This window comes from Anser brachyrhynchus (genome assembly GCF_964034855.1).
Source record: "Anser brachyrhynchus genome assembly, chromosome: 19".
NCBI classification, from domain to species: Eukaryota; Metazoa; Chordata; class Aves; order Anseriformes; family Anatidae; genus Anser; species Anser brachyrhynchus.
In genome coordinates, this window is record NC_137712.1 from 345,936 (window position 1) to 463,799 (window position 117,864).

Sequence of the window (117,864 nt, forward strand, 5' to 3'; positions counted from 1 at the left end):
AAAAAAAAATGCAACCAGTTTAAAGTCCTGCTACAAACCACAAAATATACAAGACATGGCGAAGTAACCCTAACCTATAGTGTGTCAGGCCACAGCGTAGAAATATGTAAATAAATAACAGCATAATATATGCATATTGGAATTGTAATCTGTGCAGTATAAGCTTGCAACAGACCACATTCTTGTTTCTCAGTGTCGATAATTTCCTCATACTTTAAAATATGAATGGCTATATGTTTGCTAAAAAGAAAAGCAAAGAAACCTGACCAGAAAATATGCACATACCCACAAATACTTTGCTTATATAGTACATTCTTGTCTCTTTTCTGGCCTTGCCTTCCTCTTTCTGGTTTAGTTTTGCCCAATAGCTTTTTGATACAACATCTGAACCACCTTGGAACACTGCTATACATTATCTACAATTCCTGAGGCCATTACAAAATCTTACAGAACTCTTGACCACAAAACACCTTTGAGATTAAGAATTAGACTTTCATTAATAATTTATGTAACAAGGACAAACAACAAAAAAAACCTCTTCAATTTACTGCAACACTTCAGTCGGGTACGTACCAGATAACAAGACAGGAAAGAATTATCTTACAATCTGAATAACCCCTAATGGCAGGTACGGGATTTCTTGGTGCTTCTTAGAAGGCGACTGAGACCAGTCACTAATGAAGACAGGCTATCAGACTACACTAAGCTTGCTTTTCACTCAGACACTGCTATGTCCATATTCAAACAACATCTGCAGGATTTTATTTTATTTTTCTCCTTCGAATAAAGAAAAGAACCAGAACAGGATTTCAGTGATATTCCATATATAGTTATCACCAACTGAAAACATACCAGGTTCCGTAGACTTAGTAAGTGAAGAATTGCACTACCACTTTGCCTTACTTTGGCACCAGAATCTTGGGTAAAAAAAATCCTCATTCAATTATAAAGCTAAATCTATGCAGCATCTCACTCACTGAATGGTATGGTGAAAGAAATAGAGACAAACAAATGATTTTTTATGACTATCAGATCTATAAGGAAACAAAATGAGTTTAAAAAGAAAAAAAAGTACAAATGCCAGCCTCTATATGTTGTAAAGACAAAACAGAAACAAAACTATCTAAGGAACCAGCCACCATTAGAAAATTAAGTAACAGCAGTAGTAACATGAATAAAACCCACAAGCATTTAATAGAATAAAATCACAGAAGCCCAGACCCAATCTTTAACTACTGAAGCAAAATTTCACACACAGAATTAACAAAGAAGAAAAAAACAACAACAAAAAAACCCACAGTTAGCAAACAACTTAATCTAGACTGCCTGTATGTCATAGTGCTAAGGGGTTACAGTGAAGACATTTATCCTAAACCAATTCACCGAGACAGAATCTTAGCAAGCTTACAAAGCTGTGAGAAAACTGCAAGATATAAGCATGCTGGTTTCAATCACCATCAGAATGCTTCCAGTTTTATAGAATGATCTTAAGGCTTAACTGAGAGTCTTAATCAGCCATCACCTGAGTTTCCCCTGCATCATATACACTCCACCTTAGCATCTAGCCTTTTTTTGCTTCCTACCTTTTACAATGTCACAGCATCCTGTTGTCCTTCTCCAAAGTGAGATATTCGATCGAAACCAATGTGCCCTTGCCATGGAATAGCAACAAGTTAAGGGCTGGTTCAGAAGTTGGCTAGCTATGATGTTAAGTGATCTTCCCTCTTTCTTTGCCTCCTCAAAGCACAGAGTAGGCAGCAAGACAAAAGGCAGCTTGAACTCTAAGATGTCTAACGAACTGCATAGCCACAGATGCTTCCCCTAACGGTAAATCAGCACATTCACTGCTCGGGAATTGCTAGGTCTTATCTTCACATGGTATATGAAATAAAACTGTATTCCCTGCCATTCTCCAAATGATACATATTTGTTGAAATAAAGTAATTGCACAATTGCACTACTAAACAATGCAGTCAGGAGTGGTTAGGCTTAAATTTATTGCAGTACTTGAAAGCAGCAAAGGACACTTTGATATCTAAAAGGAAGAAAAAAAATCTTTTTTAATCTTCAGCTATTCATGTCTATATAGCATGTTGCTCCTTCCCTTGCTTTCTACTTTCAGTCTTCTGTGCCCTGTGAAAGACTATGACACCACCCTCTAACAGGCAAGGCATACATTCATTCTATGCATTTATGTCAAACAAGTTCACATCAATACTTTGTATTACTTCGGGAAATGTTAACCATTTGGCTACAAATAATTGCCAGCGTTTCCAGAGGTCAAAGGTGTTCTCATATATTCAAAAATTATATTTACTTTATTAAGGTAGTGGTATCAATTAAAAAATCATGTAAAATCAATGATCTGTTTGTCTACTTTTTTATTCTGCAAAATTGCATAGACTTTTCTCTGTACAGATGCCAGAATGAATGCATTTGTTTTCTGATTTTCCAGCTACTGCACACTTTCAAATCCAAACCATGGATCACATAAACCAAATAATCACTTGGAATTAGACCTGCTCTTCCTTAAAGCTGAAAAGCTTATTTCTGGCAGTAAGAGCAAGTCTACAGAGTCCAGAAGTATAAAGGCTACTTCCTCCAATTCATTACTATCTGCACTTTCCTCATGAACAACTGTGCTGAGTTGACATAAAATGGGAGTTTTCATCCTTTCCAATATGCTTATCTGACTTGCTTTCACATCTGAGGTCTACAGAGACACACAAACTTCGACTTTCTTTTCTCTTTGCACCCCAAGGAAAGGTCTGGCATATTTTCAGGATGTGATAAATAAATGTTGCTATTAATAGATCACAACTATAGAAGTATCACAACAATCTTTACGAGTTCAGAAAAAAAATGAACATAATTTACCAGTGACCTCATTACCTCACTTACATACCACCCTTTGATGCCTGACATCTGAAGTAGGAACAAACTTCTTTTTTTTTTTTTCCTCTCAGACTACAAAACAAGAAGCTTGGACATAACAAACATTTAATGAGCTCTTCACTACTCATCCTTAGGTGTTCTATGACAGAAACGTTGCATTACAGTGAAATACTGCAATGCAGAAAGTAGTTCTCTCTCTCCATGAAATTTGCCTTTGTATAATACAATGACATTATGGAGTATAATGAATATAATTGCTCTTCCTTCCTAATGTGTTCTTTTAGTGTATTTTCTATCCTGTTCCCCACTGGGAGAAGAATTCCAATTTCCTTCTTTCATTTCTATTAATGCTATCAGTGAAATGAACCATTTGGTAGATTTAAGAGATTCACTGATGCTTAATTTATAAAATATTTATAATCAAACATTGGATATAGCCCTGGAGGAAAACTGTACAGATCCAAGTGATTTCCAAGACTACAAAGTACTAAAGTCTTGAACAAGTCTTCCTGTTTCTGGGGGAAAACAGGAAAATGAGTCAATGTCAGGAAAGGGATATGTGCTTTCATTTTCAACTCTGAAAGCAGCTTTTTTTTTTTTTTTGCTATCTTGTTTTGCTCTCACATTCACATTAGGTAATGTCTCATCTCTCAGGCAATTTCTTATAAAGTTACTATACTACAGCTAAAACACCCTACTTACCAGTCATAATATGGAGCCTGCTTCCCTCAAATGGGGAAAAAATGGTGCTTGTAACACGAGAAATTATCAAAAAAGGACAGACAATGGCCAACACTTCCATGTTGGTCTTCTCCAAGAGAATTTTCTACTGAATACTTGATTATTATGATTTCCCTATCAGTGCTCAGTGTTTCAAGGTTCTGAGTGAACCCTGATTTCATCACTGAAATAAGAAAGAATATTTCAGATCTCAAACCAGAAGGTATTATTACAGATGTCAAAACTGATATACGTATTGTGTAATGTAGGGCAGACAGCTTTATTAGTGGATGAAATATAACATCCTATTGATTTCAGCAGACAGGAAATGAGAACCCAGGTGTCTCAATAATGTTTAGTGATAAGTGCAAATAAATCTACTTTGCTGTCCAAGTCAATATGCATGTTTGGCTGTGATTAAATACTTTCATTTGGAAAACAGTAAGATAAATGTCTCTACTTTGGACTTTCCAAACCCAGAACTGAAAATCTGGAGGGATTTTCAATTTTCTGTTAGAAATTATGAATCTGTTGTATTTATGCTATCGAATGGCTGCACGGTATACACTATTAAATCTGCTTGATTGTATTACCATTCATTCACAAATAAAATGGCTGCCTTTGAGCTGAAAAATTCGTTCTGTACCTCTACTATTCCTTTTTAAAATATTTTATTGTTAACAGCATACATATTTCACACGTTTTTAAATCTACAACCAAATGTAATTGCTGTCAAAGTAAACAAACTTTTTTTTTTTACCTTAAAGTATTTAATTAGTGAAACAATCATTATCAATGTAACAAGCTGAAAAGTACAGCAAATTGATACAAGACTGAGGTAACAAAATACTTTGCCAAAAACCTAGATTCCAATGCTAGGGTTTAGTGGTTATTACAGGTGAAAACAGTTCACAAGAATTATAGAAAGAATCCTTACACAAATGGCATGCAGTGGACTGCTGAAAAATACGGCCAAAAATAGTGCAACAGTCTTCACACAAAACAAACCAAAGTGTTGAAATTGGTTTAGATTATAATGTGACAAGTAAATTGCAATTTGAAAAGGACTATCATTGCCTCATTGTACTGCTATTTGGAAAAACATGCATTTTGGCACCGAGTAACATTAAAATCGCAGATTAAGTAGTTAATATTGCCTGAATACATTGTATACCTTCACAATCCTGGAGTCATTCTGAGATAATGTTTGCTTCTACACAACTATTGCAGTTACTCTCTTTGATAGATGAAACTTGCATGGTTTGTGACATTTTTTTGTGAAAATGGTGTATTAACCAGTACCTATTTGCAATGTGTTGTATGTCAATAGCAGCTTTCAGTTCACATTAAAAGTACCTGATGACATCAAATGCTGTCAAATGACAGCAAAAAATCCCAAACCAGTAGCCACAAACTGTTTAATATTTATAAATTCATTTAAAATTGGATCAAGCTATTTTTAATAATATTCTTAAACCGTTCCATCATTCTGAATCTTTTTTTATATTGTACAGTAATTTCACAATTTTGCTATACTGAAAAGACTTTACCTGACTACTGTGTAAGTCTATTATCTACTACATTCATCTATCTTATATATATATAAACATTAAAATTATAATAATGTGAATGATTTCAAGTTCTTCTGACACATTCCCAAATTCCAAGGTTCTCAGTAGGATTATTTGAAAGGTTTTATTTCTCCTCAAATACACATCTCAGTGACAAATGACTAGATGTAAGAATCATTCATAAATGTTTTAATTCATTCATGCCACACTATTTTGGATCTTTTCTGGTAAAGATGTTTCCTTTTTAGTTGGAAATTTTTTTTAAAAGAAGTGAAAATGGACCCTTTTGTAACTACTCCAACAAGCTCTATGGCTCATAATTTCGTAATTTTGAGTAAAAGTATATCTTTGAAGAACAGAAAAATCTGCCTCTTGTAAATATAGTAACATACACACTTTAAAGACCCTTAAATTCTAAAAGCTATTAAGTTCTGAGTGTGTACAGGCACATCATTCTTCTTTCCAAGGGAAGCTTGTTAGACATAACTGAAATTTGTCATGACATCCATTAGTTTATCTCAATTACAATATGCTGGAAAATATGTCATTGGTGTTCTAATATATATGCACATTATGCCAATGAGCATTTTAAATTTAGCTTACATTTAAGACAGATCAGTTTATTCCCTTTTAAGGGGAAAGGGCTACTAATAAAGTAAAAAACAACAAAACAAAACAAAACAAAACCACACACACAGAAACAAAACCACCCACAACCATCCACCCCAAAATCACTTCTTTACATGCACAGTTGTTCTTTGGTTAGTGTGTCATCATTGATCACCATTCTTGATGCTGGCAGTTAAGATTTAATTCCTGTATATAACACCTTGTCTTCCTAGGTATTTATTTGTTGGCCCACCTAAAACGTAGCTACTCTATAACAGATAGTATTTTGACAATACATGTATCTGCACATAATATGTACTGAGAAATAAGACTCCATCTTTAGCTTTAAGGGTGTAAGTGTAATCTAAAATACTGAAGAAACTGGACATCATTCAAACCCTATGAATGCTAATAATACACGATACATGTGGCTATAGGTAGCATACTCATTAAGATGGCAGTCCACGTAACACCTGTATTTTCATGAATAATCTCACTGATAACTAATCACACAAGTCCACAGGTGCAGAATAATTCAGATGATACATCCTAACAGTCTGAATTAATTTACTGATGACAGGTTTTTAGCATTCAAAAGCTTTTACACTGTCTCTAATAGCACTGGATGCTCTGACTTCGCTTGTGTTTTTCTTGGTTCATTCTTGTCTTAATTTAACATACAAAGTGAAAAAAAGTATAAATATATTTTGCAATACTACTCTTTTCACACAACTCTTGATCTATTGAAGAGTCTCTGTCAACTTTACATAAATTTTCATGTCCCAGGACCTAAATGCAGGAGTTGTCAGGAAATGGTTTTCTTGAAAAGCTGGTATGAATTAGGCTTAATTCTCAGGACTGTAATATGGACGATTAAAATAACACAAAAATTACAGTCAACCTACCTTTAACAGTACAGATTGTTGTTGCTGCTGTTAGAGAAGTTTCAAAATCAAAATTCAGAAAATCATGCAAGGCCACAGGAATAAATACCACTAGTTCCAGGGAGCTTGTTCTAATATAGGCTCTGTTCATTTTAATTGTCTTTCATTTTTTCATGGTCTGCAAAGCTGGATGTATTGAAAATATCTCCTCCATGCAATCTTAGGAAATTCAAAAGAGATTTTCCTCTTTCTGTCATTAAGGAGGTATGAACAGTGATGCCGTATAGCAAGAGAGTTTCACATTGAAAAAGGACTGAACTTATCATGGGAATAAAATTCTAAAAACTCTGACCACAGGTGTGCTAGGGCACAGCAGGGATATAGCTATGGAAGTAGGAAGAGTCGGAAGAGTTCCTTTACAGGAAAAGACCAGTTAATAATAAGGCTCTCTGTATTTTTATTTATTTTTTTTATTTGTGTGGACACTGACATGGAGGTTTCTTTGTACCTGTTCCATTATCAGAAAGCGTTGCCTAGCTTTCATTGACGTCATGATTTAGCAGTACCATGACTATATGCCATTAAGGCGCATCATGTACTGGAATTGAATGGGGCTGGGTCATCAACAGAAAGACAGAACAGAAAATAATGACATGGAATCATTCTGAAGAGCCAGCGTCATATGAATCATAGGACCTGATCACCTCCTTCCATGTGTCAAGGAATTTATGATGAACAGCATCCAGATTCAAAAAAAAATAAAAATGTAAGCAGCTATACCACTAGTAAGAGAATGAAACACTACCTTTAACACAACATAAATTTAAAAACATACACCTTAAATACATTGTCATGGCATTTCTGAGTAACGTAACTGAATGAAAAGAAAATGCCCTGTGCCAAAATACATTTTTCCCAAATAGCTCAAATGTGAACAGCAGAATTGTCCAGAGATTTGATACAAAATCTGAGGCAGCCACATTGCCAAGCAACTCAGTGCACTTAGGTTATAAAAATGTTGTTCCACAATTTTCTATTCTAATTGACACTCTGCAGCAAGTTAACACTGTCAATCATTCTGTGCATTAGAAAGAATTGAAACCCAACATGGGCCAAATGTTCTTCAGTCACACAAAGCAGCTTAACAATAAAAATAACAGTTTAAAAAAGGATAGGCAGAAGATATGATGCTCAGTTTGTGGTCAAACATCAGTTCAGGAACAGTCTGTGACCACAAAAAGTTGAGTGCTCTAGAATCCTGCAGGAGTCAGGATTGATTTTCTGTCCATCTAACTTGTTTTCTTTCACTCAGTGCATGAGACTATGTCTGGTCCTAAGGACAACATTCATTTTCTGCTTTTAAAAGATGTTTCAGAATCACTTTCAAGTTACATAGGAAAGTGCTGAACCAGCTGTGGCTGGCTCACATCAGGAAAACCACTCTTTTCTCCTCTTCCTCCTTAGAGAACAATAACCTGTTTCTTCAGTTTGGCACTTGAAGTCACAGCAGGTAAGAGAGCAAATTATTCAAATGACATAAGATTAGCAGGTACCTGGAAGAAAACGTAAACTATTCAACAGTGTATTGCTCCTGAGCATATTACAGCATTGGGAAACTGCAAAATACAGTGTACTGATAATTTATTATCTAATGCAAAAGGCATCATCAGTCGTAAATGCCCCAAAGAGGGCTAACCCTGTAACTGGAAGATAAAGACTCAAATGATTTTTCTACTTGTGGACCAAATCCAGACAAAGTATCCTAAGAAGTCATTAGGGGAGAAAGTTGGGGGGCTGTGTGTGTAAAGAGGATTCTTAAGCTGCATCCTGTTATATATCCTATATGTGTGTACATATATATATATATATATATCCTATATGGATCATCATCCTATTAATATAACATTGGGAAATCCTTCTAAGAACGAATGTTTTTCCTGAAGAGAAGAATGATGCTGCTTTATAAAGGACAAACAACATTTTATAGGACACTCTCTCCAATAAGTAGTTATAAACCCAGCCATCAGTATAAATGCCAGTATGTTTGCTACTTTCTCTGTTCATGAGAAAGCCCCTTCTGAAGTAAAGATGGGGCTACCCTACTTGAAGCTGCAATTGTAGAGGTTGTATGCTGTTAGGGTCACCAAACCTATAGGTAGACCGTGACAAATCCTGATTTGGTGTGGGAATTCTATAGTTTAAAAAAAAAAATCATTCCTTCTATTGAAAATTTGGATCAATGTACAAAACAAGGATTTATGTCTGTCCCCACAGGACTGTGTGCACACATTTAAAAGAGGTATCTTTTCTAGTAAGGGTTTTCTGAAAAATAGGAAAAAGCGGGTAGAAAGAGTTTCACAGCCTTACCTGAGGCTTGTTGCTTTTGCATGCATCATCCAAATGCTTATGCCATAATATTGCATGAAACCTTGAACCAGTCTGGAATTTGTAAACATTGCCTATAAAAATAAGAGAATTGACGGCTCTAAACTTGCAGACATACTGCTTCAGTGAATTCTAAATCCTATGCAGAAGATGAAGTTGTTAAGTAAACTGTTAATGAGCATTTGAGGTACAAAATTAACACAGCATGGTGCTCATACAATAGAGCCCACGTGAGGCATGTTATCCAACAATCCTTGGGTGAAGGCAGCATGAGAACGTAAGTGCTCTGCGAAGCTAAGGAGAGTGTGTAGGGAGAGAGGCCAAATTACAGCTACAGAAAAGTCTGGATAGGACGGTGCGGTGATCTAATTTACTCCTGGCTTTCTTCTCACTAAGACTGTTGCAGTTACTGCCAAACTTATAAGAACGTTTCTGATATTTGGAAACTTAGTTTTCGTCAGTATCCTACTGCACATTTCCTCCATGATCAGTTTTTTGTAATTTTTATTTTTATTTTTTTTCGCTGTCAAACACATTATGCATTTTATTCAACAACCAAGAGATGCACTTATCACCAGAGATGTGAATCCATGTCCAGTACAGAAATTGACCACATGAGAAGTGAAGGAAGCCTCAGAAATCTTTATGCAACCACTCAAAGTACAAAATAATACCAGAGTCTTTCTGATCTTTCTTTAAAGTTGGATCAAAGTGGAAGAGTTACAGCCCTTCAAAATTAATTATTAAAAATTAATTAATTAAATTTTTTTTGGTAAATGGTTAGATGTTTGGAGAACTTTCATAATATTTTAGTTTTCCTTACTGTAAGTCAAGATTTGATATAGGTCAATTTAAAGAAAGCTATTCAGAACTCAGGGATTAGGGTATGCAGGTACATATACATGCAGAAATCTCACACTGGTCTGGCAATTTTTGCAAAACTTACAGTAACTGTCTATGCAGCAATACCTCTGTAGACACCACAGAAATACTACAGGGTATTATAGAAGTATGATCAACTTCATTTGTATCCTCCCCTGAAAATCTCTCTTCATTCTTTTAACTGAGTGTCACTGTAAGTATTGTCATCTACAAACTCAGCAATAGCTATTACTCCCCATCATAGAAATACAATGCAGAGAATGCCCACCCTGCAACATCTACCTTTATCAGGGTTATTTAGCTGGAAAATATCAGGATGTTCAGGGTCATCAGGCAGTGCCACCATCCAGCCCACAATGGAAACCTTTTTACCAGGTGTAGATTTATACTGGAAGAGACAGACAAGTAAGTCACAGCTGAGTCTGTACTAGGGATTAATTTCTCATTGCAAAAGTTGTGCAGACATATTGCTTACCCTAGAAAAGCAAATACTCTTCAAATACCCTCTCAGATCTGCTTATGAATATGCAATTTTTGCTTTTAGAACAAATTTAAAGCTTACATGTTTTCTTTCAGTGCCTCGTAAAGATTTTGCTCCAAAGTACAGAAGAGTTGATCCTGAAAGCATAACCCAGTATCTAGTCCACGAGGAGAGCTGAATCAGAAAGGAAAACAATAACAGAAACTTAGCATATCTCACACATTTAAAAAAATCTATTCAATAGCAAGTCCAAGTGCTACTGAAGGTAAGTTTAGAAGCCAGGAATGGAAAGTTAGATAAAGAGTGTCTTCTGGTGTAAATCAAACCAAATACCTAAATTTAGGTGTCTGGCTGTGAATGCAATCCATCTTCATAGAATCACAGAATGGTCTGGATTGGAAGGGACCTTAAAGATCATCTAATTCCAACCCCCCCCCTGCCTTATCTTACTTGGGTATCTCCTAAAAGTATCAGGACTGATTGCTTCACAGCAAAGTAGCATGCTGCCTTCTACTGGACAAAACTTAGACGTCTTCATTTGATCAGTAACATTTATTGAGATAACATTTCTGCAATTCTTCAAATCTTTCGGTATTGAACAGTAGGGTTCCACACAAAAACTTTCAATGAACTCTAAAGAAAACAAAAAATTATCAAGTGTGTAAGACCAGAACCATTGGAGACCTGTGAATTTAGGGTAAGTATGAATGACCATGACTTTGGTGCTAAGGGTAGATGCCCTGCAGCCTTCCCATTTCACCATGATACTAAATTTCTGCCCTCACAGAAATGCACACTGATTTAGAATGTTGTCTGGGACTTGCTTTGCTGCCACAAGAGACATTTTGTGCAAATGAAGGGAGAAGCAAAGCTGCTGTAAATCAAATGACACGCAAGAATTACAACCTCGTTATAACCTAGTTAAAACTTTCCACATGATTTTGCAGTTGGTAATAACAAGGAACATTATTTTGTGTACTATGTCTGCAAGTTGAATGTAATCCTGGAAATTAAAACAATCACTACTGAATAAGAATCAAAGGGAGAACGGGAATCACTTACAGTAGGTTTCTTGCCTTCTTTGAGCAGTGTTTTTCTCCTTAATGGCCCTTCCATGGAAATGACTCCTGTAGAACTACCTAACGTGTAGCTGCAGGCCCCTGTTGGGCTAGAGAGACATAACATTACCATACGTTTTGAGCTAAAGAAGGACAAGAAGTAAATAATATAATTCTAAATATTAACTCTAATACTTTTCCTGTATCGCCTTGAATATATTTTATCACTAGACATTTGACTCTATAAATATCTATTTTCCAGACCTAGACATCTAAAGGGAAGCAGAATCTTTAAAAAGAGCAGGTTAACAAAAGATTCTATTCTCAGGGCTTAGACATAAAAAATAAAACAAAAATAAAGCAAAATAAATACTAAGGCCTGAAGCCAAAGGGAAATAGAGCAAGTTTCAATTTTTATTCTGGTAAATTAAATAAATTATCTGGATTTCTGAAAATTAGTAGCTTAACATTTCAGCAATAAGAGCTCCCACAAATATAATTTTACCTTAAAAGAAGCTTTAGCTATCAAAAACAAATATATGAAGTTACCTTGGCTAATTGGAAAAAAAAGTTAACTAAATAACAGTAACAAATTGTTATTGTACAGTGATTAAAATATTGTTTTCATACCCAGTACAAATATAGAATCATGGAATGGTTTGGGTTGGAAGGAACCTTAAAGACCATCTAGTTCCAATCCCCCTGCCACAGGCAGGGACACCTACCACTATACTAGGTTGCTCAAAGCCCCATCCAACCTGGCCTTAAACACTTCCAAGGATGGGACATCCCTGAGTTTTCTAGGCAACCTGTTCCAGCGCCTCACCACCCTCATAGTAGAGAGTTTCTTCCTTATATCTAATCTAAATCCACCCTCTTTTAGTTTAAAGCTTGTCCTATCACTACACTCCCTAATAAAGAGTCAAATCCCTGGTAAAGAGTTCATACAGCCTTGACAGAGGCTTCCTGATAGAGTTTCCCACATACTACAGTAAAAAGTGCTGCAACTGAAAGAACCCAAGTACAGGCTAAGTTAGAAATATAAACAGTTACTAATAATATAACAACCAAAGATTGATTAGTGAGTGATGATCTGCTAGAATTATCTGCTGCTAACCTCTCTTCATTGTCATGTAATCCCAGTCCTGATATTTTGTAAATGTAAGGTCCAATGAAGTTTACCAGAGACAATTTAATCATGTCTGATAATGAATACAAGGAAAAGGACATGCACACAATCTCACAGTCAGTTGCAAAAGAAACATCATTCTGTATATGAACAAGCCAGATGGTATCATGAAAACACAGGCTAGTGAATGTGATATACACAGCAGCACCTACCTATACAAGACCTGCACTTCAAACTGGCAGGTGTGACTATTTTGATCAAATGAAACTGCCCTGTCTGTGCTAATGTGTATTCTTCCCAGTATTATTATATAGACGTGCACAAGGGAGTATTTTTCAGAAGCAGGTATAGCTGAAATATTGTTAAAATGTTACTCCTTTATTTATTTATAACATATATATTTACAATCCTATAGAACTTCTGACTTGCGCTGCTGTCAGATGTTACTAGCTCAGGTAAAATGGCTGCACTTACATTTATGCATTATATCAACATTTCTACAAAAGCCATAGTAAAGTAATTTAGACGAAATAAAAACTGACTCAATTTAAACTCAGACTAAATCTCAGTATTTGCAGAATACTGTATCTGGGCCTTATTTTCTTTACTACTTATATATACTTCTTCACTTCCAACTATCATAGAATTTATCAAGTTCCAACAGGTATGAATGCAACCAATTTTATTTTTTTAATTTATTTTATGACTAACTACACACAATTTTCCACATCACCTCTCTTTGGGCTGTAAATGGATTACCTGTTTCTGAAAAGTCCATGGTTTAATGACTAGTAGCATTGGGAGTACCTGCTACACACGCACTGCAGTTGTTCCCTCTCCTACTATGGGTCCAAGGTCACACCTCTATACTGTACAAAACCAACACATCCTACTAATGCTCTCTGACACAAATAGATGTTATGGGTAGCTGTCCTACAAATCAGGAAGGAAATTTTGAGAAAGGGTAGAGAAGGCATCCTTCTAACCTCATCATTCATCACAGATAATTTTATTAAAAACAAGTCAATCTAAATGCTAATGTAGCCTTCATGACAAACCTGCTTCTGTAATGTCATAAAACTCAAAAGTAAACAACAGCTTTCTGCAGTATGGAAGCCAGATGTAATTACCAGTTGAATCAGCACCTGAACTGAATTTCATCTGAACTGGCCCTGACACTGTTTTAGCATTAACAGGAATTTTTAGAAGTGGGACAGGAAGAGTCACATAAGCTGATATAGTCATACAAGAATACTTTAAGACACAAAACACCTTTTTGATCTAGGAAAGAGCAGAGGCCCAAATGAGAGTTTAGCACCATACACTGAGCAAAGTAGGCCTGAACTGTACCTGTAGACACAGCTTCGACTCCTGGGAGAATTCCGGATTGGTACCCTCCAGTTAGGCCCAAGTGTGGCATACAAACGACCCCTGTTTGTGAATGTAAATATCTGATAATTAAAGTCTAGTTTGAGACTTCAACAGTTAGGGTTTGGAAAACATAAAAGAGGTAGTTCCCATTTTTTTCAGGTCCGTTGGAAGAAAAACACAACAACTTGACAGTGCTTTACGTTAAAAATGTCTTCAATTTTTTAATAGCTGATCAATAATTTGATAAAAATAACTTGATTTATTGCTTATCTATGCTAGGGATCATTCAGGAATTTCTCAGCTAAATCTGTATAGTGCTCAGTGAGTGTAAACAAAAACTAACTCACCTTTCAAGCCCTGATGACAGCTCCTCACTAAATTCTGAGCTTTCACTGCTATCTAGAAAAAGAGGAGTACAGAGAAGGAGTAAGGAAACCACCCAGGGGAAAATAAAAAGCCATTGTATGTGGCTCACCAGAATAATTTTTATATACTATCATGGAAATTGCTCACTGAAACCATGTTTCCAAGTTGGTCTTTAGAGACCACAGTAACATCTAAAATTGGAAGGGGCTTACATCAGCCTATTTATAATTTCTCACTGACGAATGAAGTCATCATTGTTGCTGTGCTTAAATACCAGATATCTGCATGTTACTTTTCTTTTAATTATGTTGCCTTTCCTTTAAAAGCTGAATACTTCAGGAACACAAAATACAATCACTTTGTAAAGCAGTATTTCTACCTCAACATCTGTAATTCAGAATTATTAGACAAGATAGCATTATTTGTTTTCAACAAGCAAGCACACCTGTAACAGATGGTATGCCAGCTGCTGCTACGAGCCATAACAAATCAATGTGATGGAATTCACAATGATAATCCCTTTTTCTCTTTGAAGCCTATGACCAATTTGTCCCTCCTTCCCTTGCGTAGCTATTAACTCAGTTTTAATATGTCCAAGAGTGATGCTCTAATGCTCAGTATAACACTGAAGTGAACTGTGGCTGTATTTTCAGAAGTTCAAAGATCATCTTAGTGTCAAGCTCTCCTTGATTAAGTATTCTGCTAGCCTTTGCAGTCTATTTCCTATTCTAGAAATAACCTGAGTCACGTAAAAGGTTGCCTTCTCTTGCTTAGAATACAGATTCTTGATGTTTTCATTATTATAGTTAATTAATTATAATACCATAATGTTATTGTCATCAACATTTTTCACAAGTTTATTTTAAGCTTCTTTTATGTCTCAGCGAGCACAGCTAAATTATTCTCTCACCTTCTAAAATACATTGTTAAAACTAGTTTTCTTTGTGAAAGAAATATATTCTTTGTGAATATATACTGTCTTGGCAGTAGCACTTTTTTTTTTTTTTTTAACCTGTGAAGGCTAACAAACACTCCGTGTTATGTACAGAACATATAGGAAGAAAGTGCTCCTTCATGCCACTTTTACCAAAACCATCACTAGGTAATTCTGGAAAGTTGAGATAAAGTTGACTAAATATCTGAGCAGTAGCACTAATCTACTTTCTTCTATAAAAGGGATCAATTTTTGCCCAGGAGCTAATAACCTTCATAATTTCCTGCTTTTGGGGATCTCTCAGAGTTTCCAGAGAACCGGGACCGAAAAACAGGTATATCAATTCCCCCCCAGACCCTACCTATGGAAACGCCATTGGTGAAAATTGAGTTCAGTGCGTGGCTGCGGGCTGGGCTGTGCGACTCCAGGACACTGTCATCCAGAAGGTGGCGTGGCTTCTCCGTCGGGAAGGTGGCACTTTTGCTCTCCACTACACTGAACTGACACATCATGCTGGAAATATATAGAGAGGAAAATGCAAGAACCTTCTTAGGTCATCTGATAACACAAAAATGCAAGAACCTTTTTATGCCATCTGATAACAACCCTTTCTGTCTGATTTTTCTGCTTAGACCTTGCCTTATCATACAATGATCATAAATATCTACAGGTTATTAAGTAGCAAGCAGATAAATGGTACTGCTCATTTTCCCGCTGCTTGTATATATGCTCCTGGACTACCTAAACAAGTTTCAAATTTTAGCAGCCTTTTTAAGTAACAAGCATCACTTTTCTGCAAATGGGAAACTATGTAAGTTTTTTACTCCTCTCTGTCCAGTATGTGAACATCATGGGTAGATGCAAAGGTAGAAAAACAAGCAGGCTCCAGCTAAGGCACTTCTCAGCGATCCTGCACTAAGCTGAACTAACACATCAATTATGCGAACTACTTTTTTTTGTTAACCCATTAAATGTGAAATTTGGTATATGCTACCCTTAACTGGGGAGCAGGTGCTCTTGCTTAGCTGGTAAGTGGTACAGAGAAAAATGTTTCTAACCTGTAGAACAATCCAAAAGCTCACAACTTTCCTGAACGATAATGAGTGCCAAGAAGCTACCATGTTTCCTTAGATTTATTAGTCCAGATGTTAATTAAAAAAAAAAAAAAACACGTTCTGCACACCAGGCATCCACAGGCCAAAGTATCTACACAACTTTGGAGTACTGACAATTTCTGGCACTAGCAGAGAACAGTGTCAACAAAGTATAAAGAGAAAACCTACAGAATAGACATTAAAGCCTGAAACTCTCCTGCAATACAGGAAAGGGAAGAGGCAAATACCAAAGAGTGTTCTGCTTCCAGATTAAACCTTTGTGATGTGTGAAATTGCCTGATGGTGAGACAGCCTGGTGTACCCACTTGTTTCCCAGGCTGTGACTCTTCCTGTGCCTGGGTACAGGAGGTGTAGGTAGACTTGCTGCTACTGAGGCATCAGGACATGTTGGTCTCCTGCTGAATTTCATAATTGCTGACACTTCAGATGGACCTAAAAGACACACATAATTTAACATTGAACTGATGCAAAACCCAGAAATGTCATGGGCTTGTGTGCTTAGCTGCTGATTAAAATTAATACAGATATACTGAACACACCATTTCTGAGTAAGTATTTCTTCCACATCGGGGTTATAACATCCATTTCTACTATGAATTCATCTCTATATACTTGAACTGCCTGGAAGCAATTTTTAAAACAGCTTTGCACATACTTTCAACAATGAACTCCTACAAAAAATTCTTGGCACCCTTAAAAAAGCTGGATGTGCCAAAGTGTAACATGCAGAACCATACAGTCAGTTTGCACTTTGGGTGTGAGCAGGAGTGTCCACACACGTTTGTGTTTTACTCACAACTCCATGTTGTGAATACATGGTAAACGACCTGCTTATACTGACTCACTGTTTAAGCATGTAAGAGAAAGCAGGGGCTTTTCACGTATCTATGTCCAGACAGATGTATTACTTCTCACTCATCTATGAGCTTTAGCAATGTCTCACTGCAATTATTTTTCCTCTCATTTAACACATTTTATGAGGCCCCATGGAAAACGTGGACAAGATATTCTTGTTCCAGTTCCTTGATGCTGTTCGCAAAAGATCAGCAATGAACTTTGCAATACAGCAGTGAACAACAAAGCCTATCATCATACTCAGTGAACGCAAGGCTATTCTTGGCTTCACAATAAACAGTTAAGATTTCACTGATAAATATTTGGTTGTGATGTTGGTACTCATGACAGAAGTGGGAATGGTGGTCATGAAAGTGGCTGTCTGCCCCATACCTGCTTATTTCCAGACTTGGTACAGATTAAGTAGCAGCAAAACAGATCAAAAAAAAAAAAAAAAGGAGCCTCAAGACAAGAAGAAATAGGAAACTTTCTAACAGCTGAGAGAGAGGAAATCATTTAGTGGGAGGAGAAAAGAAGAAAAAGAGAAAACACACTGAATCCTGTTTTCTGCCTTCTTCCTGTACACCATCATATATAGGAGGGGATTTTTGCCTGCTTGGCTTTGCTACCATTTGTTTATCACAACTGAGAATTTGTGAAACATGACACTAGTAGCATGAGTCACTGGCATGTGGCTTCAGACAAGGTCTTATGTTTAAAGGTCACATGCAATTCTAAAAAAATGCACTTTTAATCATTTCTTGATCCAGACATTCAACCAGAACCATATGCCTGGGAGGTCAGAAGAAAAAGGCTGAGTACAATGTGCTGATACATTTTCAATTAAAATGTTGCATTTGTAAGAAAACGTTAGAAGCTTGTTCCCCAAGGTGAATAAGGTTCACTCTCCTCTTCTGCCATGGAGGCTGAGCACCAGTTAGAGCACAAAAGGAAAGTGTGATGCCCCTTAATGTGGCTATGGGATTGGTTCAGTTTTCTATGGCTACCCGTTGTGTTGTTCAGTTCTTTCTCTCTGGCGCTATTGCCAGTTCTAAATCATGATTTACATTAAATCCTTTTAAGTGGATGACAGTACAGTTCACTGAGAGCTACTGAAACAATGTTTAATAAATTGTTGAAACTACAGCCTGTTAAAGAATAGCAATCTCAAAGCACAGCCTTAAATGAGTACTAGTATATTGCAGTGCTTTTTCACACAGCCACTATGCCACAGAAAATTTAAGTTATTTATATGTAATACATAACAGTTTAAAGGATTAAGTTTCTCACCGTGGAAAGTCACTAAACTCAAAGCAATCAGACTGTTCAATTAGTTTGATTTTAAGACAATGTTCATTGACACAAAGCATGGAGACTACATCAAAACATCTATCTAGAGAAAAAACAGCAAAATAGCAAGCTTTATGCTGACACAATCAAGCCATAACATAATCGAAGTCAGTTGGCTTTATCTCCAGGTAGTTTACAGGTTCAAACATTATCCCTAACAAAAACCTGTAAATAAAAAATAGAGATGATGTCTATCAACAAAAATAGTTCTTTGAGAATCTACAGTTCACTTTAGTTTAGGAAATGAAATCCCCATTTAGCAAGCATGGGGTGAAATTTACACTATGAATATAACAGAAACAAAAATATTTGCAATCATTATAAATTAATTATAGCAAGAGCTTTTATTACCTGGACAGAGAGAAGAAAAGTTTGTTAAAAAAAAGTGAAACAAATTATGTAATATGACTAAGAGGACTGTGTATCTCAGACTGAAGACTGATATAAAACCTGTTGTATCAGACTTCAGTACAGGTTAAAATACTGCCCGAGTAAGGTGAGATGTCCCAGTGGTGACAGAATTTGTTGGAATAGGTGTAGGAGCCTTACAATTTAAGCCAACAGTTCCAGCCTGGCTTCCTTACCATTAGACATTACAATTGCTTTGATCAGTCCTGTGAAAGGAGATAATGGACTTATTTTAATTCCTAGTTAGGTGTCTTCAGGGAAGATCCCAATGAAAAAAGAATGCTTTGTGGGAGAAGGTGAAGACAAGTATCACCTATGCTGATGATGTTCTCTCTGGAGTGGCCATTTTCTACGTAGTTCCGTATCTTCCTCATCTCCAAGGCAATAGAAGGAAATATATACAGTTTGTCTCTGTTAACTCTGTGTTAAGACAAAAAGAATCTGAGCCTATAAACCTTTATAAAGTCTTTACATCTGCTCTGCTGTCAAATGTCTATGAAGAACTGAGAAGTTCAGAGCTCTCGTTAGACTGGAACTCTGCTGCAGGGTACCGTCAGTTCAGTAAGAAGACAGGGCGCAGAGAGTGTCAGCGTGACTTATGGGGCACAGGGGAGATGACCTCGTTTTTATAAAGGGGTAAAATACAAGAAAGCCTGTGCCAAGAAGTATGCCAAGGAGGGTAAGCGGTGAGATGCTGATGAAACCTGCACAGACCAAGGGATGTTTATGGACATACCAGACTGCTGAGCAATTAGCTGGGGGAACTATGCCTGAGACTGCTGATAACAAAATTCCAAAACTTAAATTCATTTGAGAATGAGTTATTTTGCGCCCCCCCCCCCCCCCCCTTTCTTCTTCTTTTTTTTTTTTTTCCCTCCAATAACTGAAGTCATCTGCTACTACTCTCTTCACTCTCCTGGCTCCACTCCTAGTGCATACTGTTACCATGATTGCTATTCTGTTTTTTTTTTTGCCTTTCATGGAGACAAAGCACTCTTAGTAGGATTTTCCAGTCAGCTGGCACGAACAAGGGTTGGTTTGGTTTTCATTATTTCTCAACATCATTTTCAAGTCTATGCTGACATGTACAAAAAATAACGTATAAAAATATTAAAACATTATTAAAAATTGTTTGCAGTAGGGAATGTAAGACAACTTCATCAGAATGAACTGAGTACTGTTTAGCGGTCTGTGGCAAGAACATTTGGAAAAGTTTACACATGTCCCAAAGGATCTCACTGTTTTTTTCCTTTGCATAATTTTTCCATGAATAATCCTTCGAATGTTATAAATGAATGTTACTTTTGCAATCCTTCAGTAGAACATGTGAACATTTACAGTCTCCAGAGCTTTTAAATAAAGCAACAGGGTGAAGAAGTAATGGTTCACAATTTTTATTTGCTAAAAGTCTATCAATAAACCAATACTAGGCATCCAAACAAAAAAATCTGCAAATGAGTTGCATATTATATGATGAAAAATTTGAGCGACAGGATTTTTTTGTAGAAGGTAAAAACAGCTTCAACTAGTTACTATTTTTTCATGAGTAGCTAAGAAGCAAAATTGATGTTTACCAGCTCTGTTTCTAAAACTAAATAAGGACATTCCAAGACACAGATTCTCTACTTAAATCTTTGCTGTGAATTTTTGCTTTTCTGTTGCCATTGTAACCAAAGTCAGTGGGTGACAATTAAAACTTTCAAACACAAAGACATACTTGCAAAACACACCATAAGGAAATGAAGAAGAACGTTGTGTATGCAATCAAGAAAGACATAAAAATTATTAAATCTAGATTGATGGCTGTTGTCAAAGCACAGATTTCATTTTCAAAGTATTGCAACTAGATCCTGTCAATGCATATGACATGCAATGTTGCACCAGCTTCTCAGACAAGAACATGGTAAGAACAGGACTCTGGCTGCACTTTTCTGCTTTCCCCCACAACAAGTCTCACTTGAAAACAAAAAAAATAACAAACAATTTCTAATACCATGCGCCCTGGGAATACAGGGAACATAAACATTTCTGCCACATGATCCCTGTTGCTGTAATTAGTGTTCTATTCTAAGGTAAATTTACAAAAAGTAGTTCGGCAACGTTACCCCGCAGTGCATTTTTTTTTTATCCTAAGGACAATAACTAGTATAGGATATTAGTCTGTCTACATTGGCAATCAAGATTTTCTAATTCTAGAAATTTCACACAAAGAAAAACTTTAATTCACTGTTTCATTACAGACTTTGTGTTTTTAAACATTCACATTTATTAAAAAGGACTATTTCCTTTTTTTCTCAAACTCAGTTGACTTGCTTTGGTCAACTAATGCCACCCCCCAAATTCGTAACAAACAAACAAAATGAGGTATTAAGAGAGAGGGACCTGTTGTTCTTTTGGTTCACTTCCCTTTGCTTCCAGGTTCTATTTTTTAGAACCTACTTTACGTTTACAGAGCTCCAGAATACATTTATTAGCCGATTTATTAGGTGTTTCTCCATAGCCCCCTCAAATCTGTAACAAAAATAGTTTGACCAATTTTTTAAAATTTTTATTTTTCCAAATGCTACCACCTACTGTTGCCAAGAATGCTTGGAATAAATATAGTGTGGCCCTCTTTTGATGTAGTCTTTGCTTTATTTTCAAATTTGCCTTTGAACACATCCACTAATTTAAAGGATAATTCCAAAAGCATTGCTTGCAACAAGTGAATAAACACCGACGGATGCATCAATCTTTTGTAATGTCTAAAAACAATTATAGAAAAATAGAACATACAATGAGCAAATTAAGCTATACTTTTCCTTCCCATAAATTTAAGCGTAACAGTGAATCATGCTGGACTGATATCTCAGGATAAAGATGTCCTTTAATGGCCACGTACAGTTTAAGCAGGCGTGGCTCCATTCACCTGTCTCCATTGGTATTGGGAAAAACCTGCGTGCATGTGTGATAGTTCAGTCTTCTTGGACTATTCAATTCTGGCCTATTTTCTTTACTACAAAAAAAGGAGACCAGCTGTTACAAATTAAGTGATGTGGACACTGAGGGGAGTTTGTTGATGCTAATATATGAAGTGTCAAATAAAATACAAAATGAACCGTAGAGGAGTCTGCCCAGTAATTCTCAATCCAGTGTCTCCAAGAGTAGGATCATGGAAATAGGTTAATAATGGTAAAAGATGAAGTTCAGTACAGGTAAGATCACTGTTCTAGTTTAATATAGTCAGCAAACTGGACAAGCCCATCAGAAACCTAGGATACTTTTGTCTGTGCCAGTCTATTAAGACCATGTACAACTAACCATATTTCTAATGCACTTCTGACTGCACTGTTAACACGCTTGAGTGTATTTCCTTCAGGTGCTCCCTGAATAGAGGTGACATTTTCAATTTCAGGTGTTACTTTTATAGATTCACTAATGTACAAAACCCTTACTTACACTTCAGTAAAAATGCTGAATTTCTTGCAGTTGGATCTGCAGAGTAATGTGTGAGTTTGGACAACATCTATACTGACAGTGAAGACATATCCACTATGAGAGCATAGCTGCAAGGAAACTGAAGTCTGAGCTCAAAAAGAACCACACAACATTAACCAACCCATCAACAAAATACTCCTTGCAAAAATAATTTCAGGTGGCTGTTCTGAAGAAATAGACAGAGTAGATAAAATCCCTTGTTTTCTGGCTGTTTTATGTGTTTTTAGCATTCCTAGGTAATAGCTTGGTAGTTAAAAGAACTATAAGTAAGTATAAGTATAACTAGGATAGTAAAGAGACTCGTTTGCTAAGGAAGTCATAGAAAGTACTAGAAAGTGATTTTAAAAAGTTAAAAACTCATCATGATCGTCTTCTCTGATGATTTTTACAGAATATTCTACAATTTTTAGGAAGCTTTGGTCTATTAAGAAAAATACCGAGCACACTAATTCAGGCTGGGTTTAGTGGTTGATAATAGCATGTGAATCCCACACATTTGTTTGGTATTAATTTCTTTTGAAAATACTCAAGTGAGTTTTAAAAATTTGTAGAGAAAGTATCACAAAGGAAGAGATTGGAAGTGAGCGTAAGTTTGAAACTAAAGAGCGATGTTTTCTGGATGGTCTGTAAACTTTTTGAAGAAAACAAAGTTCTGCCATTTCTAGTTTAAGTACAACATAAGAAAAGCAGACATTATGCACATGAAGCAATAATCAAGCACTTGCGAGAGGATTAGACAAATCACATTTCTGCAGAAAGACTGGCTGCTAAAGCACTTAACACAAACTATTTATTAGTTGCCAAAGCAACCAGTAAAACAAATGGCAAAATTAAATGTCAGACTTGGTGTTTACATGGAAATTTTTTTAAAAAATTCTAAAACTCAGAGTACTTTAGAGATGTCACTAGTGTAGTCTACCTACTTCCAGAAAGTTACAAAATGTGCTAACATTCCACTATCTCTTCCTTCTTCTTTGTACATTTTAAACTCCTGCATATCACATAGTTTACATCTGATGAATCTATCGCTTCTATTAATTAAAATACATATTAAAAGCTCTTCAGCAGCTCTCAAAGCTGAATGGATTCAACACGATGGGCTGAAATCCATCCCAGTAACAAAAAGGAAAATACACCGGTTTCAGATTAATTGCTCCATATTCCTTCTAGGGCAGTAACGTAAAGCTCTGGTCTACTCACTGTCCTGTAAAGAATTATACTGAGGCCCACTTAGAAGAAACAGAACAAAACAAAACGTAGAAAACAAAACAAAATGAAACTAAACTAAACTAAAATAAAGGAAGGTTGAGGAACTGTCCCTGAGTACTGCATAACAAAAATCCCAAAATAAAGGACCCATTGCTGAGGCCTAGATGTTGCTAGAAAGGCTTTCTAAATACTAGAAACCCCTCCTAATTTAATGAAAGGGTTAGTTAAAGCACACGAAAACTTGAAGGCTAGTCATTGAGTCACTCAGTATTACAGAGATGATTTCCTGGGCATCATTATTATTTTAATATTATTTTATCTTTTTATATTAGTTTTCCAGGACAGGATAGACATGTTTCAGGCAGCAAGTAACCATTTTCTACATTCTGATTAGTACATGAGCCCTGAACTTTTCAGCATTAAGATGATAAAGAACATGCATAAAGTTTTCTATACTGAGCTACACTCAGTGTGCAAATTCTAAGAAACTTAAGTTGCTTAGAAAGCTAACTTATTTGCTATATATTACATTAGATCTTTTCTTTTGTTCTGGAAAAATACATTAAGTTATACCTTCCAAAATAATCTGTCTAATAGCTGTACCATAAATGCTTGGCACCTTCTAGCCAACACTGCAGGAACACAGATGTCTTTTACAGCTAATTCAACTGGAAACTGTGAACAGTTAGCATACTATAAGCTCTCCAGTTACATATTCTCCCCAGCCCCCCTCACTCTCTCCCTTCCTCCCTCCTTCTCCCTCTCACCATAGCAAGGCAGAACGAACTGACTTAAGTTGCTGCCAAGGAAGTTGTGTGAATGACACAGTTCCTCGAACACATACAATTAAACTGTTTAAAGCTCCTTTTTAAATGCTACTTGCAAGCAACAAGAATCTCTGCAGTGTTTTGGAAAGCATGAAAACTTTCTGTGAAAGCACTATTCACAGTTATATATGAATTTGGTAATTAAATGAGACCATCATAGCCACTAATAATATACAAAACATGGCCTGTTGTAAGACATTCACTTTAATCAGATGTCTGCCTCCTGTTCAAAATTTACTGAAAAACCAGTTGGCAACCACAGTGGAAAATGGACACATGGTTTTCTCCAGTACTTTGCAAACAGGACTATTGGAGGATATAGCTGTTTTTATTGAGCTTCACACTCCTAAAGATACTTCAAGGGAAAAAAAAAAAAAACCCACAATGTCCCTGGCTAGCGTAAACCGTTAATCTTCTTTTGAAAGAGAGAATGCTGAAGTGGGGTAGAATATGAAGTCATGATGCTGAGGAGGAAAATCAGTTTCTATCATCAACACAAGTATATATACTTTAGGACATGAAGAAGATACCATTTCCTGCACTTACGTCCACCATAAACTTTGGAATCATTACCACCACACTGAATGTTTCTTCATACTTGGAAACATATGGCAGCCTATAAGAAGCAAATATGTCAAATGCAGAACTTAACCACAGAATCAACCAGAATTAGAGCTATTAATAACATTTTAACTTTCTGACTACCAGGAGAACTGAACTGATGACTGCCTTTTGGGGACAAGAGCCTTTATTTATAGTCCATTGAAATGGACTATATTCAGACTTCTATGCTTTTGACTGGAACATTGAACTACTGCCTAAACTATTTTCAGATCATCTCTTATGGTCACAGCTTGCTGACTACAAAGGGTTTACTCCTGATGCACAAAGGCTGAAGTGGAAATAATCTCAAAATATGATTTGAATGAATTTTCAATCAAAATAATGTTCATTTGAATACCTTAGAATGTGCTATTTTTAATTCTCCATGGTCAAATAAGTCATTACTAGTACTTGCATATCTTACATTGGAATTATTCAAGACTAATGGGGATGACTACACTTATTAATGTTGTGAAATAAATAATAAATTACTGCCTTCATGCTTAATTAAATTTTGATGTGAATTCATAATAACTTACTTAACTAACCTTCCTCGGGAACTAATTTGTTTTTTTTCAATAAAGTACATTGAAGCCTAAGTAGCCATTGAAGCCTAATAAATGCCTTTAGTAGCATTTTTGCAGTCACATAGGCGAAAAAATCCAACTGGATTTTACAAAATGCTGGTGGCATTCATTGTCTAACTGGCAGTAAATGAGAACTCTCCAGCTGAGCAAGAAACAGCAGTCTACAAGCATGTCAATCTGTTGAAGGAAATACTAACAGAAAAACTAAGCAACAGAAATGACTCAAGACTTGGTTTCTATTCACCATTCTGAATAAAGCAACCTTACAGAGCATGTAGGGGCACTGCAGATTCAGAGGTGAAAATTCATTCTCTCCTAATACTGCTAGATAACCTACAATTTCCTATTCACCTCAGCATTGACCCAGTCAGTATTTGTGGACTCCAGCTATGTGCGTTGCAGTATAAAGCCATATTACTTGCTTGGCTCAGGACAGTTCAAAGCTCTTGTTTCTGGCTTTAGAACTGTATTTTTATTTGCCTTCCATTACAGCTCTAATGAAGTCTAAGCCCTCAATTAACAATTATACAGTATTGGTGATGATATCATGCTGCTATGACTGAAGTTTGAACTTCCAAAATCATCCTAATGAAATGTTAACTTCATAACCCTGGTATAAAGCATCTGAAAGTGAGCAATACAAAGTAAAAGCCAACAAAACCAAAATCCCACTTGTATGTCTGCCTTTAATGCATAAAATACAACGAAGAGAACCAATTACTTAAAGTTTCAAGTATGAAAAAAATTATCTTCACAAAAACAGTATCAAGCTTGACATGTCTGTACGAAGTGTTAACCAAGAACACCTTATGAACTTAACAGAGTTACGAAAAATTCCTCATATGAACTAACTTTCTTATATTTTACCCAGCAATTAATAGAACTGAGCATTGAAGAGGAATGGAGAGAGCACCTTCCTGCAGAAATGTTTTCTTCCAAGTTATTTTTTCTGCAGATTGTATTTCGTTTTCCTTTAAACAGTGTAGACTGAAGATCAGATTAAACGTATCTGACTCCAGGAATGGAATTCACAACCTGAGACAAACCATACTTTTCCTATACTGCCCATTGGACACTTAGGAAGGGACGAAGGGACTCACAGCAGCCAATATAGACAGTCAGGAGGTGGAGGAAGAACACCCATATTTATTTTATTCCTTTCATTACGAACATCTTCCTTTTTTTTTTTTCTTTTCCCCTCCTTCTTTCTCATTTAAACTGTCTCTCTCATTTGGTATGAAAAAAAGACATTTTGAATGCAAAATTAAATTGCTTGCCAGATGAGAAATGTACTCTTTTGTTTTTAAAAACTTTTTTTTTAACATATGATTTAGCATGGTGAGACAGAAAACAGGCCGTTCAGCTTAACAGATTAAAATAGAAGAGATTTTGTGATAATGGCTCCTAAGTACATTTTATATATTCTGATGTTTGTTTAGTCTGTTCATAGAAATATTTACATTTCTCTTCATCTGTAAATTAAATAATCTAACTAAGAATGTTACACATGCTTAGCTCCTTTTCTCAGACGGTTTTTAGAAAACCAGTGCCAATATAACACTTCCTATGTTCAGTCCAATTGGAAATTCTAAGAAGCACTGCTCATTGATGCATGTTCATAGCAGTAATCAGTATGAAGAGGAGTCTTTGTGTAAGTGTTTAGGTGGAAGAAAAGTGAGATTATGAAAAATTTTATTTTATACCTCTACTTCAATATATTCTGACGACAGAGGATGTCCAAGGCCAAAACATTATCAACTACTATCTAGAAGATTTTAAAAAGACACAAGAGTTGTACGTGCATACCCTACAAGTTATCTTTGTAGGCATTTCTTAAAAAAATATTTCTCATCATGATCTATTTTCACAGTTAAGAGATAAAGTAACCTATTCAATGGATCAGATCATTCACATGAATCTTTCTATTGTGTGTCCTCCCCCTTTACACAATGAAATTGTCTCAAATTTGTGCCTCGGTTTACACAGAAACCTGAAAAGAGAATTTCCTGTATTACTCACTGCATTGATTTGTTTATACTGAAAGAATTCTTCCTGCCTCGCTTATTAAATGCTATTGAAAATGCAAACATTTGTAAAAACAAAACAAAATGAAAAACCCCCACAACCATACAACGAATCTATTTTCTGTTCCAGTGCTAACAAACATTCTGAGTTCTCCTCAAACCCCAGTTGTTTATACACAAATCAGGAATATCCTATTGATGACTCATGTTACTGAAATACATCTGAACTGCTAGTGGACTTAGAACTTCATAGCAATACTACTGGGAATGATGGTCCTGCAGTAGACTCTTATCCAATAATAAGGTTAGTGGGAAATCTACATGGGAATCTATTTATGCCACTTGGCGATTTGCACTGGTCAGTTCCAGGGATTAGTTCTAGATGCACTGAGCTGTAACTGGGCTTTTATCAAAGCAGAAAAAAAACCAACAGGTTTTCTTCTTTTTATTAAAGATACAATACTTACTAATAAATCATACCAAAAATGCTGCTTCTTTGCCACCCAGAAAGGCAAATTACTCAGTATACCCCTGATCTGCAATCTCCACAAATTAAGTCTTACTTCTGAAATCAAATTTATTTTTATTTATTCTTAAGAAAAAAAGAAAGAGCTATGACTATGGAGTAAACCATAATAAGCTGAGGTGGTAGTGTCTGATCAGAATGAAAACAAAAGAATTGCTTTCATTTACTCAAGATCAACGGATTTGTTTTGCCTAGCCAAATGAATGCTGATATGTGCAAAATCAGTCCTGTCATGTGGGATTCAATTTGTCACTGTAAGGCAATTATATAAGACAAAGGAAAATGCTAACCCAAGTACAAGTGGGCCCTGTAAAAATTTGTAGTAAAAATCAGATTTTTAACAAGTATCAGAAGAGTGGTGTTTTTGACCAATGGTGTTCTGAAAATGGCCATATGCACAGAAAGGGAACAATTTTCTAACAGTCTTTAAAAGATAATTTTGTAATTGCAACAAAAGCCCATATTTGAAAACGATTAATGGGCTCTCCTGTACACTTCAGTAGACTTCTGTAATTAACATTATTTTCTTACTCAAACTTTCAAATAAACTTTTATACCTGCAAGATCTTCTTTAGAGGAAACCAGTCGAGGAGAGCTGTTACCTGGCTCAATTCTTAATGATAATCTGGAAAAAAACAAATGTTTAGACAAATTAACAGTACAATTTCTCAATAAAAGTTGAAAGAATCTGATTAAAGTAATTATTTTGGCAGTGGTAAGCAGAAATTTTACTTTGCTGGAAATGTCATTTATTTCATTATGTAACAAAGCAATACATTTTAAAAGTAAATCACTACCTGTTAGATCCAAGAAAGAAACTGGGAGGAAAGCCTATGAAAGCAGAAATGGAAATTGATATTGTATACTCCCCATTAATGTAAAAATATAATTTCCTAGACTTTCACTTTAAAAAAAAAAAAAAAAGAAAAACCCTTACAAAAGTCAGTAAATTTAGAGAAACCTAATAGCAAACATTTTATTCTCCGCGCATGAAAAGGGAATTTATTCCGTTATCTTGTGGAAATGTGGAATCAGGAAAAGCGATTTAAAAATATTAGTTACTATAACCTATAGAAAAGAAGCATAAGAGGGGAGAGATGACCAAAGCTTAATAGCAAGCGCTTAATACTCAAAAAGATTATTTTAACGAAATTATAATGCTATACATCCCTCCTCATGTCTTGATCTTCTAGTGCATATGACTTCTGCCACCTCTAAAGTCAATGCACTCTTAACTTGACAGTTCTCTCTCTGTTCTGTACCAGTTTGACAGCAGAAGTACAGAAGACGACACTGTTAAGTAAAGTTTAATGGAATAGGAAGAGAACCAAAGGAAATAACTGATGTCACTGCACAGCATTAAACACCCACTTAACACGCTTAACTTTAAATAAAACCATAAAGAGGGGGGTGAGGGAAGGACCCTATGACAGCATTTCAAAATATCGTGTAGGGCCTAACTACCTTTTTCCTTCCTACCTTGTCCTTCACGTATACAGATTTTTATTGGAAATACCTCCCAGTTCATTTTTCACAGTGTTCAAATATCAACTATGTTTTACTGTGAAGTTATTTAAACAAACCCACAGTCCTTTTTCACATTTTAGAATTTATATTCTTCTGATATTGCTAGATTCTTTTAACTGTTCAAAGTTATGTTCAAAGTAGGTAACGAATTATTCTTCTCCAGACTTTCCTCTCCTCTAACATGATTTCAGTGACTAAGTGGCAACATGCGTCTCCAGGAAGCCAGTAATGAGGAAGTTATAAAACTCAGAACATGATAAAGATGTTAATCACATGGGAATCCACTTCATTATGGAAAAATAGAAAAAGAAGCTACTGAGGTCTCTTCTTGTAAGTAGGGTCCTATCATGTGATTTTTATTTTTTTTAGGGTCCTATCATGTGAATTTTGTGTTGTTAAGTACAAGTTAAGGAAAAGACTTATGCAGAAGGTCTTCATCTTAACTGGTAGGAAATAACTGTCTAAAAAAACTTATTAACATGATTTTTGGCAGCAATTTCTGATAGCTAATATGTTTAGAAGTTGTTCTGAGAAATTATTTTACAAAGCAAACAAACCCAGTTTCAAAGCAGCTGTTGGAGGCATTTTGTTGTCAAATGATTGAATACAAGCATTGTTACACTGATAAAAAATCAAAGGAGAATTAATTGGTTCCTTACTTCTCCAACTAATTTTATTTAAATACAATTTTAAGACATTTAGGCAAACTGGTATCAACCTTTTTAAAGAAAACCTCAGAAATATCTTGTCTTGGGTTTGCTGTACTCTGATGTTGCCTATTTTATAGAATTGCTTCTTTAAGCTTACAGGTTTAAAAACACCCTTTAAAACTTCTTAATTTGGATTCTCAGCCAAGACTTCTCTATGGCTGTCAGTAAGGCACAGCCTCCTTTCCCCAGACTGTCTTTCTTGATTACAGTAAAGTAACTCTGAAGGAAAGACAGAGGTGAAGGATTGAGTAAGAAGGTGAATGGAGAAAACATGCCTATTTATCCTAACAAGGACCAAGAATAAGGTGTGGAGAATACCGGGTCTGACATAATCATTCTGAGAGTTCAGCAAAAAGAATTGTTTTGGAACCACTGCAAGGCATGGCAGGTTACAAAATGACGTGGCATAACGCCACAGTGTTTGGATACTGTTGTCTAGCTCAGGGAAAAACTGCATACCTGGGGACAAGCACTCTCCTCAGATCACTTCTTACACTCCTGGGGGAGGAAGAAGATTCTGCAGTAGTTGCATCATGGTATCTCTGAAACCTGTTGGTTGTTGGTGATTCCCTGAGAAAATGATGATTAGCAATATATTTTGAATATAATTGGAAGGAATCCTGATGTTTTGGTTCCTATTTTTCCCCTTCAGTCTTGTAACCAGCATATTTAATTTCTCATCTTCTGCAGAGAACAGTATATGGGCTGAGCAAGAAAAATCTATTATTTATAGGAAATGACATCATTGTCAGGGGTTTTCTGGAGTATTCCTACTTGCTGACAAGCACAAACCAAAAGCAAGCAATTAGACTGGCACAAAAAATTGAAGAGAAAAGCTTTGTTTATACAAAGTGGCTGCCAAATTTTCCTTTTCAGTGTAACTGAAGTTCTCATTTGGTGCAATGTGTGTTGGGATCCTGCCAATACATTGTAGGGCAACTATCTAAGCTTCTCTCCGACATCCTGGTACTGAGATAGTTCTGTTCTTCCTCCCAGAAATCAAGCAGCCTCTTCAGAGTATACTAATACTGTCCCTGGCTCAAAAAGAGCAGTCACTGAAAAGAGAAAGAGGTAGAAGATTCCTTCCCACTATAAAATCTTAGCACACTTAGCTTTTTTAAAGCTTAAAGTTTCTTTTGGCAGGGGACCAGAAAATGCTGTGAAGGGAAAAATGCTATTAGGGACAACTGAGAGGAAAATGTGAAATCAAATACTCAAAACAAAATACACAAGCAGAAAAGGAATAGATTTCTTTAAGGGCAGATGTGTTAAGTTTTGACAAATACAGGCTTGTACCTAAAGCTTTATTCTGATGAAACAAACTTGGTAGAATAAGGTCAAGATTCTCCAAAAAAGACCAATGTATACAAACTGCAGTAACATTTCTTATGCTAAGAACCAAATCTTTCCCTCCTTTTAATGCCTCTTGTGAATTCAGTCCAGTTTTTCCCAGCCATAGTGAAGCCTAGAAAAAAAACTGTGAAATTTGACTGAGATATTCTTTCTCACAAACAACTGTACTTAAAAATGTACAAATAAAAGTACATAATGATCTGTAAGATGCATCAAATACCTTACAGCATTATCAGCAAGGTCGCTGCTAAGGTTAAAATGATTTTCAAATTTAAACTGGAGTTACTCATGACTTGTAGTTTCTCCAAATATTATGTCATGGTGTGATAAACTTATAGAAACCACTTGTTTAATCTATTTTTACTAAGATATTAGAGTTAATGAAAGCCATGAGGCAAGTCTCTCTAAAAATCAAATAAAGCAACACAAACACTTTTTTGCATCAGGCCCCGGAGCTGTAAAGCCTATAGAAACTAGAATTCTTCACTTTTATAAATTGTTACTCAGTTTAATTTTGCTCTGTATGTGACTTTAATGACAGTTGTCAGAAATTAGTAAATAATGGCCACTTATTAAATTTTAACATTGAGATTTAAATCACAGACAAAAATCTTAACACAAATCTTAGATCACCTGACCTTTTCACAAGGCTGTGCACAATGCAAACGTTCAATGTGCCTCTATTGCACAATGCATCTTTATTTGTGAAAAATATACAATATCACAAGACTAAAAAAAAGGTGGACATACGCATTCTATCATCAGTACTCTGGTAGGAATTCTAATTCCACAAAGCAAGTATAATTGGCAATGAAAACATCACACAGATAAATTATTTTGTTCCAAGTCATTTTCCTGCAGAAACATCACTATTCTTAGTATCTGTGATCAGCTGGACACAAAAGCACAAACCTGCCAAAACCACAGCCAAGTATATTTTGAAGTGATCTACCCAGTGCTAGTTCAGATTCTTTTGCTGAACTTCTGCTGGAGTTTACCCCAAACAAGGGGTCAAGTTTTGGAAGACTTTCTCTCCATTTGATATATGTCCTGATAATATTCAAAGCAGTTCTTGTACCAATTCAAAAAGAATGCTTTGTCTGTGTTATTCCACTTTTAGAATCATTCTCTCAGGAAAAGTGAAGTTCCACAAACACTTATCCCAAGAATTTACATCAACAGAATTGGCTGAGGAATAGCTCTGTATGTGCAATGGTTTGAAACAGAGTTAAGTAGAAGAATCTGGGGTTCTCTGAGGGACAGCATGTGATGATTAACAGGTCATTTAGTTTCTCATTTTCCCAGTCAAAATCTGTGAACGCTACCATTTTCCTGCCTTGTAGAATATCTATATTAATATGCACTGGGGGAGGGGGCGGGGGGGGCATTGGAGAAGAGAAGGCTCCGGGGAGACCTCATTGCGGCCTTCCAGTACTTGAAGGGAGGGTATAAACAGGAGGGGGAACGCCTGCTTATGTGTGTTGGTAGCGATAGGACAAGGGGGAATGGATTTAAACTAAGACGGGAGATTTAGGTTAGAAATTAGGAGGAAGTTTTTCACTCAGAGTGGTGAGGCACTGGAACAGGTTGCCCAGAGAGGCTGTGGATGCCCCATCCCTGGAGGCATTCAAGGCCAGGCTGGATGCGGCTCTGGGCAGCCTGCTCTAGCGGTTGGCAACCCTGCCCAGAGCAGGGGGGTTGAAACTAGCTGATCTTTAAGGTCCTTTTCAACCCAGGCCATTCTACGAACTTCGGCAACTGGAGTTAACAACTACAGTTATGTGCAAAAACAAAGAAAAAACACTTGTCTCAATATATGCTCAATAGCGGTTTTTTTTTTTTTGTTTGTTTGTTTAAGGGGGGGCGGTGGGGGTGTCTCTTATGGCAATGCATTTTATTTCCTTGAACAATCTAAGTATGATTTTGCATTTGTATGACAGCAATGTCAGCTATAATTGCAGAGAAATACAGAATGGTTAGAGTAGGTCATTCTTTATGCTGGTATGTGCATGACACTGAGAACCATATAAACTAAGCAGGTATTCCCACGTTGGGAATATACAATCTTCTGACTCACTGAAACTGTTCTTCTGCTTTCACAGATACCAGCCAACAGTCTTCATTTCATTAACTGATCACGTTTCAACCCAAACTTATCTAATTATTTGTGTCTCTACTCTGATTAAGAAACTATTCCAGAATTCCATTACTGATAGTTAAAAACCATATTTCAATGCTGAGCTCATAATTTTTTGTATTCATTTATTCTTGTGCTACCATTACAAAGCAGTTTAAATTGCTCTTTACCCTTCCTACTTTTACCCAGTTGTATTTACATATAGCGATTCTGTTACCTCCACTTTTGCTTTCCCAGGCTTTCCTTAAATCTGGTGTTACAAGACAGACTTTATTCTCAACACACCATCTTTTTTTTTTTTTTTCAAATCCATTCTAAGCACGGATGACCAGAAACGCATAGAGCACTCCATTCAAGGTCTCACCAGCTTCTTGTGAAGCAGTATTAAAAATTTAATTTTTCCTAGAAATATTATATTTGATAGAGAGTATGCATGAATTTGTCTTTTCATGGCTGTATCTCACTTCTGAGGGACATCTACAGATCAACACCATAAATACTTATTAGAATAAATATTTAATTTGATTTTTTATGTCACTGTTAATTCAGATGGACTCTAACTCTTCTGTGATATCCCAATCACCTTTTACTTTGATGAACCCTTCCAACACTTTTATTAGCATATGGTCTAGATACACGTAACTTTTGAGACGAGGCACTAACTGAAGTATTTACTAAAACTGGTAACAAGACTGGTTTTAAGACTGGTTTTGAAAGAAATCAACGTTTTTCTCCAAAACATATTCTAAAATCTTTCATGCCATCCTCCTATTACTGAACATCTGGTTGCCTTGAACACTTTTAATTCTGCTCATCTAAATAGATGTACTGTATTTGTCAATAGCTAATTAAATAGCATTGCATCTACCTTGGTTGAGTTACATAAAACTTCGGCTGCAAGATTTAAAATCAATGTGCTCTATGGTGTCTACTTCACACCATTGTGAGAGTTGGCTCTTTCTCAACTCCCCCAAATTGTCCGATTTATAACTGAAGTACCAGCTTAATAGTAATTCAGATAGTAATTTGAATTTGGAAGACAGAAACACAGAATCATTTAGGTTGGAAAAGACCTCTAAGATCATCAAGTCGAACTGTTATCATAGCACTGCCAAACCTACCACTAAACCACGTCCCCAAGCACTGCATCTACATGTCTCTTGAATACCTCTGGGGATGGTACTCAACTACTTCCCTGGGCAGCCTGTTCCAATGCTTAACAACCCTTTTGGTGAAGAAATTTTTCCAAATATTCAACCTAAACCTCCCCTGGTGCAACTTGAGGCCATTTCCTCTTGTCCTATGGCTTCTTGCTTGGGAGATGTCTTTTATGTACAGTTTACAATAGCACAGAGTCAATTCTGGACATCCTAGATATGGCTCTAGTGTTTCTGAACAAAATTTCCAGAATACAAACATTGTATAATAGAGTGAAGATTAGATTTTCATCTGCTTTTAACTTGTACAAAGGTATTTTGGAAATCTGGTTAGAGTCATAAAGGACAACAGTCATTCTGGATTTTATTCAGCTATCTTGGTATTACCAACTCTGTTAATAAAATATGAAGAACTCCAGACAAACCCCACAGCATCTTCTGTCAACAGCTTTTTGTTCAGCTATGAATCAAACTAACATCCATGTGATCTTTCCTTTAAATTCCCCAAACCTGAAGGAAAGAATAGTACTTACTTATAATTGTCATCTTCTACAAATTTCTGAAGTTCTTCTATGTAACGGACAGACTTCAAATACTTTTGCACATGGGGCAGTATTGTGAGATGATCTGTAGTGTTAAAACAAAACAAGATGAATATTCCCATCATCTAAAATAAATATTTTTTTTCCTGGTTCTCATGGTTATCTCAATGTACACATAGAATGTGATATTTCCTAAAGAATAAATCAGGCAGAACTATTGCTTGGACTCTAAAAGGATGTTTAATATTTGATTAAGCAAAAGTGATGCTCAGTTGTTAAAGAAGACACAGATGCATTTCATCATCAGGAAGATTACAGGATGATATTATATGCTGCGTCAAAAGCAGAGAAGAGTTACTTTGATGCAAGCACTGCCTGGAGTTTGTACTAACTTTTGTGGGGGAAATTAAAGCCTGCAACAATGGCTGTTACTGATTCTCATATGCACAAGGTGAGAAGACTTCAAAAATTACAATGCTTAAGATACAAAGATACTAAATTCAGAAAGAAAAATCTTTTGAGGGTATGGTGTATGGACAGCAACACATGGGTCTCGTACTATGTGATTTTTATGCTTTCATAAAAACAAATGTTTTAAAGGTACACGTTATTACAGAAGATTGCTTCTTCAAGGACACATTTTAATTTTCATTCTGATTTTAACAAAAGCATTCAAAATTAATAAATAGCAATGAAGGAAACTGTCACAACTGCCAAAAGATAGGGTCAGTGAAGTGAGGAGGTTTCTTTGTCGAAGTATTCAGACAAAATGAAAGTCACAATAAAAACATGACAGCTGAACAATCTAGCTTTTCAGACTCATACATTATTATGCCTAATTCCTAGCTTTAAATAGTTTATAATATCAAAATCTACAACAAAGGACAAGGGATACTTAAGCATACGCGAGTAATATCTCATTCTTTCATAATCTAAGATTTAATTTTTTTGATTCAAAACGCTCCAAAAATGTACCATTTAAATGTTCTGAATTTATTCAATTAAATTGTACAGCTGCTGTCAAGGTTTTCCAGATAGTTCCATGTTCAAGCAATGGAAATGGAAATTCATGGTAAGTCGTCAACAGTATGCTCTGTATTCATCAAGAGCCTGAAAAAAGCACATTTCTTGACATACGGCTTCACATAACAGGCTAAAATTGCAGAAATCAACCTCAGAGCAAAATCTTTTTAACAAACAGAAGCAGCCCTCATCTTCCTCACCAACTGAGATATGTGAAAAATTTAACACGGAATTTAACAACTGTTATATAGATTAGAATATCTGTATTTCATTTTGTAAACGTCAGGATACTAACATTGAGGATGAAATTAACATATTGTACACTCCAAAAACATCCTATCTACTGCAAATAAAAGGAAAGATATTGAGATAATTCTGTCTGTACTTTCAGCTGTGTTTGAAAACATGCCACTTCTAGTCCATACACATACCAGTATACTCTGCACAACTTCTGTCACAACTCTCAAAATTTAGAATACGTGCTCATTTGCCTGATTTACCAGTAACTATACAGAAAGGGAAGCTATAGCAGTTATTGTCCAACTCCACTAATGTTAGCATCCTGTGTTGCCTTTACACAGGGCAGAAACCTGTTATCACATTTTTGTATTATAAAAATTTTAGTTAAGACTACTAGGTGTAAAAAAAGTTACCAACCATAGTTACAGGAGACTTGCAGATCAGCTATTATTCGGAGAATATTGTTCATCTGATTGGACCTTTGCTCATTCTCCATAATGCTGCCTGAAGCAGGATATGCAGAATCAATGTAGATTAAGTCCAAGAGATAAATTCCTGAAACAAACAAATCATCTGATCAATTGATCTAGTGTTTCATACAGAAATAGTTGCATAATTATTAATGAACAGAACAGCCAGCAACTCTTGACCACTATTATATTCTGGGCCCATTAAATAAAAGAGAGCTTGAAATTAACATGTTCAAAAATGTCATTAGTGTTTTAATTCTGTATCTTTTAAAAAAACGGACAGAAAAGGTTTTGCTCATGTGGACTTAATACATAACCTGATGTCTACTATGAGCAATTTGCAGAACCATAACAATGACACTAAAAAAACAGACACTCATCTGCCACGAACTACTGATGAGAGTGAAGGGAGTCTGGGTGTAACTGACAGCAAGTACAACAGCCTCTGGCCACAATGAACAGTTCAGCACTGCACTGTACTGCCTTCTAGGTCTGCCACTATTTACTACATTAAGACATTATTACATGTATTTGCTGAGGCTTCAAGCTGTATTTGGTAAAACACGAAGGGAAATTATGTTTTGGCTTTGATTATGAGATAATTTCCAAAGGTGTAAGAAAAAGGGTATGATTTATTAATTTATTTGTTGAAAAAAGTCGCATGGTTACTTGCCAAGGCCTTGGATCTCTCAGCAAATACAGGAAAATGGTGATTATTGTAGCTGCTAAAAATCCTGATTATTCTTCTCCAAAGCACTGGCTAACTAGACAAAATGTTGTTCTTGGTTGATAAAGAAGCATGTTATATAAAGGAGTCAAGTGTGGCAAGATGTCAACTATCTTCATCATCAGAAATATACCTCTCACTAAATATTTTGTAGGCAAGTATTTTGCAGAGTTGGTCTTGGCTGTGCAGTACTTTTACCTTTATCAAGTAGGCAAGGAAAAAAAAAAAAAAGGCAGGAATAAGGCCAAAATGAATTCATAACATTTCTTGCATGGTACCCAACTGCACTTTATCAACACACGCCTTTCAGTTTCACTCATATCACTATGGTTTATAAACTTAGTTTACAGCTGTAGACAGTTAGAAAGTAATAGAAAGTAACTGCAAACAAAGGACAAACACCAATTGGGAAGTATATTCAACATAAAATCATCAAGTTTGGAAAAAACTGAAAAATCACTGAGCATGGAAAGTTTTAGTTTTGAACTCTGGATAATTGAATGATAATTCTGTAAGAAAACTCACAAAAGGTACTATGAAAGCACAATGCAAGGCTTATCTGTTTACTTCAGTAACTTTCTGAATGCACTTAAATGAAGAGGTGGAGGAAACACTTGCCTTTTCTGAGGATATTTAAATCTAATTTATTTTAATAGTTCAACTGAGTGAATGCTGGGAAGGAGCAGAGAAACTCTGTGGTGTGTGTAAAATTAATTTGAGTACTCCTAGCTATGCTTTTTGTTGATCAGGGCTCTGATGCAGATCATAGTGCCCACAGTGGTACACAGATTAAGGAAATGAAATCTGTGTATTAACCAAAGGGTGGTGATTAATGAGGATGTATTGGAAAGTGTGGGACCTGAGCATGACGTAAATGGTATGGCGTAAGGCATGGACATTGTCATGACTTCGGCTGGGATAGAGTTCATTTTCTTTGTAGAGGCTGTTTTGGATTTTTGAGGAAAATAGTGGCACACCAATGTTTGTCATTGCTGCAGAGCAGTGCTTACCCTGAATCAAGGACTTTTCAGCTTGTCATACTGCTCTGCCAGTGAGGAGTTTGGGGTGTCCCCAGCTGGCCAAAGGGATATTCCATACCATATAGTGTCATACTCAGCAACAAAAGCTGGATTATAGGAGGAAGGGGGGGCACTTGGAGTGATGGCATTTGTCTTCCCAAGAAATCTTTACGTGTGATGAGCCCTGCTTTCCTGGAAGTGGCTGAGTGTCTGCCTGCTGATTGGAAGTACTGAGTGAATTCCTTGCTTTGCTTGAACACGTAGCTTTTGCTTTACCTGATAAACTGTCTTTCTCTCAACCCATGAGTTCTTGCACTTTTACCTCTCTGATTCTCTCCCCCATCCCACCTGGGGAGAATGAGCGAGTGGGTGTGAGGTACTTAGCTGCCTGCTGCGGTTAAACCACAACTCATAAGAAGGAACAAAATCCTAATGCACAGTACTTCACCTTTTAGGGAAGCAGAATACGTAGTCTGCTAAGCCAGAGTTATAACAACACACTGTCATCTTTGACATGTCCTTGGTTAAAACAGCTCCCTGAGACTAAGATCTGAGATTAGTGAGAGCAATCGCTGTATACATAAAGGAGACTTGGTGCTCTTCTGACTCTTCATGGAGCCATATGCCAGACAGACATACCCAAACTAAATAATACAAGAAAGTGTAACTTCATTCACTCTTAACAAAGAAGTTTTACTTTTTTTTTCCTAAAAAATACATGACTGCATGCTTAATCTGCAGGAAGTACGAAGTGCTTAAATTTGTAATACTGTAACTTTGAAAAGAAGTTTGCAAGCAATTCAGACAAAATTTACACAAACACATAGCCACTGCCAGTAGTGATAAATAATAATGAAGTGGATGCAACCTAAATACTGTCATACCAATTTACAGTATAAGTCTTTTTATATAGTCTTCAGTATTCTCACTTCTACTGAAAGAACAAAGCGCAGATCAGATTCTGCAGGAAGCCGTGTATTCTAAAGGGGAAAGCACAGTTTAAACCATGAACTTAAAGCAAAATATAACTAAGTTCTAGCACATTGACTAAATCAGTCTTTTTGCATCCCAAAACTTAATGACTCCGTATGAATTAAGAAAAAAATATTTGTGCACAACAGTGTATATAATTTGCTAAGACTCTGCTAAGCATTCCAGATTGTATTAAGGTGTAGGGCAATGGAGGCATCTCAAAGCAGCAGTCCTTAAAGTGATTTTTGTATATCGTGTAAAGAGAGCTGTCATCTAAAGGTGGGTACACATTACCTAGTTTTTTTTTAGTTGATACAAACATGGTCGAAACATATTTTGTAGCCACATATTAGTTTACCTGCTTTGAGACACGGCTCTACTAAAACCCACTCATATCAGCTCCTTTCTCTGGCTATCTCAAAATCTCATGGCTATCGATGTCACAAACTTCAGTTAGCAACAGATCACATTTCATCATTAAAAAAAGTCATTTAAAAGCAGAAGCAAGCTAAGCAGAAATACTTGAATCTTCTGTTAGAACTGAAATAGAATCATTCTGAAATTACACTCTAAAAAGCTTCTACTGAGGCAGAATCCATGGACGCAATAGCACATAGCAACTGTAATGCATGAGCCCTTGAGACACCTTTTTGTGAACCTGCAGCTTTTTACAACATTGCAACTTAACATTCAATTCACATATTCTCATGGTTCAGTAACAATGCCGTCAGCATACACTTTCTGACACTTGCCACAAAAAGACATAGTATTCAATTCCTATGAATGACTGAAAAACATCTTAAAACATCACAGAACATACACATTAACTAAAATGTTAGAAGAACAGCTATGAATAGTGTCATAGAGGTCTGACCCAACATCCTTCTAAAACATCTCCCAGAAACACCTTCCCCCAAACTACAGAAGAAATCAAAACAAAACTAAAAAGCTCTAAAAGCCCAAACAATATTGCAGACCCAGAAACCTAACCTGATGTAAGTCTTGATTGTACAGACTTTTTTGGGTGCAAATTCAACTGGTAGAAGAAAAAAAGTAGATTAACGAGAGAAAAGTCTACATGCATTCTGTATGTATTTGCTAGGGACTGGGCTAAGAAGTGTGCTGTATGTGTGCAAACTGCCTCTTATATGAGGAATTACTAAGTGATCTGTAGAAGACAGTTATATTACTAACTAAATATTAACCAAATATTACTTGTTTCAAATCAAAATCAGTACTTCCACTGAGTGATAACTTCACTCTTTCTGAACTAGATATCTCTATTTTTGAAAACATTCCCAGAATTTCCAAAACTAAAGTTCTATCTCAAAAATTTTACTTTTTTCTTCGTACTAATTCACATACATAATTCCTTTTCTAACCTCAGTTTACAAAGAACGTGGGTGAGGTTAAAAGGCAGAAAAGAATAACGATGAGATAAATGTGTGTAGAAGTATGTCACATTCATAGATTCTCTAAAATCTTTTTATTGCAGCACAATGCGATTTTTTAAGAGAAGAATTAGAATCTCACCATTCCAATCTGGTTACATTTTATGCATGTTTTGTACTGGCACAAATAATAGGATAATTTAGGTCAAAAGGGACCTACCTCCAGAGCTCATCTAGTCCAATCTTATGCTCAAAGCAGCACTAAATCGAAGCTGAAAAATGCTATCAGCCTTACCAAGTCAAGCTTAGGGATGGAGACTGATTTAACTTAATCCAGTGCTCCCAAACCATTCTAATAGTAATTTTTCTTTTTGCTTATATGCAGCTGTAATTTCCCACATGTGACTGGAAACTTGTGACTGCTGCCTCTTGCCCTTTTGCTGTGCTACTCTGAGAAGAATCTGACCTGTTTTTTCTATAATCCTCCCCCCCAACACCATACACACACAAGACAGCAAAATGCATTGTAAAATAATGAATTGTACCCACAGAACAAGAGAACAGTCCCTCATTTTGCTACCAAATAAAAATAGGAGACTAATAAACAGGAAATGCTATTGCAAAGAAGCAAATGTACTATCACACTCTCATGTACAAAGCAGAAATTCACCATATGATCAATGGGTGAAATCTACAGCCATTTACATAAGTCTACAGGTTCTTCTAAAGCATTAGAATTACCTCTTCAAAATAACTAAGAACAGAAAAATTACATGTAAAAATGTTGTGAACAACAACATCAAACAGAAAATTAAATTAGCTTCAGAAAACCTTTTCAAGAAGCAAGAGGTAAGTCAACCTGAGAACTAAATACACCCTAACATTTCTGGCTTTTCAGTAGATCCATTATCACATGTAAGCGATCTATTCTACCAACATTCTCTGACTTATAAGAGCACTACTGTTATCTTCTTGGTTGTTTACAGTAGGTTTCCATTCCATCTTTCAAATTCAGCTGAGAACTTCCTCTGGAATTTATGATAAAATTTTGGCTCTGTGGGAGAACTGTGTTGCAATCTGTAATAACAGCACAGCAGTTCACTGCATCTCATAGCCATGTGCAGGACAGTCTTGACACAAAATCTGCCCATGCAGCTTTGCATGGAGGGTGGGACATGAAGCATTTAATCCTTTTCAAAAACAAACAGCTTTTCAGGAATATCTGCTCACTGTTTATGTAAGTGCTGAGTACAAAAGCACTGCAAGTTTATAGTTGTTACTCCAGACCAGAAAAAACATACAAAATATGGTTTTAGTTCTTTCTAAGTTAGCAAACAGCCCATTGTAGCCCTCTGTTGAAGCTAGCCTGAAGCTCCTAATACCTAAAATCCCAGATTCTTTCTTTGAAAGAGCTAATTCTTATTTCCAAAGTTTGAGAGGAAGGGATAGTAAATACAGTACCTTTTGAAAGCAAGAATTGTTTACAGATTAAATATTTCTCGTAAGTCAGTATTCAGAATATTCACTGTAAGAAGACACAGAAAGAAGAGACAGCTTGGTTAGAAAACCAAGCATCACAGAAGTCTTTGCCTGCCTTGCTGCTATTTTTTGGCCCTGTAATTTAGCTAAAAAGATAAACAGCATGGTCTCCTAGTCTCAGATGTCATTAACAAAACTCTCACTGACCTCAGTGATGCTGGAAGGGAAACCCTTTAAGAATGCAGTGAGAAAATGCTGTACAAAATGTACTGAGCCTGCTGTTAACGTGGCATTCAAATAGACTGAACAGAAATCACTGCATGTGCTTCATTCACGGATAACTGCAGCTATTACTACAGTGTTTCAAAAACATTATTTCAGCCTGTTTTTTCTTCAAAGGATTGCTCAAACATTTAGGGTCAGCTAAAAGGCAGAATTTAACCTAAGCTATTCCTAAACGGTTTTATGAGCAGCATAGGGAAGCTAGTGTTTCTTTGTTGCATAACAATGAAAGGAACACTCTTTTAGAGTAGGAAAATAACTTATGCGGCATAAAAATTTGCCTCATTTCCATATCAGATTTTCCATAATCTTTTAAAGCACGTATATAATCAATGACTTTTTTTCCCCATGTTTTCTTGCCCTGCCTTGAAAAGAACACTCTTACAGTTTCAGAAAAATAGTTAGCTGGCTCAGTTACACTCTTACAGCCTCAGCACATTAAATTTTCTCAATAAATTCCAGCTATTAAAACAACAGAAAATGTGACTATGCTAGTCAAGCAGAATTTTCTCAAAGGGAAGGAAGGCCATTATAACGATTTGCATGGAGCATGTCTAAGCAACACACTCCTCCCTGAGAGAAATTTAATATGCTTGCATTAATTAGTGATAAGAGTTGGATCTTTGGAAGTGTTTTAAGTCTGTTCAGTGAAAACAAATTATTTTCATGTCATCTCCTAGTAGTAAGTAAGCCTCAGATGCAAAAAAGTATGGAAGACCATAAAGATCCTATTTGCTCAGTGCCTCTATGCTGTGCCATGGCTTATGGCAGCTTGGTTCATGTCTACTTTCTAGTTGTTTTGAGCAAGTCTGTTGCTATTCTCATTCATATCAAGGGTACAAACACCTTCTAGATCTCTACCAGCACTAGTAAGCATTTCTTGAGAACAAACAGTATTTTTGCAAGACAGTATACAGATGAGGACTGATGAGATACAAGCGCAACAGAAAGAACTGTGTGTGTGGGGGGGGGTCAGCACAGGTCCTTTAATTTGCAAAGAAAAGTGTCAGGAAAATGGGCTTTCTGTGGGTAGTGAGGTGCAGGATGTCAGAAATCAAACTGATGGATGCCAATAATAAATTAAACTGAATGTAGTATCTAGAATGCAATATCCATATTTTTTTTTTAAGATATATATTAAGCTACACCTGTTCAATGGTGTCCCTCTCCCCCCTTTTAAAATAAAAAGGACTAGTTTTTTATTTTTACTTTTTAAAAGTGTTACCAGCCTTCATCTGTGCAATGGCAATGTGAACTTTCTATGTATGTATGATGTGACGACTGGAATAGATGAATTGATGAGAATCAATTTACTTTGCTCAGAGGAAACAAAAAATTCCACTCAGCAAAAGACTTCAAGACTTGCCTCTCAAAGGAAAGGCTCAGATGTGCCATATGCCAAAGAAAACACACAGCACTAGCTTTCCAAACCTTGGCTTACATTTGTGCTACTGTGCACAGAAAAAGCTCTCTAAGATGTGAAGCCATCAGGATATTTTCCAGAGGGTGAGCTCATGGGCAGCTGCTTCCACAGGCAAAACATTTTCCAGTGATGCTGCCTTTTCTCCATTGTCACTAAAACCAATTTTGCAGCTGGTTATTGTATGTGGACAATACAGTATTCATTAGTTTATGGTATCATGGAAATAACAACACAGGTTAAGGAAAAGCATGGCCCAGGAATCCATTATTAAATTACTCATTGGAAATTACATTGTGTAAAGGGGAGTGATTTTTTTTAAATTGACGAAAAGAACTGTAGTACCTAGTTCTTAATTTTTACTGTAGAACTAAAAAGAAGGAGTAATATTACCAACGGGGAAGCTGAAGTACAACCGAAAAGTCAACTTGAAATGTAGTAGCAGTGCCAGCCAGATCATGCATTTTGAGTCTTCCATCCACTAAACAACAACTTTCCAAGTTTTATTGAAAAAGTATTTATGGGAACTGCAGTATTCAGCAGGATACAGAAACCAAGCCTATATATTCATGTTTTTTTTTGATTCACCCTTAAGCTTCTCCTATTATTTTTTTTACTCAAGGCTTCCAAGAAAGAGAAAAAGAAAATAACACTGAGGTGGACAATAAATATGGATACTTTGGAGATGCATCTAAGTCCAAAGGATACTAACAACATGCTCTTAAGAAACACAATCCAAAACCTCCTGAAATCAGTGGTTATTCAACTTCACCCAATTCTGAAGCTCAGAACAAGTATATAAGCTTTAAAACTTGCATGAACATTTAAATGCTATGTGATTTGTTCCTCATTGGGTGACATAACATGCTATGAATGACAGAATACTTTCAATCAAATCACATGGACAAAGTTATACCAATGAGAAAGCTGGTGTGGTATTATTTCAAACGCCTGTAGCAGAAACAAATGGCAATCTGTTTTTTCAGGTATTTGTCTTATCCCAAATAATCCCAAAAATCTGAGTTCAAATAATTCTGTTTTGCCACAGATTTCTCTGACCTGAGTAAGTTACCATTGTCCTCTGTTTTCCATGAGTTCAGCAGGAAACACATTTTCTTCTGTCAGAAAGACCTCATGAAAATAAATATTATGACCATGGTACCTTAACACTTAACGAAAGTGGGGTTTAAATTCCTTACAGAAAATATATAAGGATGTGCAGTCCACAGAAGTAGTAGCATTTATTCTTAACAATCCAGAAATCCAAAACTGTTTTGTGGATTTATGAAAATTTGCAGGCACAGAGTGCAATCCAAAATTCACACTACTGAAATTTGTACAAACTCACACTATTGCAAAACTGGAAGTAAAAAAAAAAAATCAGTGCAGAAAAAACAAGACTGGTAACTTGTATCATTCTCAATTATAAAGCTGTCCTGTGAAATAGCAAGGCTAGCAAATCCAAAATAAAGTGTATAATGAACATCACACTGTATGCTTTACCTATACTTCAGTGCATAGTGCCTGGCTAAAGGTTTGTGCAATTCTGCAAATGCAAGTAAGTTATGAAACAGCTGCAGTTCAGCATTTTTGTTAGTCATACATTCACTACTTTGCATCAAAGAACAACTAGCTGATGAAGTATTTCAGATTAGCCTGGAGACTTGAATTTGTTATATTTACTTAATATTACTTAATACTTAATATTTTGATTAAGTGCTATAATAATCTTAAGCATTTGCTGCCAAAACACCAAACACACCAAACTTGGAGGAGTTGTGGACTCGAATGAGGGTGGAAAGGCCTTGCAGAGGGATCTGGATAGGTTAGAGAGCTGGGCGATCACCAACCGCATGAAGTTCAATAAGAGCAAGTGCCGGGTCCTGCACCTGGGACGGGGAAACCCTGGCTGCACGTACAGACTGGGCGATGAGACGCTGGGGAGCAGCCTAGAAGAGAGGGATCTGGGGGTCGTGGTTGACAGCAAGTTGAATATGAGCCAGCAGTGTGCCCTGGCGGCCAGGAGGGCCAACCGTGTCCTGGGGTGCATCAAGCACGGCATTGCTAGTAGGCCAAGGGAGGTGATTGTCCCGCTCTACTCTGCGCTGGTGCGGCCTCACCTCGAGTACTGTGTGCAGTTCTGGGCACCACAGTACAAAAAGGACATTAAACTGTTGGAGAGTGTACAGAGGAGGGCTACAAAGATGGTGAAAGGCCTGGAGGGGAAGACGTACGAGGAACGGCTGAGGTCACTGGGCCTGTTCAGCCTGGAGAAGAGGAGGCTGAGGGGAGACCTCATCACAGTCTACAACTTCCTCGTAAGGGGGTGTCGAGAGGCAGGAGACCTTTTCTCCATTAACACCAGTGACAGGACCCGCGGGAACGGGGTTAAGCTGAGGCAGGGGAAATTTAGGCTCGACATCAGGAGGGGGTTCTTCACAGAGAGGGTGGTTGCACACTGGAACAGGCTCCCCAGGGAAGTGGTCACTGCACCGAGCCTGTCTGAATTTAAGAAGAGATTGGACTGTGCACTTAGTCACATGGTCTGAACTTTTGGGTAGACCTGTGCGGTATCAAGAGTTGGACTTGATGATCCTTAAGGGTCCCTTCCAACTCAGGATATTCTATGATTCTATGATTTTAAATTATACCATTACTGTGACAACTACAAACACATGCTATAAAAGGAGAACAAAAGCTAAATGTTTTAACAGACAAATTTAGCTCTCTACATATCATCACGTACACTTTCTAAAGATATCCATAATCCAGAACCCCCTTAAAGCACGCATGCTGTGGTTTAACATGTACGTCTAGGTATAGTGTTAGTTGTAGTACAGGAAGCGATGTCTACAAGACACACAGTTAACTAGCACACATAACAGAAAGAAAGCCATGGAATGCCATTATTTTCCTTTTCTCTCCCCAAAAGTTGCACAACAACACTGATTTGATAGGAAAACCAGAAGAGACAAAAATGTTTTTCCAATTTCTAGTCAGTCATATTTAAGAAAGCCTTTTCCCACATACAGTAACGAGCTTTTACCATACTAAACAAAGCAGAGGACAGACAGAAAGCTACTTATCAATTAACTAACTGGTAGAAAGCTGAAATCCCTACAGTCAGCAGTCTGTAAAACCAAAAGACACCATTCTTAGGAGATTTGCTCATAGTCAGAGAAAATACTACAGTTTTGTGGTTTCGTTGGTTTCACAAAATTTGGACCTTTTCCGTGGACTAAGGGCTGGAATATTTTTTCTACTGAACCAAAGGTATATGCTGGTTAGCCTTGGTAGGACTTAGAATACTTTAAGAACAACTAAACATGAATCTTTGCCAAGGCAACAACATGTGATTTGTAACAGATATTGCCAGTCCAGTGGCCAAACAAATGGGATCACTTCTATCTGATGACAGCTAGCCAGAACATAGCATCAGTACCACTCACATATACCATTGCAGATTATGAGACCGAGTCAAAAGGACAAAATATTTTTTTCAATAAAATGATTTCTATTATTTTTACTTACACAGTTCCAAATTTCAAAATGTTCACAAGAAACACTGACTTTGGTGTTTATATATAACTACTCCTTACAATGTATCACATGCTTTTACTACGATTCGTGAACCCTGCCCAGAAGATTTTCCATTTTAGATCTCATGTTAGAAAAATCTCTACAATGTTAAAACTAACCCAAAGTAGGTTCAGATTCACATACAGCAACACCGCACACTTGACTCATCTACGACACATATCGTCACCTTTGACCCCAAATACATTTGCTTTGTTACTTAAGCTTTTCATTTTTCGTACATTGATGAAAATCTCATCTCTCCCTGTCACTGTATGCATTTTTTACATGTGTCTCTGCTGTATTTACGCTGCCATTCTATGCAGACAGCGAAGACTTTTTTCAACAAATCACTTTCAACTTCTCCAAACAATATTTTTAGGATGGCTCACCTTAACTTTTGGTGTCTTCCTCAAAGGCCTGTTTGTTGCAACTATGCAGAAAACAGCTGACTTTTTCTGATGTGTCTGAGAAATAGTTAGGGGAAACTTACAGTCCTTAATTTAAAAAAAAACAATCCCTTCCTAATTTAAGTTCATTTTAGATTTCCACTTAGAAAATATATTTCGCTATTCCATTTTTTTTTGCCATCTTTAGGACTCCTCTGTCATTCACTGCAACCACAGTGAGACAGTTCAGGTAATTATGCATGCCTAACCTTCTGGTGATTATGCATCTCTGGGCTGCTATCACAAACTTTGCCCTGCCGCATTCTGTTCCATGGAGTCTCACACTGTAGTCACAAATGAATTTTAGCTAAATTAAAAGACACACAACAGAAGGTCCCTATCTCTTCTCCTGTATAGACTTATTATAATATCACACGTAAATAACAATTTTCTTTAAGTGACAAATACTTCAATTATTGAACAGAAAAACAGCATGCATTATAACACTCATGGGAGCAATGAGGAAAAAATTAGTTTCCTATAATAAAACCATGAATTAATAACTTCAGAACTTCTGAAGTCATTAAAGTGTGAGTTAACTGGGAATTTCAACAGTTCCCAGTTAAGTTCCCAAAGCTTCCTTGTTCTATTTATCCAGTACTATATTAAACAGAACTGTGCCAAGGACCAAGAGAAAATTATCCAATCCTGTAATTTTTCTACTCATCCATTTCATGAATAATGTACCTACAACCATGAGTTGCAGGGTTTATGGTTAAAAACGGTTAATTTTAAAGATCGAATTGGTTTGTTTCAATCTAAGAAAAGGTTAAAATTATTTTTTTAAGATACTCTATCCTATGTAAGTCTCCTGCAGAGACAGTAATATCGTCTCTGAAATATGCCCATACTTTCAACAGAAGTTACAGAAAGAATCCTCTAATGAAGCAGTCAAAAGTTATCAAAAAGTAATCACTACATTTGTCTTAGCTTTTTCCCCCCATTTCCTCATCACACAGCCTTATTTGACTTGTGGAGAATGATATTCAAATAATGCGAAAAATCAGAACTATCCACAAGATATGCTACTCTAACATAGTAAAAATGCAGATACTTATTGCTATGGCAACAACACAGCTTTGTTCAATGTCAAAAAGGGTAGAGAACTCCACACCATGGATTTCAATCCATGCCTCATCTTTCAGAAGCAATTTTCATTAAAATTAAAGAAATGTATGTGTATATGAGTCTGGAGATCCCATCAGAGAAGTTGGTGGTAATCATCTTAATATCAAACACACAAAAATCAAACAGTCCATTTCTGTCATGAGTGCAACAGAAAAAAAAATACAATACTTGACCAACTTAAAATATTACAGGAGTATTTATACTTTTTTTCTTATAATACATTTTTACTGATTTCTACCACCTACTTTAATTGCATTCACACAGTAAAAACAATTACATATGTCCACTCACTAACACAGTTTTGAATCAACAAACAAAACTGCTTAAATTAAATTTGGCAGTTTCTTCAATCTTCAGTGGCCCTGGAGAGTCCACATATTAAATCCCACAGATGCAAGTAAATGCCTTGAGAAGTCACTAACAACTTCTAAAGTAGATTTTGGAAATGGAAAGCATACTATCATATTTGAATCAATTAGAGAAACTGTATTAACCACCGATGAATTATGTTTAAAATTACCTGCCTCGTTCAAAACTACTGACCACAAGCATTCCAGAAATTGTCAGATTCTTTTTCTCATTTGTAAAGAAGATTTAAAGAGCTTGTTAGTACATGGCCGAAGTATTGAATGGTACAAGGGTAATTTAAGAATAAACATCTGTGAAACACAGTCATCTGTGACATAAATAAATAAATAAATAAATCATTCCGAGACTTTGTCCTTGTAGATTCTCTCTGTGTTATTGTGACTTATTACCTAAATTTAGGACCCTAAAGAAGCATTTCAAATACTTTGGGTTATTATTAAACCTCTTCTCCGAACTGCTCAAGCTTCAGGATAGCTACTAAGTAGAATTCAACAAGCAAAACCACAGGTTTTTAAAAAAATTTCACTGCCTCCAGTAGAATTCACAGAAACATTTAACTAAAAATTAACATACAGAAAGACTGCCAAAACATCTAAAAACATCACACTCCATATAGATATTAGCTTAAATGATATAGAGAAAGAAAAAAAACAAGACACATGAGATGAAGGATCAAAACGTACTGTAAGTATTTGTTATAATTCCTGTGTCACTGCAAAGTTATGCAAGCAAAATTACCAAAGAAAGTTTTGGATAATACTGACATTCTCTTGGATAAAGAAGTACAGAACATGTCTGAGCATACCCAGAACTCCAGAAAAACCTTAATGCCAATATTTACAAATGCACTAATGCAATGTTCATCCTGAAGACTGGGGAACATCTTTATGACTGTGCTAGAAAACAAAGAAGTGTTAAATAGCTGTAGATTATTTTTCTACACGTCTTCAAGAAATGTGTAGATTTAGAACTTCGTAGCATGGATTTGTGGTGGACTTTAGTACTAGGTTAAAGTTTGGACTAGATAATCTCAGAAGTCTTTTCCAACCTGAAGGATTCTATTCTATGATTATGACTGGGCTTTTTCACACCTGGAAAGCATAGAAAAACTATTTTGGAATATTTACACTGGAATAGGTACTCTATTACAGGCCCGGAATTCCTCAAAAATGATGACATCCAAAATACTTTAATAAGTTTTCAGTGGAGACAGCATTCATCAAGATAAAACTTAGGGATTGTTCCAGCAAATGCATTTCACAGGTTCAAAAACAGTGTTGATATATCGCATATACATAGCATTAACTTTAATATAAAATTCTAACTCAAAACCAAAACAATCAAAACCAAGAATACAAATAATTCAATAGCTTTAGTGAACATTCTGAAAATTATTTTACTTCATGAAAAACAAGAATGTTGTTATACACTCTTAGGAAAACAAAGAAGTATAAATAGTTGTCGCCTTTGTTACCTCTGTCAGAACACAAGCTAAAATCACTTTATAACCGTATTTTAAATAGACAATACTTCCACAGAGTATTAAAAAATTTGACCCTCATCTCAGAGATGCACTGTGAGAGGACAAGAAGCAACTGAGATAAATTGCAACAATGGAAATCCCAATTGGGGCGGTGTGTGTGTGTAAGAAAAATTAATCACTGTTAGAGGGGTCAAGCACTACAACATTGCACAGAAAGGTTGTGAACTTCCATTTCTAGATATTTTCAAAACAGCTGGACAAGGTCCTCGGTATCCTAACCTAATTTTAAGTAAGCCCAACTTCGAGTAAGAGGTTGAACTAGATAACCTCCAGATGGCCCTTTTTCTATGTGCATTTTTCCCCATTCTGTAGTAACTTGGTGATGTGGCTGTGGAACTGCCCTGCGAATGGTACCTATATGCATGATGACAGAAACCTGGCTAGAGAACAGCAGTTGTGACAGATATTGCAGCAGACTATGCCCTTTCTAAGCTAAAATATCTGTGCTTATTATTTTAAATTCATTAACAGATTTTGAGATCACTGATCATCAAGCATTGCACACATATGCTCATAGTCATGAGTCCAGTTGGAGACCGTTAACAAGTAGAGTAGCCCAGGGGTCAGTACTGGGTCCAGTCATATTTAAAACCTTCATTAATGATCTGGATGATAGGGCAGAGTGAACCTTCACTAAATTTGCAGATGACATGAATCTGGAAGTGTCTGACGCACCAAAGGGCCACGCAGTCATCCAGAGGGACCTCAACAGGATGGAGAAATGGCCTGACAAAATCTCATGAAGTTCAACAAGAAGCTGAGTTAGCAATGTGGCTTTGCTGCTAAGAAGGTTAATGGTATTCTTAGCTGCATTGAGCAAAATATTACCAGCACATCAAGAGAGGTGATCTTTCTCCTCTGCTCAGCACTGGTGGGGCCACAACTGGAGTGCAGTGGCCAGTTCTGGGTGCCCCAGTACAACAGAGACATGGACATATTGCAGGGAGTCCAGCAAAGGGCCACAAAATTGATGAAGGGACTGGAGAATCTCTGCTATGAGGAGAGGCAGGGAGAGTTGGGACTGTTCAGCCTGCAGAAGAGGAGGCTCAGGAGGGATCTTAACAATGCCCATAAATACCTGAATGGAAGGTGCAAAAGAGAAATAGAGCCAGGCTCTTTCCAGAGGTACCCAGAGCCAGGACAAGAGGCAATGGGCACAAACTGGAACACAGGAGGGTCTGTCCGAACATCAGAAAGCACTGCGTTACTGGGTGGGTGATGGAGTACTAGAACAGGTTGCCCAGAGAGGTTGTGGAGCATCCTTCCTTGGAGATCTTCAAAAGCTGTGTGGACGTGGTCTGGGGCAACCTGCTCCAGGTAATCCTGCCTGAACAGGGGATTGAACCAGATGACTTCCAGAAATATCTTCCAACTTTAACCATTCCATGATACTGTGATATAATACACCTTTGCAGAAAAGGATGCGGCTGCTCTTCCAATATTTGTTATTTACTCGACAACTCATAACATAGTTGGGGGGTGGTGGTGGTGTCTGTATATATCTTTCTGAATCACACTCTACCGAACAATGGCACATATGTTACTATGATGCCCTCTCATCACAATGTGGCTGAGGCGACCATGGCAGCATTGTGAAGGCATGGACTATGACATACAGATAATGGTTCCCTCTCAGTATTCCCCCATACTGCACACTTTAGTACAAGATACAGGCAAAACTTTAGGTGCAAATATAAATTTCAATTAAAAAAACACATTGGTATGACTAGAAGGAATGCTTTGTTTTGGCTGCAGAGAAAACTATTACTCACAAAACATAAAATGAAATGATGGGTTATTTGTTTTCTTAGATGTTAATAGCCAGGTCAAACTGTTTCCAGAAAATTTGTGTGCGCACAACTGGAAATGTGTAAATTCCACAATTTACCCAGGCATGTTGATACATTATTTGGTTTAGGCAACTCCAGATAATTTTGGAAGTATTCTAAGTATAAAAAGCAGAGCTGGCTATGGATAAAACACACTTAAAGTGCTGCTCATTCTATCCCTATTTTAGAACCTTGCGCGAAGTTTGTGTTAATGAAATACACAAGAAGGCATGTATGGTGATTTTACTCAGCTGGGCATCTGAGCTCCACCACAACCACTCTCTCACTTCCCCTCCTCAAAGGGAAAGGTGAAGAGAATATAATTAAAAGGGATCAACGGTTGAGATAAGGACAGGGAGATAACAAAACAATTATCCTCATGGGCAAAACAGACTCAGCATAGGCAGATTAATGTAATTTATTACCTGTTACTAACAAGCTTGAGCAGTGAGAAACAAAAAAAAAAACTAAAAACACCTTCCCCCTATCCACCCTCTTCCACCTCCTCCCCCCCGAGTGGTGCAGCGGAACAGGGGCTGCAGTCAGTCTATAGCACTTTCATCTCTGCAGCTCCTTCACAGTCACTCTCTTCCCCTGTTCCAGCATGGGGTCCCTCCCATGGGATACAGTCTTTCCTGAGCTGATCCTATGTGGGCTTCCCACAGGCAGCAGCTCTTCAAGAACTGCTCCAATACAGGTTCTTACCACAGGGTCCATCTGTCAGGAGCAAACTGAAACAACATGAGCAGCTTCTGGATTCTTTTCACAGAGATCACCCCTGCAGCCCCCTGCTACCAAAACCTTGGCACGTAAACTGAATACAGCATGAAGTCAGGCTAAATAAACTTTCCTCAATATGTCTTTTTTCTGTCCTTTGTCCTGTGTACATGCACACCATGAATAATCTCTTTGCTCCTGCTCTCCGACCAGGTGAGTGATAACACCGTACATATTTTTCCTCTTTTTAGATGTTTCTGGTATCTACTTAGAAGATGTTCTGGAAGGAACAAAAACACCTAATAAGTTCATGTCTGCTCTGATTGATTTTCCCTTATTCTGTACACCTGTTAAGAGTCCAGATTTGTCAGGAAGAACAGCCGTAACCCTCTTCGGTGATTTAATCAATCCAATGCAAAACAGTACTAAGAATCTTATAAGCAAGACAGAGAGACGAGTGGGAATCATAAAGAGAGAAAATGGAATAAACTCTAGGTGTTCCTCATGAATACGACATAAAGTTACAGATAGAATTTATTTTATAGTCATAACCATTGTATACAGAACAGAAAGAAAACAAAAGAGGTTTCTAACCAGTAATCTACTCATTTTGATATGGAGTGTTGCTATTTGCTCATTTGATGAAGAATAGAGTATTTCACTAGTGGATCCTAAAATTGTAATCCTTGCTAAATACAAGGACTGACTTAGTAATAACTTAAGAGTTAATAACTAAATTAATAATAGTTCTTAGTCAGGATTTAAGACAATTTCTTCTTTCTATTGTTCTTCTGAATTTGGAATACAACTGTGCTACAGAAAAGAATGACACATGGCTGCATTTCTTTTAGTTGAAAACAGACAGATAGGTTTCAATATATTATCTACAAATAATATTATCTAGAAAATAGAGAATTCTTTGTCAACTTAGGTACTCGCTATATTTTTTTCACTAATAATAAGTTGAAAAATGCTATCTGTAAAATGTGCACTTAGGCAAAACTGCAGGTATGGTGTGGGAAATCATTTTAGCATATGCATGCAAAACAGATACACAGTACAAGAAAAAAAAAATCTCTTACCAGTTAAATTAATTTTACTTTTGATGTGCACATCAAAAATGAATGAAATCTTTTCACAAAAATTATGGAAACAGCACTAAAATGAATCTAAGTTGGAAAGGAAATAGTAGTCTACCTTGTCTGCCCTAGAAATCTATGTTAGTCAGTCAAAATTCAGCCTCACAAAAAAACTTCCCTCGCAATTTTCTGTATCAAAGACTAAGAAATCTTGTAATAAAGTGCAGTAGTATGGTTACAGAAAAGCAGTAATCAGTATCGATAAAAACCAACATTTAACAGACTTGCATAAACAAAAGAAGATGCATCAAATCATTAATACATTTTTCCTAGACAGCTACTTTGAGCTACTCACTTAGGTGGTTCATCGAACGAACTTGTTTCTAGTCTTACCATAGTCACACACAATGCATCTAGACCTTACTTAGTTCCTTAGTTAGAATTCTGTCATAAATGACAGCTATAGGATATGAGGAAATATTCATAAAGCCATCTGATAGTTAAGCCTCTAGCCCACATCTGTTTCATACAGCCATTAGCATGAAAAGATCTGTTTGCCTTGCCTTTAATTAACTCTATAGTTTATGTATTTTTAGTAAGTAAATCATGGTCTTAATAAAACTCTGTTAAGAAAAGATTTAAACAAACACTAGAATCTTTCTGGGACATATAACAGCTTGCTTCCCTTCTACCAAGCATTTTTGCTACTGTAACAACCTGCCTGCATTTGTACATTCTGAACTGCACATTTACTTTGAGATTTTCAAAAGTATCAATGATCCTTGTGGGCTCCTTCCAACTCTGATATTCTATAATTCTATGATTTTATGCTAGATGCTATACTGCACCATCATTATATGTTAAAAAAAAAAAAGTGAAAGATTACAATAAACAAACTAAAGTGAAAAGAAATACAAGGCAGATGACTGAAGAGTCACTGAAGTTGTAAAACAGAAAAAATAGACCTACTGGACTTAACTCTGAGAAAGGTGGTAAACTGGAAGTTGAAAACATTCTAGTTCCTGGATGAGTTTAGAAAGAATCAGTCCTTCCTCTGGTCCAAGAGTGTGCCAATGGTCTGTTCCTTGTTATAGCTCTATCCGCAAATGTGATTGTATAATGTTTACATTTTTCTTTCTCAGTCATGTCTATTTTGTGTCCTCTGAGTCGTAAGAACAGGATTAAGAACATACGCAAAGCACAATGTAAGTGCAAGCATCTCAAGTTGTTCAAGGTAACTCTGCAACTGTTACTGAATAGTAGTTAATATTTAGGAGAAAGAATAAGCTTGGAGCTATTTTCTCCACCAAATAATAACTTAGTAAAAAAAAGTCTGGTTTTGGTCTTCCAAAGCTGTTTGTGGATTGAATGCAATTCACTGAATAGTTTGGGATGACTTTTTTTTTTTTTGCCTGAGCTTAGTTTGCTAATCAGACGAGTAATAGTCGTTTGCTTCTTTTATCAAAAAGCTCAACACTGAAATGTTTGCTTCAGAGTACTCGGAATACTTAAACCACTAACCTGCAGTTCATTTTTCATATTTAACATTGTTCTACATTGTTTAGAGTTTTTTTGTTTGTTTTTCAGAAAAAAAGGAAGAGGCTTTTTATGGAAGAAGATACATCACTAACAAAATTGCAAATGCTTTTAATTGCCATGGTATTACTTCTGCGAGTGTTAACAAATATAGACTAGCCTTTTCAAACTTCATTAACTTTCCCACAACAGTGGTTTCTGAGATCTACCATGGAAGCATTTATTTGTATAGAGTCCTTTACTGCAGAGATTTTAAACAAATGGGCAGCATCAATCTTTTTAGGAATACAAAGAAAATAACAGTGACTTAATATGACAAGCATTTTCTACTAATGCCTGGCAGAGACAGCTGGAAATATTAGAGCTCCTGCAGTAAGTGACACAACATTGCAGTGTAGTTAAAAATACATAGGTTTTAAAGGAAATGAAAGTAACACAACGTCAATGAATTTTTCAGTTTGACAGCTGATTTAAAGTGCTTCAGAGAAAACTGAAAATTCCTGAAAGACATTCACTCTTTTTGACGTACCAGATCCCCAACTAAGCAGTATAACATCATGTTGCATCTCATGCAAACAAAAATTGTTGCTGACCTATATAAAGTTTTGCCATTCTCTACTCAAGCACATTGATGACCTCAGAAAAAAATCTTTCAGAAGCTGGGCTGCTAATCCAAAAGGCCACTCAAAAGTGTCTGTAAATATATGAGACTTCTCGGAAAGTATTACATGAAACACTAAAAAACATGAAAACAAACAAACACCCCACCACCTCAATGAGCTCACTCTCTTCCTTTAAAGAAATATTATCATTACTTCGTACTTCGCAACCCCAAAACTAAAAGAAGGACATAAGGCCATAGTGCTTCCTGAATAACCTCATCCTACTGGATCACTGAAGTTAAACATTCCACATTTGTTACTGTAGCAACACGGCCTAATACAGAAAACCAGACAAATAAGCACACTGGAAATCAAGCAACTTTCAAATAAGATTCCAGTATGTGAAAGAAAATGTTACCAGTAGTTCAGGTGGAGTTTTGTTCAAGAATTTATGTCCAAAATAGCCTCTGACTGGTGTGAATAATTCCTGTACCCTCTGAAACAGTCTAAAAAATGCTGAAGCTGGCAGAAATTCCCAACAAAGCTTTCCTTTGGAGCACAATCAGATTTTCTCAAGAGTACTACAAAATTTTCTCGTTTCTCCCTCTCCCCCACCCATTTCCTTATGTTCTCCCCATGAATCATGAAAAACATATTATAAAAAATTAATATTGTAATAGTGATTCTTTTCAACATTTTAAAACACGTCACCCCATGTCAGAAAGCAGAGAACGCTAAGGAAAAAGAATATAGGAAAAGGCAAAGATACAGTAGTTGTTTTTGAGATTCAGGTTCCTCTCACCAGTAAGCTGTGGTTTAGGGACTTCCTGAGACAGATCTTGTATAAACATTTCTGTGTTTAAGTCTGGGTGGCATTTCTTCTCTCAATCTCCCTGTTCACCTTTTCCTTCTATTCCTCCTTGTGTGCTTTTTTTTTTTTCTCTTCAGTTTTTGGTTTTGAAAGATCATGCGGCAAATGAATTCAGCAATTCAACTGCACACTGTTTGAAAAAGTAGTTAGTTTGACTTATTTCCCAAAGTTTGCCTTAAGATTGCAACATTCTTATCTATTTTGCTTACCTTGAGCTAGTAATTGCTGACCTAAGGTTAATTTCCTATGACCAGCTGCTTCATAGTATTTTCTCAAGTTCTCAAAGCCAAGTCTAACATTAGACCACTCCTTTCTGAATTACTCTGATGAAGAAAAAATTCAGATTTCACAGCCAGAAATAACTGGGACCTGCCAGTATTAGTAGAATGTGCTATTCTGCAATCTTGGATTTGAATGGAAGTTGATCTCTGAGATTCTCAGTAGGAAAAGCACACGGAACAACTATGAAGTGTGTTGAAAATTATTTCATGAAGCCTAAAGCCCCCAACAAAAGCAACAAACTCTAATTCATAATTATTACAAAACCAAGGAAAGGGCATTCCCATCTGGTCCAAACAGAATGCCCACACAAAGGCTAATCCCATTTTTCTCTTCTGTGCTTCCCAAAGGGCAAGCATCAAGTGCTCTACCAAACAATTCAGATATTCTATAAACACAGGGCACATCCAAATAAACGCTACCTGTCACCTAGCAAGAGGGCACATCTTTATTTTTTCCTCAACAAATAAACTGTAACACTCTGAAGAAATAAGGCTTTGCAAAACACAACTTTGAATGATCCACACAGAAACCTTTCTGATAACAGTCTGTTCAGAGTGTTTTAAAATAAGAAAAAGTACTCAACACTTAATCAAAAGATTGATCTCTGTAATATTGTGCTTTTTCTTATTCAGAAATGAGGGTGATCAAATAAAAAAGGACTAGTTATTTTTAATCTTTCAAGTCTTTTTATTAATAACATGTTTTTCTGTAAGAGAACATTAACGACTTAAGAACACACAAGAGAAGTCTTTAACCCAATGAAAGAGACAGACTAAATTCCTAGGCATTTAATTACACTTTTTTAATTGCCCTAAAAAAATCAATGAAACTTAAGCATATACTAACGAACTTAAAAATGGTTATGGATAATATATGAACATGGTCCTAAATAAGATTATTGAGAAATTCTGAACCATATTCTTGGGAAAGATTTCACTTACAAGAATCTTGCTGTTCTGGGATAACAGCAAGTTAGAAACATGTATTTTTCTAAAAAAGCAAAGAACTGAAAGCATTCACTTTTAGATTAAAATTAAATATTTGACTCAGTAGTAATCAAGGTAGACACTTAACTTTTCTGTCTCTGTAAATGGCCAGGAATTTGAAAAATTGATCATTGCAAAAACTAGGCACCTTCATAACTTGGCAAACACTGATGACAACCACACTTCACTTCTCCTGTTCTGTCCCTCAAGAAGCTCTATGTAGCTGTACGTTGAAAAGGCACCTTGGAAATGAGGGAGGGGTAATCATAGGCAAACTGAAAGAAATTTTTTTTTTTTGCTAAGTATTTCAAAAATGAACAGAATATTCACACTGCAATTCAATTAAAACTTTTTTTTTCCCTATATAAAATTAATGCATTGGAAAAGCTCTAAAATGCTTTAATCTCAAGTATATAGAACACGCTACTTAAGTGCACTAAAATGGCAACTTCGGTCCCTGCTTGTATGTCTATGGCAAGAGAAATAAGTAAACTTTCAATTTAAACTACAAAAAAATGATACGATAATGACAGTAACTAATGAGAGGTGCTAATATTCTCTGCAGGTATCACAGGCCACACACTAAGGGTACAAGAAACAATTACAAGAAAGGGGGAAAACCCTAAAAGCATATGGAATTACTAGTGTAATACATTTTAATCTGCTTATTTGTCCTTTGACTAATTTCAGTGTTCCCATATTCTTTTCCTCAGTTTCTTCAAAGCCCAAAGATCCTTAAAAGTGCTTGAAAAACTATGAGCAAATAAATTATCGGACCGCATTATAGGTTTCTACAGGTGACTGACATACAATTACAGTGAATTGTTTGGTTTGTAAAGCAGTTGGTAAAAAGGTAGTTTAAAATGTACTTCTTTGCTCTGTTAAGCTTCACTTTTAATTTTGCTAATTTCTTTGCAAGATTCCTAGCAAGTTTTAAGTACGTTGTAAAGATGAATTTTACATTAATTCAAAAAATTCTTTTTAAAAACAGAGGTAATAGCTAATGACCAGAAATACTCTGCATATAGAAACTTCTGTGACAGCAAATTTTTAGAAAGGTTCAGGGGAATAAGACCTCATAGCAATCAAATGAGAAACATGCTTTAGACTACTAGAACTATCAGGCAAGCATTAAAAAATGCACTGGCGTTCACCCAAATTATGGATTCTCAATCTGCATTAGATTATTATAAGAGTTAGCTTGAATTCGGACAATTTTACATTCTTTTTTGTCTGAGAACATGCTGCTTCCTGATAGAAGTGACCTAGGAAGTGCTAATAAATAAATAAAATCAGTGGTACTCTGAATAAAGCAGCTTTGCTGTATTTGTCAGCATCAAAGAGGAGCCATCAGTGAAAAACTAGTAGAGGCTCCTTCAATGTCTGGATGAAAAATATTCCTTCTCCCGTCAGAGAGCGCGTTGTAAAAAGCCTTACGAGCAGGAAGTAGCCACCCCCCACTCCGACATTTTGGGGACGAATCCTATACAGTTACACATTCTAACATCTCATTTGACCTAGAAACGAAACCACACTCAAACACGGTCTCCAGAATTTCTTCCTAACTCTAAAGATTAACCGTTTTACACAACAGAAAAATAACTTCCATTTTGGACTGTCACTGATTATTCAATCAACGGCAACAACACAACAGTTTAGCCGGGTCTAGCTTTTACACGTTTTTAGCACTGTGAACAAGAACTCGTGACTCACGGTTAAGGAGTTTCAGTTACAGAAACAGATTTAAAAAACCGCAAGCAAATACAACAAACAGCGAAACCCAGCTCTGCCCCGAGCGAGGCGCCCCACGCGGCCCGGCCCTTGCTGCAGCCGAGCTGCGGCCGAGGCCCCGCCCCGGGGCTCCGAGCAGCCGCGGCCGCTGGCGGCGGGGCCTGCGCGTCTGTTACCGGCGGAGCCCTTGCACTCGTGGGAGGAGGAAAAAAGCCTACCCAACCAAAACCTGTCAGCTTGCTGCACGCCTGCCTTTTTTTCCCCCCTACCAGATGTAGGTCTACCACAAAGGAGCTGAAGTTCAAATAAGGCTGCTTTAGCCTTACAAGAAATGATGGACTCACAATTTTAAAACCAGAATGCTGAGTTCTCTCTCACCAAGACAAAGTCTTACCGTACCTCAATGGTAACACTGTACAGATGCATGGCTTAGACTGAACAGCCAGGCTGTGAAAAATCTTTAAAAAATAGAGAAAAAGAAAGGAATTAATTTTGTAGATCATCCAGACATTTGCTTTTCTAACTTCAGTACAGCGCACAAAGCTATTCAGCTGTAGACTCCAGGCTACGTTCACTGAAGAGGTGCGCTTACGATACGCAAACTGCTAAGTGAGATGCCACAACTCGTGCGGACAAGTTGTTCCGATAACCTTTGATGAAGGCACGCTAAGGACAGAAGAAAGAAGACGAAGGAGACAGGGTAAGAATGCACAGTACAAATGGGTTAAATTTAAAATATGCGTATGTTTTTGTACGTTGACAGTCCAAAGACTGATTGGTTTGCATATGAGTGAGTGTAAGCTTTTCAAAGGCATTACTGCTCCCTAATACAAACAGCAAACCTTTACACAAATTTAAAACAAATTTAGATGTGAAAATAGTTGAGATATTTTATGATGCCAGGCACTGAAGAGCCTTCTTGCCATTATTTTCTCGAATATGAAATTTATTTTATCTTATTTAATTCTGCATGTAACTTTGGGCTTCATGTTTCCTCAAACCGGCTGCAAATGCATATGAATACTGCGTGTCTTTCAACAAACTTTCTAGAACATACTAATTTCTAATGATAACTTTTCTAAAGGACTACCTGTAGTAAAAATGATGAAATCTCTGTTCTTTCTTACACTCATGTCTGATCAAGGAGACACAATAGTTCCTGGAACTTTATAACAGTTTACAAAATAAATTTCACTGAAGAACAGAACATAGCATGTATGAGTATCTTTGTGTAAACATTAAATATTTACTTTATGATCCAACTACTATTCTTCATGAGCAAAATGAGTCACATTTATTAAAATGTGTATGTGTTTAAGGGCTATTACGTACTAAGTGCATGTACACGTGTACACACACAGCATAAACATTTTTTTTGGTAGTGACTGGATTAAGTGAAAAATAAAGTGAGGCCACTGTTAAGGGAAATAACATCACTAACAGTGCTCTCTCAATAATTACATTCCATGTCTAGGACGGAAATTTAGTAAAGCAAAAAGAACAACCCACAAACAATATTACTAAAATTCTTGGTAATCAAGAATGAAAATCTGTACTTCTTGTAACTTAAAAGGCTGTATACTTTTGCCAAAAACTTCAAAATATTACATGGCAGCAAAGGATACATAATCCTTTGAAGTTTCCAGAAGCAGTTGGTAGTATTTCAAAACAAAAGTTCTCCAGGAACTAAGACATCCTCATTCTGAAGTGTTTCATTAGTCATCCATTCCCCAGAGTAAAGAAAAAATAAATAAAATAAAATAAAATCTTTCCCTTTAAGAAGCACAAGATAGTTTTTGAATCAAGATTTTACCACAAATTTAAATGGACAAAGAAGCTAAGTATAGAATGCATTATAATAAAAGCTTCTGAAGCAATTAATTAGTTTCTGTCAGAAGTGCGGCATGGCTCACAATGGCACCAAGAACTAGTGACAAAAAAAAAATATATAACTCCACCCAATAAACTCGTAATTAAACTTTCTTTTACATCACCTTTTCAAAATTGAAAGTGCATGCTACTTACTATGTGTCAACCTTTTCCTATCCACTATTATACTTCAAGCAAAACTTTAAAACTTTTCCTAATACATGTGGCATTCACACTACTGTGCAGTACTTTCACTGTGAATTTCCTTTTACCAAACTGAAAAATTTTAATGTTCAGCTTTTTCACAGCAATAATTTTCACCTAAAATCAAGCTACAGGAGTTAATTCTAAAAGAAAATCTGTATCAAGGGAAGTCCCTTCCCCTTCAAATTGAGCAAAAATGAATAAATTAAATACAAAGGCTACATGAAAAATCGATAGATTAATATAATTCTATTCAAAAGAGTATTTGGGAGAGAGAATAGGAACACTGCATGGGTGCGTGCTTTGAAAAAAGTGGCAGGGAATAAGAAAGAAAGTAGCTTCAGAAAAGTCATGCTTATATATCTTTTCACAATAATGTCGTGAAATCCAGATAATAGTACTGGCTTGGTGCCTGGAACATGCTAGCTAACTGTACATCCACAAACACTGACTATGAAAGGACTCTGCAGAAGCAAACACTAATGTTTGGGGGGGGGGGGGGGGGGGGGAAGCATCACAACAAAACAACAACAAAAAAACCACCTCTGATCTTTGTATAGTAGGAATTTACATTTTTTGACAACCTTGCTCCATTTGCTTTTACAATTCCATTAAAATGTACAACTGCACTACCTACTCTAAAAACCCTTTTAATATCATAGACAGTATTATTAAAGAAACAGTGAAGATTTGTTGTTAGCTTTTCATGTTTCTTGTTTAGAATGAACAAGTATCAAACTACGCTTGAGTACACAATCAAACAAAATAGCTGATCTTTTCAAGCAAAAATGTTATACGATCTAACACTATGCCTTTTGTGAATATGCTTTTATTTATGTATCTAAATACTTGAGTAAGCTGCACACATGGTACCACAGCATGCAGGGTTATGTAGGAAAAGCCAGACCATCAAATGACTGCTAGCCTCATTATATTAAGTATGACCAACATACGCACAAAAAATATACTGATTAACCCACAGAACTGAATTTTGTTAGAGTGGTTTAATGTAGCAATACAAACTCATTTGTAGGTAGGGTCACACTGTTGCTTTTTTCTTCTAAGTCAAAAACAACCATACAGGGAAATGTCAGAAAATACTAGTGTTGTGCAAAAAGCGAGTATCTTGTATATTTCACATATATATGTTTTTCCATCTATCTGGGTATTTCTAAAGAGCCATGAAGTATCAGTTTAAATATGTGCATTCAACTTGGGCATACACTTAACAATTCAGTCTAGACTATAAGCGCTTTCAGTCAGAACAGGATGAACAACATACAATGACGCAAATAAATTGAGCGTTAGACCTTGTCTATTCACTCTTTAATGAGATGAAAGTCACTTAATATGCCCCCTGCCCTCCCCCCTCCCCTTCAAAAGAAAGAAAACATGACGTAAAAAAACGTAGACATAAAATAGAGTGAAATAATAAAACTCCAAACTGAAATTATTTTTCTCAGTATGTAATACTCTGGGGTGCATTTTAAAGGGAACTGAACGACAATGACTGAAAATCATTTTTCCTTTAACAACAGTTACTATCCCAAAAGATACCATAAGTTAAAAAAGGAATCCTATTTTACTTTGACAGTTGATGGAGCACTCCTGCTTAAGCGTAAAAAGTCAGGTACGAAACATCCTCCTTCACCTTCTTTATGACTAGCATAACTGAAGCCTGATGGACTGAAAATGCCTACTTGGCTCCTGAGCTGCAACATTAAAAAAAAACAAAACAGTTTTTTCATGGTTTGTAAGTGAGAATTGCTATATAGGATCTTAATTATTTGCTCCTCAAACCACAATGGTAAAGTGTTTCTTCTTAATTAGATTACCTTTGCAGTAAAGTTAACTATACTACACAGTACTGAATAACTTTATTCAAATGGTTTCTGAAGTCCCTAGAATTCCCCTCATGTAACATCTTGGTTTTAGTACAGAAAAATGTCTTCCCTGTAATGCAGTCTCCAAGCATGGATACAGTGTCACATATCATTTATACAAAAGCTGCATTTATATACCTCAGTACATGACATTTGCATACCTTCAGTCCTCTGGATTAATAACAGCTTACTATAGAAAAACAAGAGGAGCAGCAAGAAGCAGTTACAGAGCTTTTACCTACTGGGCTGTTTCATGAACCTTATCTGTAGAAAAAACCCATAACAATAAAATTTATATTCTGGTACGGAATCTAGACAATTCTCTTCCACGTTTATCTTAGTTAAGGTCTTTCACACAAGATTTACAGAGCTCATTATTTTACTTTTGTATTTTTCCAAAATGCTGTATTATAGGTGATGTCTTCATTAAATGTCAAGACATTCTCTCCTTGAACTGACTTGTAATCCAAAATAAAAAATAATTAAGTTCAGTGCTTAGCTACCTTCCAGTGGTTTTCCTATGGTCTCAGCTCTTCTTTGCGGAACACTGAAAGTGTAGGTGTAAAAAACACAGTACAGACACTCAGAGATAAGAGATCAGTCTCTCAATGGTTGAAAGACTCAACATTGCAAACCACTTGAGTTCCACATGCAAAAGTGTTGATAACATACTGAGGCTTTTATAAAAAACTTTCTTTCCAGAGTAATACTGCAAACGTCTATTTTATTCAAAAAAAATAATCCAACAAAAACCAGCCATAGCATTGAAAGGTTACTGTTTGCATTTTCAAAGAAACTCAATTACATTATTGCAAGTCATACTTTCATCTGATGGAGACATGCCTCATTCTCATTTGCACACACAAGTCCTAAGGATAGGTAAAGTATTTCATAAAACCTTAAAGAAATGGTTAAATACAAATACATGCATGTCTGTTTTGTAAAAATGAGGTCCTGTGAAGGATGGTACCAGAACAAATAAGGGAAAAAAGTACACATGCTGGAACTTTCACAATTAAATGTGCATTTTGTATACAAGTAGCGTAAAAAAAAAAACAAAAAACATACTGCTGGCATTGCCACCTTCCATGCCTTCTCTTAAGGTCAGCTGATTAAAAGAACACAACTCTGAACATCTGTCAAACAGTAATACTTTGCACGTAGAAATATTTTTAAATTCACTATTTCAGGATCATGGCAGTAATAAATTACAGACTGTGAAACAGCTGTGTAATTTCAGATGGTAAAATACTCTACTCCTGTTGAAATATCACCTGTAACTTTCAAGATATTCATAACAATCCAAAGGTAATATATTTTGACTAACCAAAAATCCTATATAAATATGACAGAGTACAAAACAGAAATATTTCCAAGGAAAATTAAAGAAAGATTTTATTTGTTTTTTCCATTTAAATGACAGGAAAAAGCAATCAAAAGCTGAAACATACAATATCCCTTTCAGAAAATTTATTACCTCTTTTTTCACCAGATCACGGGAACATCCTCAGTTGAGCAAACAATGAATGAGCAAACAAACCAAATTGTTATTACCTACTTTCAGTTATATACATAAATAGGCCAACGTTTGATCTACAACCTGATTTATTTATTTTTTACCAAAGCACTTACTCTAGCTAGGAGTATGAAAAATGATACTGTTATAACAACAATGCTGCCAACAGTTTTCATACAGATGCAGTTGTATTGGCAAAAAAAAAAATTTGAACAGAATAATATATGCTACCAAGTAGGGTAAGCATACACAAATTTGATTTTAGCTGGGTCAGTACTAGGATGAGTTTGGCAATATAACTGTACCAACTTCCATGTAAAATGCTTATAGGAGTACACAAGTATTGAACAGCCAGAATCTTAAAAATGAAATTACTTCAAACTCCCATGCTTTTCCTAATTAGAAGTTATATTTCATTTGTAATTAAAATGACATTTCTTCTTCCTAAGCGTGATTCTTTCACTTCTGCTTTTGTTTGTATGCTTGTTTGTTGGAGAAATTTTGTTTGTGCGTATGAGGATAAGAGAAAGACATGGTGTATTTCCAGCAAATAAAATTTACACCAAACCTACAAACATGTCTTTATACAATGCTGCTCCATGCAACAGCAAGGTTGAAAAGTCTACAGATACTTAAGTGGAATTTTGCACTGGTGACAAACATGGCCTCAGCAATACAGCTCCCTCCCAGTCCAATGCAGAAGAGTTAGGAAGGGGGAAAAGAGGAAGAGGGAGACTGAGCCAGAGAAACAGGAAGAAACGTCATCAGCAAGAAGCAGCACTAATTAAGGACAAAGAGTACAAGCAATTACTCCGCATAAGTACAACAGAAGAAAACAGAAAGCTAGTGTGCTATACATCTAATAAGTACGATCTTCCTCTCTCATGGGAAGGAATCCTGATGTCCTAAAAATCTTATGTTCTCCTAATCAAAAATGATGAGGAAGCAAATCAAAAGTATTAAAGCCTTCCTTAAAACTGCTTCTCTGGCTTCTTGCCCCACTTCTAGCATGCTTTTTTTTTTTTCTCCCTGAAGGAATCATCATTCAGAGTTGTGCAAACGAGCATGTTGGTTATGAAGCTCACTTGAATCCAGCTACAGAAAAAATGCAATGTATTTGATGTAGCCAATCACAATATGCAACAAATACTCTTCATTCTGAACTTTCTTCCTTTTTAAAAATGAACAAGTACAGACAATAAAACTAAGAGATTATTTCACAAACAGACTGCAGGAAGGAAGACATCTGAAGACAGTACACTTCTTGCTTCAATTTGTAAAGGTGCTTTTTTTTACCAATATACTTTTATTTCCTATGTTTTTTCTTATAGGAAGAACACCTTAGAAAAGGTGACATGCAGACAAGTTTATAAGAGAGAAGCATTTCAGCACGGTCTAATCATGCTGATGTCATTCACTGACGGCTTACCTTCTGAATTTTGAAATAATGTTTGAACAGATATGTTAAGATGAGGTTGATGAACTCTGTTCCATGTTTTCTTATACAATTCTTAAAAAAAAAAAAAAAGAAAAGGAGAAAAAACAAACTGTTATAAGTTCTTCTGTATTTCTTCAGCCTGGAAAAGAATCTGCACCCCAAATCCTATGCTTGAATAAGGACATGAGATGCTGTAAACAGACAAAAGTGAACTCAGAGAAAAAAATTAGTTTCCTTTCAGTGGGTCAAAATACTTACATTTTTTGAGGGGAAGAAAGGTATTTCAATTCAAACACTGAAATAAAACCCATTTTACACCTACTATGTTAGAGACATTTGCAAGAACAGTACATCTATACTGTAATACAAGGCCTGGAAACTCCCATGATTTCTAAATGTGACTTGCTATGCAAATGTTGATTGTGCAGATTACTGCTGTCTGGGGTGAATTTATGTTCCCCATTTTCCAGGGTTCCAAATAACATTCCTTTACTCAGAGAAACCATATAAAATCCCAAACATTTATCTGTCGAGTTTTCAAAACTCTTGACAAGTTCTGTAAAGTACAATGCCCTTCTGTTTGCAAAATGAAAAAGCTTATTCCAAACTGCATGAGAAACTGAGGCAAAAATACATTTCCAAAAGCTTTGAGAATGATCAGTCCTGCTTGCATTTGTTTAAATCATTTACAGAAGCATTTATAGAAATTTATTTGGTTTATTTCAAAACAGAAAAATGTGAATGACTAATAACCATCTCTCTTCTCAGTATGAATAATTAAAGCCTGCATATCCATCATTATTTTGGAACTAAGAAAAATTGCTTTAAAGTCAGCAGCTGCCTAGAATCATTAAAAAAAAAAAAATCACACTGGATGGGACCTCACCGTCTTCTCACACTAACTTCAACATTAGATCACGTCGCTCAGCGCCTTGCCTAAATCAAAAGCTTATATATTTCCAGGAATGGAAATTCCACCATCTCTTTGTGTGACTGCTTGTGGTTTAGCTCAGCACCACACAGCTGTTCATTTACTCATCCTGCTCCCCACAGCGGGATGGGGGAAAGAATGGGAAAAAGGGGGGGGGGGGGGGGGAACTCATGCGTTGAGACAATGACAGTTTAATAGGACAGAAAAGGAAAAGAAATGATGACAAAAGAATATACGTAACAAGTGGTGCCCAATACAATTGCTCACCACTCGACAACCAGCGCCCCTGAGCACTGGCCTCCCCCCCACCTAACTCCCCCTAAGTTTTATCGTTCTGCATGACACCATAGGGTACACAGGACAGCCCTCTGGCCAGTTTGGATGAGCTGTCCTGGCCGTGTTCCCTCCCAGCTCCTTGTGCACCCCCGGCCTCCTTGCTGGCAGGGCAGTATGAGAAGCTGAAAAGTCCTTTCTGCTATGTGTAAGCGCTGCTCTGTAACTGCTAAAACACTGGTGTGCTACCAGCATTATTCTCATCCTAAACCCAAAATACAGCACCGTACCAGCTACTAGGAAGAAAACTATCTCTGCTGAAACCAGGACACTGCTTCAGTCCTTGGCTGCCATCATTGTGAAACTCTTCTGAAATCCAAAATAAATTTTTCCTGAAGCAATTTGGATCCATTGACCCCTGTCCTTTCACCGTGCCCTTCTGAAAAGAATCCATCTTCTCTACTAACACCCATTAAGCAGCTTAAAACAGCAGGAATATGTCTCTTACCTCCTCTCCTAGGCTAAACAAACCTAGCTTGCTCTGATGCTCCTCATACATCATCTCTGCTACCCCTCAGCTGCTCAGCTGTGCTCGTTTGAGTTTCTCATAGCTGTTAGTATCACAGGTCATGTCATTTATAAAATTACATTGTACTAAAGATGACCAAACAGTAAGGTGACAGTTGACACTGAATGGTTATTCCATGTGAAATGTTTTATAAGCAAAGAAAAAATACGTTGATACACCACCTTGGTTTTAAAAAGTATCAAGCAGGCTTTATACACTGAAGAAGCTCTTTATTGGATTTTTTTTTAATTATGAAAACTAGGATAGATGTACACATGCATGTTAAAATTAACCAACAAATCTATTAGAAATACGTGACATCAAGGTTGTATTTATGCAGCTCATAAAAGAATGCTCCCTGACAAGGGCATTCATGGCAGTATTGCCAATGCTAAGTTCATGTTTCCTAGAAAACTGTTGCCTATAAGCTTGTTGTATTATTTTGTTTGTTTTTAAAGAGATTAATTTTTAAGGATTATATTTGTAGCTATACAAAATGAAAATATATGTTTAAATGAAAACATCGATTTTGGAAACTTGTGGTACTTGCCTGGTAGAAAGGGCTCTTCAAATACTGGTGTTTATTACATGGTTTCTTGGGGTTCTTGACAGGCTTTAGATAATCTGGCAACTACTAACTGCAGTTCTGACCACAGTGTGGCACAGTTATTCCTGATGATGCCCCCTTTAGCTCACAGGAGCTCATATAGGACAAGAAAATTATCTCTTTCGTTCACAGACAAGCTAATTTAAATGGCCACAGCTTGCGCCTAGGAAAATTTAGATTAGGCATCAGGAAAAACTCTCTCTCAAAGAGTGGTCAGACACTGGAACAGCCTGCCCAGGGAGGTGGTGGAGTCACTGTCCCTTGCGGTGTTCAGAAAGTGCCTGGACAAGGTGCTACGAGATATGATTTAGTAGCTTAGTGGGTAGTATTGGTGATAGGATGACGGTTGGACTAGATGATCTTGTAAGTCCTTTCCAACCTTGTGTTTCTATGATTCTATGATTCTAAATACTATGTAATGTTCTATTGTCAGTTTTAGAACAGATTATCATTTTTTTATTGTTGTTTTTTTTTAAAGCTTGCACAAATTTCCAATATGTTACTTACTGTTAAATTTATTTTAAAACAGATTTTACGAAGTTCTTTGCAGAAGAATATTTAACCAGAAATAGAGGATCATGATGACAAGAAGACTCATCTGTTTAATGCTTATAGTTCTTGTGGGAACTGCTGCAAGCAAAACACAGGGATTTGAAGGCAATGATGAAGAAAAAGAACAAGAATTCATTTATATGAACAGATATAAACGTTCCAGTGACACACAGGACAAATGCACTTATACCTTTATTGTACCTCAGCAGAGAGTGACAGGTGCCATTTGTGTTAATTCTAAAGAACCTGAGGTTCTACTTGAAAACCGGGTAAATAAACAGGAATTACAGTTACTTAACAATGAACTTCTTAAACAGAAGAGACAAATAGAAACTCTCCAGCAATTGGTAGAGGTAGATGGTGGGATTGTTAATGAGGTCAAGCTCTTAAGAAAAGAGAGCAGAAATATGAACTCTCGTGTCACACAACTCTACATGCAGTTACTACATGAAATTATCCGGAAACGGGACAATGCCTTAGAACTTTCCCAACTTGAGAATAAGATTTTGAACCAAACTGCAGACATGCTGCAGCTTGCAAACAAGTACAAAGACTTAGAGTACAAGTACCAACATTTGATGTCAATTGCAAATAATCAGTCAATAATAATTGCCCAGCTAGAAGAACACTGTCAGAGAATGCCATCCATAAAGCCTCTTCCACAAACTCCACAGCCACCAAACAAAGCGTACCACCCTCCTACTTACAATCGCCTGATTAACCAGATATCTACTAATGAGATTCAGAGTGATCAGAATCTGAAGGTTCTGCCACCTACCTTACCAACCATGCCCGCAGTAACTAGTATTCCAACTTCAACTGATAAACCATCTGGTAAGTAATATTATTGATATGTCTACACTAATAATAAGTAGTAGGAAACATCGTAATGTAAGAAAATGCAAATAATTTATCTAGCAAAATAAATGATTTTGAACTGATTGAGATTCTTAGATCTGACACAGTCTGTGTATATTGAGCTGACTGAACCAACTGTACAAATGGCAAAAGCCCTTTGGGAGATCATAAAGCCAAAATGTAGTAGCATGACTGGACTTCAGTGGAGCATTGGACTTGTGGCTACTAGTAGATACAAAAGTACTTCAACGCTGTTTGCCACAAAGTCCTACTCCTCTTCCTTAAAATATAAAAATGTTCACTACAATCATTCGGAACTTCTTCAGTCATTGTTTTACTACTGTATTATCAATTAAGGTTATAGAAAGGTTATACTACAGTAGTCGATCTTAAGCCCATCTCTGAAAAACAGTTATACTGCTTCCACATTTGTTATTGGTACAAATTATTAAACGTAATCTAAAAATACGTGCTAATGTATGACAGGATACCTCAAAAACTGACATTGTATGAAAAGGTAAATGTAACTGCTGACTATCTAGAATATTTAAACTACTGTTTCTTTTAGCACCAGATTTTTTGGACAGAGTTCTATCTACATGATAGATTAGGCTTCAAATTTCAGCTTGTTAAAGCCTGACTTTCCTGACCTTATGGGAATATTACTAGTTTTATTCATTTCCAAGGCTTTTATTAGGAGATAGAAAATGGAAAATACGAGTAGCTGGGTGGGATGTTGGAATAGTTTGAGAAATTGCACTAAATTTAGAGCATTAAACATTAATTTTAGACTTTTGTCCAAATTCAAGTCACATTTGGTATTCGGATTCTTGTGAATAGTTGCCATTAGATCTATATATGGTGTTCCACTGGAGTTAATAATTTAATCAAAATCAATGGAGACACTCCCAGTGAAGCAAATGGGACTTTTGGATGAACCACTCATGAAATGAATTTATATTCTAACACTGAATTTATATTCTAACACAATCTTTACCTTTATACCTTACTGTGCCTTCTCCTCAAGAACAGGAAATGGTAATAGGTGACTTTGTATCGAACACTGATTTTACGGTTGTTTCAGTTCTTGTTATTGAGTCTTTGTTTGCAGAGTTTAGAACTATCTCAAACTATCTCCAGCTAAAACGCCTTCTTAGCCCAGGAATGCATAAAACTGACAACAGCAGAATTTAAAAACAGTATTTTACCTGTTCTTAATGCAGATAGCCTCACAGTCCCTGAACTTTTGGCTCTTAATTCTTTCTTAAAACAGGAAGTGGTTATGTTCACTCTTGCTCTCAAGGTTTTAGGTCCTTAACTTTTAGTTGCAGCTATTTTGAGATTCTGTGATTTTACAGACATATTTTTATCATGTTGGTTATGGAGTCAGTTTGCTTTAAATGAATAGCAAGTAAGAAGGAAAATAGTTCAAGTCCTAGGTATTATATTTTTATTATTGTTTTTAATATAAAGAAATTTCAGTAGCATTGTCAAGGCCAGGGAAAAAAGGTAATCAGGCTAAGATTAATTAGTCATAGAATGCTACAGTAATCCCCAACAGCCTTCCATACAAGACTCCCCACATCAACAATCTGAATCAAGAGTCTCATAGCATGTTCAGAGGAGGAGGTCAGCATAATTTTAATATACCTGTTGTAGAACAAACAAAAAAAAAGGCCAAAAAAATGCATTCTGAATACCTAACAGATTTAAGCACATTAGCCCCACAGATTTTTCCTGTCTTACTTCACCAAGACAAATCAGTTTATACCAAATGTTTGAGATGAAGGAGTTGCAGAAAATTCTTAGTAATTGACAGTCAATGATTTAAATATTACTGACTTGTGCCCAAGATTGAACTGCTATAATTCACGACATCTGAAGGGGTTTGACACTTCGTGTAAACATTTATGAGGTTATTGTAAGTTTTTAAATCTAGCAGGTGATAATTTTTGTTCTTGTACAAATCCAGAAAGGAATATATCTGTGTTGTACTTGCATAGGGCACTTGCACTCTAAGACAGGAGGAAAGGGAAGCAAGTGGTACAATAATACGGGATATTATATAGCTGTTACTACTCTCTTAAGAGTTCTGCCATAAGCCAGAATGCAAGCACTGGAAATCAGAGCTCAATTAGTCTAGGTGATTGGTAAATCACAGGTAAAGAATCCACTTGCACCTATGGTTCCACGTACTTCAAGAACATAGTTCATGTTTTATGTGTCCTGAATTGGGAATACAAGAGAAGTCTTTTTTTTTTTTTTTTTAAGCATGGGAGCAACATGCACTTGCTTCAGAAAAAAAGGCATACCACTGACTAAGGCATGAAGTAAGGCATGTGAGATACACATAGCATATACTTCAAGGCTATTTGCAACTTACTTCAAATGACCTGTCAAACTCTCTTATCAAATATAGTAATTGCCATTAAATAAATAAATAAAATAAAAATAATAATAATAAAAAAACCCACAAACACACAACTTACTTCTCCACGGAAATTTTCCCAATGAAAGAAACTTGAGCAGGTGTTTCAGTCTACCGAAAATCTCTACCACACTTTGCTACAAAGTAGTCATTTTATAACACTGCCAAAGATAAACTGGCCATAGCTTGCACTGTGCCATGCAAAACCTATTGTTGTTTAACTCTGATAGGCAGCTAATTACCACTCAACTGCTCTCACTCCCCCTCTTCAGCAGGGCTAGGAGAAGAAAATGAGATGGAGGAAAGAAATGTTTGGGTTTGATATAGGTGCTGTTTAATGAAACAAAAGCAAAGGCCACACAGAACCAAAAGGAGAAACAATTATTCTCTTCTTCCCATCAGCAAAGGATGTTCAGCCACATCCTGGGAAGCAGGGCCTCAATACACATAGCAGTTGTTTGGGACGACAGACACTTCCGTAACAAGAGCCTCCCTTTCTCCTTCCGCTTCCCCAGCTTTTACTGCTGAGTGTGACATCACATAGCACTGAATATCCCTTTGGTCAGTTTAGGTCAGTTGCCCTGGCGATGTCCCCTCCCCACCTCTTGCCCACCCTCAGCCTACTGGATTTTGGAGGGTGTGTGTGGTGTGATACCAAGTCAGTGCCAGCAACACGCGCAGAGCACAGCACTGTGTGGGAAGTTAAATCAATCGCAGCCAGACCCAGTACAGAACCACAGAACTTCAGAATCATGGTATTTTTCACTATGTAAAAAAAAATAAATAATAATAACAGGAGAAAAACACATCTATTATAATTTCTTTGAATTGATACAGTAGAGGATGTATCAGTAGAGTACTACCCTTGGACTGGTACTTTTTAATATCTTTATCAATGACATAGACAACTGGATCAATTGCACCCTCAGCAAGTTTGCAGATGACACTAAGCTGAGTGGTGCAGTTGATATAACAGAAGGAAGGGATGCCATCCAAAGGCACCTGGACAAGCTAGGAAAGTGGGCTCACATGAACCTTGGGCTCACATGAACCTAACGAAGTTCAACAAGTCCAAGTGCAAGGTGCTGCACCTGAGTGGGGCCAATCCCAGACATGAGGACAGACTGGAAGAAGAACTCATTGAGAGCAGCCCTGCAGAGAAGGGCTTGGGGGTTCTGGTGGATGAAAAGCTTGACATGAGCCAGGAGTGCGTGCTTGCAGGCCAGAAGACCAGCTGCATCCTGGGCTGCATCAACAGAGATGGACAGCAGGTTAAGGGAGAGGATTGTCCCCCTCTACTCTGCCCTTGTGAGGCCTCACTTGGAGTACTGCGTCCATGTCTGGAGCCCCCAGCACAAGAAGGACATGGAGCTGTTACAACGGGTCCAGAGGAGGGCCACAAAGCTGATCAGAGGACTGGAGCACCTCTCCTATGAAGAGAGGCTGAGAGAGTTGGGGCTGTTCAGCCTAAAGAAGAGAAGGCTCCGGGGTGACCTTACTGCAGCTTTTCAGTTCTGTAAGGGGGCTTATAAAAAAGATGGAGAGCAACTTCTTGCTCTGGCAGACAATGACAGGACAAGGGGGAACGCTTTTAAACTGAAAGAGGGGAGATTTATATTAGAGGTTAGGAGGAAATTCGTCACTTGGGAGGCTGGTGAGGTACTGGAACAGGTTGCCCAGAGAATCTGCGGACACCCCACCCCGGAGGTTTTCAAGAGCGGGTTGGACGAGGCCCAGGGCAACCTGATCTAGTGGGTGGCATCCCCGACTATGGTGGGGGGTTGGAACTAGATATCTTAAAGGTTCCTTCCAACCCACACCATTCTATGATTCTATGATAGGATAGTCACTTTAATGATTAGGAAAAGAGGCAAGGGCCTCAAGTTGCACCAGGGGAGGTTTAGGTTGGAAATTAGAACGTTTCTTTTCAGAAAGAGTAGTCAGACATTGGAACGGGCTGCCCAGGGAGGTGTCACTGCCCCTGGGGGTATTTAAGGAAAGGTTGGATGTGGTGTTTAGGGATGTGGTCTAGTGGGTGATAGTGGTGATAGGGGTATGGTTGGATCAGATGATCTCGAAGGTCTTTTCCAACCTTAATGATTCTATGATTCTATTATATGTTGACTTAGACCTGAGCCAGGGCTGATAGTCCAGTATTTTCTGGTAACGTGTTCTGTGGCTGGTGAGAGTTGCTATATAATTCTCTTTCCTGTAACATTCTCATTGATCTCCTCATTATTTTCCAAAATTTTATTAATTGCTTTTCTGGATCTATTATCCACAAATTTATCAGAAGTCCATCTCTTGAGTCAGTGACAGAAATATGAAGGGAGAAGTACAGAAGACTATTAAAATAAAATCTGGGTGAAAGGAATCTGAAGATGATGTTTGGTTCTTCCCACAAAGCAGAAAGTCTTCATTTCTGACAGATGCATCTCCAGTCCATTCTTGTATAACCTTAATGATGGAGATTTACAACCTCGCTAGGTAGTATATTTCCAACCCCAGCTGAGTTTACTGCCAGATTAGACAATTCATCAGGGGAAAACAAATTCCCTTGCTGTAACCTAAGTCTACTACTATTCATCCTATGGACAGCAGACGTAGAAAAGCATCTATTTCTTTTTAATGTATGGAAGAACAGTATTATAGTTTTTCTAACTTTCTGTAAGTGAAGTATCTATCCTTCAAACATTCTTTTCAGACTTTACCTGACCTGTTAAAATTTGTTGAAAACTCATTCACTGGCCCACATTCTGCTTGTGCTTTTAAGTACCCAAACTGGCTTTACTATCACATAGAAGAATAGAAGAGTTACTTCATATGCATAGTACCTTTGTTGTTCTATCTTCATATAGCATTTTCCTTTTTTGCAAAGTGAAGTGTTATTGACTCATGATCAACTTGCAGTACTATAGAACCCCATGATCCTCGCCTGAGGAAGTACTGCTTTTCTAGCTGTCTTTCATTTTGGTCTCCAGAGGTCCCTTCCCAATTTGATTTGACATATGCTATTTTTCCCTTATCTATGTAACTTATCAGAAAAAGAAGTTTCATGTTTGTTCTGTACAAAATCCACACAAATATTTCTCTCATTTTTTAGTTTACAACAGTTTGATTTGTTCAAGTAAATGCCCAACTACTGAAGTTAAGCTATTTAGTCTTTCATTTCTAGGATATCCTTCTCTACTCCCTTCCTCCCTCACCTTTTCAGTAGGCAAGGAACATAAAATACCTTCTCCTCATCATCCAAGATGTTCTCTGTTCTCAAAAGCCCCTCCCCACAATTAGAATCATAGAATATCCCTAGTTGGAAGGGACCCATAAGGACCCATAAGGATCATCGAGTCCAACTCCTGCCCCGGTAGCCTCACCACCCTCCCTCACGCCCTGGTGGCTCTACAAATATCTAGAATGAATTAGGAAAAAAAAAAAAAAGGAAAAAAAATACCATGAACAATGACCCATGAAACAAACAACCTGCCTACCACCACAACTGAAAGAACCGCCCAGCCACGGAAAGAAAATCCACGTACATTTTATCCAATCCTTTCTATACCGTATCTAAAGTTCTTAAATTTGCCAAAGCTCCTGATTGTACTAACCATCTAGCCACAGGTATTAAATGGCATCTTATTTTAATCTGTTGACAGATGGTCTTCATCACAAAGTAGTAGGTCAATGTTTTCTGTTATCTTGGCCTTAATACTGTTGTAGTCTTTATTTATTTAAGAACAAAAGCAACAAACGGTCATGCCTAGTACTTTGACCTAGCAACTAGTTTGTCTGAGCTTTCTTCAGATTTTCAAAGCTACTGGAAAGTTCATGATCTAGCCAGGTCAATTTCGTACTATTTTTCCTAGCCTTCTACAATAGCAAATCCACTGTAGTGTTCTCAACAGATACTCTTTAATGAACTTCTAAACTCTTTTGTTGGACTAATTTTTCTAAAGGATTTTCTCGCTCTCTGAATTTGCTTAAGTCTGTTATATTTGAGCTCATTTTCTTTGTTTTGTTTTCTTTTATTTCTTTTATTTCGTAAGAATTGCAGATTCCATTATTTCACACTCAAAAGATTGCCCACAGTGCTTTCTATTTCAGATTTTCTGTCAGTTCATCCCTACTTGCTGGATTCAAATTTAATATGGATTGCTCTCTATTTTGTCTGTTTCTCCATTTTATGCATTTGTCAAAAGGCTGTTACCAACAAATTCCAAAACCTTGTTATATCATCGGATGCATTCTACTCCCAACAGATAGAGAGACAGTTAGAAGTAGGTAATTCAAAATAGTTAGCAAGAAGCTTACGTTACCATAAAATAAAAATCTACAGACAACATGGCATTTATTTTCCAGGCTAGAACTGTCAAGTGGAACATAAGATCTGAGAATTCCTATAGACAGCTATGCACTGTAATGTTTTTGTTAATCATTCTCATAATAAATCCACTAATATTCATTATTTTCGTTTAACAATTGCTTTCATTACTACGATTACTTAAAAAATAAGGTAGAAAGGTTAATTAGCAGGAAAAGCAAGTGCAAGTATTTGGTGAAAACATATAGAATATGCAGAAAATACTTATAAAATAACAAAGGCAATGAAGTTAAGAGGACGTAAGTGTAATTTTGCACGTGGAATGTCCGTATGCATAGACACAAACTATACAGTACAGATAGAAGAACGAAGAGATGGATAGTGGCATATACTACATTTCTTCTCATTTTAGTTGTGATTGTATCACAACTTGGAAAAAAGAAAAGCATGCTGAAGATGTTCTTCCATCAAGACACATGAAAGGAGGGTCCAAATACTGTAGATAGCTCAGTTTAATAAGTGACAATTAAAACTATTTATCAAAGTATTGTGATTTCCAGTTGTGGAGTATTTTTAAGTATTCCAGTCTCTTTTAGATAACAAGCATTTGAACACACATTCATGTCACATGTTCTTAAAAATATAATGAAAAAAATTTTAGATCCTGTAAAAGAAGCCACTGGAAGAGATCGGCCACAAGAATTTCTCCCCCCACCCACCCCCGAAAAAAATGTAAATAATTATACAGCTCCAGAATTCAAAATACAACTACAGTTGCTCTTTTTAATATGTGCCACTACATACACATTACGATAAAATAAACAAGAGCAATTTAAATTACCATCATTCACTACCTCTATCTCCTTCCACCACTCACAATAAAACCATGCAACTGTGTCACAGAATACTCTATCTACACCTGCACTTCCAGAAATCTGAACAGTTAAGCACAACAGAATTAGAAAATGGGCTTAGCAGCAGCACCCTAATTGCATTTTGTGAATATGATTGAGGAAACAAGAACACAGCAATACCACACACCAAAAAATTGGATTGCCTCCTGGTGCACTGATGTTTTATTAGCTAGTTAAAAAGACAAAAATAAACAAACAAACAAACAAACAAACTCCCCAAAACACCAAAATTCTTCCTATGAAACATTTATTACTACTTCATTTACTAAGTATAAGGATAGCTCTACTACTTCCATTGTTGGACAATGAATTATGAAAAAGGGTAAAGGAACTGAATTAATTTAAAATAATAGCAATACATGCTTCGGTATGACTGTTGACAGAAGATCTGACAAGCCTTCATCCTTCAGCATGGAAAAAAAAACAAGGGTTTCTAACCCTGAGGATTCTGTGTTGACTTCTTGTTGACTGCTCGTCAGATATGAGCATAGTAGCAGAACATCTAGAGGATTCTAAATGCAGTTATCAGCATGGACTGACGAATTGTTCATATCTAAATTTCTCAGACTTGTTAACATGGAATCTATTTATCTTCCCACAGGAATAAAATAACAAACGAAAGACACTTTCAAAACAACTATGCTCTTTACAGAGTCTACTAAATTCAGGGAAACAAAAAATCCATTCTCCTGAAAATGGGAAAGAGCACTAGCTTTGACTTCCATGAACGCAAAGTATTTTAAAGTATTTTATATCACCTCATTTATCTAAAAATCTCTCACTGTATAAGTGCACATTCCATGTTATGAATCTGATTTTTTTATTTTGTTTAGCTTATTATCATTTATTAGAGTGACAGCAGTAACCTACATTCATGTTTTATGTTGCTGATTCCACTGTTTATTTTCATTACATTTTTGGAGACCTAAAAAGCTCAGGATCTCCAAGACAGAAATTAAGTCAAACTTATAATTCTGTTTTCTAAAGGAAAATATTAATATATATCTACAGAGTAATTCCTATTTAGTTTTTTTGAAAATATGACCAATGTTACTAGACTTCAGTTGCCTTACATAAAAATCTACCCATATCATTATTTCATTGTGAAGTGTTCCAGAAAAAAAAGTTACAGTGAAGTAATCTGTTTGAAAACACTGAGTGGTCACTAAAGCTTCAATAAGAGAAAAAAGAAATGCACTATTCAGCTGAAGCAAATATACTGTGAAAAGTGTAGAAACATGCTACCAATTCAAACACTGCTCTGCATTGAAGTTATACTCAGTTGCATTTTGACTGCAGAGTCCTTCTCTTTTGACGCAGGGCCCTGGAGAGATTGCCTACAAGCATTAGAAGATGGCCATGATACAAGCTCCATCTATCTTGTAAAACCAGAAAACACAAACCGACTTATGCAGGTCTGGTGCGATCAACGGCATGACCCTGGTGGCTGGACAGTCATTCAGAGACGACTGGATGGGTCTGTCAACTTTTTCAGGAACTGGGAGACATACAAGGTTAGGACAAGTGAGCAGTTTAATGTCTTCTACCCTCTAAAAATTATTGGTAAAGTTAATTTAAAAGGTGATTTTTAGAGTCTTGACAATAGACTTCTTAAAAAGGAATTTGTTTTCTACTTAAGAATACACCCAGATTTACCATTAAAACATATGCACAGTATTAACGCCCTTCTCTTGCTTCCTTTACAGCAAGGATTTGGTAATATAGATGGAGAATACTGGCTTGGTTTAGAAAATATTTATTGGCTAACAAATCAAGGCAACTACAAACTGCTCATAACAATGGAAGACTGGTCAGGTCGGAAAGTATTTGCTGAGTATGCTAGCTTCAGACTAGAGCCAGAAAGTGAGTATTACAAGTTGAGACTGGGACGCTATAACGGAAACGCAGGAGATTCTTTCACTTGGCACAATGGTAAACAGTTCACCACACTGGACCGGGACCATGACGTATACACAGGTACAAGGCCCCCTTTTGGTTTCCTTGACTTTTTTTTTTTTTTTGAAACGGAAAAAAATATACAGCTGTAGACAAAAAAATAAAAATGAAATTGTATTTTAGAGAGTTGTCAATTAGTAACTTATGAAATACAAACTGATGTGTCAACCCTTATATGTACTAACTGAATTAAAAATTCTCACTCTCACTGAAATATTTATTAATTACATTAAACACAGGTCTGTAAAATATATTATTAAGGTTATTTGAGACAATAATGCAACCAGATTTTCCAGCAAAGCACAGTAGCATTAATGAGTCCATTTGTAGAACTTAAAATATAGACTTGGTTCTTGAAGAAGCAGCACCTTGCACTGCACAGTACCTACATGTTAAATACACAGTTAAAAGTATATTTTGTGCTAGGCTTGTTTGCTTGCTGTAAGATTTTTCACTTTTTTCCTGAGACTGAATCATAGCTTTCTTTTACAGGTAATTGCGCTCATTACCAAAAGGGAGGATGGTGGTACAATGCATGTGCTCATTCAAATCTCAATGGAGTTTGGTATCGTGGAGGACATTACCGCAGTCGGTATCAGGATGGTGTTTACTGGGCTGAATTCCGGGGGGGATCATATTCACTAAAGAAAGTTGTTATGATGATAAGACCTAACCCTAACACATTCCACTGAGATAATATTTCTCTTTTTTTTTTTTTCCTTTCTTGATCTAAAAAAGATGTATAACTATACTGTTAGCACCTGGAATTATTTCAGAAATGAGGAATGTAAGATACTGTAAATTTATTGCTAAGATGTGAGGGCTTGTATATTTTATTTTCAAGAATCATTCCAGGGAAAGAAAAGCTGAAGTAAAAAAAACAAACTGAAACAACATAATATTCAGAACACCTCTCTGTATTAGAAGCAGTTATATTAAGCCTTTTAGAACTGACAATTGAGATGGATTGTAGATACATTTTCTGTTTTTTACTCCCTGTAAATTAAGTTTGGATGGTAAAAATACTGCCACAACATTTAAATATTTTTGGATGTTATATTAAATATTCTCAAATACAGGAAATATTACAAACTGTACAGCAAGAGTTTTATTATTATTATAAGCAATCACTAGACACAGGAAATCATATCCTTTGAACTAGGTAGCTGGTATATTAGTATGATTATTTTAATTTAATCTTTGTTAACTGATATGAATAAAATTAATACTATATAACTTGAGTTTGTGAACAGATACTCAAACCATTACTGTCATAATAAATCCAGTCTTTCCTATTTACTTTGAGCATTTTAATAATCTGTTCCTACAAATTAGAATTGGCATTTGATTAAAACGTTTTAGATGGAAAACTTTAATCATTTTCCTAATCAGAATGAACTAGCTACCTGCACAGGGAAATAAACTCAGATTCACTATGGATATAACATACTGTATAGCCAACGTGTCATACTATACTATATTTTGTACCTGACTTCAGTCATTACCTGCTGTGTAGGCTCTCTAGTCAGAAATGGCTGGATATAAATTAAAGGGACTATCCAACTTTGCAGGCAAATGATGGATACCACTATATAAGCTATTTAATATTCATAGCCAATAGGTGAAAATTATATAAAGAAGCTACTTATAGCCAAGAACAGTTATATTTGCCATATTTCACAATTATATTATTGTCAAATTATTATACCGTTTTACTCATCTATAATTAAGAGTTTAGTCACAACTATGACATACTGACTGGCATAATTCTAATATTCTCCTATGGTAGGTTTCTAGAACAGACCTTTCAAAATGGAAACTACCATGAAAAATGTAAGTTAAAGAATGCATGTAAGAAGGAGGGAAAGCAAAAACCCCCGGAATTTCAATATATTTCTCAGTAAGCCTGCAAGACACTTAATGTGTTTGTGCATCTGTTTGCACACTTCTTCCCTTATTACCTCATAAATTCTTTACAAAGGTATGATGTGCATTAAACTGGCGTGTGAAGCAGCATGTGTTGTATATAACAAAGTAGGGTTTTTAATATATTAGATCATCCCTGTAATATTGTAATCTTTTAATAAAGCAACAAACGTTATTTTGAAATGTTCAGATTTCATCCTGTTTTAGTTGAGGTTATTCACAGAAAAGCATCATTAATTTCACAGAGTATATCTGACACATTCAAACCAACTGGGGTGGGAGGAGGAGGTAGAGGAAAGGAGCAGAATAATGAATGAAAAAGAGTATGTCTGGCTGTACCTAATAATTTAGTTCCTGTCATGTATTAAAAAAGCATATTCGCATCATAATGAAGTACTTTCCACAAATGTTGTAGGGCAATCTTTTAAAGACACAGGTTTACAGAAACTAAAGACATTGGAAAAAGTTGTGTACGTTACTATATAGACACTATTCATGAAATTCAAGCTTTGCTTGGCTCAGTGTGGACCATCACACTAAGACAACAATAAGGATCATATCATTATTTCATAATTTAGCTAAGACTTGATCAGATAAGCCACCAGTAGAAAAAAACACAACATTTAACATGGTATTTGTTTTTAAGATAGAGGCTGGCACATCAAAAATAGTTATACATAAGGAATTTAGAAATTATATAGTGAAACAAGTTATTTGCAAGAATACTGTCTGAATCACAGATTTGCAAAATTTCACAATGCACTTTCTTTTTTTTCCAAATTCACATAGTAGAAATTGCTTTGCACTAGGATCTACCATCTCACCACCATGAAAGGTCGTTTTTCCTCATATTTCTCTAATTACTTCTAAATCTTTCAATAGCATTCGTGTTTCATCGCTCACCAAAGTACATCTCTGATTACACTACATTTTCTAAAAATCACAAACAAAACATTTTCCTGTCATTAGCAAAAGCACAACAGTTGACTTGAGACAGAAAGACAGAACTGCAGAAAAACAGAGAAGAGTTTTGACAGCTTCAATTCTTTTCTATTCCTCACTCATTTCAAAAAGTACTGTAGAAACATTCGTGCAACTACAAACCTCCTAAAAATGTTGCTCTTCAAACTTTTTGAAATATCTTTACCTTTTTCAGAGCAATAAGGAAAATGCCGTAAATAATACTTTATCACTGTATCAGAAACTAAACAGTGGGGCTCCCCTTCCAGCATTTAGAGAAAAGGCTCATAAGAGTTAAGTTACTTCAGAAGACAACTCTATTCTGTTATACACAAGTTTCATACAAGTTCTTCCCTGAAACTATTCTATTATCAAAGTCTTCAGCATTATCCGCATTGTTATATTCCAAGAGATTAAAAAAAAAAGAAAATCAGTAAAAATTCTAAGATGTAACAGAACTTACATATCTTTGCCTTTTCTATAACATACAGATAACAATGTAAAAGATCATATAAAACAATGACTGGAACAAGCTGTAGACAGCCACTGCACCCACGAATTTTCAAAACAATGTGACTGCTATTATTTCTTAGAGCAACCTGTGACTAAACAGTTTCAATGTTCTAGACCACAGCAATGCTGATTCCACAAGTTATTTTTTAATTATTATTTTAAATTTGGAAGATTTGTCTGAAAAGCAAAACAAGTGTTGGGAATTTTAACATAGTTGTTTTAAACTATATTTCTTGTTACTATATACCTATTTACTATACACTATTCCTTACTATAGTAAGGAATATATTAATCTTATATTATAGCCTGAGGTTGTGAACATACCATTTGCGTCCAGAATTCATTGATTCATAGAACACTTTGGGTTAGAAGAGACCTGGTTACTCAAAGGTTCAACTGAACCTCTAGGTAGTAACCCTTACTTTGAAAAAGCAGCAACACTACATCTTGGCAATTATCAGGGAAAGGTTCTCCATGATGTATGAATCCTAAGGGGTAACATATTCAGAAGGATAGGAAGTCTAAAGGAGGTTAGCTACACAGCAGCAGGGTTCTCACATTCAAGATCTTTGTGGATCTATACCTCTTGCTTTTGGGGTGGGGTGGAAATCAATACCCCTCTTGTTTTTTTTAAATTTAAAATAAACACAATACCACATGTAATGGATTTATTCCAAAGCATATACAATAAATCAACACAGAAAAAAAAATGAAGGAATGAAGATTAAAAAAAAAAAAAAAGACCCAAACCACCACAAACAACAACAACAAAACAAAACACAAAAACCCTACTGCAAACTATTTTGAGTTCTTACACATCATCCACAAGTTTATGTTTTTGTAGTCCCTTCAATACTTTAAGACTATAAACAGAGCGTATGGAAAAGTAAATACAGCTTTTCTCATACTCATAGCACTTCAGAGGGCTATATTTGTTTGCATGTGCTGATTAAGAAGCGCTAGAATCACGACAAGCCTTGTCTGAATACAACATGGCTCTCTAAGAACTATCACGTATCATTATTAGAATACTTAAGTTTTCTTTTTCACACATGGCTGTAACTGTAGATCATTAACTGAAATTCCAGTGTCATGAATAACAGTCATGGAAAAATAGTACTCTAGGGAAAGATCTACTTAACATTTGATTCTGTGGAGTTTGTGAGGCTAAAGCACAAGGCAGAACGATGTTAGATGAGAAAAAATTTGCATTAGAAGTGGACTTCATGGTTATACCAATAGTTTAAAAATATTTAAGACATTTCTTTATGGTGCATTTTGTTGCTCGTAAGATTTTACCATCACAGATATCCAGCACAAGTCATTAATGCATGGCAGTTTCAGACTTAGTTTGATTTTTTTAAAATATTTTTTTTCTGGAAGTTACATTTATTGAATGTTTAGAACTTCACCAGGACCATGCTGTGTATAGACAGACAGCTGTACAAAAAGAATTATATTTGTCTTTCTTGGGCACTAGAAAAAATTACAGTAAATTACCGTATCGTTTCAGTTATAATATATAATTGCATTCAAAACACATATTTAAATGTGTTATAAGTAAATATGTAAGATTAAATGATAAATTAGATTAATTTAAAGTAAATATGTTAGATTAACTTCTTACTTTAAAAAAACATCAATGGGAAGACATTCCAGTACAATGAACGTCTCTGTTTAACAGTAATCTGTGTTTTTAGAGTGGTCTTCAGGAAAGCTAGCACAGTTCAGTAACGTGGAGGAACTGCAAGTTAAAAGAGTGCTAGGGAAATAATGATAGTGTGTCCACATGAAGAATAAAAGGGAATTACTGAATAAAAGGGAATTACTGAAAAGACAAATCAATCAAGTAAAATGACTTTGCAGTTTCTTTCTCTTTTCAATATATTTTATATATATATAAATATATAATAATATACAAATATATTTTTCAATATATTTATACACAAAACAACTACCACTTAGAGATAAAATTATGTATCTTAAAAAACAGTCCAGCGAAAAAAAGCTATAGGAATGAGGACTTAAATCATGCTGTACTCGAAGACATTTCTGAAACACAACACTCTTGTAAATTCTGATGACCTCAAACGCACAGTAAACAAAGACATACTTCAGAGTTCCATATGTTAGTATTGCATAAAACTTGTACAAGCCAGACATATCTTAGTCAGTATACAGTTTAAAAATCTCCATCAGATCTAATTTTTATAAACACAGTATCAAAACACCGTATATTAGTGGTTATCAGTCAAAAAGAGCAACACATAAATAAGCTAAATGTTTGCACTCACCTAAATATGGAATAGTAGGAACCATTTTTAGGCTTCTGATGTACTCTCGTGTTCTTTTATAATTATCTTCTTTAGACAGTAAATAGTCTAACTTCTCAAAGGTGGCCTTGTCTTTGCGATTCAAAAGCTACGCAGAAAAAAAAAGAAAATCATACAAATTTCAAATGAAGAATCTGTATAAAGACAACAACAAATACTAATTTATTCAAATCACTCACAGTAAAGGAAAGCATAGTCAAATTAGAATTCAATTCAGCACCACCACCCAAAGCTGCATAATGTTTGAAAAAGTGCTACCTGTTAATTTAAAAAAATCTTAAATCCTGAATTATGAACAAATATGGTTATTATTTCTGATTATCCACAAGGATCCACATATCACTACCTCACAGTTTTGAATAACCTCTGCAATACTAAATTTATAACATACATTTTTTCCTCTAAAGTCACCAGTGTTTTCATAGTTTACCAGAATTGCTAAGAATCTTATTGAATTTGAGAGCACAAATAGCAACAAATAGTGCCATTTCAACAGTGTCTCATTAAAATTATCACAAAACTTTTTTCAAAAAGTCTAAGAAAAGTAAATTGCTATGATATTTACACTTCTGTTTTATATTACTGGAGTTACTATAAAAAATCAGAAAAAAATGCAAAATATATCAGAGCAACAAAAGATGAAAACAAACATAAAATATGCAACTGTAGGTATAAAAAACACATTCTCAATTTCAGCTGTTTTTAGATACATCAGTAATGTTTTTAAGATGATTTTAAAAGCCAACTGTGTTACAGTGAATGGAGAATTATTGCACTGTACACTGGCTTCTTGTGGTTGTACTTTCTGACAACAGGCAGCAGTTCCATTGGATCTCTTCCTCTCTAGAATTCCAACCGTCATAGTGCAAGGCTCACAAATCTAGCTGTTCTGTTTCTACAGAATTTTGACTTTGCCCATTCTCATCAAAAATACTGCAATGGATATGCATGAGTTAATGGCTTCAGTCTGTCTCGTTCTCAACAGGATGGAGTTAACAAAAGTCATCAGTAAACCAGCATTGCTGATGGAAGCCTTGAGGCCTTCTGCAACAGTGGAACAGCACATACCACAGATAGTTAAGTAACAGCTGTTAACAAACCAACATTAAAAGTACAAAAAAAAAAAAAGAGTGAAAAGACTTCACATTAGTGTTGCTGTTTTCTTTCTGAACAGCACTGCAAATTCTTTGAGGTTCTAACTCTGCACTGTATTGTACTTCGGAACTACTGGTGACTATAAAAAGTCTTAGATTTAGGACAGGGGCTATGCCTCCAAATGGATGATATTGATTAAAGTGGGTATCACCTGGGATTGCATTTAAAACAGTTTAATAAAAAAGTAAATAAATATAATTTTCAAGCTGCTGAACTGTGTCATTGTATAATTTTACCTTTTGTAGCTGAAATAAAAATAATTCCTGCGGGTTCTATGTCACCAAAGACTTTAGAAAAGAATTGAGCAAAGGTTATTTTGTTTCTAATGAAATCTTGCAAAAAACATTTTATGGTAGTGAAATAAACATTTTGAGAGCTGCAGCAAAAATCACTTAAAAGACAGTAGCTTTTTAAAGGATCGGTAATAATATTTAGAAAAAGAAATGTTTCTCATTTTGTATAGAAATGTTTTACACATTCAAAGTTACAGAGTAATGTTTTGAATTCTAAATTCAACTGTGCAGGTCATATTTTAGTATTGCTTTTTTAATGTCAAATTAAGTTCCTTAAATACGTTAGTATTTGCTCTCAAACTATCATTGTAATAAGTGCAATACACTATGTTTTGTTACATGAGTTCTTAAAATTTCTTTAGGTCTTAGTCCTGAAATTAAGTATTCACATGCTTGATTTCATATGCGTGATTTTCCCTATTTAAGTTCCAACTTCATCAAGCTGCTCAGAACAGCAGGAACATATATTGTTATTAGACTAGATCCTAATTCTGAGCATTCAAACCATAAAAAGTTAGACATTTTAAGGCATGATAATGAACTTGGGTAAAAGAGTTAAGTATAGCCATCTTTATGAACAAGTTCCAAACAGTTGATGTGGTCCGTGTTGAATGAAATTTGAAATTATTGAGAATTACCTAAGCCTCTGTATATTTAAGTATTACATACAGTAGGACTACATTATAATTGTGTTTTCTACTTTCTAGAAACAGCAAAAACATGGTAAATTTAACTGATGAATTCTGCCATCACGGGATTGAATTTCTGAAGATGAAATTAATAATGCTTTGCATTTCCAATATAAATGAAAAATTGAAACACACTGTACAATAATCACAGAATTAATGTTTCTAAACTAGTAATATCTTTTTTTTCCCTATTACCCAATATATTAATGACACAATGATTTGGATAATGGGATACTGAGACACACTCTCATGCAAGGGCCTGCTGAGATTATTTATCAACTGAAGTCCTCTCAAGCGTATAATTAGTAGCTTCTCAAACAGACAGGAAAACAAGAAACTTCTTCAGGAAAACAGACTGTTTAAGAGATATGCAGTCATTTAATCTCTGCTTTCAAAAGCCACATACCAAATTACTACTGCTGCTGTGACACTGCCACAACAGCAAGAATGTAAAGAATCATCTCCCAGGGCACATAATTCATCAATTCAGAAAGCCTCAGAATTCAAACAAGAAAGAAGAGACAACAGTCAAGGGATCACTTACAGCCCAGGTTTTGGTCAGTCTGAAGATAGGTGCACTTTGCAGTGCTGACACCACAGACATAAGAGAATGAAGATTATTGAGGTCTAGAAGCTTCTGGAAAAAAAAAAAAGTTGGCTTAGCTAAAATTTTCCTATCGTTCCAGAATATAGTAAAATTAGAACTGCTGCCCATGTAGTTTGTAAATTGTAGAAAGAGGCTGGATGTAAAATTCATCCTTGAATGATGGATGGATTCATTGCTCAGGAGCATCTGAGGAAGATTTGTGATTCTACTGAGGGAAAAGAAGGAAAGAAAAATAAAAAAGGAGGGCAGTGCTTTTCATTTTGCAAAGGACATGAAAACTCTTCTAAGAATAATCCAGTGTCTCCGGGTTGACCATTCTCCTAGTACTTGGACTATGAATTTGTGCCAGGAACTTGTTTAGGTACGTTCTCTTCTGTATAAGCACAAAACTGCTATGTAAACTCACTGAAAATACTCATAATACAAGAAAAATTGGTTTTGTATTAAATGGAAAATATTATGCTAATCTACATATCCCACCACCACCATTTCACATACACAAGATTAGTACTCAGGTCTTTGATCTACCTGCCATCTTCTTACTAATATTAGAAAGTGTCACGGTATTCATACACAAAATAACCATAGGTCACGAAACAGAAAAATACTTCTTAAAATAAATATATTTATTTGTAAACATTAAGAATGACTTACAAAAACAGTTCTCAAACTGTGAGCTTTTTTCTATGATTATATGTTTTTCTATGATTCTATGATTTATAACTCTAAGTTTTATTTGAACAACTATATTTTACAAATAGTAATGAGGTCACACACAATAGCTGTTTTGGAAGCAAGATTTCTTTTCATAAAGACATACATTTGAATGGGGGGAGAGAAAACAGAACAGTTTACAACCATGTTCAGCATTGGCTACATGTAGTTGGCCAGCAACAAGAAACCATTTTTAACTTTGTTAGTCAAAAACACAAGATAATTCACAATGAACTGGGTATGATTTTTTGTTTGTTTTTGTTTTAAACAAAATAGAAACAATCGATATCATACCTTTCTCTTATTCATGTCGTACAACATAGCAGATGTGCTAAAAATACCCAGAATGTTACCCTATGTAATACAAAAATGGTTCATAGGAGCAGTGTAGAAGCAAATAAAAAGGAAATAACATTTTAAATGACAATACAATGAATATGCACTTACTTTAGCGATTTTCACAAAATGGCTCAGTATTTCTGCCCTTATTTTTAAGGTCTGTGTTGTTAATATTTCTCGTACAACCCAAAAACTGACCTATAAAGTAAAAAGATGCAATTGAATTTATTTACAAAAAATAACTTGATTAAATAGTTTCATGATGTTCAATGGAGAAAACAGAGTAGGAAAATAAAAGAGGTCTGATCCCCTAAGTTCTCATCTGAATATTACCCCAAAGCATTAGCATTGATATAAGAAGTAAGTACAGAAGTGAGCTGACACTAAGATAACTGAAGAAACAGACGGAATGCAGAAAAAGAAGGAAAAGAATTGCTAATTTTCTACAATGACACACCAACAAAAATTATTAGGAACTTATAGTCTAGTGGTACAACAGGAAAAAATGTGGACAAAGCAACTGAGAAAAAGAACTGTCATTTAAAAATCTTGATCCTCATTTATAAGAATATTCATACTAGTAGTTCTATTTCACTTTGTACTTAAAAACAACAGTACCTGTTCAACACATTCATCAAATAATACCTGGTTAAACCTCCTAGTGAAGGCAACGATATTTGGAGCGAGGATATGTTTTTCTTTCTTATTCCACCCACAGCTGGCTAACTCCTAGGAAAAACATCAAAAATTGCATCCAAAGTCAGTAATGTTTAAAAACAATAATAATATAAAAGAATTTTTAAAAGCAGCGTCCATCACATTTTACTAAAACCAATCCAAGGCACCAGTTCAATGAAAATGAATGGCTGATGCAGCCTAAAATACAGGTTATAACTAGAGGCATAAGTCAAGCACTGAAATCTAATGTGAACTGACGGGAGCAGAAAAGAGAGCAGTCAATTTTCACATGTTATATATTTATCCAGAATAAACTCTTGCACCAAGCAGGACATAAAGACTTGCAGAAAAGCACAGTCATCTCCTTTTAAGACAGCTGGCAAATCACAGTAAATCAGGCTCAGTTACAGACTCACAGTGCTAACAAGGAACAAGCCTAGAAGAGTATTAGTGAACTGCAAGAAGTTGAGCATTTTAGAATGAAGCACCCTTAATTAAATGGTTACATATCCACAGGTACTGAAATCCCAAAATGTAAACAGTTTAAAAAAAAAACCTACCTCAGGCTGTATAGCTTTAAATACTGGCATATCCATTAACGTAATCTGGCTCTGCAATAAAGATAAAATTTTAAATACTGCAATATGAAGAGCTAACAATCATGTATTTACATCTGCTTGATGTGAGACTTCAGTAACTTCAAACCAAACAGTAGTATTTCCTCCACAGAACATAACCAATCAGTCCAGAATCAGGCCACCCCTGTCCAAGAACGTTAGGGATTGGAAGGGACCTTCCACATAGGGGACATACCACGTGCAAAAATGTCACCATCCCAAGTGGCAACACGTCATTATTTCTACTTAACAGCAGCTCTCATCTGTGTATTCTGCATTACTGTTAAAGAACAGATTCATCAGATTTTTTTCCGAAGTGACAAAAGAATAACGTAGCCACATCTCCAGATCTTTTTTGTGAAGAAGATATTATAGGTAGGATCTTATTTGAAACAAATGAAACATCACTTTGAAAACCAGAATGTTAATGAAACATTGAACTAGGTTCAAAAGCTGTTATCCTGTGATTTCAACTAAAAAAAAAATCAATAGAATTGCACATACCTAATATTATGTATTATTACCTAATACATTGTTTTCTAAAACACTGGAGAAAAAAATCAAATGACTTTAGCAGAAAACCAAATATGCTATGTCAGCTCAGCACTAAATGATTAAGTCCTGAGATGTTTATTTTGTTATAGTTTATATAATCAGATTTTTGTTTTTTTTATATTCTGCAAGTCATGAATAGAATACAAGCATAAATGCAAAATTAGTATTTCTACTTACAGCAAACTCCTCAGGAGTTACTTTCAATACATCAAATACAACTGCGTCATAGCTTTTATTGGCATAATCTGAACTTCGCCCTTCCAGAGAATCTGAGCTGCTACTACCCTACAACAAAAAAAAGTACACATCTGCAGATTGGTGAAACTCACATCCGATTAAGAAATGACAAGAAAAATTGTGAACCTTCAAAAAGCTGCATACTTCTACATTATTAAGCTTAGTTTAGCACAGTTTGTGAATATTTCTAACCTATTTCAGAAAACTTTGTTCTACAAAAACTGTGAAATACAATTTTACCTCTGTGAAATTCCACACTCTGGAAAGCTATTTTTAAAATTATAGACTAGATAAAAGAGTTTTCTCACGAAAGGAAACTTATTGGGATTTTGAAGATTCATATTCAAAGGAAGTGTTTAAATTAAATGCGCCAAGTAAAGATTAGGCAGATTCAAATCGTGCTCCTCTCTCCATAACAACAGTAAGGAAGAAAAAAATAGTAATTCCTTTCTTCAGGAATAATCTCATTTAATAATAGTAATACCATCTTTTTTTTTTTTTTTCCTATTTCTTAAAACTACATATTAAACACATATATGCATGTAAAATCTTAAGCCCTTACCTCACTTAAGTTATTTGTTTGTTAGAAGAACATGGCTGTCAAACAAAGATGAACAACTAACTGTGGCATGTAAATCTCACTTAAAACTGACTTGGTAACAAAGAACTAGAAACTGGTAAACGTGATGCTGTTTTTTGTTTGTTTTCCTCCCTTCTTCCTCCCAAGTATCTGGAGGACTACTGACTAGGAAGCCTGACATTGGTACTGGGTAAATCTAAGAAGTGTATAAAGGGGAAAGAAGTGTATAAAGTTAGGTATGCTGTATCAGTAAACTGTCAAGATAACATTTAGAATGAGCAGCACTACCTCAGTATCAACAGACATGGTGATACTGAGGGAAATGGCAATGGCAAAGGAAATGGTTAATACAATCTTGTTGGACTTCCAAAAGACTTTTAACATGGTTCCTGATTCCAAAGCCTTTAAGGAAACCATGCAACCTTACAACAGAGACTATGCTTGCAATGATAAATAATTATTTACAAGACAGGAGGCAGAGTAGTTGATTAGAGGTAGAAGTATTAAGAATATGTAAATCAGCAGAGAAGTACATATGGGTAAGCAAGGATTATTATATATTCAGCAACCTTGAAAAGATAACAAACAACGAGGTGACAACTTGTTGATGACTGTTTATCTTCACTTTGTTTACTCAAGATGGTAAAACAAAAACATAAGCTGGCAATGAAAAACTAAAAAAGGGGCTTCACAAGTTTGATTAGTCTGATAAAGGAAAAGAGAAAATATATAAAGGTGTATGAATATGATCCTTTATAAATCCATGGTGCACCCAAACCTTTAACACATATGTAGTATTAGTCTCCACCTTAGAAAGTATATAGAAACAGAAGAAGTTTCAGAACAAGTTTCATACATTTAAAACATGTGCTTTACTGGGTAAAAAAGAAAAATTCAGTAGGGTAACTAATTACCAAGCAGTTTTCAGTTGGCTCTCCTGGACCTACAAACACAGGCTGTTAGCTATACACAGCAGATCACATGGAACACTTTTTTTTTTTTTTTGGGGGGGGGGGGGGGGGGGGGGGGGGTGTTGAGGGCAGGGGGAAACGGGACACGACACCATAACGGAGTTGCCTGGCCTCCAAAGGATACAAAGAGTTGAAATGAACAACATCTTACAGAATACTAGTAAATTCCCCCCAAAAACTCCCCAAACCAACCAACCAAAATACTTCTGACTGGCTCCATCTGGATGGTACATTACATTGCTTTTAACACCTTAACAAATACTGGGATTTTCAGAAATTTAAGTTATGTAGAAAGAGGTCAAAAGCTGCTATTTAAAACTAGTCTAAATCAGTAATCATTGTCATCAACAACAAAAGAATAGATTGTAAACACTCAAAATCATGGAGCTCAAATTACTTTGTTGTCAACTGTTACTACACTGTTCATAAGAAACATGACTGAAATGACTGACGGGGGAAATGGCTTCTCTGAAACTTAAACCAAACCAACACTTCCAATTTTGATTGAAGGCAAAACAAACAAACAAAAAAAAAAAACCAGTGAACTGTACCTCTGGAGTGGCAGAGGTGACCATCACATTGGCCATGAAGTCATTCCTTTTATACATGCTCTCCCCAGGAAGCCAGAAGTTTCAGCTCAGCCAGCACAGGTAAGACAACATGATGAAAGCAGAATTCCTGTAAAGTAAACGCACTGTTATTTCTAAATGAAAAGATTCTTTAGAAACAATATAATCTTAAAAGCTAGATTGTCTTTTCTGTTTCAGGTAGCAAACGCAAAGGACTGTAAGTATCACTACAGCTAGGCCAAATCCTTACACCCATTTCCAATTAACTCAAGAAATGTTAAATGGCATCGTGTTTTATTCATGATTTATATTGAATAAGATTTTATTCAAAGTCTATGCTAGACAGTATTCATCCAGAAACTGCAGGATACCACAATACACCTTTAGATGAGAAACTGAAGCTATTAATTGACTGAAGAAATGGTGCTTCCTCTGCTCATTGCTTTTTTTATAAATGTATGAATTACTCTCATAATTGGTGATACAGTGTACTGTATGAAAGTAATACAAAAATTATATTTGCAGCTGCTCAGACCTCCACTAATATTTACAGACAGGTGTGCCTGAAAGCATCTCAGTCAGGTCCCAAAGAACAGAACACACAACATGCCAACATCATCGTCTGTAATTGGAAGGATGAATCTCAAGTATCTTGGCTAATCCAGCAACAACATCATCTGAAATGAGACTTTTTCAAACTGTCTTAAGCAGACAGATACACTTCCAAATTATGACTTCACATGTATCGCCTTAAGCTTCCTTCAGAAACCAAAGACTGGATGGCAAAAAAAGAGTATGCAGTATCAGAAAGAAGCTGCCTCTATCTACTTGAAATAAGTGATCTGTTCCAGTTAAGTTGCTGCAGAAACACAAAGTGTTTAATGAACATTTAAAACAAAAACATTCAGATCTGAATTAATAGACATTGGTCATAATAGTAACATTATTAAATAAAATAATCAACCAATCTTCAAATAAAGCACAAATAATTACAGGACACCATAGTCCTGCGTATTCAGCAAAGAATCATCTCCCTGATACCAGGAAATCCGACATCATTTTCTGTGATATATTTTAACTATTACACTTTAAAGGATATGTGCCATGTGGACAGAGGTGGATGTATGAGTTCATTAATTTAATTAAGTTGCATCTCAATCAGAAAAAACACAACTGGTATATAAACAGGCACAACTAAAATGACAGCAACTGATGTGACTACGGACTTTGAATTCAGATTAAAAAGGTATTCAAAAGAATTACACACAAACATTTTTAAATAAAAATCTCTTATCCGATAACAAAAACAGATGCTTCCACGCACAACAACATTCTTTTTGTTCAAAATTTTATGTAAGGGGAAGTGAAAGGAATCACAAGCAACTTCATTTCCAAATCTATGTAGCCAAAAAAAAACATAGAATGTGACCATAATGTTGGCTAATTCAGAAATTCCCTTAGACAGCTTTCTTATGACACTCAGAGAACTGTCACCAATGGATATATCAGGCCCCTCCCTCACAGTGGACCTCTTATCATCGCAATAAGACTTTGCAATTAATTCACTGTTTCTTCTTGAAACAGAAGATGCTGTTTCAAGACAAGCATTCTTTATATTTATCTGACATGAAGTAAAAGTCAGCACCAAATTTGAATTCTACTCTCAATCACAGCCAAAATATACTTCACACAGACACTATGTTTACTGCATTTTGCACACATTCATACTCGTTACTAGCTTAATGAGCTAAAGCTGCCCTTACATTATTGTCCTAGTGACAGCACAATGGCACAGTACTTGTCAAAGACCTTCAGTAAAAAATTCAATACCACATTGCACTCTTATTCTTAAAATTTTGTCAGATATATCATAATGATACATTTAAAGTTTATGTACATTGCATCATGAATGAGAGTTTATACATTCTCAAATCTAAAACTACTTTTACCTTGTAAATAATTTTATAGGTATACATTAACAGATTCTTGGGACTACAATAAAATGGATGATTAACTGAGTAAGGGGACAGCAGTAGATGTTTAGAAGCCTTCCTGAAGTCACAGTGTTCAACACGATCCATTCCTCATTATATAGAGAAGGTCTTAGCAGAGGATCTGCCCCTCGTTTTGTTACGTAGGTGATGCCTTGCATGATTCACATCTGAGCACCTAATGGAACCTTAAGTGAAAACTTGTTAAGATGCATATAAAAAAAAAAAGCTAACACAGGACTGCACAGAAGAGACTGCTGAATTCCAACACCTGTCCCATCAAAAGAAAGAACTTTTCCCCCAATTTATATCAGTATGATACCCGTGAGGTGAAAGCAAAATGAACTGACTATTTTATTATAACATCTAAATCAGCTGTTAGGGACAGATTAAAATATAGCTAACTCTGTAGTCCTGTTTCACTGCATGAAGAACTGGTAGTGTTGCAGAAAGTTCACACGTACTTCAAACATACTGCTAGCAGACAGCTACTGAGAATGTTTCATACACAGCATGCACACACGTACTATGAGCAGTATTATTCATGTGTGTTTAAGCAAGCACAAAAAAAAAGGAACTGCTCACAGAATTACCAAGTCAGCTCAAACACTGATTCACTTCAAAAATGAGAAAACAATCATTCCGCACAGCATAACCCATGGCAACCACTGCCACAGGCTCCTGTATATGTACTCTTCTAGCAAAATGCATACAAACTAGTCTGCAGGTACTCAAATATACAACTAGGGATATCACATCTCCCTTCACATCCTTATCCTTTCCCAAAATACTTCAATCACACAAACAGGAAAGCGCTGAAAAAAAAAAGCAGATGAGAATAAAAGTAACCCCTTATTTTATTTCATTGAGAAAAGCAAGGTCTTTGCTGCACTTATCACCCTAGAAGGCCTTACAGAACAAACAGCAGCAATTTTTCACACAATCTCATGGAGATGTGTGAAATCAATCAATAACTGTGTTTCAAATAACACCAGAATCTCCTCAGTTAAACTAGTCAAGAATCAATTTCCTTTATCTTGTGTCCTGATAAAATAAACTTGTATTTTGAGCACTAGCAGACTGCAAAGTATTTCTAGGTCTGGAGTTGCTTCTGTTAATAGCCCTTAGAGATACTGAGGTGGAAAGCAATTTTTATGATGTAATTTCTTTAAAATGTAGTATTTATATCATGGCCACAAAAACACTCTCATCTCCTCCTTCTCCGCCTTCCTGACTAGTTTCCAGTGTGCGGGGGCTCAAAAATGCTCTGAAAGGGGAAAGAAAAATCCCATATGTGATCTTGTATCCTGTCCAAGCTCTGTTTTACTGCAAGTTTTTACATTTACTAAACAAGACACAGAACTGCTTTAACATCTGAAACCAAAAGCACTAGCATACTTTTGCTTTCAAAATTCAGCACACAGAAAGCCTACTGGGTTAGATACTTTCATTTTAAAAAGGAACAAAATGGATTTTTCCACAAATACTTCAAATATAAGCTTTAAAATTACATTACTTTTGTGTGCATGTTTCTTCAAGATTCACTTATTGTATGAAAAACAACTTCTCTCACACCCATTTTCTTTTGCTGGAGGAAAGTCATAGGGAGCAATTGTCTTTGCAAGTCAAGTCAAAGGTGGGGATTTTATTCTTATGAAATCACCTGGTGATATGAAGCATTTCCACGCCTGCTACCACAAATGGTATTACTCTGCAAATTAACAGTGGAGCTACTACTAAGTCTCCTGTAACAAAAGGCTGTCAGACTACATGCAAACAGTAAGAACAACTAATACAAAAGATACTCTCCCATACTTGCAATATTTCACTCCAGTGAGATTAAAAAGAAATACTCGAAATTCTGAAAATTATAGAAGGTCCAACATGTTGGCAATGAAAGTCACTAAAATAACATATAATTTCATTTCATAGCCTTTGCTTCTTAAAAATTCTCTTGACTAGTTAATCATTAAAATGATTTATTATATAAACAGTGCTAAAACATAATGAAAAAGCCCTTTTGCGTTTTTAGGGAAGGTTCACATGTACGCTACAGCAGACCTCATTCAGAGATAGGCAGTAGCAAAATGGATAAGTCAGGATGCAAATGTACATACCAACACAGGTTGTTCGCTCTTTGCTGCCAACTTAAACCCATCTACACATGGATTTCTTCTCTTTGCAGCAGAAGTGGAGACAGGGCAAGATCAACTAAATTGAAAAAAAAAATCAAAACAAAACACAAGAATAATCCCTATAACCATTATTTTAACAGAATATGTCAAGTTTTGTCATCTATGGTACACGAGTGACACTCTCTGAAAGCAGAAAGGCTAATTTTACATTGTTTTTAGTGATATGCATGTATTCTACTTATAAAGACCACAAGTTCATCCTTATTACGTAAGAAAGTCCTTATGGAATCTTAAGCACAGATACCACCTTTGGCCAATAAAGTCACTGTGCTATAAATTCTAAATGCCAGCAGACTATTCAGGGGAAGTAACTAACCACACTGTTCTCAAGAAATATGAGAATAACTATGTAAGCAACCATTGATGACTATTAATCTTACTGATTTTCTTGTTGGAGAAAAAATATTGGTTTAGACAAATTTCTGATAAGACCTGGTACACCCGTTCTGAGCTCCAAACTATAACTGTCTTCACCAATTTCAAACCCTACCTACTTAATAACTTCATTAAGTCATTGCAGTTTTCCCAATATCACTGAATCATGAACTGACAGCTGTAGCATGCTTTTAAGAAAATATGCATTGGTATTTTATCAAAAGCTGACTGTTTTTCCTTAAGTTCAAATTAATCGCTCAGCTGTTCAGTGAAGACAATTAAAAAGCAGTAGGGCCCCATTTGAGCACTGATAAACTTGGCTGGAACCAACAAGAGTTAACAGTTTTGGTTTATTTAAAAAAAAAAAAAAAAAAAAGGAAACAAACACCAATACCAAACATCAGAGAGGTTAGCTGTCATTGACCAAAATAAGGGAATGAAGAACACTGTTGATATTGCTGGAGGTAAAAAGCAAGATCCTTTCAATATACTACTCCACTTTACTGGCAGTTGCCACAACCTACGGACACCTTTAGAATATACTACACAGAGCTCTATGTTCAATTCTGATATATGATCTCTGCACTCATTTTCCTCTTTCTTCATCGCAAAACTATTTCTCCAGATGTTCAACATCAGAACATTGCTTTCCATGATGAACAATGAACAAAGTCATATTCAGATGCTGCGGGTGTAGAGTACAAATGAGAATATGCTACAGTTAACGTATTGGAAGATGAAAGTGAGACTGCATCATGAAAACAGGATGAAACAATAACGTGGTTACACTTGCACCCCTCTGCTTGCTTTCAACCACTGATGTGAACCATACATCACCATCTATGTCACATCTAGTTTCAGACCGGAGGCTTGAAAGAGGCAAAAAAAAGCCCCACCTTTTTGTGCTATTGATAAATAAAAAGGGAGTTAGAATTAAGGTAATCTAGAACCATGTTTTGCTTATTCTCCACACCTAGGTATTTATGTAGCTTTTTTTTTTTCTTTTTTCCTTTTTCCCAAATTTCATTTGCTTAGAGTCATCATCTTAAAATTAGAAAGCAAAAAAGTAAACTTTCAAACTCTTTCTGAGTCTGGGCAGTTTATAGCTATTTATTATTGCAGTGACAGAGCAAGCCAGCCTGGATGCATTTCAAAAGTAGAACTTCTTTAAATCTTTCAAAGAAGCAGCTGCTTAATTCTATGCAGATACTTTCTAACCTAGAGAAAAGTTAATGCACAAACCTCAGAAGCACTGAGCACCCCGCTATAAAACCTGACTGACAGCAGCCCTTCTGAGAAGTTCAGTACTTTGAAACACTACATCCTGTCTTTACTTACCTGAGTGCCCTGTCCAGCCAAATATCAACTGTCAAATCTCACTTCTCATTCCCTCACATATGACTTCTGCAAAGTGGAAAGGAAAAAGGCCCCATTTCCTATTGTAAAGGCAGAAACGACCTACTTCCTTTAGAAAACAGAAATCCTTTATGTGCCATTCTGAGCCCTTTCATGATATAAAATGCATGCACAAACACATGCATAAGACTCGGGATAGCTGAGTGGTCTAATAGCCACAATGCTTTATATGCAAAAGCTTTTGTTCTTTTGAAATGATTTAACACAATGTTTTTGGCCATTTTTGTAGCTCTGGTGCCCACAGCACAAGAAGGACATGGATGTATTAGATCAGGTCCAGAGGAGGACCAAGAGGATGATCAAGGGGCTGAAGCACCTCTCCTGCAAAGACAGGCTGAGGGAGTTGGAGTTGTTCAGCATGGAGAAGAGAAGGCTCCGGGGAGACCTTACAGCGGCCTTCCAGTACCTAAAGGGGGCCTACAGGAAAGCTGGGGAGGGACTCTTCCTCAGGGAGTACAGTGACAGAACAAGTAATGGCTTCAAACTAGAAAAGGGAAGATTTAGATTAGATATTAGGAAGAAATTCTTTACTCAGAGGTTGGCGAGGCACTGGAACAAGTTGCCCAGAGAGGCTGTGGATGCCCCATATCCCTGGAGGTGTTTAAGACCAGGACAGATGAGGCCCTGAGAAACCTGATCCAGTGGGTGGCATCCTTGCCTATGGCAGGGGTGTTGGAACTAGATGATCTTTGAGGTCCCTTACAACCCGAGCCATCCCGAGCCATTCTATGATTTTGTACAACACGAAAAGTTATAAAATATTAAAATCCCTGGATACAAATAATTGCCTACTAATAGTTTAAGGAAAAAAAGTAAATAGGCTATATATAAATGTTAAGACTTTTTAATCTTACAACTAAAATCATCCTAAGTGACAACTGTCTTGTGTACATGTTTTTAGTATACATTTTACCAGGAAGTTCTAATATATTTCATTATTATTTACGCAACAGTACCACCTATAGATAAAATGTCACAAACAAGTTAGTAGTTTCATGCACATTCTTTTCTGATAAACTTATTACTACAGTTAACAGTGAATAATGAAAAGCTAACGGAAATTATGTTTTTAATTCAGCATATAAGATCCTGTGCTGGGCTGCGACAAGATCCAATGAAGATACATCTTTTGAAGGGAAACAGTACTCCAAAGTTCATTGCAGCGATTTACACCATTCACTGTTATACTATCAGCACAAGTAAAACAAAAATTGAGCAGTTTTAACAAAGTGCATCCCATATTTAGGGTCATCAGTCCTGTCAGTGTTCAATAAATTGAAAGAGGATTTTAACCAAAAACATATAAACATTAAGGTTCTGTGGATTAACTATATGTTAACCCAGTAATTTAGTTGTCCTGCAACAGTCCAAATCCTGGCTTCCCAAAAGAACTTACCATCATAGCAACCTGGACACAAAAATAAATAAATAAAGGAATCTGTGGCAACCACTACACCAAAAAGGTAGAGCTGACACTCTGCAAAGTCAATAAAAATAAGGTCTTACTGTTTTTTGAAATAATAACTACAAGATACATTTTTCATTCAAGATCTGTACGTACAGTATCATCAAAATGTACTTCATAATGCTCCTAAACTGTCAAAATTACTTTCAAAATTACTTTCAAAATTATTAAATATCTCACAGAATCCTTAGCTGGTAAAACCATGAAAGAGCAGGAGGCTGGAAAAGCAGGTTTGAATATGAAATGCTATTTCCATCCTGATTATATTCCATATTTTATTACATCCACAAGTAACTGAGTTCAATCAAATGCCTGTTTATTATATTTACAAATTCATTATTCCATTTTCTCTTCTCCTATCTCCATTTAGCTATTTCTGCCGCCATTTAATGCCTCAAGAAGTAATGTAATTATATGAGCAATGCAATCTGTATAAACACAAAAAAAAAAGGCATGATCAAGTGACATTTAACTAAATAGAGATAGCATCTGAATACCTAAACCAATTAAGACAAGAAATATAGTCGAGGTTTCTAATAATTCATAACCGATTTCTGAAGTCTTCACATCAAGCTTGGACTTTTTTAAAAACAAACAACAAAAACCAACCAACCAAAACAACAACAAAAATCCACAGCCATCCCTTAAAATTGATTAAGAATTCAAGGAAATTTTATTGCACACATACAGTATAGAAGACTTAAGTGATTATCACTAGAGTCTTCCCTTGTTTTCGTCATCATTAATTCAATCCATTGCACATATCACTTAAAGTTTTAATACTGAAAATCAGTGCAAAACCCAGACTCTGCAGTAAACACCTGTATCAAAAGTGTGAACAAGTAATTAATTTAAAAATTCATTTTGTTAATTTGTCATAGTACAAAAATAGATTTACTGGAAAATGACAAAGTGTCTTAAATTCACCCTTAGCTTCACTGACTTGACACTCCCATACCACAGTGTCACAGATTCTCCTCTCCAAGTCAAGTAAATGCTGCATTTGCTCTTATTGTATCACTAGAGCATGTTAAGGAAAAAAAATATCTGTTTGCACAGGACAAAAGAATGCTTCATTGTTAAAAAAAAAAAAAATCCAACCACAAACAGGAACAAGAAAATGATGTCTCCACTCCCAGCAGGAAGGAAACAATTATGGTCAGTTACTGGCATTTGGAACATATTTTCTGCTTCTGTAAAACCCAGCTTTTTGTTTTCATTCAAAACTTGAAAATAATGTCTCTCAACTAAAGCAGTAACATCTAGTCAAACATTAAATTGTGTTTAAATTTCTCAGCAAAACTAGTTGAATTATCATACTTAGTCTCAAGATTAGAAGACACCTGGGGCAGTCACACTAAACATCATTAACATATTTTGAAGCAGTATATAAACACAATATTACTGTGAGGGACTCACAAGGACTAGTATTTGCAATATAGAAGAACAGCCTTTGCAGTTTGTAAGCGTTCTATTGATTATAAGGCGGTTTTTGTGTTCAAATACTACAAGTCAGCAGGGGTATCGCACATCTACTTTCACTGGAAAAAAGAAGTTGCATTTCTTATATTAAGAAATTAACTGTAAGCTATCCTCCCCCACCCCCCAAAAAAAAATCTAGTATAATTTGCTACTACTGAAAATGCCTCATTCTGTGTCAACCATAAGAACCTCTAGACTTAGTCTCTCCAAATTTATTTTAGAACACTTCAAGGTTTGCAATGTTCCACTAGGCGGCACTGATTCTTAACTTATTAAAGGCCTGTCTGCAAAGTATCTTAAATCTTTTGTTTTAGTATATAATCATAACTCAGAAAATCTACCAAAGACATCCACATGTTCTTAAAAAATTAAAATGGAAATGATTCTACTTTTATATGCAATTACTCTGAAAACCTATTTTAACATCATAATTTAGAAAAATGGAAATAAATTGAGAGAAAGTGTCACAATTGGTTAATGTGAAGTCAGCCAGAAGACAATACTATCTAGAAACTATTTTAGTGGAACATTTATATTCCATATGATAGAATCCTATTATTCACTGAACGTGATATAGCATTTACAGGCTGCATAGGTACACATACTATCCAGAGAATGCGCATGAACTTGATAAGGGCTCCACCCTCTCCAAACTGTCTTTCAGGTACAGTAGCAGCTCTCAAGGCAGTAGTAGATAAGGGAGGGGAAAAAAAAAAAGCTGCCATCTCCCTAGAGCTACGAAGATATGCGTTTGTGGGAAGGAGAGAACATTGGCACAATAGAGACAAGCCTTGGACCCCAATGAGGTTAAAAGAAAGCATATCTCAAGCTTTTGGCTAAAGAAATCCTGTAACAACTTTATGTCATACTATCAAATTTGAACGTAAGATTAATGTATTGGCTATTGATGCACTAAACTGAAAACTAATGCAATGCAGTTAAAATACAGAAATGTGTATTACGGAAGTTTGAAGTAATGGGTGCAGGATTCCAAATACTTTACAAGTACAGGTCTCAGAGCTGATAATTCAGTCACCCAAGATACTTCCCAAGAGCATCCATCTATCAGCATCAGTCATCTCAGGCTTCCTCTACACTTTGACAGTAACTCTAGCATAGAGATCTATCCCACACATCTCAAAAGATTGGTTTAAAATTAATTGGCTTGCAAGCAATCCTCATTCCAACAGATGATTGTTTGAAGACAATGTACTGCAATGCATGTATCAATTCAAACAAGCTATTAGATCACAGCCTCCAGTCCAGCCTCCTATTGACGCTCTGGAAAGAAGGACTGAACTTTTGTGGAACAGTGAAAGAACACTATATTGCTATTTCAGTGGCCTTTTCTAAAAATGTAGTTGGGGTGTTATAACTCCCTGCTGTGTGGCGTTAAATTACTTTATCTTAATCCAGATTACATGCAGTTGATATTCTGCATGAGTCACCCTCACAAAAGCAGCTCATGGAAGCTGCGTTTTGGCACCTGAAAAAAACAAAATTAACATTTATAACCACACAAACATAGCTACGCTATGTTAACTGTTAATTACTTAAGTTAAATGAAACATGACCACAAACCGTGTCTTAGTATTTGCTAAAAAACTGAAAGATTACTAAATAAAATGAGGAAAAAAAGGAGCAAGCACTGCTGCCTAATGTTGAAGGGAACAAAGCAAAAAATATTTCTCAGGTTAACAACAATAACTACATAAGCAATACCTGTCCTTCACAAAGAATAAATAATAAATACCAATTTAAGAATCTGATATCATCTTGATCAGTATCAAAACAGAGCTGCAGTTTTATCTCTAGCAGAAGTCAGTCCTCTCTCAAAAGCCATTATCCTTCAAACACATCTGCTAACTTACAACAAGATATACACTTGAGAGTGTTACACTTCAGGTAAGTCTCAATAAAGCTGTCAAAGAAAAAGAAATACATATCTGCAATATTACTGTATAATACTATCATGACTCTAGGTTCTTCTCTCAACAGAAGAGCGCGGATAGACACTTCCATAATCTCTGGTATCAAACAGAGATGAAAATAGGAAAATACCTACTTTAATCACAGTTGCATACTTACAGCAGAGTAAGTTAGTGCTGCACTAACTCAACCCATTTTGCTGCACATCTCCATCAATCCATTGTTCGGTCTGGCTCTCACGATTGAGATGGTTTATCTCGTTTAAAAGCATGACATTCCTGCAAATAACCAGAAACAGAATTATGGTGACATTTATTACATAACTCAGTTCTTCCCAAACTCTGCATTTCTTACCTGTAACACGCGCTTGGGTATTTTTATTCTTGGCTCTCCCTCCCAGTTGTAAATTGCTTTGATTGCTAATTTCCCATTCTAGTTCGACTAGTATGTGACAAATTCCAAAACTTAAAAAAAAAGTATTAAACAAAGAATACATCACTTAGGAAAGAGCAACGTATGAAGAATTGTATAACTATTCTCCAAATAGTACCTGTAGTATTACTGTATACTCCAAAGATTACCTGTAACTCTCACATTGTCAGTCAGTACAGCTTTCAAGTTGATATCGGTGCGATTATTGGTAAATGCTACTCATTCTCACTGGTTTCCTCAAGACTTAACTAAACATAGCAGAATGGACACAAACCCAAATACAATCATTCTTAATTTCTTTATACCAGCAAATCAAGCTTTGGCTCTTCCATAAAACAAGACCATCACCAAACCTGAGAAAATGCTATTTAGGTGGCTTGCCTTAGTGACATTTAGACCATGTCACCCTTTCCTTTTCTCTTCTTTTGCCTTATACCGACTTTTATAATAGCTAGTATTTAAGACAACTAAATATCAAATTAGAACAAAATCATCTCAAAGATAGGCAATTTTCACCGGGAAACTGAAAATTCCACTAAAGCCCATGTAGCATTGCTAATGTTAACAAAAGCCATTGAGAATCAGATAGTGTTAGTAACACTGTGCCTCTACTACAGTCTCTACACTCTTCCTACTATTAAGGAGCCTCCATTTACAAAGATGCGTATCTTCTAGCCTTTAAATTCTGTCTGGCATCAAAGAAAGCTATTCCCTGCTCAAAAAGTACTGTTCTCTTCATACACTCAAAAATCATCCATACTGCAAATACACATACAGTAGGGGCTCCCTACCAAATCAAAAGATCCTGGTTCACACAAGAATGAAAATGACAAGGTACAAGTGACTCAGTATCCCCTTAAGTATTTCAGATAAAATTATAGATGTAACATACATTCACATCCCAACTCAACTTCGTCAATCACATTCAACTCCTGGCAGTTAAGGTGGTTTTCTTTGCTTGTTTTTTTTTGTTTGTTTGTTTGTTTGTTTTGGGGGTAACACCCTATTCTATCTGCTTCTTTCACTCTGAATGTCGTCGAAGACTAACTTTCCAAGTAAAATTTCTATATATCTGAAAAATCTCTCTGCAAAAACACTCTGCAAACTCAGTCTCCACTGTGTTTGAACTTTTTAATTACAGAGCATTAATTGCTCCTGCTTCTCCACCTTCACCCTATTGTTAATAGTCAAAGGTCATTTGCTATTGGAAGTACAGAAAACAGGCAGACAAAGAATTTATCACCTACAGATACACATGACACTTTATATCAGCAAACAGATGTCTATGAAAGCATTATGGATAAACAGGGAAGAAGGAAATCTCTTGTTGGAAAAAAAATCATCAATATCATCACAATCAATCACCAGAATCCTGCATTTAAAGGAGACCTCTGCACCTTCTTTTAATTTTGAGGCCAACGTTAGTTCAAGTTGAAGCATGTTTCACACAACTAAACCAATAAAATTTATTTTGAAAATAATCCAGATATTCACTATACTTGATAAAAAGTTTGTAGAAAAAGAAAACATTTAGCACTAATTATATGAAGGAATGACAGAAATTCAAAAAAAAAAAAATCCCAAACCTCGTCTTAGACAACTGTAGAATACTCCAGATTCCTTACATTTCATACTGCTTTCTAAAGGAAGTATTAAAGCTTCCATATTCTCAATCCTTTTGATGTCACATGTTCCTTAAAAGGGTATCTAAATATTTTGGGGAAACTTATGTAAGATAGGAAAGTGCTTTCTTATCCAAACATGAGAAAAATACACATTTTTAATACTTAAAGTAGTTTATTCTCTTAATTAAAAATACTTCTACTTACTTGAGAGATGAGATACTAATGCCTATCTATTTCTGACTGCTTATAAATAGACTTAGTCATAAAAGAAAATCACTGAAAGTAGCATATTTTAACTACACTACCTAAGCAGTCTTTTTTCTTTGGCAAAGGATCAGCTATGCTTTGCTAAAACACAAAAACAAAGTCTACATTCACATAACAGTTGAAGGTTTTTCTACTCAACATTTAAAATCTGAAAACATTAGTATACGAAATACCTAAGCCTTTATGCTATTCATTTTCCATCACTTGAAGATGACATTTTATAAGATAAACGTAAAGATATTACAGTAATTCTAAACCAATTATTAGTCTACCAAAGTAAGTGAATTTTCTGGAAAGCCATCCTGGAGCAGTTTCAGAAAAAGTTCAATAGAAGACTATCTAGCATAATGCTCAGGAAACTGAGTATGCATGACAGACATAAAGATCAACTGAAAGTTAGGCTTTCAATGACAGAAAGTAAGAAAATAAGACAGTTCAGATGCAAGAGGACAGGCTGACAAAACTGGGTTTGTTAATCTTAAGAGGACAAAGTTAAGGACTAATCTCATTGCTGGCTTTAACTGCCTAAAGAGAAATTATTGGGGAGATGGAACCAGACTTTTCTCCAAGGCAAGCGATGAAATGGTAAGAGGTAACAGAGAAGTCAGAGCAAAGTGAATTCCAATTACACATAAGGAAAAATATATTCACAATGAAAATGCTTACGCACTGGAACAAGCAAGGTTACCTGGTGAGGTTACAGAAACTCAAAATTCAAAGCAACCTGCTCTAACCTGACCCTGCTTTGAGCATGGGTCTGGATTAGATTATTTCTGGAGGTCCCTCCCAACTTGCATTATTCTACAACTGCACTAACTCCTTATTCTAAAAGATGCCCAAGCTAGAGACTGTGAATACCTAAGTATATTGTTCTATATCCCACTTAAAGTGGCTTTGCATGGGTATTACACATTACTAACATGCCTAACCTCCCTATTCACAGGGACTTAAACCATAAGAGATCACTACAATCACTTAGACTGATCTGTAGGTTTTAATGACAGGTCTTTAAATTTCATTCAGTTGTTTGTGAATTAACCTTAATAATTTATCTACAAATGAACACAGGATGTTTTTACTAACAGGGAACGGATAAATCTGAAGTCTCCAGTCTTCTTGCTCCATAAACGCATCCTAATTTCTTATTTAAAGTCTTTTGGCTTCAGTATCGTTTGTTTATTTCCTGAACATAACAGCATCCGTAACATGAAAAACCAACTATCTTTGCAGCACACCTTCCAAACTTCACATGGGTTCATAGGTGGAAGGTACAGAAAAGCAGAAGAATGAAAACATGTAGCATTACTTTCCCAAAATATTTTCTAGTCAATCATCGTTTGCAGTTCAGGGACTTCGAGTCACAGATGAAAATCTTTTCACTTTATGTTTTCTTTAGACTTCTCTCTTATAAATTTATCTAGTTGCCTCACAAATCTACATCAAGTTGGAGCACCTACAACATCCTCTGATGAGAAGCCCTGCAGCTTAATTTGCGAGAATATTAATGTTTTTGTGAAAAAACTCTGCTCCTGAATCTGGCTTTTTTAGTCTTATTTTATGTCCTCTGGTTCTTGCATTAAAGATAATTCAAAAACAGACAAAAAAACAATCTTGCCTGTTCACCTTCACAATTCGTAATGTTATGAAGATACTATACCCTCTCCCCAGACAAATCTTGCAGGCTGAGGTCTCCCAGGCAGCTTACAGTTTAGCCATAAGTAGACCACATCCTTCACTTCATCCTCATTGCCCCTTTCTGTAGCTTTGCTAATTTTGTAACACCATTTCCAGCACTGGGATAGAAGAACAACAAACACCCTTCAAGATAGGTACCTACCTGATACTTGTTCTCTAATATTCTCCTAGTACTAACACTTTTTGGATCACTTCGATGTTCTCACAGATCTCTTCTGCTCACCTTGAAGAGGCAGACTGCAGCAAACATTTCTCTTTTGTTCCAGACATTCCTTGATCCTCCATTTAATTAATTTGGAGGATCTTGCCCTTTAAGGCTCTCATCACAAACTCTTAAAATATTTTTACTGATAATTTTGGGGCATTCAAAACTTTTACCTCCCTTTTAAAAATGAGAATCTCAAAATTGTACATTATAATTCAGCACCAATTTCACCAATACTTTTTAGAGCTTAAAATCTTTTTCTGTTTACTTCTTCCTTGTCCGTTTATTTAGACACAGTATTAATCCTTTTTTTCCTGTAACACTGGACTGAGAGTTCACATTGAGTTGCTTACCTATTTTGACTGCCTGCATCTTTCACAGAATGACTGCCCCTCAAAATACATTCCCTTGTGCCTAAATGAAGCCTACACTTCCTCTTCTTTGATATAAAAATGTTTGACCTTAACACAAACTTTATTTGAATACCTAGCATACCATAGCATAGTCTACTTCCCTCTGTTCTGTCATAACTGCTCACCATTTTAATGAGTCATTTACAAGTGTTAACCATGGCATTCACAAATTTATTGTCAGATCACTGATGAAATTATGCACTGTGCCCTACAGATGTATTATTAAATAACTTTTCCATCAGCAGCTAGTAGAAATGTATCTGACAGATAATAAACGAGCCATTTATTGCATTTTTTACTAATACTTTTTTTTTTTTTTAAGTTGGAGTATCACACAGTACTAGACTGCTTGACTGATTACCTGAACATTTATAGCTACCTAGTTACCCCAGTCAAGTCAACCTACAATTGCATACAAGAAAAAAGGCTTGGTTAGCAAGACAATTTTTTCACAGAACTTCGTTGCCTGACTACCCCAGTACTGTCCTTCAATATATTATTAAATAAACCCCAACATATTTTTCCCATTATTTTGTTTGATATAGGTAACAACGATAATATTAAAAGAATGAGCCTGAGAGAGCACTTGTCTTTTATTAGCTCAACACTAGAACTCTCAGTCTTCAAAATCAGGACCGGCAGGCCAGAAATCTCAAATGTAGCCAGCAATTTCCAAAGAAATTTGAAACATGGTTCTCAAAAACTTTTAAGTAGCATCCTCAGGAGATACTGTCCAACACTTATTAGACTGCAAAATATTTCACCATTCTTATCTGATACAGCACCCTGTTTATTACCAGTAAAATATATATTTTAAAACATACAGACATTAATGATGTTCCCAAATTCACCTAGCAACAGACAAACACATTACTAGGCTTCCTCCCTCCTTCCTACAGAATCAGCATCAATTCTTCCTTGCTGTCCTCAGCTCTAATAAGTACAACAGACTCCAGAATATTTTCTTTACATTTTGATCTATGGTACTTCATAAATTCCATTTATACAGATTGCTATGTAGTTCCCCTAGTCACATTTTTATACATTCCTTTTCACTTCTAAATGATGCCATTATTTTGCAACTAAGTCAGGTTGAACTGCTGATGAAAAGTGTCATTTTTTTTTTCAAGTTTCATTGGAACTGAATACATAATTTTTAAATCAGACACTCCCTGTTGAACTCTTTTTCCCCACTCCAAATAGGCTAACTTCCTAATTTTGATGACAAATCAGAGCAAAAAGCTGTGGAATAACAGCTTTTCATGGAAAAACGTCGTTGAAAAATGACGTTTAATTAAAAACAAAACTTTTTTTGGCAGTTGAAAAAGAGGAGCTTTAGCTCCTCTTTAGGAAAAGTCTCTTTAGCCAAAGAGACTGAAAAAAAAAAAAAAACCCACACAGTTCAACTTCAGCATTGGTAGCTGCAGAAAACACTAGATAGTATAGGAAATATACCAAATGTAGTCAGTAATAGATTTCTAAGGAGTAAGTTCCGTAGGCTCTTAGTCTGACAAAGGCTGTGCTTCCTATGCAAGTTTGTCTAAAGGTATTTACATTTGAATGGAAGATAAAGAACAATGAAAAATAAAATCTTCCACTTACCAAGGCCCTCATTAGTAACAGTTTTAAATACATTTTCATATCCACATATACAGTTTGATCATAAAGAACGCTAAAAACCTGAAAATAAAGTTTACATGGACAGAAAGCAAAGCTTATAATTACCACCCATCGTGATTTCTGTATATCTCCCCTTTACTACACCTAAGGTAAATAAACAGAAAAACAAATAAAATAGCTTGATTAAAACAAGAGTTTCCTAATATTTTTTCTTCTAAACTGGTGCTAGCGTGCGGGATGGAAAACACACAGGCAGCGAACAAAAAAGTGCGCACCATTCTGTCCTTACTACACACACTTTCAATCTTTACACACAAAGGATAATTGCTAGGTACAACATGAGCGTTCAGTATGAAAACAAACCTGAATTTAAAAGCTTTTGTTGGACGCAGATTTCTACATTCAACTATAAAGTCTTTAATGCAAGGAATATCTTTCCATGCAGCAAGATGTACCAATAAACTATTTTTTTCACAAATATGTTCCATTTCTATGTATATTTAGAACCACAGAAAAAACACATGCTACAGTTCTACAGCTGAGAATTTCAACAAGTTTTCTCCACCACATGCCAGAACCTTAGACACTTTCAAGCCTGCTGAAGCCAGACTAAAAAATTATTTATCTGATCTGAAAAGAGATCTCAGCCAATCAAGGTTCCTTAAAAGTACCTGAACGATATCACGCATGCAACATGCAGATAGCTTTCAAGTTTATTCCTGAAGTCCAGTGCACGATGGGGTCAAACTAACAAGGCTTACATCCGCACCCCCATTATCCTCTTCACAATAAATACACAGCCGAGAAGCCTACCCGCATCCCCTCCCCAGTCTTGAAAAGCACCGTACCCTCTGAATCCCCACGCCCGGAAGTAACTACCTACCTCAACTCATCACACCTTACAAGCGATGGAAGCCCAACTAATTCGTAAGCTATCTGCGCAGACAAGGCACGAAGACGGCTGCTCCCACGTCCGAGCTGTACGAGGCACACGGTAGGCCAGCTGTACCCGGTGCGTGGAAGGGGAGGCAGGGAAACGGGACAGGCGACGTACAGCAGTCATGACAGCATAAGCACTTCTGCGGGCTACGTGCCCTAACACCGCAACGGTGCGAAGTCCCCTGGGCACCGCCTAAGAGCGCGGGGCCACGGAACGCGGAGGCTCTCACTGAGGGTCTGGTGAAGCCCGAGCCCCGAGCCGGGGAGGCGCCCGCGAGGACGGGTCCCACGGCAGGGGGCGAGGCACCGGCGCGCAGCCCCCCCACTCGCACCCCAGCCCGCGCCCCGCGCCGCCCCTTCGGAGCCCCGGGCAGCACCGGCCTCCCGCAGGCGGCGCGCCCCCAGAGGGGGGGCGCCCGGCCCGGCCCAGCCCGGCCCGGCGCCGCAGAGCTCCGCCCGCTGCACGCGCCTGAGGCGGGGTTGGCAGCAGCGGGCGGGGGGCGGCGGGGCAGGGAGAGCGCAGCTGCCCCGCGCCAGCGAGAAGGGCCCAGCAGCGCCTCACCTATCCCGTAAGGGACACGGGGCCCAGCAGCGCCTCACCTGTCCCGAGACGGCTGCCCCGGGCGTCGCCCACGAGCCTGCTCGGCGACGGATGCGCCCGCAGCACCGCGGGCCGCCCCCGCAGCGATCCCCCCTCCCGCCGAGGACGAGGCCCAGGCCGGCCAAGGGGGGGGGACCGAGCGGAGGGGACGGGGCGCGCCGGACCGACAGGCCCGCCGGCCAACCGCCGCTCCGCACGGGAGCGCTCAACCAATCGGCGCTGCGGGGGGGGGGGAGCGCGCGAGCAAGCAGCCAGTGCGCAGGAGCCGCCGCCGGCTGCAGGTGCGCGGTGCCGCGCTGCCCTTGGCATCCGCGCGGTGCGTCGGGCTGGGGCCGAGGTGCCGGGGGCACGGCGCGCCGCCAGGCCCGGCCTGGGCCCCCGCGGCGGGGTCGCGGCGCGGCCGGCAGCACCCGGGGACGAGCCGGGCTGCGGGGCCGCGGTCAGGCCGGCACGGTGTCTGGGCCTCCCGTCGGCGGGACGGGCCCAGCGTGCCGTAGCCCGCGCTCTTCGCAGGGCCTGCGCCGTGCCCGCTGAACGCCTGCCTGCGCTCCCTCGGTTCCGCGGCTCGCCTCCCTTCCCGTGCTCGCGGGGGCGGAACAGCCCAGTCGCTGCTTAGAGAAGAGCGATTCGTCGCCTTTATCCGCTCATCACCTGCTGCGCTGCCGACTTCAGCTCATCTTTCCCAGTATAGCAAAGAATACCTCAAGTCACAAGCCAGACGTTGAGTGCACATACACGAAATAGTACTGGAAACACCTGAGAAAGGACAGTAATGTGTTCTTGCAAGGCAGTCAAGTAGGGCTTTTTATGCTTACTGGGGTATATTTGAAAGAGAACATTTCTACCAAATTATGTATTTAAATGGGTAAAAAAAAATACATTTGCTCTTTGGATTGGTAGCCGTATACCAATTTATAAACTCCCTGCTGACTATGAACTTGTGTAGGGTTTGCTGCTCCAGGTGGATGCGTGTAAGTGTTCAGGGCCAAATGAGATTCATCCCAGAGTACTCAAAGAGCTGGCTGATGTCATCCTGAGACCTCTCAATTATTTTTAAATGCTCCTGAGAATCGGGAGAGGTCCTAGTCAACTGGAATCTGTCAAATGCTGTCCCAGTTTTCAAGAGCGGTAAGAAAGAAGACCCTAGTAATTATAGGCATGGCAGTCTCATTTCAGTGCCTGGTAAATTTATGGAGGAGATTATTGTGAGAGTTATTGAAAAACACCTGAAAGACAACACAGTCATTGGTCTGAGCCAGTGTGGGTTCACAATGGGAAAGTCCTGTTTGATAAGCTTAATTTCCTTTTCTAACATGGTTACCCGTCTTGTTGACCAAGGTAGGCCAGTAGGTGTGATTTTTTTGGATTTTAGCAAAGCTGTCAACACTGTCTCTCAGTATCCTTCTGGACAAAATGTCCAGCATACAGTTAGACAAGCACACGATACGATAGGTGACCAGTAGGCTGCGGGGTTGGGCTCAAAGGGCTCTAGTAAATGGGGTTACATCAGTCGCCAGTGGGGTTCTGCAGGGCTCCATTTTGGGTCTGGTTCTCTTCAACATTTTTATCAATGATCTGGACACAGGAGTTGAATGCACACAAAGTAAGTGTGCAGATGATACTAAATGAGGAGGAACTGTTGACTCCCTTGTGAGTAGAGAGGCCTTGCAGAGAGATCTTGATAGATTGCTGGGCAATCACTAAGGTTTAACAAGACAAAGTGCTGGATTTTGCACCTGGGACATGGCAACCCTGGCTGTACATACAGACTGGTGGATGAGAGGCTGGAGAGCAGCCTTGCGGAGAGGGATCTGTGGCTTCTGATTGACAGCAAGTTGAACACGAGCCAGCAGTGTGTCCTGGCAGCCAAAAGGGCCAAACGCATCCTGGGGTGCATCAAGCACAGCATCGCTACATAGTTGAGGGGAGTGATTGCTTTGCTTTGCTCTAACTTCAAGCACTGTGTTCAGTTTTGGGCGCCACGGTATAAGAAGGACTTAAAACTGTTCGAGAGCGTCCAAAGGAGGGCAATAAAGATTCTGAAGGGCCTATAGGGCGAGATGGATGAGAAGCAGCTGAGGTCCCTTGGTTTGTTCAGCTGAGAGAAGAGGAGCCTGAGGGGAGGCCTCAAGGCATCCTGCAGCTTCCTCATGAGGGGATTGGAGGGGCAGGCACTGAGCTCTTCTCTGGCAACAGCAACAGGACTCAAGGAAACAGTGTGAAGCTGTGACAGGGGAGGTTCAGGTTGGATATTATGGCAAGATTCTTCATCAAGGATGTGGTTGGGCATTGAAACAGGATCCCCAGGAAAGCGGTTACTGCACTGAGCCTGGTGGAGTTCAAGTGTTTGGACAACACGCTCAGACATAGGGTCTGATTTTTAGTTACTCCCGAATGGAGCCAGGATTGGACTCTGATCTTTGCATGTCCCTTCAAACTCACTATCTTGTTCTGTTCATGCAGGATTGGTTTCTAGTGCATCAGACCAAAGTTCATCTCACAGAGCGTGAGAGAACACAAACTAAATGAGGTTACTTTGGAGAAAGTTTTGGGAGACTGCATTATGTGCAGAATATATTGCAAAGTTGTTGTCTTTCCAATCTCCTAGTTACTAAAGGTCTTCCATGATTGTTTATCATAAGGTGAACAACTAGTGTAAGACTATTAAATCCAGAACAGATTAAAGATATTCAAACATCCCAGTTAAACATGCAAGAACTTTATTTCCAAAGCAGATGGATTCATTTTGAGAATAAGCTAAAAATAAATTTAAAATAATAATAATTAAAAAAAAAACTTTAGATTTGGGATCTCCTTGGGAATACAGATGCTCACAACTCCAACATGCAAACCAAAGCCAAATTCACTTTATAGAAAGGTATTTTATTACTTTTTTTTTTTCCTTTGAATTGCTGAAGTGTTAAAAATTATTTAATGTGAATCTCCAGTCATTTCATAGGCATTGACTATTCTTCACTTATTAGAGTTTGTCCTATAGGTACTACTAAGCTACATATACTTTCCTCTAAAATTTCTGGCATCAGGTCCTACTAGAATGAGGATTCTCTGGCAAAACATTTTCCACTCTGTCCTGTATCACTATACCAGGACATTAAAGACAGCAGTTCAGAGAATCTTAGAATGGTTAAGATTGGAAGGTACTTCTGGAAGTCATCTGGTTCAACCCCTTGCTCAAGCGGTGCTACCTAGAGCAGATTGCCCAGGACCATGTCCAGCCAGCTTTTGAAAATTTCTAAGGAGGGAGATTCCACAACCACTTTCAGGCAACCTGTGCCGCTGCTCTGTCACCCACACAGTAAAGAAGTGCTTCCCAAAACGTTTGTGAGCTGCAGTCCTCCCCAGAAGAGAGAGAGAGAGAGAGAGGGAAAAAAATAAAAAATAAAAATCTATCTCCTTGTATTTCTACAAGGGTTCAGAAAACAAACAAACCGACCAACCAAAACAAACTGCAAGGTAGTTAGTTCTTATCCTAATAATTACATCAGTGTTTACAAACTGGTGCTTAAACTACTGCAAAGTGATAATGTCCACTGCCTAAATAGTCTTTTGCATTACAATAGGACACTCTCTGAAATCCTGAATACAAACACTGCCCCGCTAAGAATGGAATTACTCAGCAACTGCCTGTGTTGAGGACAACATAAGTGAAGACTGAGAACTTTTTTAGTTCCTGTTTCAGGTTGCTGCTATGTACTGCACCCTAAGTTATTCTTCCATAACATATATATTTTTAAAAATTAGCCAGCACCC

The 117,864-nt window shown here is 36.6% G+C and overlaps 2 protein-coding genes across 5 annotated transcripts; one reads left to right on the forward strand and one right to left on the reverse strand.

The window, feature by feature from the left end:
- Positions 1-4,269: 4,269 nt before the first annotated feature.
- On the reverse strand, positions 4,270-114,310 carry RALGPS1 (Ral GEF with PH domain and SH3 binding motif 1). 4 transcript variants are annotated; one of them, XM_080561719.1, is made up of 24 exons: positions 114,093-114,310; positions 106,456-106,574; positions 99,552-99,645; positions 95,426-95,552; positions 93,264-93,371; positions 92,475-92,525; positions 91,882-91,965; positions 91,345-91,434; positions 90,121-90,213; positions 87,401-87,527; positions 68,294-68,374; positions 37,352-37,489; positions 35,663-35,756; positions 30,942-31,052; positions 28,803-28,870; positions 16,706-16,832; positions 15,647-15,798; positions 14,333-14,384; positions 13,965-14,045; positions 11,490-11,595; positions 10,509-10,601; positions 10,229-10,334; positions 9,047-9,138; positions 4,270-8,232 (listed from the first exon to the last, which is right to left on the reverse strand). In XM_080561719.1, the coding sequence occupies exons 4-24, from the start codon at positions 95,480-95,482 to the stop codon at positions 8,203-8,205; spliced, it is 1,941 nt and encodes a 646-aa protein (XP_080417845.1). In that variant the 5' UTR covers positions 95,483-95,552; positions 99,552-99,645; positions 106,456-106,574; positions 114,093-114,310; the 3' UTR covers positions 4,270-8,202. The 4 variants fall into 4 exon arrangements, with proteins under 4 accessions (XP_080417845.1, XP_080417846.1, XP_080417847.1 ...); XM_080561720.1 differs by lacking the exon at positions 30,942-31,052 and having other exon boundaries at positions 114,093-114,300; XM_080561721.1 differs by lacking the exons at positions 30,942-31,052; positions 68,294-68,374 and having other exon boundaries at positions 114,093-114,296.
- Positions 61,522-83,816, forward strand: ANGPTL2 (angiopoietin like 2). The gene is made up of 5 exons (XM_080561731.1): positions 61,522-62,092; positions 71,211-72,067; positions 81,072-81,265; positions 81,458-81,728; positions 82,200-83,816. Exons 2-5 carry the CDS (start codon positions 71,260-71,262, stop codon positions 82,397-82,399), a joined length of 1,473 nt encoding a protein of 490 aa, XP_080417857.1. The 5' UTR covers positions 61,522-62,092; positions 71,211-71,259; the 3' UTR covers positions 82,400-83,816.
- Positions 114,311-117,864: the final 3,554 nt, after the last annotated feature.

Excerpts from the sequence above, each read along its gene's own strand:
- ANGPTL2 (XM_080561731.1), top strand. The coding sequence starts at position 71,260 with ATGATGACAAGAAGACTCATCTGTTTAATGCTTATAGTTCTTGTGGGA. Across the intron at positions 81,266-81,457 it reads GGAACTGGGAGACATACAAG|CAAGGATTTGGTAATATAGA; the intron begins GTTAGGACAAGT and ends CTTCCTTTACAG. Across the intron at positions 81,729-82,199 it reads GGACCATGACGTATACACAG|GTAATTGCGCTCATTACCAA; the intron begins GTACAAGGCCCC and ends TTTCTTTTACAG.
- RALGPS1 (XM_080561719.1), bottom strand. The coding sequence starts at position 95,482 with ATGTATAAAAGGAATGACTTCATGGCCAATGTGATGGTCACCTCTGCC. Across the intron at positions 90,214-91,344 it reads ATTTTGTGAAAATCGCTAAA|AAGCTTCTAGACCTCAATAA; the intron begins GTAAGTGCATAT and ends TTTTTTTTCCAG. Across the intron at positions 87,528-90,120 it reads GACTGACCAAAACCTGGGCT|CTTTTGAATCGCAAAGACAA; the intron begins GTAAGTGATCCC and ends TTTTCTGCGTAG.